At 40.0% G+C, this 144,179-nt stretch overlaps 1 protein-coding gene and 1 pseudogene across 1 annotated transcript; both read left to right on the forward strand.

The window, feature by feature from the left end:
* The first annotated feature begins 32,207 nt into the window (after positions 1-32,207).
* On the forward strand, positions 32,208-82,170 carry LOC148815843 (interferon-induced protein 44-like). The gene is made up of 9 exons (XM_088904845.1): positions 32,208-32,261; positions 33,541-33,567; positions 35,105-35,143; positions 39,531-39,570; positions 41,321-41,516; positions 43,926-44,078; positions 65,936-66,107; positions 80,826-80,926; positions 81,549-82,170. Exons 2-9 carry the CDS (start codon positions 33,543-33,545, stop codon positions 81,729-81,731), a joined length of 909 nt encoding a protein of 302 aa, XP_088760971.1. The 5' UTR covers positions 32,208-32,261; positions 33,541-33,542; the 3' UTR covers positions 81,732-82,170.
* A 15,512-nt stretch (positions 82,171-97,682) lies between these two features.
* On the forward strand, positions 97,683-108,935 carry LOC148815844 (NACHT, LRR and PYD domains-containing protein 3-like; annotated as a pseudogene).
* The last annotated feature ends 35,244 nt before the right edge of the window (positions 108,936-144,179 follow it).

Below are 144,179 nucleotides of genomic sequence, written 5' to 3' on the forward strand. Positions count from 1 at the left end.
TGAACTTACTATCACCCACCAGGCCCATGTCAGTGCAGGCGGGGATTCTGACACCCCTCTTTGCGATGTCCTGCACTGGCAGGCGGGTGACTTGACCATCCAGCTCCAGTCTGGGTGAACCACTGTTGGTCAGACTCAGACTGACAGACTGAGCTGGTGGCTGTAAGAAAACCGGCTCGGCTTTCATTCCCTGTCCCTTCTGGGGGACTGGGTGTGTTGGCAACCCTGCCGTTGAGGCAGGAACAATCAGGTCAGTCTCACTCACTACCTGGTAGCTGTGAGAAATAATGTTACCTGACTGCAGGTTCCCTGGGTCACAGCAGAGGGAATCGGCATCTGGGATCAGGTGTGTCCACAGCGCAGTAGTCTCAGCGTCCAGCTGGACCTCCTGTCTAACCTGTGAATGTTGCACCAGGGGCACCTGGCGGTGGCCCCGTGACAGCTGCTCAAGCAGATCCTCACTAATAGAGGACCTCTCAGGGCTAAGGGTGAGGGCTACATCACCAACCTGCTCTCCTGCCATCTGGATCCCTTCCACCACTGCAGGGTGGTGGTCCTGACCCCTCTTGGGTGCCAGGGTGCACAGGGAAAGCTCCTTTTCATCGCCAGGTGGGGAGATCTGCTCCTCTTTAGGGATGTAAAAGGGGTGTGCTTTACCTGGTGGATCAGGCGGCTGCTCGGAGCACCGCTCCTGTGGCATGGAGGCTGTTGGGACCTTGGCCAGGGCACGACTTCCCTGTATATCCGGGGAACAAGAAAATATTTTTATTTCTTGTCCAGAGGGAACAGAAGGAATCTCCGCATAGGCTTCTGTGTTCGGTGGGCACTGTGTAAGCACAGTCTGCCTCTTGGCCCCCCTTTCCTTCTGTACAGAAGGCTTAGGAGCCTTGACCTGTTTCCACACTTTGCCTTTCTGGTGATCCACCAAAGGTTCCACTCTGAGTCGCATGCCCTTTTCTTTTTCAACCCGTTTGAGCTTGCCGTGTGACATCAAACACCTTTCAACCTCAGTGTCAATCAGTGTCTCACTGGGTAAGACATCTCCCATGGCAGCCTTGAGGTAAAAGCTTCGTGCTTTTCCTCTGTGTTTTACTGCCTGCTCTGTGACTTCAGGGGTGGAGTCAGCACTCGCTTGGGAGTGGCTGACCTCATCCAGGCAGGAACCCTTCCGCTCAATCAGATAGACTGAGGGAGTGGGAGGGGGCGGGTCTCCGCCTCCTCCAGTGGAGAGTATCAGCTCATTCACGCTTCCGGCAGCCTTGGGGAGCGGTTGTCCCTGTCCTAATAAAGCTTGTTCAAGCCTGGCCAGGCGGGCGGCTACTGAATCCTTTTGTTCAGCCTTTTCTAGCCCTTTCCCTTCCCCGGTGTTCTCATGGCACTTAGGACGCTGGGTGCGGTCCTGTGTGAGTGCTTTGGAACGGGGCTTAGCCAGCTCAGGAGCCTGTGCTCCTTCGAGCAGGGGGGAATTAACCCTGCTGGCTCTGACGGCGAACACAGTCGCTTTAGCAGCTTTTTGCTCAGAGCGACTTTGGACATCATACTCCCAGGCTTTCTGCGCGAATCTCTTAATATCAGTCATTTTCATGGTCTGTGCATCTGTATGCATTAAGATCATCTTTCTGACTGACGGGTGGAGATTCGCAATGAATAAACCCTTGAAATGTGTGTTCTCTTCGCAACCCTCATAATTTCGCCCTGCAAAATAAGTTCGTCTAAGTCTCTCGTAATATTCGCGAGGGGACTCTGCTCTCTCGTGCTTAATGTTAAGGGCGGCGGCTATCGCGGCAGTCGGGTCAATAAACGCACTGTATTCTTCGATAAGTGCTTGACATAGCTGCTCAAAGTCATTACAGACTTCTTTCATCTGCCTAGCCATCCACTCATGTACAGCTCTGCTGGTAGTTTTCCTGACCAGAAACACTTTCTCCTGTTCTGTGGCGTTTGGCAGGTACTGCAGGGTATACCTGAGGTCCTGAATATAACTCTCGATATTATTCTCTGACACTGCGGGGTCAAATCTCTCTATGTCCTTCGCTAGCTCTCTCAGAGAATGGAGATTTATTCTTCTAGCTTCTCCGCTGACGGAGATATGGAAGAGATCGTGGTCAGACTTGTCGCTGCTAGAGAGAGTGCTTAATAGCGACTCGAATTCAGACCTTTTAGCAACCATCGTTAAACTTAAAGAGTATTACTTTTAAGTACGAAATCACAGTTTTACCACAGAAAACCACAAGATCAAGTATGCAATCAACCCGGTAGATTGCAAAAGATCACAAAACAATCAAGCACTGCTTAAAGAGCAAGGGGAACTTTTTTCCTTTCGGCTTTCAGCACACTGTATTGTCGTGTATGAAACCCGCGGCGTTTTATATGAATTATTCCGCTTGGTTGATTCATTTCAGTCTTGCCACGCCCACCCAGGGACGCCATAAATGTAGTGTTTCATAGCCGTTCAGGGACGCCAAATATGTAATCATAGTGGCTCTCTGAAGGCACCAGTTCTGTAGGGTTTGGGCATTTACTGAGACAATTTTCAATTGTAGCAGTAAATCACAAAGTTGATTCTTTTGATGGCTTTAGAATCCAACCATGCGATATAACTCAAACAACGCACACACACAGGTACTAATACACGAGGATACATTTATTAATACATAGAGTATGCCTTAAACCTAACAGATCTTATCGAGAGGGTTATCAGAATACAAAAGATATATATTCAATCAGTTACGAAGTGTTACACATCAAGAGGACATACGTTCAGTATATCATTCATTAAGACCGTTTCGTAAAGTGAACTTGGTTACAACTTCTACATTAGATACTCAAAACAAGTACATAACTCTTAGGAATTAAATTGATATCAACTGGTTGGGATAACAATTGAATCCTCGAGCTGTAATGCATTGAAGTTGAATACTCATCCAATTTCTGGGGATTCAGATCTCCTGCGGGCACAAAGAAACAGTTGCAGGCTGTTGCTGTCCAATCCGCGCTGTCTGGCTCGGTGCCAGGCTGTGCTGTGCGGCTTGCGACGGTGCGCTGCAGATGCTCACTGACCGGCTAGTTAGTGTTGGCTTTAACTAGCAAAGTTTGTGCACAGGAGAAAAGATGACTGTGGGTCCCAGCAAGTCAGGAAGAGGACTGGTTCGTTCCTGATGAAGAGCTAGTTCTGAATGGTGATTCAGCTGTCCACAGTTCTGACCTGTTCACGAGGCCTGCTGCTGGTTACTCTCTGGCAACCTCCACTCTAGACTCTTAGAACAAAGGAAAGTTCTGGCACTCGGACACACTGGCCGTTCCGTGGTTGTCCGGGCTGAGTCTCGGGATGGTCAGGAGGCGCGCTGCGAGAATGTCCTGCCCTTGGGAGCCTTCTGCTCCTGGGCCGTCCTGCCCTGGAATTCTCCTTTGAATTCCCTTTAGAACAGTCCACAGAATCCTCTCCAGAATCTTACTGAATCTCCCGAATCTGAATCTTGTTGAATCTCAATCTCCAGGCCTGTGTTGCCTGTTTTTACCTGGAGGAACTTCAGCTCATTCATTGGCTGAAAGTTCCATGGGCATCAGAGTCCCACGTGGGTTACTCAGCCCTACCAGTCCCTGATTGGTTGATCAAGGTGAGATATGAGTCACTTAGTCCTGACACTTAGTAATGCAGTCCAGATGTCCATCCGGCACTCCCTAGACTGATAGGCGCCAGTGGATGACCATTGATCATGATAGCCAGACTTAGCTAAGTGCATCCCCCTTTGGGAGCTGTCCTAGGAAACCTTAAATCATCTTGCATGAATAGTTTCTCTGTGGCTGCACCACAGAGACGAACAGAGAAATGGGGCCTCATTTGGGAAGCTCAGAAACACTTAATTCTGCCTTATTATTAAGCCTCGCCGCTACAAGAGCCTGTCTGATATCATCACAAGCCAATCAACGAAACTTCCTGGAGGGATGAATTTGGCTAATGGATTGTTGAATTTGCTAATTCTCTATTGTAGTATTGTAGGTTGTTAATTGAAGTGGTGCATGGGGCTGGTGAATAGGTGCTGGATGCTTGGAGACCTCCAGTAGAGGGAAGACACGACCTGATACCTGGCGAGTGGGTGTGGGTGAGGAAGATATACCCTGCCAGATGTTGCAACCCTGCTGGGAAGGACCATATCAAGTGCAACTGACTACCGACTCTGCCATCTGAGTGACAGGATGAGATCGCTGGATCTACGCATTGCACTGGCACCGAACCACTGCACCAGAGACTGAGTGAACATTATTATATTGTCACTGTTTCTGTTTGTTGAGCTTCCTGAGGGGGGGCGACAGTGTACCTGTTAAGTGTAAGGAGTTTTACTTTGATAAATGGGGATATGGAATCAATACTTTATCAGTCAGCCACAAATAATAATCAGAGCTCATGTTGGGATTGTATTGCTATAAAAGATGCTCATGGGAGTAATCCCCTTTGATAGAGGTGATTATTTAGGTTTATTGGCATGGGTAAATAGCCCTGCTTTTAGTCTGAGTGTAACTCAGATGTATTAGAATGGAAATAACTGTATGCTCCTCGCTATAATCACAGTTTTAGGCCATTCTCTATTAGGGTGATAGACAGCTGTTTAGGTGAGCAAAGACTAAACAGTACTTGTATTCTAGACAATTATTAGCAAATTAATGACTTAGCAAAGCACATCTATGATGAAGAAAAATATATATCATAATTAGAATCCAGATGATTGGGGCATTGGTGCATGGCTACAGTCTGTGCTAGGAACATGGAAAGGGTCTCTGGTTCAATACATATTTGTGGGTCTGGTATTATTCGTTATGATCATATTGTTAATATCCTGCTTGAAAAACATGTGGACTAAAGCTGCTGCTTCTGTGCTAATTGTACGCCCTGAAGGGATCATGAAGGTCAAAAAATGATTTCATGGGAAAGGTTCTCTTATCTAGTGGCAGAACCTGATGGGTAGAACAATATAGTTTTAAGAGGGGTTACCCTTGGGAGTGATTCCCCTAGATGCACATTATTATTATGGTTTGTTTGTTCATAATAAAATGTTTTGCAGGAACGGACCAAAGAGAAATTTTACAACTTCAGCTAGAATTGTTCTGCAAAACGGCACAACTGAGGCAGTGGAACAATGTGTAGATTTTTCTAAGAGTTATTACCCAGCTGTTGACCAATCTTGCAAAAAAAAACCCTAAGAAAAATGCTGGGCTCCAGCCCACAGGGATTTACCTATGCTGTAAGAACTAATGAGTGAATAAGGAGACTGGATTCTGGTGAAAGACTTCAGGAAAAAGAAATGGTGTTCACTCAGGTGGAGGGGGCCGTACCAAGGCTGCTGACCACTGCGACTGCTGTGAAAGTCACGGAAAGGGTGCCCTGAATTCATGCTTAAAAAGGTCACAAACGAACTGAGCAAAGCGCAGGAGTAATGTCTCCACAGGGATAGATGGGGACCACATGCTTGGGACTGATGTGCCCAGCCTTTTTCCTTTTTATGTGGAAGCCTGTCACCACCCAGAAAGAGGAAGAATCTAAACGCGAAGCCTCTTTGTATACAAACTGGCTGAATGAAACTGATAATGAGGGGGATATGAGTAATTTGTGGTATAAACTTATAAATCATACTGTAAAGTTAAAGAAATGTAATGCATCTTGTTATGTATGTGCTTTAATGCCTCATTCTACAGCCTCACCCATTTCTCTCCTGGTTAGAATCACTGTTTGGGCCAGGGGGAATGTTTTTCTTTAAGTTACTAACACCGATTATAGTAGCTGTGATACTTGTCTTCCTGTTTTTGTGCTGCTGTACGACATATATTATTCCAATGCTTTGAATATGGTAATGAATATGTTTGCGCATCAGTATGTTCTGATAAGAACGCAAGAATCCGAAGTATGGGAGCCTCCTGGGAGTCCATATGAAGAATCTAACTTTTAATCATTTTCAAGAATAAAAAGGAGGGAATTGAAGTGGAAATCTAATAAGTAAATTGATTCTTAAAAATGTAGAGAGCTTTGAAAAAAATATATTGGTGCTTTTAGATAATAAATTTCAAGGATGTAACTGCTGTGCTACAGTACGTGCAGAATTTTAGAAAACAGTTTGTCAACAAAGTACACTGTTTAGGTTAGTTTAGAAGACAATGTACCAAAACAATATATGCTGTCTGGGTCATTAGAATTAGCTGAAAGTAACTGATAAGCTTTGAATAACAAATCTAGTTTTTCTTCTCTCGCTCTATGATGTAATCTGTTTTCTCTTAGAGAAAGGGGAAGTTTTAGAAGGGACCAAGTGCTGAACTTTTTACAGCGCAACGTCTTATAAAAACCCTGTACTGCTTGTAACAAATTGAGTCTCTGGTTGCACTTTGCGAAGTGGCAGCAGGGCTCCCAATATTGCAATATTGAAATAAAGACCTTACTCAGGTGAGAACTCTCTCTTGTGGCTTCCTTGATAGTTATATTTCCATGACACTACCAAAGCTATCCATTGGCTGTTTCTAACTGATTCACCAATGAAGGGTGTAAAGCTACTAACGAGCAGAGGGAGGTTAATGAACCCCATGAAGAGCAGGTGGGAAGTAAATGGCTGGTCAGCACACCACATTTAACTGTCACTATGACTTGTGAATGGCATGATACAGCTACCACAATGCAGCTACCTAATCAAACAGTTTTCCTGCAAGTTCCCGAGGAGGCCATAGTACAGCTTGGTGACTTAACACTGTACTGTCTAGAACCAGACACATAAGACCAAACTTGAGGTAGTGGATGCCTTCAGGTACCACACTATTGAATTGGATAGAAATCCAAGAAACAGTAAGCCCTGAAGAGGTACAGGTAGTTAGTTTGCTTCAATGGAACAAACCTCCAAACCACCCTAGCAGATTCCCAACACAGGTGTCGTGGTTTATCGGGGGGCTGGGAACAGGAACTGTTGTTATTGTAACACTACTGCCTGGTAGCTGGATCATGACTGACAGTGTACTCTGAATGCTGTACTCTCACATCAAAATGTACTCCAGGTAGCATGAATGAGTCAAAGGTAGCATGTCAAAAGAAAGGAAGTGACTTCTCCCCAAATATCTGCCTACTACAGAGGTATCAGATATTGACAGTGAACTTCCTGATGTGTAATGCCTAGACTGAGATGATGTCTCCTACCTTGTTTATAGATACTCCAGATGTTATTCATCATGTTTGTATCCAATGCTGGTTCCGGTATGAATTCTCGAGGAGTAATGTGGACATTTAAGATTAATGTTCTAATGACAAGGGACATCACTTAACTCTGTTTTGTTTTGAAGGCAACAACGCCTCAGGACCTCGTGACCTTCAAAAAGGGAGGATATGTATTAATGTATTAATAAGCCTCACCGCTACAGTGGTATGGCAACTGCAGTATTGCTGACCGCAAAGCCCTATAGCCTGTGGTGAAAACTGCCCAGTCCATCACTGGGGTTGCTCTCCCATCCATCCAGTATATTTATGACAAACGGTACTTGAGGAAAGCTCTAAGCATCATCAAAAACCCCATACACCCCAGCTACAGACTGTTTGACCATCTGGAAAATGGTACCGGAGCATTTGGGCCCGGACTACCAGACAGAGACAGTTTTTACCCCCGCACTATCAAACTATTAACCTCCCAGCCTCTCTCATCTAAGTTCTGAACCCTCAGATCAAACCCTCTCAAACGCACATTGAAATCTACCTCTACCTCACATGTCAGGACATTTACTCTCCATAATTTTGTATGCTCTATTTAATTATGTTGACATACAATTTTGCACAACTTTTGTTGCTTTGCACATTACCTCTTACCTGTTGATGTTTTGCACATTATCAGTTGTTGTTTTGCACGTTGTCTGTTGTCATTCTTCTCTTTCTTTTCTTACAATTGTATGGTGTTTTGTACTACTTACCGTCTGAGAGCTAGCTAAAAAGCACCTCGTTATACCATATACCTGTGTATGAGTGTAATTACAATAAACTTAAACTTATAAGAAACCAAGGTTAGAAAAAAGAAAATGAATGCATCAATTCCAAAGATCACTGTAAAAATGTCCCTCTCCTCATCCATAGTGAAGATGAAAACAAAATCTCTCATATCTCTCTTAATGTGTTAGGAACAAAATGTTATCAACTCTATTTTGTTCATGCAATATTGAGCTATCTAGGTTACTTATTTAAATTCCTGCTGTGAAGACTGTAACAGCAAGATAAAGTTCAAAGATCTGTGTGCTGAGTCACACTGAAAGTGAAATTTCTCCTACGTTCTGAACGTTCTCAACAATGTGAATCTTTTGCTCTTAAAATTAAGAAAATGAAATACAGTTTAGTTCTTTTCATGAAGCTACATTTAAAAGCTTTGTAATACTTCACGTTAACTCTTGTTTAATCTTCACCTGTTTAAAATCTGAAATTATATCAAAATATTTTGTAAAAATCAGTTTAAAAAATGTCAGCACAACACACAGCCTCTTTTGTCTTTGCAGGCTGATGCACACATAGGAAGGAAATGCCCAGATCAGTAACAGCTGAACATCATCAGCAGGAGCAGTAGCAGGCTCTTCACACAGAACAGAATACGGTAACTGCTAACAACAATCCCAGCAGAAATCAGGATAAATTCTCAGATAGTCTGCCAAAGCCTATCTGCCAGAGTACCAGTACCAGCTGTGTAAGGACCTCTGTTTGGTCTGAAGTTGTCTCAGGAACTCCCTGAAATGCAGTAGCAGCAATGCGTAAGGGAGACACAGCATTCAGGTCCCTGTGCCAGAGGTGGATAACATGGTCAGGATCTCCACAGGAGGCGGAGGTCTAAATATACAGTCTGTTGTGGGCCTCCTGACTTGAGTGTTCCTAGTCATCAACCTTTGTACCATAGGGGTCAGCAAGTGAGGAGCATGTTGCCGGATAGACTATACTGTTTCCACCACCTCCTCTCTCTGAGGGAGAGAATGTCTTTGGGCAATGACCCCACATCTCTACAGCCTCTCACAGAGGGGAATGGTGATGACACTGCTCTCCGCACTCTTTCACACACACTGAGTGAACATTAATTGATTAGAACATTGATCAAGAGTTTAGAAGTTAACATTCTCCCATAGGTGTGATGAATGGTATATTTGGTATATAAAGGATCTCACAGTGTTATTTCAAGATTAATTGAAGAGGAACTGCAGCACTATTTTTTATATTAAGGTGTCAGAAAGAATCCCCATTGATGAGGTATCCATGTGTAATGCCTGTCTAATGGTACTATCTTCAAGATTCACAACCCAAAGCAAGGTTGTAAAAGGTGAGAGGGCCTGCCTAGTATGTAAAAAACTTTGTTGCAGCATTGTGAATGTTGTGGATAAAAAGCTATTGACTTGTGAACGGCTCCCCCCATCCCCATGTACTGCTTTTCTAATGATGCCGTACTGAAAAAATCATAAAAACACTTGGTTACAGCATTATGAGTGTTGTGTTTAAAAGCTATTGAGTCATGAAGAAGACCTCCCTATTCCAGTGTATTGCATGTCTAATGGTGGTGGATTGAAAAAAAATTAAATAAGGTTTCAGAAACCAAAGCAAAATTGTGAAAAGTCAGAGGACCTGCTTAGTGTGTAAAACACTTAGTTGCAGCATTATGGGTGTTGTGGTTTAAATGCTATTGGCTCATGAACAGCATCCCCCTATCCCAGTGCATTGCCTGTGTAGCGGCGAGGCTTATTAAGGTACAGGAATGAAGTTTTCTGCTCCCTTGCCAGTCCCTCTCTCCTTCATCTCAGTGGTGCCTGATACAGAGAGGCCATTCCATTTGGTTCACAGTTAAGGTGTTTTTCTAGCTAATAGAGTGTCCTGATAAGAAGCAACTCCCAAAGCTGAACCACATCAACCACTCTAACAAATGCTCATTTCTGGCGCCTTAAAGTCTGAGATTCCAAGGGAAAGTTGGAATTGGAGAAACAACCCTAAGGTCAGAGTGCATGGTTACTCATCATCAGCCAATCAGGAACTGGTAAGGCAGGTTAACCCCACGTGGGTCTCTGATGCCCATGAAACTTTCAACTAATGAATGACCTGCATTTCCTCCAGGTAAAACAGGCAACACAGGACGCCTGTAGCACAGTTCCCAAGAGTGCAGGACATTCTCGCAGCATGCCTGCTGGACATTCAGTCTCAGGACTGCTCCTGAGCATCCTCCGACTCAGACCGAACCACCACGTAACGGCCAGTGTGTCCGAGTGCAGGACTTTCTTTTGTTCTAAGAGTCGAGAGTGGAGGTTGCCAGCGCATAACCAAAGGATCCACCCGAGGTTAGCATCACCAGCAAGCCTCGTGAATCAGTATTCAAAACTAGCACTTCATCAGGAACGAGCCTGTCTTCTTCCTGACCTGCTGGGACCCACAGTCACTTTTCTCCTGTGCACAAACTTTGCTAGTTGCAGCCAACACTAACTAGCCGGTCTTCAGAGAGCATCAGCAGAGTAGCAGGGATCTCCCCCACTTCACTCCAGCCGCACCGAGCACTGCTTGGCACCGAGCCAGAGAGCGCGGATTGGACAGCAACAAGCCTGCCACTGCTTCTTTGTCCGCGGAAGATCTGAATCCACACAGATTGGATGAGTATTCAACTTTCTACCGCTTGAGAATTCAATTGTTATCCCAACCAATTGATATCAATTTAATTCCTAAGAGTTATGTACTTGTTTTGAGTATCTAATGTAGAAGTTGTAACCAAGTTCAATTACGAAACGGTCTAAATGAATGATATACCGAACTTATGTCCTTTTGGTATGTGTAACTCTTCGTAACTGATTGAATATATACCTCTTGTATTCTGATTACCCTCACAATAAGATCTGTTAGGTTTACATGCATATTTTATGTATTAATAAATGTATCCTCGTGTATTAGTACCTGTGTGTGTGCGTTGTTTGAGTTATATCACATGGTTGGATTCTTAGGCCATTAAAAGAATCATTTTGTGACTTACTGCTACAATTAATACTTGTCCCAGTTAAGCACAAAACCCCTACATTTACTGCTGCTACACATGTCTCATAGTGCCACATTAAGTAAAACCATGAGAAAAAGAGTTTCACAATGCAAAACTGTCAGTCTTCTGTGTAAACAAATCAGTTTGAACATCATGGGTGCTGTTTTTAAAAAGCTGTTGAGTAAAGAATATGATTTTCCTGCTGTCAGCAGTATTGTGTATATAGTTGACTCTTAGCTAAATGAAAACAGGACATTTAGAAAGAGTTTGAGAAATAAAACAAAGCTTTATCCCCATGCTTACAGGGTGGATAATTAGAGACTTTGAGTTTGTCTCTGTGCTGTTCTGCTTCCTATGGTCATATATGGGTTGTTTGCATGAACCCCTACTGAGCAGTATTTCTCGCGTTATGAACATATGTACACAGCAGTCCTGAAGTATTCCAGATGGTGCATAATTGCACATCAATCAAAACCCCGAGTGTCAAAAAAACACAATTAGCTCACTGATACATTCATCTAAAAGTTGTGGAATTTTTCACAAGTCGCGGTCTTTAAAATACATGTATTTTGAAGGCTTTCTGTATTTCCCTTGCAAAGATATTGGCGGCAGAATATTCCTGTGTGGTCTAAAAAACTGCATAAAAGAACAAAGTGAAAGCGGTGAAAACATTCACAATGTACCTTATTCACACTACAAGTGTTTTAGTCATTTTAGGAGGTTTCGTGAAAACGCTATTGACATGCCAAAATCATTTTCAAACTTCAAGCTAACTTTACTGCGGTACTTTACCATGGTTTCAAAGAAGGAAGTCAGTGAAGTATCCGTTTTGTAGAGATTACAAGAAAACTATGGATATCGTACATACTGTTTAACCATAAGCAAGGACCGATGTGCTGTTTCCTTTTGTGATAGGGTTATTCTCTGGAAATTAGACACAACAAGGGCAATGTTGGGCAATATTGTGTGGCTCTGGGGGGATTTGTAAAATGAAGAGGAGACACATTGTTTATTGCCTCTCTTTTTACACTTGTAAAAGTGTTCCAATTTTAATGTGTTACAGAAGTATGCCTATTCCATAGACATTTTGTCAATAACTATGTGGGGAGAGAAATTAATTTAGGAACATAAACATATTATGTAAACTGTATGTTGCTGTTATTGGTATTTTAAAGAAAAAATACACACCTGTAATCATAGCCGGCCCAGGGACGCCAAATATGTAATGTTGCCATAGCCAAATTAAATGTAATGTAGCTCTCTGAAGGCACCAGTTCTGTAGGGTTTGGGCATTTACTGGAACAATTATTAATTGTAGCAGTAAATCACAAAATTGATTCTTTTGATGGCTTTAGAATCCAACCATACGATATAACTCAAACAACGCACACACACAGGTACTAATACACAAGGATACATTTATTAATACATAGAATATGCATATAAACCTAACAGATCTTATCGAGAGGGTTATCAGAATACAAAAGATATGTTCAATCAGTTACAAAGTGTTACACATATCAAGAAGACATACGTTCAGTATATCATTCATTAAGACCGTTTCATAAATGAACTTGGTTATAACTTCTACATTAGATACTCAAAACAAGTACATAACTCTTAGGAATTAAATTGATATCAACTGGTTCGGATAACAATTGAATTCTCGAGCTGTAATGCATTGAAGTTGAATACTCATCCAATCTCTGGGGATTCAGATCTCCTGCGGGCTCAAAGAAACAGTTGCAGGCTGTTGCTGTCCAATCCGCGCTCTCTGGCTGTGTGCCAGGCTGTGCTGTGCGGCTTGCGACCGTGCGCTGCAGATGCTCACTGACCGGCTAGTTAGTGTTGGCTTTAACTAGCAAAGTTTGTGCACAGGAGAAAAGATGACTGTGGGTCCCAGCAAGTCAGGAAGAGGACCGGTTCGTTCCTGATGAAGAGCTAGTTCTGAATAGTGATTCAGCTGTCCACAGTTCCGACCTGTTCACGAGGCCTGCTGCTGGTGCTAACCTCGGGTGGATCCTCTGGTTACTCTCTGGCAACCTCCGCTCTAGACTCTTAGAACAAAGGAAAGTTCTGGCACTCGGACACACTGGCCGTTCCGTGGTTGTCCGGGCTGAGTCTCAGGATGGTCAGGAGGCGCTCTGCGAGAATGTCCTGCCCTTGGGAGCCTTCTGCTCCTGGGCCGTCCTGCCCTGGAATTCTCCTTTGAATTCCCTTTAGAACAGTCCACAGAATTCTCTCCTGAATCTTACTGAATCTTCTGAATCTATCAGGCTCTCTGTGTTGCCTGTTTTTACCTGGAGGAACTTCAGCTCGTTGATTGGCTGAAAGTTCCATGGGCATCAGAATCCCACGTGGGTTACTCGGCCCTACCAGTCCCTGATTGGTTGATCAAGGTGAGATATGAGTCACTTACTCCTGACACTTAGGAATGCAGTCCAGATGTCCATCTGGCACTCCCTAGACAGATAGGCACCAATGGATGACCATTGATCATGATAGCCAGGCTTAGCTAAGTGCATCCCCCTTTGGGAGCTGTCCTAGGAAACCTTAAATCAGCCTGCATGAATAGTTTCTTTGTGGCTGCACCACAGAGATGAACAGAGAAATGGGGCCTCATTTGGGAAGGCTCAGAACACTTAATTCTTTCTTATTAATAAGCCTCGCCGCTACACACCAATACTCAATTTCTCCCTAAACATTTTAAGCACCAAAGTCTTACATGTGGTTGACCTTCCAACCATATTACTGTAATATCTGTATTGCTGTTTCAGTACATGTCACATGACTTGCCTCGGTGGCGTCAAGGCTTAAGCAACCGATCTACAGTACTGTACGAACGTGAGGTCGAGTGTTCAAATGCAGCAATCACTATGAGCTTTCTTTTAACAGAAACACTTGTTTGAAAAACTAAAATAGCAAATATTATGGACACTACAGTATATTGACATTTTTTATTTTTCAAAATAACACATGTTCGTACTGTATGTACGAACATGTGTTACTGCGGTACTGTTTCATCACTCTCTGCGGGAGTGCTGGCTGTGACGAATTAAACTGGTTTCACAGGTATTTTCAAAGTAGAAGGGGGCGAGTCTTCCAGCGAAAGACACCCCCACCCCCCTCCAAAACCCCTTTTTTTTGCTTACAGTAGTAGTACTTAAGGACAGTACAGTACAGTAAGTACTTACTGTACAGTACTTACTTACGGTAGTACTTCTCGCGTTAAGAAAGCTTGGTGTTAGCATAAACTATTAGTAATCAATAATATTAAATTTAGCACTGTAATAAATTGTGCTAATAATAAATTCTATTCTACTCTGAGAATGTAGGGGGGAGGAAGAATGCCCGTGGTCTTTTCACTTGTGATAAACTTGTGTCAAGCAGTCAACAAAAACCAGCTGTCAAAAAAAGTTTTTTTTTTTTAAAAGTCAATTGCATGTCCATAATATTGCTATTTTGATATTGCTAATTGCTATTCCTACTGAGTCTCTGTGTGTACAGTACATTGTGAACAAACCGGTTTCACAGGTATTTTCAACCCCCAGCCACTGTTATTTCGTTGGTTGTTATCCTGTAAAGCGCTTTGAGGAGCCACCTTTATAGGCGCTATATAAAATAAAGTTTATTATTATTATTAATATTGATCATATTTTTCCTCCCAGAACTTGTAAATTGTTGTTGTTTTTGTTGCTGTTATCCTGTAAAGCGCTTTGAGAAGCATGCTGTCTAGCTTGTCAGGTGCATTCTCTTGTAAAATAATAAGTAGAGCTTTGGGGTTATTAGTGCTCCACTTAAAGCAACGCAATGTAAATACATTTTGTCTCCAAATCCACCACCACTTGTATGAATCATAGCCCTGCCAAACGATGCAAATTCCGCTGCAATGGTTGTGTGCAGGAATTATTCAGTATGACATCTCCATGTTCAAGTAAACACTGCTCTGTGTGCAAATGCAAATGCATTTAAAAAAAGTTATTTTTTTTTAAAAAGCCACCTTTAAAGGCGCTATATAACTTTACTGCGGTACTTTACCGTGGTTTCAAAGAAGGAAGTCAGTGAAGTATCCGTTTTGTAGAGATTACAAGAAAACTATGGATATCGTACATACTGTTTAACCATAAGCAAGGACCGATGTGCTGTTTCCTTTTGTGATAGGGTTATTAATATTATTAATTATTATTATTAATATTGATGATATTCTTCCTCCCAGGACTTGTAAAATTGTTGTTGTTATTGTTGTTATCCTGTAAAAGTGCTTTGAGAAGCATACTGTCCAGCATATTGTATTTCATTGCACTTTGACAGATCGTCTTATAATCACTTGTTGTTAGAATATCCCCCAAGAGGATATTCCCCCCAAGAGGATATAGAGGATATCCCCCAAGAGTTATCCAGGTAACAGTGAAATGGGCGTACAGTCTGGGGAGATCACCCATTTTCCATGTAAATAGTTCCCTTGTTCCGCACCCCTTGGTGTCTCTCTCTCTGTCTCTCTCTATCTCTTGGGCCCGCACTCTTGGCGGGCTTGTCTTGTGTCTCCCTCTTGTCTGAGTGCGGGAATGCTGCTGGCGGGTGGTGATGGAGAAGAAATAAAGCACAGTTTTTAACTCCACAAGTTTGAGTCTCTGTGTTCGTCCTCAATGAACCCAAATTCATTACATTGGTGTCAGAAGCAGGAGGATGTACAGCGAACAGCCGATGATGTCGGACTCAGAGAACCGCCGGTTCCCCCAGTCCCCGGGACTCTGGAGGCCCTCGGGAAACAGGAGCGGGGCGGCATAAAGGGGGGAAGGCCACCCTTGAGCGACGTTACCCCCTCTCCAGAAAGCCAGAAGGAGCACTTCACCCCGCCTACTGTGGGAAGAGTTGGCCACAGCCAGGGCTTATTCCTTCTCTGCCTCACGGAGGGCAGACCCTGACAGGCGGTTGGACCATCACCCTGCTGCGGCCTGGTGTCCTGCCGGGAACCAAGTCAGCCAGACCCCTAGGGCACTCACTGTGCACATTGGGGCTGCGAGGGTGAAACACCCCTTCTACCTTGCCCCAGTCTGCGAGGATTGTATCCTGGGGTTGGACTGGTTGCAGGAGGTGGGTGGTTTGGCAGTTGCTAGCATTGAACTGTATGTTGGATGCACATTAATTGAAGGAATGGGGCCATTTCATAGTGAGTTTCTAACACTGTGTATAGTTCCATCCACACAGTGCCTTTACTTCCATCCATTTTCTAATCTCTTTATCCAGTACAGAGGATTTGGAGCCTATCCCAGTAAGCAACGGACAAAAGGCAGAATACACCCTGGACATAGCGCCAGTCCATCACAGGACAGACAGACACAAACATACACACACCAGGGCCAGTTTTCCCATAAAACCAATTAACCTACCGGTATGTTTTGGAGTGCAAGAAGGAGTCATATCACAAGTATGGAGAAAAACCATGTAACCCAGAGAGAACATGAAAAACCCACAAACACAGGACAACAGGAATTGAACCTAGGACTCCAGTGCTGCAAGATAGCAATGCTAACCACCTCACCACCATTTGAAATGGACAGATATTTTAGTTATCTTTCTAGTTCGAAGGTTTGCATGCATAATTTAATTTTGAAAGCCACTGAGACATCAGGTACTACTATTGTATTTATGAAAAAGAAACAAAACAAAAAGCATACTAACAACTGTGCCATCCTACTCCTTGGTTAATACATTTTATTATTTATAAACAGTTAACATTTGTAGCGGCAATGCTTGTTAATAAGACAGAATTAAGTGTTGCTGTGCTTTCCCAAATGAGGCCCTTTCTCTTCTCTTCAAGCTATTCATGCAGGCTGATTTAAAGATGTTTTCTTTTGATAAGGTACAGCTCCCAAATGGGGATGCACTTAGCTAACCCTGGCTATCATGATCAATGGTCATCCATTGGCGCCTATCTGTCTAGGGAGTGCCAGATGGACATCTGGACTGCATTCCAAAGTGTCAGGAGTAAGTGACTCATATCTCACCTTGATCATCAGCCAATCAGGAACTGGTAGGGATGAGTAACCCACGTGGGTCTCTGATGCCCGTGAAACTTTCAGCCAATGAACGAGCTGAAGTTCCTCCAGGTAAAAACAGGCAACACAGAGAAATTCTAAGGAGAATTCCAGGGATGCGAGACTATTCTAATGAATTCCAGGGCAGGACGGCCCAGGAGCAGAAAGGCTTCCAAGGGCAGGACATTCTCACAGCGCGCCTCCTGAACATCCTGAGACTCAGCCTGGAAAACCACGTAACTGCCAGTGTGTCCGAGTGCCAGAACTTTGCTTTGTTCTAAGAGTCGAGAGCGGAGGTTGCCATGAGTAACCAAAAGATCCACCTGAGGTTAGCACCAGCAGCAAGCCTCATGAACAGGTCAGAACTGTGGACAGCTGAATCACTATTCAGAACTAACGAACCGGTCCTCTTCCTGACCTGCTGGGACCCATAGTCATCTTTTCTCCTGTGCACAAACTTCGCTAGTTAAAGCCAACACTAACTAGTCTTCAGAGAGCATCAGCAGCGCACCGTCACAAGCCACACAGCACAACCTGGCACCGAGCCAGAGAGCACGAATTGGACAGCAACAAGCCTGCCACTGTTTCTTTGTGCCCACAGGAGATCTGAATCCCCAGAAATTGGATGAGTATTCAACTTCACTGCATTACAGCTCGAGAATTCAATTGTTATCCCAACAGTTGATATCAATTTAATTCCTAAGACAGAGTTATGTACTTGTTTTGAGTATCTAATGTAGAAGTTATAACCAAGTTCATTTACGAAACGGTCTAAATGAATGATATACTGAACGTATGTCCTCTTGATATATGTAACTCTTCGTAACTGAATGAATATATATTTTTTGTATTCTGATAACCCTCACGATAAGATCTGTTAGGTTTACATGCATATCCTATGTATTAATAAATGTATCCTCTTGCATTAGTACCTGTGTGTGCGTTGAGTTATATCGCATGGTTGGATTCTAAGGCCATTAAAAGAATCAATTTTGTGATTTACTGCTACAATTAATAATTGTCCCAGTAAATGCCCAAACCCCTACAGAACTGGTGCCTTGTGAGAGCACACTACACATTGTTAGCAAAATATTTTGAATTATATTTTACCCTATTTTTTCTTTAGTTTTGTATTTAACTTATTATATGATAGTCAGATTTAATGTATATTTGAACAATGAAAATATATTTTTACAAGATGCGGGGGAAAGTGCAACAACTTATTACAGTGCTAAATTCAATATTATTGATTACTAATAGTTTATGCTAACACCTAACTTTCTTAATTAGATGTATTTAAAACAGTGAACTAAGTGTAACATTACATTCAGAAATACAATCGAGAATAGTTTTGTGGTGTTTGTATAGATGAAACGTTTCTAAAATGTATAACGTAACAATATTAAAGACGATTAAAATCTGTAATCTTTCCACTTGTATGTCATTAGAAAGTATAAGAAGTTTCTGCTTTGTCTAAGGATGGTATCAAAAAGTAGTCTAAGTGGTGAGAAAGCTGTGCTTAATGATAATTAAGGGACTCAAAAGTAAAAAAAGATGCTTCATATTGCTTGACTAATTTTAAAAACTAAGTTATAAATGCAGACGCGATTGATGTATTAAGCGCCCCAGGCAGCAGAACTGAGCTCCACTCCTCCTCCCTCTCTCGGTGCCGCGCCGGGTCTAAATATCTAAACATATGTATCTACAGTATATAGCAAGTAGTGTCACTGTATTCCACTTTCTTTGAAAAAACGGAAAAACAGATTCACAACGCGACGCTGTGTCACTGTTTAAAAAAAATGGTTTGAACACCCTATATTGTAATGAGCTGCTGAGCTACTACAGTAGTAGTTTCTGCTGTCAGAGGGGCTGGAAAGTGCCCAGGGTAATTTAATTTGTATTACAATTTGCACTGAATTGAACCCATTCAGAGCCTACATTACATTTTAGCATTTCATTCAGAGCAGAAACCCTCAAACCTGAAGAAGGCTTGAGTTTTCTCTCTTCTCTTTTAAAACGTGTGTACAATGCTATAATACAATTTAAAATAAAAGTTTAAACAGTATCAACTAAACTCCATTAATATAAGTATCAAGTGGTATTAAATAAATACAGCCTTTTAGTATAGATTACACTTTTCTAAAATGTATTTAAAAAATAAAAACGATTACTAATCTAATCTTTCCACATTTGATCCCAAAATCCCAAGAAAAATAAATTTAAACGGGAAGAAAGCTATGCTGAAAGTTTATTAATATACTTAGAAGACAAAGATAACAATTAATGTTGCATTTGTCTGATTGTGAATAAAAAAATACATATAATTATACACCCGTTTGCGATTTAAATCAAAACGCGATTTAAATCAATATAAATGTTTATATTGTAACGCATACTGTACAGCCTCCATTTCTCTATAAAAATTTAAAAGAGCCTAAGATGGGGGGTCTACTCTCAGTGACAGCTGACAATCCTCCATACACTCAAGTGAAAAACTAATAATGCCAATGTAAAGATGCAACACCGAAGATATGATTAATAACCTTTTAAATCTGAAGGGAGATCTAAAGGGACCCCCCCCCCCTTTATGCTCAGCTACTAAGATTTCCCTTCAGTGGTAGAATTCCATATAAATATTCAATACTAAAACGGGCACAGTAAAGACATTTAAATCTTTCTACGACAAACCAACGCACCACAAATGCCCCTGTCGGTCAACCAATCACGTACCGCGGTATTTTGCGTCATCGCGCGTCAGGATGCGCAAGGATGTAGCCAATTACCCGCGGTACGTGTCTGTGCCGCGCACTTTGAATGGCTGCATCTGTATATCTATTATATAACAACTAACACTGTTTTATGTAAAGTTTTACTTCACATTTTCGATTAAATACGCCATTGTCGATTAACTACACCGACTGCAGAGAGTAAGCCTGGTATTCAGCGACTGGCTTAGGCATTCAGCGTCTCCCCGTAAAACAAATTCCAAAACCTAACCACCTGGCTTGGGTAGGATAAGGACAAAGGGTGAGTTGTGATTATGTCTTCCACTGAGAGCACTCCTGTGTTTTGGGAGTCCTGCAGTATGTACAGTGTAGACTGTTCCACCAACAAAATAGATCATTTTAAATGCCAGAAATGTTTAGCTAGAGTAGAGTTGGAGGACAGAATTTGTGTTTTGGAGGGGCGCATTAGCACACTATTAGATATAAACAGATTGAGGGATGGGATTCAACTCAGTCGGAGCACTCAGTCAATTTAGAATTGGCTGCAGTCCCTCCCGGCCCAGCTGTCTCCAGCTCGGCGCCGGCACCAGCAGCAACCACATGCGAGCCCTAGGTCACGGTCAGATGGGGGTCTAAGAGCTCGAAGACTAGACCTCTGCACACCAGTTACCCATCCGACTCAGCAACAGGTTTTCTGCTTTAGGCAGCACGTCTGTCGATGCGGATAAGGTGCTCATAATTGGCGACTCGATAACCAGGAATGTTAGAATTCCTAACCATCAAAAAGCAGTGGTCTCTGTAAAATGCCTCCCTGGGGCCAGAGTTTCTGACATTGAGGCAAAACTAGACATTTTCCAGCAATTAAGTCTCCACCTTGGTTGTTCACGCTGGAACTAATGATATAAAGTACCAAAAATCCGAGGTGTTAAAGAGCAACTTCATTTCTATGTGCAAAAGAGCACAAAGAAAATGTTGGAATTTAATTATGTCTTGTCCCTTACCGATCCTATACAGAGGGGATGTACCCTATAGTAGGCTATACTCCCTAAATTGCTGGTTAGAGATTTGGTCTGCATCCAATAGAATAACCTTTATTAATAATTCTGACATTTTTGGGGAACAGCCTGGCTTTCATAAACGGGATGGTCTCCACTTTAACCACAGGGTATTATTAATTCTATCCCAAAATATAGCAGAGAAGTTGCTTGCTTGACTACTAAGAGCACCACCCAGGTCTCAACCATGTGATCTTAAATCACGTGCTGTCTGTACCCTCACCTCTAGTTCACCTCCTGTACCAACCCAGGTTCTCTACCACACGGCATCCCATCAATCATATTACTATTCAGAACCAGGTATGAGTGTGAATAGACAGAGTATTGCAGCTATCACTAGACCTAGATTAAAATGTTCCCTTAGGGGCTCCTGTGTTGACAATTTAATCTTCATTCCACTGGTAAACCTAAATCAGTTAAAAATTAATACAACCATAAAATGCTCACTGTTAAATGTTTGCTCACAAGGTTCTGGTTAATGATATGGTGCTTGACACCAACTCTGACCTGTGCCTACTAACAGAAACCTGGCTTAGACCCACTGATACTATTCCTTTAGTTGAAGCCTCACCTAATGGCTATACTTTTTTACAGAAAGCTCATTGCTCAGGACGTGGAGGTGGCCTAGCAGCCATCTTCAGTGAGTCTCTGAGAATTGGATTAAAAGCTACTAATATTGTTCACACATTTGAAGTGATGATTCTTAAAATAGCACCCGAATCATCTACATACAGTACATTATTTTAGTGTACAGACCCCCAGGACCACATGCATTGTTTCTTACCAAATTTGGTTAACATTCATTCATATGCTGATGACACTCAAATATACAGTACATTTTGTTAACACCAAACGACAACTATTCTATTATCACTTCAGTTAATTTTACACACTTCAATGAAGTAACTTGGATGTGTGAAAACTTTTTTTTACTCAACTCTGATAAAACTGAAGTTCTGTTGTTTGGAGTAAAAAATACTGATAGGACTACAAAGGAACAAGTAATAGGTTTATTCCATGCTGAAAAAAAAGAAGAAAGAAAACACAACGTTTCAGCCGTGGAGCCTTCTTCAGGCTGAAACATTGTTTTCTTTCTTCTTTTTTTACTTGTTACCTATTACTTGTTCCTTTGCAGCCTACCCATGCTGACGCAGCTACCCACCTGAACTGATAAGACAACTATAACTTCAGCACTTAACTGGGAGGATTTAAAAATTTGCCTCAAAGACTCAGCACGTAACCTAGGCGTCAAATTAGACACAAGGTGCTCATTTAATTCTCATGTTAAAATAGTATCTAAAACATGCTTCCTACAGTTATTCCAAAACTATGGCAGTTTCTCTCCACTTAAGACACAGAGAAATTAATACATACTCTTGTACACAGTAGGTTAGACTACTGCAATGCCCTACTATCAGGGAGCACCCACCACTCTTTCAATACCTTACAGCGAATTCAGAATGCAGCAGCTAAAATTGTTACTAGGAGCAGAAAATACTACCATATAACCCCCATACTTAGCTTTCTTCATTGGCTTCCTGTCAGGTACAGGGCGGACTTCAAAATCCTTCTACTTACTTACAAGTCTCTCAGAGGTCAGGCACCTGTCTATCTAATGGAGCTTATTAATGTTTACCATTCAAGTCGCCTGCTTAGATCACAGAATGCAGGTCTTCTTCAAATTCCATGAATTAATAAAATAACGGTTGGTGGTAAAGCTTTTAGTTACAGGGCCCCTAGCTTATGGAACAGTCTCCCACCCCATATTTGGGATGATCAATCTCAGTATTCAAATCCAGACTGAAGACCTACATGTATCACTTCAGCCTAGCCTACTCACACCTTACATTATAGCCTGCTGCAACCATGGCTGCTGGTGCTGCTGTACATGTCATTGTGTGTCTCTATGTTGGTCCACCAAGAAGATACATCTGTTCTGACAAAATTTTCCTATTCTCCTCCCCACATGTCCAGATGGTGCCCAGGTTGGGTACCATCTGAGTTGGATGCTGCATCACTGCCATGGATTCAAGAGGGACATAGTAGACATAGCTATCTTTTAGGAGGAATTTACTGGTCTAGAGATCTGCATGGAGTACTAACACTTCGGCCAGCAGCCATATCACCCTGCAACACAACTAGCAGCCCACTGAAGCTAAGCAGGTGTGAGTCTGGTGTGAGCCTGGTCAGTACCTGGATGGGAGACCTCCTGGGAAAAACTAAGGTTGCTGCTGGAAGTGGTGTTAGTGGGGTCAGCAGGGGGCGCTCACCCTGTGGTCTGTGTGGATCCTAATGCCTCAGAATAGTGACGGAGACACTATATCGTAAATAGGCGCCGTCCTTCGGATGAGACATAAAACTGAGGTTCTGACTCTCTGTGGTCATTAAAAATCCCAGGGCGTTTCTCGAAAAAGAGTAGGGGTGTAACCCCGGCGTCCTGGCCAAATTTCCCATTGGCCCTTACCAATCACGGCCTAATAATCCCCATTACTTCATTACTCTACTCTCCTCCCCACTAATGGCTGATGTGTGGTGAGTGTTCTGGTGCACTATGGCTTCTATCGCATCATCCAGGTGGGGCTGCACATTGGTGGTGGTGGAGGGGAGTCCCCATTACCTGTAAAGCGCTTTGAGTGGAGTGTCCAGAAAAGCATTATATAAGTGTAAGCAATTAATTAATTAACACACAGAAGACATGATGGATGGATGGATTAATACCCTTATTCATTTATTTCCTTTTTTAAAATATATAATGTTAGCATCCCCAAGGGGGTTGGGCAACCAGTTGACCTTGGACCCCTAGAGGTTTTTTGTTCTCCTTACTAAGGAGTTTTTGGTTCCTCTCCTCCATTGTCTTCTGGTCTTCTCTTCTGTATGGACAAAATGTATGGTTTCTTGCATTGTTAAGCGTCTTGGGGCAACCCTGTTGTGAAAGGCGCTATATAAAAATAAATTGAATTTAATTGAATACAGAAATGACACAGAGTACCAGTGCAATTCAAAGTATGAGTTGAGGTTATATAGACACACAGTTACAGAAGATGAAAGGGTTTCCTGGTAAGTAGCTCCAGCACCCTCCCCAATTGACACATTTGTACATCAAAGGAGAACACCTGAGAAAACAGACTGTTTGTTTATGACTCCCCTACCAGTCCTGGAGCATCTTGTTATGTTTGTGTTTCTGTCCTGCTGGGCCACTGCCAGAGGGTATGCCTAATTTTACATGTTATTTCTCAAACAGCCCAGCAACAGTTAAGGGCTCCTGGGAGGGCTTAACCCTTTACTTCATTAGTTATCAGTTAAACTACTTTGGCAGACATTTCAAGGACTTTCTAGTCATGTGCTGTTGATGCAAAAAGGGTAAAAAGTTTTGCCCATTCACATTTTAGTAATCCTCTTACAATGTTACTTTTCACAATGTGACATCCAGGGCTACTAAAAACTGGACACAATTTGCATTCCCAGCAACTGTTAGACAGGAGGTGTATTACAGGTAACATAATTTATGACACTGCAATTGGATACAAACATCCTACATATGTTGCAAAGAGATGTTTTTCTCTGCTAACAGGCCACATTGAGACAATGCGCTAAATTTTAGCCTACAATGCTTTAAGTTGCACTATCCAATTGCAACTTAGCTTTACTTTTGCCAACATCACTACCAAATTAAATGTCATAACTAAGCTAGAATTCACAATGACATACCCGACAAAACTGCATAGAGGAAACTTGAGCACAATGAAGTCACTGAAGCACTTTCCAACCCATCATGCTACACTCCTTTCCACTGTAAATTGGGACTAGGAGGAGTTAATAGATATGTAGCCAAATTCGTAGATCATATCTCTAACAAACACTTTCATAAATTAGGACTTTAACAGGGTTCATAATGTCCATACCCAACTCCCCCAAGGGCAGTATTGAGGAAAACCATTCTAAATGTCTGGATGAGATGTTTGGACTCAGAACATAGGGAGCATGTATGGATAGTGAAAAGCTTTTAAGATAAATGTGTTATGAATAACTAATAAAATTATTTTTGATTTACTAGAATGATTATGTAAATTGTTAAAAAGAGCATTAGTTTTTCCTTATTTTATTTACATATAAATAAGAAAGTCAGGTGTTAGCATAAACTATTAGTAATCAATAATAATACATTTGCAATGTAATAATTTGTTGCACTTCTTCCACATCTTGTAAGAACATTAATTTACAAGATTTTGTTCAAATATACATTGAATCTGACTGTCAGAAAATAACCAAAATACAAATTTATAAAGTAAAAAAATGAAGACATTAAGGTAAAATATAATTTGAAATTAAGACAGGATACACTTTTTTCTGTGTCTCTTCCTACTCTCTCTCACCCGCTTTGATTCTGACACAAAATGATTAAAAAATGTAAGGGAATGTTTTATGCCAGCCAGCGCATTATCATCATATGGAAGCCCGGTTCTGCCAGGGAGTAAAAAAAACGCGCTATGGTATCTCAGAATTGCGACTTAGTAACTCAGAATTGCGACTTTATATCTCGCAATTGCGACTTTTTATCTCACATTTGCGACTTCGAAATCCCACATTTCATTGTCTGTCCTTTTGTTATTGTAACGGATTCGGGTTCTAGGGCTTGTGCCCTCGCTGCTCCCACACTACTTCATGCCTCACTGCAAGTGACGACACAAGACCTAGAACCCGAATCGGTTACAATAACAAAAGGACGGAAAATGAAATGTGGGCTATTTCGAAGTTGCAAATGTGAGATATAAAGTTGCAATTACGAGATATAAAGTCGTAACTCTGAATTTTTAAATTGCAATTCTGAGATATTATGTCGGAATTCTGAGTTACTTAGTCACAATTCCAAGATACTAAGTCACAATTCTGAGATAATAAGTCACAATTCTGAGTTACTAAGTTGCAATTCTGAGATACTAAGTCACAATTCTGAGATACCAAGTTGCAATTCTGAGATACAAAGTCGCAATTCTGAGTTACCATAGCATGTTTTTTTTTTTTTACTCCCTGGCAGAAACGGGCTTCCATAGTAACAACTTGTCACATTTCACTTCCTTGCATAAAAATCAGGTTCTCATCCAATCAAAGGTTTGATGTTTTTTCATTTTGAAACCGTGATCTTCACTTGAATGTGTGAAGCAGAGTTAACAGCTAAAACGTTATTAATAATATCTTCGTGTCGCATTAACATTGGAATGTTCTTACAAGTGTAAAAATAGGCGATACACAACGTGTCTCCTCTATACTCTATACTATAACTCTTCGGTTTACAGAGAAATTCCACCAGAGCCACAAAACATTGTCCAGTAATACTCTTCTTGTGTCAAATTTCCAGGGAGTAACCCTGTTACAAAAGGGAACAGCGCATTGGTCCTTGACTATGGTTAAACAGTACAGTACATACGATGTCTGGTGGTGATTCGGCGTTCGCTTTTCTGTAATCTGTACAGAACCGTGACATCTCATCACTGTTTGCTACCAATAAACGGGGGGGCTTCACAGACTTCCTTCTTTGAACTCAACTGCACTCCAGTAAATAATGTACAGTTTATCACCTTCTGCAATGCTGCAAGTTTAGCAGGATTTGTGCAATAAGTACATTGTTTAATGGGGATGACATTACCTACGTCTATATCACTTATAAGACACAGATTTCAGTCGGAGTATCTGTTAATAAAACAGAGCGCCTTCTAATAAATTTTATAGTAACTACTGTACTGCATTAATTCTTTATCCTTTTAGCTAAATGAGGAGAATCAAATCAGTCAGAATATCAGAATGACAATTGTAAAAATACCCTTCTTCCCTCCTTTGTTTAACTTAAAAAAATTTGTGAAGAAATCCTTAATCACAAAACCATCATTTAATTTATCCAGATACACAAATTCATGCCAGAGCCAACAACAAGCTATAATAGTGGACTATTTTTATGTATTCACTATATAAGAAACAAACCTAAAGTAATATTCTGATAGCGCTTTGAACCACTGGGTGCAGTGCTTTGTCCATTACCACTACAAGGACAATAAAAGTTTTTTTAAAAGAAACGGATTTCAAAATGTTTCCGAAATGTCCACCTGTGATATTTTAGCTGCTTAGTTACACAGTTTAATTAGAGGCATGTGCCTTGAATCGTTAGCTCCTTGGAACTCTGACAGGACCACTTTGTGGGGGTTTCATGACTCACGAGCACGGCGACCCTCCTCTCAGTAAAGCCCCTGGGGGCAAGCACAGCCATGTCCTGAGTAGATTTATTTTCCTGCCCCACACATCAGCTTGTGGGCTTTCTGCCCTGCACCCCTGGCCACCTGGAGTGGTACCTCCCAGTGCCATCACCCCCCCTTCTTCTGGGGCTCAGTAGTTGGTTTCGTCCCAGAACCGAGGGTTCAATTTTCTCTGAATGCATCAGAGATTTCTTAATACTCTTCAATTTCTATTGTCAGAAATTGTGACCCCCAAATGCAGGGACTACTTTTGCTTTGTAGACGACTACACAATCTAGCAATTCTAAAGGACGCTAAAAGGGCCCTTTTCCTCTTACCACAGGTTACTTTTATTGCTCAGATCCCCAGTGCACCTACAGTCCAGACAAGATAGTTGTCATATATAATATTCCAATTATTTACAGTACAGCACATAAAGATATTCCCTTAACACAGTATTTCTACGAACACTCAGCCAGTACACAGAACACATGACATGACTTACTCCTAGAGCAGACCACAGTTTCCAGTACAAAAATGTCTCACATGAACAGTCAGACAGTGCCATGCTCTCAGATTAGGTCCAGTCAGTAACCTGGTGTGCCTCCTTACTTCACAGTGAAGAAACAGTTATGTTTTAGGCATCTTCCTCCATAACAGTGTAGCAGCAATGCTTAGTAATAAGACAGAATTAAGTGTTGCTCTGCTTTCCCAGTGGGGCCCTCTCTCTCATCTCTTGTCCAGCCACAGATAAACTATTCACATGCTCACTGACTTAGGAATGTAGTCCTCCTGATAAGGACAGCTCCCAAGATTGGGAGGTAACCAGTCATCATAATGGATTGCAAAGGAACAAGTTTTATTCCATGTTGAACAGAGAAGAGAAAACACAACATTTTGGCTGTGAAGCCATCTTCACAGATAACTATCTTGTCTGGTCTGTAACTCACATCTGAAGAAGGCTTCATAGCCAAAACATTGTGTTTTCTCTCTTCTCCTTTCAGCATGGAATAAAACCTATTACCTGTTCCTTTGCAGACTACGCATGCTGATGCAGCTACCCAACTGAACTATCATAATAGATTGCCTACTTCTGGCACCTACAGTAAATGTCTACTCGAACCCTAAAAACATCTTATTATGGTTCTAGAGTCAGAGGTTATGGTCAGTCTTTTATCAAGTTGACCAACAAATCAGGAACCTGCAGGGCATGGTAACAGCATATGCCTGGCAACCTGTTGACCAATTACCAGCCGTATTTCCCCCAGTTAAAAGGCACTGCACACAACTCAGATTTGCTCTTCTCCATCCACTTTTGTGTTCAACTCAGACTCAATCACGTGACTGCCAGTGCTGCGGACTGGGTGCAGGACTTGAAACTTTGTTCCAAGTGCTGAGACAGAGAGTAAGCCCATACATAGACAGAATTCTGCCCTAAGTCAGCCTGCAGCACCACTTTGTGAACTGCTAGCAAACAAGCGTATCATGGATGCCTGATCAATGGATCAAAATACAATTGGACTTTGTTAGCATTTGAATACTTTATTCAGAAGTAGCTGCTATGATATTTCTTCCTCCTTGCTTACATTCCCCCTGGAGGCTCTGTTCAGTTGAGGCTGGTCCTCTACTCACTGTACCCGGGGCTAAAGTACTGACTTGTGGTGACCGTGCCTTTTCAGTCGCTGCTCCAGTGTTGGGAAATTACCTTCCTCAGACTCTACGAGACACGACATCTTTAATTCTTTTCAAGTGTAGCCTTAAAATATACCATCTGACCAAGGTGTATGTCTATTTGCATAGATCTATAAAAATCTGTATGTAAAATATGAAATCACAAAAATCCTTGTTGTGCAAATAAGATAATACTGCTTCTCAGTGATATACAATAAACAGATCATTAAATATATACATATAATTTAAAAGATGACAAATTTATAAGTATAATTGTGGACATGAGAATAATAGAGTTGACATAAGCGTAATGTACAGTAATTCACAACAGTCATACAGTAATTTATTTCAAATTAATTAAATATCATTAATAACTAAAAGATGTTTTAAAAATCTTTTAAGAAAAAACACATTTTCAAATATGAGGAGATATATAATTAAAAAGTTAATTCAACAAAGAATAGAACAAATACTATAATTCCATAATAACATCATTAGTTGACAGTTTTCCAAAGAGAGAGAAACGATTGCAGCATTTGAACCATGTCACTGGATTTCTCAATTAGTTGACACAGCTCTTTAAGGATGTAATGTTATTTTCTAGACCACAAAAAGCCCTCCAGAAGACACTCATTTCTCTAAATCCAATGACAAATTGTGAGGACCACATTGTCTTTTTTGGGTATTAAAATATTTCTTTCTCTGAAAAATATATAACAAAAACATATACAGTATTTGTATCTACATTTTGCAAGTCTCTGCTTGGTGCATTGGCTGTAAGATTCAGGCATTCCTTATAAGAGGTCAGGGACTGTCAGCACCAAATTTCTTCTCCTATCCCACTACCACTAACCTCTAAGGCCAGGTTTGTCTTGGCAAGATATTTCTGACTGGTGAGTAACTGCAGAAAACTGCACTAAACAACATCACAGCCTCACTGGGGGCTCTTCAGCTTGCATACCTCTCTAGACATAGTGAAGACCCTGGGTGCCCAACCTTTTTTAATGTAAGATCTACTTTTTAATTCCAGTCCAGTACGATCTACCTGTGTGAATTTGGAGCTCTGATATGGGAAAAACAGACTGTGGGCACATCAGTACAATAATGATACCCATCACTAAAATGACAGCAAATAAAAGCAAGTGACTAATGCTACAGTGAACATGTTCCCCATTTTAGGACAAAGAATGTCCTACTTTAATGTGATCATTGGCACTAAGAAGCAACTGCCAGTTTTTCATAGTCAGGGCAGTAGCAGCTGGATGCAAATCTCAGGCAGACCAGAAGGTGTTCATCTGTCATAGTAGATCTGTACTTTGATTTAATAATTTTAATGTGAGAGAATGCAGACTCACACAAATAAGGTGATTCCAAAAAGGCAGACAAGTAAAAGGCACATCTTCTTATGTTGAGATATTTCTCCTCCAACAGCAGCTCCCAGAACTCCCTCTTCATCTCAGTAGTTGCCCTGGCTTTCATCTAACTGGCATTTTGCAGAGTGAGAATCTACTTCTCCACTGCTGTTGTGTCGAGGTGAAAGAGTGATCCCACTTTGAGAGGCTATATCATCCACATCTAAATCTGGGCATAATGGGAAGCACATGTGTGAGGCAACAGGCTCCAGAAATGTCAGTGAAATGTGTGTGGAACTTGGATGAGAGCTCCTGAACTTGTTCAATGTAACGTGCTGTCAAGCTGTGCTGTATCTTTGCCCTGATGCTCAAGCTCTGAATGCATATGATTAGTGTAACACAGGTCTTGGCACTGTTGCTTACTGGAGAGCACTTGTAATTTTCTATTGAACGTGTTGACACTGTTGATTATGTCGATGGCATTTTTATTTTGTCCCTGCAGCTCAACATTCAGCTCATTCAGGCCAGCATGTTTAGACGCCTTGAGAAACAGTTCTCTGAACCTCATCAAAAATTTACGTCTGCTGAGACATTGCATGTCAGTGTGCAGCAACAAGTCTATGTGGTCTGCGTCTGCCTCCTCCAGGTGGACATCACAATGTCCATTATGTCTCTCATAAAATCTTCCCACACAATGCTTGCTGATGAATTATGCAGTGATAATGAATAAAATCCTGAAAAGTTTCACTGTTTGCACAGTGCAATGAATCCACTGGTGCGGCCAGCCATCGCCGGTGCTCTTTCACCATTGCTTCACATCGCCTTGTTACAGTATTTCTTCACAATTGAATGTCCTTGATGGCAGCTGAGATTTCATTTTTCTTTTAATCTCCAAACAGCAAGTCAGCTGCCTCAGCACATGCTTCTTTTATGACCTCTCCATCACTGAATTACTTTTTGTGTTTATCACAGAGTGATGCAATGATTTCCGCTTTTCACTCTTGTATTGGACCTTGTGGAAACTGACTCCTGTGCTGCTAGTTGAGATTTTAACTCTTCCACTTTTCTTTTCCGTAACTCACTTTTAGCAGGAAAGTCCACATCATACATTTTGTGTGGAGTTTTGAAATGTTGTTCTATGTTTCCCTTTCTTTCGTGTAGACGCTAGCATTGCAGATTAGACACACAAACTTTGAATGCAAAAGTACAAAAAAATAATCATGCTCCCATTCCCTGTGGTAATGGTAGGTTTCCGTTCTTTATGCTTCACTCATTTTTGCTCAAACACAACAACTATCAAATAGGCAACAAACTTATCAAACTGTTGGTGAATTTATCATGGCCAGACTGTTTCGCTCCTTATGCACTGTAGCAGATGTAGGGTGCATTTGAAAGTAACACACTTTTTTTATTTACACAGCTCCATCAGCCAGCAACCAGGTAACAGAGACTTTTACAACCTACTCTACAAGGGTTAAACACACACAAGGGCAGTAAAATGTATGAGATTATATGCATAGAATGCATTGAATGGATGATTGGGCTATTGAAAAAAGTAAATAGATTTTTCACAAAACATTCTTGAGACCAACCGCCAAGCACTCCAGTCTTTCGTGATCTACAGGCTGGGCACCTATAGTGAAGACACTTACTAGGTAGTCTCAATTAAGTGTGTGCCCTCATTGTTTACTGATATCACATATGCATTAGAGAATGTTAAATAGTTAGGTCTTAATCCACATTGGTAGAACTAGCATATAACAATATGTGCATGAAACCATTTGTGGGTGAGCCCTGTCCTGTCAAGTAATTATATAGACACCAAAGTGTAGAAATGTTAGGAACATTGAAAGAGTTTAAGAAAGTGAAAATTGCTGTTATTGTTGTTTCACATACTGTAAGCTGTATGAAATATGTCATTAAGCAAAACTTTAATCCCGAACATATCCAAGTGATGAAAGCTTCTCCAAAGCCAGTGATTGTGATGAAAGTGTGACACGAGGAACAGTGCCCTTAATGATTAATGATTAAACATCTTGAAATGATAATCAATACTGAAAGTGAAAATAAAAGTTTCATGTTTAGCAGTCACCTCCTGATTGGTTCTCTGTGTTTTCTATAAATACATGTGACCTGAAGCCAAGGTTTAAATCACTATCTTTTTTTTTGGCTGACCAGACCAGAGCCTTTCTTTGAAACTGGTAAGAAAAATAATTTTGTATCCATACATTTATAAACAAATGTAAACATTAACATATACATTAATGTATTTTATGTAAACATCTGCATCAATGCTGTACTTAAACTGTTTTGCATTGTAACAACAGAATAACAGATATACCTTTTTAAAGCAGGTCTAGATTACTAGATAATAATTTAATATTAGATGCATTAAATTCTTTACTTTTTTATTTTTAATTACTTTTCTTAGTTAAATACATCATGGTTCCATGCTGTAACACAATAATGTGTGAAAAGTTCCATGGGAGTGAATACATTTTAGGCACTGTACTGTATATCTGACTCTCATATATCAGCCTCTCTCACCTATGGTCTGAACCTCACAGTGCCTTCTTTCTTACCAAAAACTCAAACACACATTGAAATCTACCTCTACCTCCATGTCAAAACACTCCCCATCATTTTTCTATCCTTTAATTATTCTGTTGGTGTATGTTTTTGCACATCTGATGTTGTTTTGCACATTACCTGTTACCTTTTGTTGTTTTGCACATTGCCTGGTGTTGTTTTGCACACTGCCTGTTGTCTTGGTCTTTCTTTTATTATACAAATGTATTGTTGTTATTTTGTACTACTTATCATCTGAGAGCTAGCTATATAGCATTTCGTTATACCATATACCTGTATATGTATATGCGTATAATGAGAATAAACTTTTGCCACTCATCAACACCAGTATAACCATTAGTATAACGCAGATTTGAGCATCATCAGCATAGAAATGATAATTTAGACCTTTTTATGTAATCTTAATAGTTAGCCGAGTGGGAACAGGTAAATGAGGAATAGCAGGGGGTCCCAAATCAATTCCTGAGGTACATGCCATGTAATTACTGAATTACATTATTACAATGATTAAATGGTACAGTATAAGTATTGACATGTATGCAGTAAACAGTAAACTTATGTTACTCTCCCTTATTATCTACATATATAATAAAACATTTAAGTTCTTGTATATATTATTATGTTAGAAAATATAAGTTTTTGATGAATATACTGTAGAAATATGAGGATATTCTTTGAGTATTATAGCTTTATTTAATTAGACACCAGTGTTTATCCAAATTTCCTAACATGTTATTCCAACTTATGCTCTTCTAACTCCCTCAAAACAACCAGACAACACTCAAGTTACAGTGATGTGAAATCTCAACACACTTGGACACATAGATTATAATAAATGTCACAAAATTGATGCTGATTGAATGTAACATGCATAATTCTATTTCCATACAGAAATGGGCAGTTCTGAATCAAAACGAGGTAAGATTAATCTTTCATACATAATCTACAAACAAAAGGTAGCTGAAAAATATTGTTTCTACTTTTTATTTTTCATTGTTGAGTTAACCATTACTTGTTCCCTGAGTTTAGACAGTGTGACTAAAGTGAGGAAAAGGGAATGGCATTAACTATTACCATGGACTTCACAGTGCCCTAAGAAACTTCAGATTCCCTGAAACACAAGCAGAGTTCCTGGACTTCAGGAATTTAGGAATACTTCAAGGACATGAAAGAGGCTTTTATTCTCTTTGGCCTGCAATTAGCAATGGCATTTGCCCTGAGGCTGTAGGACCTAAGGAGGTCAAAAGTTGATCTTTTTCCTCTCTGAAATTCAAGCTGACCTTGTGTAAAACTAGCTGTGTTTCTTAGGTTGATTTCCAAACTGAACTGACTTAATTGAAATATATCCCACAGCTACATTGCATTCCTTGGCCTACCATTCACAGCTGTAATATTTTCCATTTCTCTGGGACACAAGGATAACAGTGCTGGACCAATTTCTCTAATAAATTGAAACCAAGGTCCTGGACCATAGCTTGGATTTGGGCATTAATGCATTAATGCATGTAGGGCACAGAAAGGTCAGTTTGTTTGCAAAAAAGGAGGAACAAAAGTTCCATTTTCATCTTCTTAACCCCTGTGCCTTGCAGCCCAACTCTCAACAGGCTCTTCCAGGAGGATAAGCTAGATTGAACGGGCCAGTTTCTCTGAGCCCTCTGTGAAACTAAACTCTTTACACCATTGTAGTGAACAGGGGTTTTAATTTACTGTAATAAAAATTCTGATGGTAAATTGTGAGAGTACTTTTTAGGAAGCAATCGAACATAATATAATATAAAAGAAAGGAACACAGGTCTTGTAGCATAAAATCCTATGCTCAATTTAGAAACCAGAAACCACAACCTTTTACAACACATTTATGCACTCATCATTTTACACAATAGCAGCTTGAATAGTTTTAGGTTGAGATGTCCTTCGTATTTTGCCAAGAACAGTTTTGGAATCTTCTGTAAGAAAAACAGAATACACGACTGTCAATTTGCCAGGTTAGATGGAGGGAGCTTTAGAGAACCCTGTCATTGGATAGGTTCCATCTTTTAAGATACCACATCACAAGTTGTTGACTGGCTGAGATGCAATCAGGTATAGTTCTGGACTTTTAACCATTGCTCCATGGAAGGCGTTTTACAATATCACCAGGATGTTAACTACAATACACACTGTAGACAATTCCTTGACAGATGCTATGGCTCTCAACTTGGAACATGTGGGTAATTCTGTTTGTCTGGCCTTGTGCTGCTGATCATAAAACCTCTGTGCTTTTTACATGAACATCAACCTGTTTGGTACAAAATGTTTCATACCACTGCTCTTCAGAAACTGTTTGGCAGTAAAACAAGAGTCTGGGGAGTTACTGTACCTGGAAGCATTCAGACCCAGTTAATTTTAAAAGTAGTATTGTTTCATGAAACCAATCCTAACTGAATTTAACACACATAATTGTTTTTTAATACAGAAAAGGATCATTCCCCCCCAACACCACCACCAAATCCAGGTAAGGTTCGTATTTCATACATAATCTACAAACAAATATGAGACAAAAGGTGGCTCAGCAGGCCAAAATTTTATTTCTTTTTGTTTACTTTTAACAATTACTTGTTTCACCATGGAGTTAACCATTACTTTAAAAAGTAATGCACTTATCCTACAGTATGAAGTGAAAGACAGGCTTGTCACTTAAGTGGAAATTTATTAAATAAAACAAAAAACAGTTTATACTGTCCCTGTGATATGTTGCTCTTTTATCAGAGATCATATAAAAGGTTGCTTGGATTGTTTCCGTGAGTGGGATTGTCTTGGAATGAGTTTGATCAAACAATTGTGTGCACATCATACCCACCCCCTTACACAGCCCATATAACTAAAGTGAGGAAAAGGAAATAGCATTAGGTTTCATGGTGTTCTGAAAACCTAATAGAGAGGCACCAGACTGCTTGGTCAAGGCACACAGATTATTAGAAATCCTTAATAACACTTCATTCTCAGTGGAATAGTACACCTTGTCCCTACACCCTCCAGCTACCCTCCCTACCTATAAAACCTCCACCCATACTGCTTAAACAGTTACTCCAATGGAACCAATCCCAAAGCCCAGAGCCAACCCCCTGCTGCCATGTTCATCAGTACATTTTTATCTATAGTCTATATACTGTAATAATGTGCTATACTGCACATTGCCCACCCGTTAAATAAGCTCATCTATTCGCGGCATGGGATAAGCATCGAACACTGAGATTTCATTTCATTTTTGAAAGTTATAGTAAAACCTAATTGTTCTGTCTGGCTTTGGAACCAAATACAATTGGTTAGGCCCACTCACTATGAAACTACCATTGCTAACATTTGCTCCACCTTCTCTTAATAATCTTTCTTATTGCTTTGGGAATGCGGTAAGGGGAGACTATACATTTTTCCCTGGTTCCGTGATGATGTGTGTTACGTTTCCAGCTTCTCATACTGCCACTTTAAGAAGGCGCAGACCTTTCCAAAGTACCTGACCACTCACCTGTTTCGTTTGATCCTCACATTCTCTGCATTTCTCAATTTTAGGAAACCTTAGTCATTCACCCTTTGCTCAGTATTTCTGGAAGTTCTCTCCTAGTACTCAACGCTTCTCTTCGTCTCGTTTGGTCTCGTTTCCCCTGGCTTACGGATTGCTTTTCTCCTCAGGCCTTGATTCTTGGATTACGCTTGTCGGCTTGCTGTTTTGGTTTTGCTTTATTGGTATTCGTACTCTTCAACTTTCTGGCTCCCTGGTTTATGACTTTGTTTTGTGTTTCCCTTCGGTTTTGAACTTTTGGACTGGTTTCAGGCTTACGGCATTAGAACACGGTTACACTACTCCGCGCAGGATTCTTCATGATCTACCTGGCTACTTTAACAATGTGATGTTGAATAAAGTGGTTTCTTCCTGGTATTCTGGAAAATACATCTTTATTCTGGGACAGGAACTCCTGCAAGTCTTGTCTCTGGTTTTGAGCTGTTAGTCTCCCTTGGCTACTGGATCAGTGCCTTCTTCTAGAGGATCAAGGACAAACTGGACAGTGAGGATTCTGTCCCATGCCATTCCTTCAACAAATTAATGTGATAGATTTGAAATTGGCTTCTATTTTAATTTTATACTTAACAGGACCCAACTTTTACTGTCAGATTCCCACCACAAAGCCACAAGAAAGTTTTCCCCTGGATGAAATTCCCTTAGTGTGACCCCTTGGTTATAAATTTGGGTTTGTTATGCCTGTGCTTTCTCTAAATCTGCATTCATCCTCTCCCTCATTTGTTCCACATGTACAAGATTGTTTTTCCCATGTTTCTTTCACTAGATCCAATTATTCTCCGGGTCTTCCAGAATATAATAATTCAAAAGAGGAAAATCCCATAGAAGCTTAGGGAGCTTCCCATATCGCAAACATTAAATAGGGTAAAAGCTGATCCCAATTTTATCCATCCCTGTGCATAGTCTTCCTTAACATGCTTCTTAGTGTCTTATTAAATCGCTCTTCCAAGCCATCTGTTTGTGGATGATAAACTGAGTTTCCAATTTGATGAATACCAAATATTTTACTTAACTCTTTCATAATGTTGGACATAAAGGGAGTACCCTGGTCTGTTAGGATTTCCTGGGAGTATTCCTACTTTAGAGGAGAACTGAATGAGTTCTCTAGCAATGTTCTCTGCACTGGCTAGCCTTAAAGGAATTCCCTCAGGATATAGTGTAGCATTATCCACTGTCACTAATATATATTGGTATCCCTTAGCAGATTTTATAAGAGATCCATCTCTATACGCTCAAAAGATGTTTCTATTATTGCATGGGACCAAGGGGGCTTTTATAATAAGGCTGAGGTGCTGTCCTTTGGCACTCAGGACACTACTGGAAGTACTGTTTTATCGCCTTACTTATTCTGGGCCAAAAGAAACCTTTGAGGAGACTTTCAGCTGTTTTCTTTACCTCAAGAAGACCTCCCAGGAGATGGCTGTGTGCAAGATTGAGGAGTGTTCTTTGATAAGGCTGTGGCACAAGCAGCTGTTCTATCTCTTTGCATTCTCCCTTTTGGACCTAATAAAGCAGATAATCTCTCACCACAAAATAAGAAGAGGAAAGGGTTTGGTTAGGATCACACAGAAATCCCTCAATCTTTTTCACGTGACCCATGCATGTTTCAGATGACCTTCTTCCAGTTGCCCTGTTTTAAACTGACCTCGGCGATCACTCACTTTTAGATCTGTTAATTCTATATCCAATAAATCTACATCTATTTTAGATTCTGTTGCTTCTTTTTCTCTTGGTTCCCTCTGGGTCTCCATGGCTTCTTCTTATCCCTATGGCATTTCGTGGTGTCATTCACCATATCCTCGAAGCAAATCAATCTGGGGCAGAGCAGTGACTCTGTGGCTAAGGATCTACACCTGTGGCTGGAAGGTTGCCAGTTTGAATCCCGTGGCCGGCAGATTAATCCTACTCTGTATGGCTCCTGAGCAAAGCCCTTAACCCCAGCTGCTCCAGGGGTGCCATATAAATAGCCGACCCTGCGCTCTGTCCTCAAGCTTCTCTCTCCCCGTCTGTGTGTCTCATGTAGAGCAAGATAGGATATGCATAAAGACACATTTCTAATACAAGAAATTGTATATGGCCAATAAAGATCTTATCTTAATCAATGGGTGTTCTTATTGGTGTCTGGACGATGGAATTCTGGACTCTCTTCCTAATAATATGGGATAGAGAAGTTGTTTGGCCCCACCCACGGTAGCACGATATTTACCTTGAGAGGTGTTCAAGTTAATACCAGTGGTGGGATATATTTTGGTATCTACATGGATATGGATGAATTCCAATTTCTTTTTTAAGAACTGTCCCTCTGGGTACCCAAGTTACCGGAGTCCAGTAGGGCATCAATGGTTTTCCCTTTTACTTTAATTTTTGTGAGTAGAGGCTACAGGGCAGTTGGATTTTCATCCGTCTTCTGAATCTACCTGCCTGGGTTCTGGCTGATTCGGACAGTCAAAGGCCAGATGTCCTAAATCATGACAAATGAAGCATCTGAGAGTATTCTGTCATGGTGTAGTCCATCAAAAAAGTCTTCTTTGTGGGGACATTCGGAGAGGGATAAAGCTTTGAACTGGTCCGCGTTTAGCCTTGAGGAAAAAAAAAATAGAATCATTCTCTGAGGTTTTTAGAGAAGAAAAAAGGTCACCTCAGCTGTGTAGCTGACAGCATGGTCCTGGGATGAATGAAGGGGAGATGCGTGAGAATTTAATATAGAGCTCTTGATCAGAAGCCCAGGTGCTAAAGAGACACATTCTCAGGTGACAATCTTGGAGGAAAAAACAATTTAGAGGGCTGCTTTGGTAGTGTTAATGGCCCTCTAGTGGTGAACAAGAGAAGATTCCTTCTGTCCCACACTCCATATAAAAGAGTAGAGGAAGAATTATACATCTGAATGTTTTCATTTATATCATTATCATATGTAGCTAAATAATTGTTACATTTTTCTGAGATTGTATATGGTGTTGTCAAAGGCTACAAGATAAACCTGACTTTCAATAATCTGGACTGCTAAAAGACATGGAGATTAAAGTGGGGAGAGGAACTGCAGTGGGACCAGTGCTTAAGAGGTTCATGTTCAACTGCATTTATATAGCACATAAATACAGACTGATAGATGTACAGAAGCATTTACAAGCCTCTTCATATCACTCTATCATGGTGTCAAAATATACAGTGCAAACTCTAAATTCATGTTATTGCAACAGTCTCAGACAATCTGATACTTTACTGTCAATTTATAGTTAACCAGAACCAGGTAAGGAAAAAGGATTGAAGAAACTTTGATGATTTCAAGTTACATGAAGGTTGTCATGATGTCATTTCTGTTTTTTAGAACTTGTTAACCCATGGAGGGAAATAGTCTGGGGCAAAGAGTAAGTATTTAAAAACACAGTATGAAACCCACATCACACTGTACCTCCCAATGTGGAGCTGTAAGAATGAGATGAAAGCTGTTCAATACAGTCCTGGAGAGCTGCTGTGTTTGTATGTCCCTGAAGAACTGATAGAAGGTGTTCAGTTAAGAACAATAATGAGTATAAAATTGTTAAGAGCCAAGCTGGAAAGAAAAACTACATTATTCCTTAACCCGTCTCATACCTCCTGACACCCATAGTGTAAAACCCAGAATCCATAATGCCTGGTAATTAGTCATGGTTGTCAGTAATTGGAGTAAGAAGCCACGCATATAAATATATTTTTCATAATAAAAATCTCAAATAAAATTACTTCCTAATTATTTGTTCCTGAATTAAGCATTATAAAGAAATATACATATTTCAATGTGTATTAAAAAAGGTTCAATGTGTTTACATTATGCTATAATAATAAATTGTTCCTTATATATATCTGGCAGAGTAATGTAGCTCTCTAAAGCTATGTGGATGTAAAACAAAAATGTAAAAATAATATAAAAGTAATGTAAAACATTTGGATCTAAACATAAAAGAAGCATGTTGCACTCACAACAAGATATAAAAATAAACTATTTCTTTACTGTACCCAACATGGTAATTTTGTTTTGTAAAATAGAACTTGTTTCTTTTTTAAAAATTAATGTTTAACATTCTGTAATATACAATAGAAAATTAATAAAAGTCTAAATTCTATACAACTTAAATTCTATCATTGGAAAATGTTTGTCTCAAGGGGCTCAGTATTGAGTGGAATTCAAAACCAGGCTTCCAGACACCATGTTAAGCATTCACTGCACCACCTGGCAGTTTTACAAAACAGTGCTATCCTTCAACACAATATTAAAAAGTGTGGTGTTGTCAGGGAACCTATACGTGGAATAGGAGGATCCTTATGCGTGACCAAAATCCCACAGGATGCAGAGTAGCAAAGGGACAATCCAAAAGACAAAATCCAAAGGCTGGGTCGATAAGGGAGGCAGAGGGTCCGGTAATGAGAGATATTCAAAAACAATTCAAAAGACAAAATCCAGAAGGCGAGGTCAAGAGGCGGAAGCAGAAGATTCGTAACAAGAGATCAGTTGAAAGGCTTGGAAATGCACACTGGAGAATACTAAGAAAGGCTTCTCAATAGTAAGCATGGGAAGGTGTGCGAAGGGGGGTTTAAATACTGAAAGGAAAGGGGTGTGATTGGATGATTGGTTAGGGAGTGAGAATTTGAGGAATCTGATGCATGTGAGAATGTGCTGGGTTCAATCAGGGATGAGATTGGGAAGCAGAGGTTCTGGGAATGTAACGTCGTTTGCGAGGGAGAGTGTGGGGCGTGACAGGTGTGCTATGTTGCACTGAGGTGTGGTCCTGCGTGCATTCTGAATGGCTGGATCTGTATATATTAACAGAGATGTTCTTAGTTGAGTAGCAAAAGCAAAAAAAAATGTGAACAGGAAGAGTGGTAGAATTGTTTAAAAAAACATAATTCTTGGTCTGAAAATGATTGTTTAAGTAGAGTGACCTCTACTTACAATCGTAATATCACAGGAAATTGTAAATACAAAATTTCAATATTTACTATTATTTTGTTAGCCACTTCGTCAAGCTGTTTTTGACAATAAGTATCTGCCCACAGAACTGTGTAGAAACCCAGTTATACACCCTTCTAGGATGTATTATTTTTTTCTTTATTGTGTGATCTCTTCTTTCTTATTTGCAGGGAGAAAGCAAGACTCCTTAAAGAAATAAGGACTTTAACACCAAAACACAAAGAAGCAAAAGAATTAAGAATCATGATGGCTGGACAGATCAAGGCTGGAAAGTCCAGTTACATCAATACAATTGATTCTGTGTTTCAAGGTCATTTGACAAGCCGAGCTTTGGCTGGTGAAGATGTACACAGTTTTACCAAGAAGGTTAGTAGCCATCTAGAGGGTCTGTTGAATGGAATAATATATTCAAATTCTTTATAAATTATTTGCAATGCTGATAAACATACGGGTAATTTAGTTATGATAGTATATAGCAAACTCTACAGTGACTTGGCACTATTAATGTATGGATTATTCTGTTAATGTCATGGATTGTGACGCCTAAATGCAGGAACTGCTTTTGTTGTGTCAATATAGCAATTATGAGGATGCTAGGACCCTTTTTTTCTTGCAACAGAATCTTTTTTTGCTTTTTTTCAGTGCACTCACAGTTAACGCACAGTTATCCTAATGTGTAGAATATCCCAGTTATTTACAGTATTTCAGTCTTCCCTTCACATAAAAGTATTTCTATAATAATAACAAATTATTGCTTACACTTATATAGCGCTTTCTGGACACTTCACTCAAAGCGCTTTACAGGTAATGGGGACTCCCCTCCACCACCACCAATGTGCAGAATCCACCTGGATGATGCAACAGCAGCCATAGTGCGCCAGAATGCTCACCACACATCAGCTATCAGTGGGGAGGAGAGCAGAGTGATGAAGCCAATTCATAGATGGGGATTATTAGGAGGCCATGATCAGTAAGGGCCAATGGGAAATTTGGCCAGGACACCGGGGTTACATCCCTACTCTTTTTCGAGAAACACCCTGGGATTTTTAATGACCACAGAGAGTCAGGACCTCGGTTTTACGTCTCATCCGAAGGATGGCACCTGTTTACAGTATAGTGTCCCCATCACTATACTAGGGCATTAGGACCCACATGGACCACAGGGTGAGCACCCCCTGCTGGCCCCACTAACACCTCTTCCAGCAGCAACCTTAGTTTTTCCCAGGAGATCTCCCCTCCAGGTACTGACCAGGCTCACACCTGCTGAGCTTCAGTGGGTTGCCAGTTGTGAGTTGCAGGGTGATATGGCTGCTAGCTAAAGCTAAAAAAAAATCTGTGATTGCCCACTCAACACACAGAACAGATGATACAACTAATATCAAGTACAAGAACCCCATTGACCCCAGTTACCAGAACCAAATGTTCCAAAAGAACAGTCCAGTATTTTTATTTTCCATAACCAGCTCTGGCTGGTGGCGTGGTGTGCCTCCTTACACCACAGCAAAGAAAAGGTGTAGTTTCAGGCACTCTCCTCTGTCCCAGGCATCCTAAACAACATGTCTCTATGCTCCTTTCACTTCCCAGTTTGTCTCCAACTCCAAACATGTTTTACAGTAAGATGGAGAAGCTTTTCTCCGCTGCTTTCAGTACCTGATATCCAAGTCCTCTCTTGGGTCCAATAGCTACAATCTCTGTGTTTTCTAACTTCTGTCTGACTTTTCAAAATTCTACCCTGTTCTCTTGACTTTGGGTTTTTAGTGCCCCCTTAACAAGGGCTCAAGTTTTGTTCTCAGGGGATGTGGAAGTCTTCCTTTGATGTTCTGGGTGTGGGCAGAGCTCACAACTCACTGCTCAGGGCTCATTGAGGAACCAGCTGTATACATGCCCTGTTCTTGAGCCCCCCTCCCATTCACAGGCACAATCAAACCTGTCTTGCAGCCACACCATTAATGAAGGATAATAATTAATGAGGAAGCTCAGAGAACAAGGAATGAAATGCATCAATACTTAGGCTGACAGTGTGCATTCAACGCAACTTAAAGTCAATACAGTCCCAGACATCTGGTCCATACATCTCCCAACTTGTGATAAGCAGAAATTTTACCACCTTTTAGCCTGATCATCAGATTTCCAAAGTGAAACATTGTTGGACTTGATCAGTAGTAGGATGCAAACCTCTTTGAAGCATTATGCATTTTGACAACACTACAACTAAATAGACTTTCAAGATTTCAAGATTTTTTATTTGCCATATACAGTAAGTGTATTGAAATGCTTACTCATTCAGCTGTAGCCAGTAACAGTGGAAAAAAAAGTAAAAATATGCACAAATGACAAACAGACAATGGACATTACAATAAATTTAGACATTAGATGTTTTAATACAGCCAAGACAGGACATACAGTAGTGCAGACAGTCCAGTACCTTAAAGTGCAGGTGCTAATTTGTGCAGTAGTCAAAGCTTAGCTGTTTATGATAAGTAATTTTTTTAATCAGTTCCTGAAGAGAGAATATGAAAAGAGGAAATGTAGAAATCTGTTTAATGTTTCCAATAAGTCTCCATAATGACTAAATTTGTGCCAAAACAAAGGCAACTATCCATGAAGACCTGAAGTGAGATGATCTAGTCTTTTAGTACAATTGTATTAAAATATCTATACGGACCTTTAAAGTGCAACACACTGATGCCTAAAAGTGGTAATTAAATTTCATCTGCACAATGGGGATAATTCTCTCAGAATTTATAATTTTGCTTTTCTGACTTTTCTGTTTAGTTTAAACCATACAGAGTAGAGGACTGTGCAAATGGAGAAGGAGATGGAGTTCTCCCTTTTGTTATCTATGATGTCATGGGAATAGATAGAATTGTGAAAAGTCCTGATGTCTTCATCAGTTTGGTGAAAGGCCATATAAAAGACGGATACACGGTAAGTTGTACTCACAATGCATTACAATTCCACCAACACATAACTGCTTTAGGAAAATCAACTGTTTAAACACTAGCCTCTTTAGACAGAGGGCTTGGAGAGGAATCTGAGGTGAGGCACATTAGCAAGTATTGAGTCAAGAATGGTAAAAAACAGGTAATTCAGGTGGAGTTCTGGATGACACACAACCTCTGTCTCTGTAATATTGATGAACAGTCTGATTCTACTGTATGTTTGTACAACTGCTGTAAGTGTAGCTTGCAGTGCTTTTGGGGTGTGTGCTACAACAGCACAATCATTAACATACTGAAGCTCAAGTACATATTCTGATTTTAGCTTAGTGGCATTTTGGAATCTCCTCATATTAAAGAGGTTCCCGTCCAACCAAAAGTTAAAAAAATACCTCACTTTCTACAAAAATATGTGTGCGCAGGAGTGTGTAACTCACAGGTGGAAGATGTTAAATAGGACTGGTACAAGCACACTGTCTTCAGGAAGCTCTTCAGTGTTTGTGGCAATACGTCTGTGAAGCATGACCATCGCAAGACCTTTGCCAGCAGCTGAGAGGAGAGATATTGTCCTGCTCTTGTCACAGGTGGATCTGTCATCTTATAAATGATGATAATGTTTTCATCTCTCCATTGATGTGGAATGCGTCCTTATCTCCACAATGAAGCGATGAATGGTTCACATGCAAATGTAACCTCCCTGTTTCAAAATTTCAGCTGAGATGAAGTCAGGCCCAGGAGTTTTGTAATTTCTGTGAGACATGATAGCAGAGTAGACCTCAGAGAAGGTGGGTGGGAGGTCAAGACCTTTGATTGTGGGCAGGACTGGAAGATTTCCCAAAACTGAGAACTTAACAAGGTTTGGATTGTTTAAGAGTGCTTGGAAATGTTTGCTCTACTGATGTACTGATGGCATTGGATGGTCTTCAATGTTTCATAGACGTTAGCATGCCATATTTGTCCTTGTGGTTCTGTATTTCATGTGCCTTGGATATCCAATACTCATTTCAAAACTGTTGCAGAACATTCTGTAAATATTTTTTTCTCTATTCTTCTTACTGTTTTCTAAAAACCTTAGAAGTGGGGTTGTAGTTCTTGTGCATGGCACCTAGCTGATTTGAGATGTCTTTTGAGTTATCATCAAACAAGTTTTGATGTTTCTTTCAACTATAGCTGATGGATTAGGGTGCTTTCTCATGGAGCGATATAAAGAAGTCCATTCCTCAATTGCACCTTCTTCTGTTAAGCCTCAAGGTTTTCTAGAATGCTGCATTTATTATTTTACATAATCACTGCAGTTCTTTTTTTTTTCTTGGAAGAGCTCTTTATTTGACCCAACCTTCATTCATTAACTATGATCATCCTATGGTCCATCCAGCACTCTGCTTCTCTCATGACTCATGTGACAATATCATATTTAATATCAGAGCGCTTAACAATGATGTAATCTATAAAATACAAGTGCTTTGACGTTGGGTGCCTCCATTTGTATTTATATTTCATTTGAAAGATAGTGTTTGTGATAGTGAGACTATGCTCAGCACAGAGACTTCAATCCATTTTTCTCTTCCATATCCAATGCTGGGTTTCCAAAGCAACCCATTCCAATTGTCACTATTGTTCTCTACTCTTGCATTGAAGTAGAAGGATTTTGTTGTTTTGGGGACTTGGAGCTTCATCCAACATTCTTCATTATTTGTTTTCAGAGTTTGTGCATAAGCACTAAGGAGAGTGGTGTCACGATTGTAGTCCCTCCCCCTTAAGGGCGCTCCAGCTCTTTCACTTCAGACTTGATTTTGTGCACCTGCCCCCTGTTCCAGCCTCCTTCCTGCCCACCTTAAAAGCCAGACGCTGACGTTAATCTGGGCTCTGCATTGCTTTCCGCATCATGCAAGGCCCAGGACCTGGATGCGCCTGGCTCCGTTATGCTTTTAGTTTCTGTTCCTGTTCCCATTCCCATTTCCCCTGCCAGTCCCAACCCGGCTCTGGTTTTTTAATTGTCAGTCCCGGATGGATCACCTGGCTTTAGACTTTTGCCCTGTCTTTGGATTCCTCTTTTGACTCATCCCCGGATTGTTTGCCTCAGTCTCACCTCCCCCGATCACCAGCACTCCATGGACACGCCCCCCTGTTTTCATCCCCGTATCCTGCATGACCATTTCCCCATGTTTTCTTCACTTTTCCCTGGATCATGTCGTCTGCATAGGGTCCAGAAAAAACGCTTCCGTTACAAGCGGCATGCTACTTACAAATGACAGGGATGCAAAGTGACATACAATAAGCCTTTTGCTTAAGCCAGTAGGTGTTTCCGTGGGGGGAAGCATTTTTTTAATTGCGGTCAACACCATACATAGCCTTCTCCATTCTACCTTATAGACCCAGAAGTCTGGTCTCACTTTGACCAGCAATATCATTATTACAATGTTTCAACTCTGCTGCAATGAGTACAGTCCTGTGTATGGGTCTATCCATGCCATAGTTGCTATCCAGAAGAGTCCTTATGACTATTGCTAGTCCTTATGACTATTCCATATTGCTAGTCATAGTAACACATTACTGCGGTGACATTTTCAATCACCAGGCTCAATGCCCCAATAGGTGAAGCAGCCTACCTTAGAAAGTGTGAGTGGACAATGTGTTTTCTAGGGTGGTGTGGTCCCTAAAAAAGGGGTGTTCAGAAACACCTGGGTCTGCTGGGAGCAGCTATCATTTAGATCCCAGCTACGGATGACAAATAGCCCTGTGACACTACCATGCAGGGCCCAGACTAGGGGCTTCCAGGTCATCCAGCCCTGCCCCTGTAACCAGGACCCCCATTGCCAATAGACTTTAGTAATGATAGGAATGACACAGCTACTTCAGTGTGAGGTTAAGTATGGACTTAGATTTGAGTATCATCTAAATGGAAATGATAATTCCAATCCTGTGATGTTAATAACTGAACAATTGGGAACATGCAGAATCGTAGGGGGAGCAGTACAGAGCCATTCAGGAACAAGGGTTTACAGGGGTAGTTCCTGTGCTGTTATTGTCTGAAACCAAACTGGAAGGTTTTGAAAAGCTTATTTGCAATGAGATAGTTGCATAAATTAATTCTAACAGCACATTCTAAAGTTTTAGCCAGGAAAAGAATTTAGATATAGTGTGAAAACTAGAAAGGGGAGAACAGCAACAACAATCATCCAGGAAGGAGGTGGAACAGTATAACTCTGGTGGACAACCAAAAAACTCTAAGACAGTGTTACAAAGCTGGGATGAAGCAGGTAATGTATTAGGTAGGTTTAGCTTGAACAGTCTGTTGAGGGTGGTGAACAGGTGTCTAGGACTGTTAGGTTGTTCTCAATGATATAGGAGAAGTAGCTGGATCCAGATGCAATCCAATGCAGCTGTAGTGTGCTCTCTGAAGGCACCAGTTCCGTAGGGTTTGGGCATTTACTGGGACAATTATTAATTGTAGCAGTAAATCATAAAATTGGTTCTTTTGATGGCTTTAGAATCCAACCATGCGATATAACTCAAACAACGCACACACACAGGTACTAACACATGAGGATACATTTATTAATACATAGAATATGCATGTAAACCTAACAGATCTTATCGAGAGGGTTATCAGAATACAAAAGATATATATTCAATCAGTTACAAAGTGTTACACATATCAAGAGGACATACGTTCAGTATATAATTCATTTAGTCAGTTTCGTAAATGAACTTGGTTACAACTTCTACATTGGATACTCAAAACAAGTACATAACTCTTAGGAAATAAATTGATATCAACTGGTTGGGATAACAATTGAATTCTCGAGCTGTAATGCATTGAAGTTGAATACCCATCCAATCTCTGGGGATTCAGATCTCCTGCGGGCTCTTTGGCTCCGTGCCAGGCTGTGCTGTGCGGCATGCGATGGTGCGCTGCTGATGCTCACTGACCGGCTAGTTAGTGTTGGCTTTAACTAGCAAAGTTTGTGCACAGGAGAAAAGATGACTGTGGGTCCCAGCAGGTCAGGAAGAGGACCGGTTCGTTCCTGATGAAGCGCTAGTTCTGAATAGTGATTCAGCTGTCCACAGTTCCGACCTGTTCATGAAGCTTGCTGCTGGTGTTAACCTCGGGTGGATCCTCTGGTTACTCTCTGGCAACCTCCGCTCTCGACTCTTAGAACAAAGTAAAGTTCTGGCACTCGGACACACTGGCCGTTCCGTGGTTGTCCGGGCTGAGTCTCAGGATGGTCAGGAGGCGCGCTGCGAGAATGTCCTGCCCTTAGGAGCCTTCTGCTCCTGGGCCGTCCTGCCCTGGAATTCTCCTTTGAGATTCTCCCTTTCAGAAAAGTCCACTACAGGCTCTCTGTGTTGCCTGTTTTGACCTGGTGGAACTTCAGCTCATTCATTGGCTGAAAGTTTCCTGGGCATCAGAGCCCCACGTGGGTTACTCGGCCCTACCAGTCCCTGATTGGTTGATCAAGGTGAGATATGAGTCACTTACTCCTGACACTTAGGAATGCAGTCCAGATGTCCATCTGGCACTCCCTAGACAGATAGGCGCCAATGGATGACCATTGATCATGATAGCCAGGCTTAGCTACAGATGCAGCCATTCAAAATGAGCGGTAAAAACCCGCAGTACAGTAACCAACCCGCAGGGCACCGCGGTAAGTGATTGGCTGGCCAAAATGACCGACAGGGGCACTCGTGGTGCATTGGTTGGTAGTGAAAAGATTTAATCATTTAATGTCTTTACTGTGCACATTTCAATCCGCTTAGTTTTGAATATTTATATGGAATTTTACCACTAAAGGGAAATTTTAGTAGCTGAGCATAAAAAGAAGAGGAGCATAACGCATCTGAAGGTCATAAACGATATTAATTTTGGAACATAAACATACAGTATATAGCTGGTCTTGGTACTTTAAAGAAAAAAATACACACAAGTATTCCATTTCTCCCTAAACATTTTAAGCTTCGAAGTCTTTAACTAACGTGATACCGGGGTCAACAAGCATACTTTTAGAATTTGATTAAAAGGGAATATAATATGGAATCGCGTATCTAAAGAATTTAATAACGGTATGATTATATCCGTGTACTGCGACAGGGCTGTGTAGGGCTGTTTCGGCTGCCTGTTCATGTGAGTTGTCTTGTAGCCTACTGGTCTAGGTGCGTGGCTAACACCCCACAGTTTGTGTGTTCAAATCCAGCTGGTGCTGGACTTTTCTTTTAACAAACATTTCTTCGAAAAAATAATATAGCGATATTATAGACAATCAATTGACTTTTATATTTCAAAATATCGCAACATGATCGATATTTGCGATATTTTGAACATATCTTCCCTTCTGACAGCGGTTCCTGCTTCTATTGTGTGTGTGTGTGCAACAGAGTAAATTTTTATAGAGAAATGGAGGCTGGACAGTATGCGTAACAATATAAACATTTATATTGATTTAAATCGTGTTCTGATTTAAATCGCAAACGCGTGTTTAATTATGTATTTTTTAATCATAATCAGGCTAGTGCATTTCTACATTTTCTGTATGAACCAGCTTAGAGATTCATACAGAAAGACAGCTTGTGTTTAAATTGAGTGTAAGGTAATTTATGCTTCTAAAGTCATGGTCAGCATTTATTATTGTACTGTGCTGTAAACTTTTTCTGTGCCTAGTCACATTATTTTATAGCGTTTTTATTGCGTTATTAAATCCGGTGGCGCTGTGCGTTAGTTTCTTGACTCCCATGTCACATGGTCTGTGATTGAATCCCATGCAACTATGACTTTATTTTTTAACAAACATTTCTTTGAAAAAATGAAACGTTTCCCTTGGTCAGAGATTAAATAAAACCTCACTCGCACCAAACAAATTTATATTTCTAAATATCACAAAGTACGTTCATTGTCTTCCAATCGAGTCGAGTTGACATTGGAAGCCTGCCACACCCAGACTGTTAAACCAACGCATTAGCACGTTAAAGCCCATCGAGGGTAATGAGCCAGTATTGGCTTTAGTATTCCCCCCCTCTCCCCTCAATTCAATTCAATTCAAGGTGTTTTATTTGCATGACAGATGGGTACAAGCAGTGTTGGGTATGTATATTGTAACGCTTACGGCAGACAGGCACTGTGTAAGAGCCGGCGCACCAGAGCAGCGCACCGAGGGAGCGTCTGCATTTCTAACTTAGTTTTTAAAATTAGTCAAGTAATATGAAGCATCTCCTTTTACTTAGTGCCTGAGCATAAAAAGAATAGGAGCATACTGCAACGCGTGTGAAGTCCATAAACGATATTAATTTTGGAACTTAAACATACAGTATATGGCTGGTCTCGGTACTTTAAAGAAAACATACACACCAGTATTCCATTTCTCCCTAAACATTTTAAACATCGAAGTCTTTAACTAACGCGATACCGGAGTCAATAAGCATACTTTTAGAATTTGATTAAAAGGGAATATAATATGGAATCGCGTATCTCAAGAAATTAATAATGATATAATTATATTCATGTTGCAAAAGAACTGCAACGGACATAAAAACTCCCTTGCTTTTCACAGAGCGTTCCATAATTTCTAACTACGAAAATGCCAGGTGAAAGGATTTGTAAACATATTTTGTTAAAGCAAGTCAGTTTTTCCGCAACACATAAAAGACATTTTTCCAAGAAAGTTTAGCCTTTGTCACTAATGAAACCACTAAATAAAGACATAAATATAGAAATCTTAAGATTTGTTTTATTTAATGTTGGTAGCAGGATGAACTGTCAGAGTGTATATTTTGTCGCAGAGTTGCTGCAAGATATTAACAGTGAAAAAGGTATTTAGAAATGAGTTATTTCAAGATGAAAATTTTCAGAATAATTGCAAATCTAGCAGGATAGAGAAAGCACAGAAAACTGGCAGTTAGATTGATCAGATTAGTATGAAAAGTCATTTAGCAAAGGGAATGAGAAGAGTGACAAACTAGTATACTTTAGATCTTTTTTTCTGAACCAGGGACAATCTGATCATTTTTCCCTATAACAATAATAAAAAACTTTATTTGATATATCACCATTAAAGGTGGCATCTCAAAGCAATACAGTAGATGTAAAAACAGATAAAAGGACCACAGATTACAAAGTAAATGCATATAAGAAAGACAAGCAGTTAGAGGTGCTACCAAAATTAGAAAATGAAGCAGATACAGACACTAAGTCTTCTGAAAAGAAAGGTTCTGAGGTTAGATTTAAACTGGCCCTGGTGTGTGTGTGTTTGTGTCTGTCTGTCCTGTGATGGACTGGCGCTATGTCCAGGGTGTATTCTGCCTTGTGTCCGTTGCTTACTGGGATAGGCTCCAAATCCTCTGTACTGGATAAAGAGATTAGAAATGGATGGAAGTAAAGGCACTGTGTGGATGGAACTATACACAGTGTTAGAAACCCACTATGAAATGGCAGCATCTCACAGAATAAAATATTTTATACTGCTGGCTTAAGGAAACAGCCTTTCCACCTCTCTTGCACATCAGTATCCATACCTAGTTATTTAAACAAATTGCCTCTAATTATAAACATCTTAATATGCTGGCTCTGTGGATCGGCATCAGCTATGTTTGCCCATTCCTTCAATTCATGTGCATCCAACACACAGTTCAACGCTAGCAACTACACAAAATCTAAAATATGAGCTCTACTTGCCACTTACAATACCAACAGTACCAGCTAACTTTAGTAGTGACATTTTCATGGATCTTTTTAACAATAAAATTTACAACATCAGACTTCAGACACAATTAAACAGGCCTCAAAAAAGTCTGGTACAAACATTTTCAGCATGGAATAAACAGTTACTTTAATGGTATAAACCTTAAATGGATTCATATTCTCAATAAGATTTGGTGCTCAGTAACATGACTTAGAAAATGACAGAAGACATACGTATCATGCTTATCCTTCTATTTTTCATAATCATAAACTCCTTAAGGCAGTTACATTTTCTCTGTTCTGACCTGGAGTTACAGAGAAATTTAAATTCTAATAAGAGATTTGTAATGAGGAAAGTCATACCAATCACTCATACAGTACCAGGATTTGCAATTACAATACAAATACTTTCTTTCTGTATGTGTTTATTTTGCAGTTTGAGTCTATGGCATTCCTTTGGGGGTCTATACTCCAAGGCATGCCTTTTTTATGTATAAACATCAGTATTTACTGCTATTAATTACTGTACGATTTATAGTTGAAATCTGAGCCTAGATATAAAGTTAGATATAAAGTTAAAATCTCGACAAAGCAATGTAGGAAATACAGAGAAAATAAATCCTTTCTGACATCTAAAATCAGTTTCGATCAAGGTCTCTAAAACGAACAAGAAAAAGAGGATTTTCGGAGGGCAATTACGCTGTGTTTATATAGAATAAGTGATTTATGAGCAATCTAATTTCTTGTTCGTTTAAAACAGTACCAGATCGCACCAGAAACAGCACTCTCTCTGCCTGTCATAGACGTTCAGGAAAGGCTGAATGAAGTCATGTCAAGTACAATAATTCGGTGATCAATAATAACAGTTGTAGGACAGTATATAAGGATAAGGATTTTGAAGTTGACTCGAAATCTGATAGGTAACCAGTGCAAGGACTTGAAAACAGGTGTAATGCATCCCTGATAGGATTCTTGCTGTCATATTCTGAACATATTGAAGATTGCTCATTGTGTATTTAATTTCCCCAATGAACAGGATGTGCATTTATTAATTCTAGAAAAAAAAGCCTTTCTTGATTTCTCTAGTTCTTAGTTTCTCTAGTTCCCTTTAAAATAACACAAGCAGCTTTTGGAGATTTAAGTGTTGGCTGAGTTATTGCAGGATAAAAGACTAGAGATGTTGGCAAGAAGAAGATCATTTGGGGAAAGCTGAGGAATACACTTATAATAAGAACACTTCCTAATGGGGTTAGGCATACTTTTGATGAAGATGATGAAGTTAACAGACTATATGTTTACATAGATACTGAAATAAAGATTGTATTTTAGATTATGTGTAGTTGCTGGCATTGAACTGTGTGTTGGATGCACATTAATTGAAGGAATGGGCAAACATAGCTGATGCGGATCCACAGAGCCAGCATATTAAGATGTTTATAATTAGAGGCAATTTGTTTAAATAACTAGGTATGGATACTGATGTGCAAGAGAGGTGGAAAGGCTGTTTCCTTAAGCCCACACTATAAAATATTTTATTCTCAGTGAGATGCTGCCATTTCATAGTGGGTTTCTAACACTGTGTATACTTCCATCCACACAGTGCCTTTACTTCCATTTCTAATCTCTTTATCCAGTACAGAGGATTTGGAGCCTATCCCAGTAAGCAACGGACACAAGGCAGAATACACCCTGGACATAGCGCCAGTCCATCACAGGACAGACAGACACAAACACACACACACCAGGGCCAGTTTTCCCATAAACCAATTAACTTACCAGTATGTTTTGGAGTGCGAGAGGGAGTCATATCACACATATGGAGAAAAACCATGTAACCCAGAGAGAACATGTAAACCCCACACACACTGGATGGCAGGAATTGAACCTAGGACCCCAGTGCTGCAAGATAGCAATGCTAACCACTTTGCCACCATTATAAATGGATGGATATCTTAGTTATCTTTCTAGTTCACAGGTTTGTATGCATAATTTAATTTTGAAAGCCACTGAGACATCAGGTACTACTGTTGTATTTATGAAAAAGAAACAAAACAAAAAACATACTAACAACTGTGCCATCCTACTCCTTAGTTAATACATTTTATTATTCATAAACAGTTAACATTGTTAGCAAAATATTTTGAATTATATTTTACCCTATTTTTTCTTTAGTTTTGTATTTAACTTATTATATGATAGTCAGACTTAATGTATATTTGAACAATGAAAATATATTTTTACAAGATTTTACATTAAGCACTTAAAATTAATATGGTTAATAATAGTAAACTGTAACATGCTGTAACAAGATCGGTTAAACTGCGAAGAAAAAGCTTTCAGAGAAAATGTTTCAGGTGTGAAGAACATAGATCTCCAATGCAATTTCAACCAAACCTGTTCCCACACACCCTGCCCCCACTACCATTAGAATATACACAAAGCACTGAAATCTTTCGAGCTAATGATCAGGTGACCCGAGAGAGAGCGAGAGAAACACCAAGGGGTGCGGAACCAGGGAACTATTTACATGGAAAACGGGCGATCTCCCCAGACTGTCCGCCCGTTTCACTGTTACCTGGATACCTCTTTATTTAGAACTCACTAACACTGATTTTTAGTTTAGAAGGATTCAAGTAGGGTTTTAGATGAAAGGCAGCGACCTTAATCAAGCCCAAATCATAACTGAACCCATTCAGAGCCTACATTACATTTTAGCGTTTCATTCTGAGCAGAAGACCCTCACACCTGAAGAAGGGGGAGGTGTCTTTCGCTGGAAATCTCGCCTGCTTCTACTTTACAACCGGAGTGCTGGCTGTGACGAATTAAACCGGTTTCACAGGTTTCAATCACAGACCATGTGACATGGGAGTCAGGAAACTAACACACAGCGCCACCGGATTTGATAACGCTATAAAAACGCTATAAAATAATGTGACTTGGCACAGAACAAGTTTACAGCACAGTACAATAATAAATGCTGACCATGACTTTAGAAGCATAAATTGCCTTACACTCAATTTAAACACAAGCTGTCTTTAGCCCTCTAAGCTGGTTTATACAGAAATGTAGAGATCCAGGCTCAGAACACACAGCTTCATTAGCGAATACATATGCAGGACAACTCGAGAAGACGTTTTACAGAGGATGGATTTTTAGAAACATCCCATCAGTGACATCACTGAAGTCAACTCCTAGGTACTGTAACTGTCATGTAGATAGTTTCACAAGAATCAGACAAAGGTTTAAGCATCGCTTGTTCTAGATAAAACTGCAAAAAAAAAACAACAACCCATAATGTACTTCTTTGTGGCTCTGTTTGCCCAAATCATATATTCACAACGTGAAATCTAGAAAATAATATTACGTAATCAAAATCCGCAATATGGAAACAGAACCTGTGAAATCATTGATAGATGATGTACAGATGCAGCCATTCAAAATGGGTGAGTTATTTTGCGGCATACCCCAGTGGGCGTGTCGCGGTATCACGCGGTGTCACACAGTGTCACGTGGTTAATCGCACGTCATTTGACGCTCTGCCGGAAACTATCCGGCGTCACCTTGTAAAACTGCCAGGGGGAGCTTAACCTCTCATGTACAGCATTTGAGCCTTTAATTTTGAACAGTGTATTACAGCATCGTAATCTTCAGTCATTAAAATGTTGGTATATTTTATGAAAGCAAGATTGCTCAGTTGGACAAAAGTACACAACCTACCTTTATCAGAAATATTTATGCATCAAAGCCTTTACCGAAGATATTACTAATAGTATTAATAATGGATGACTTTGGACAAGCTGTATACTCAAAGTATAATTTCTTTAGCACATTTGTACAAGCACTTGGAATCTGTCCAAGCCATACTTTGTCAGGCATTTTGTTTTACTTCAACGGGCATAAAAACTTCCTTGCTTTTAACAGGGCGTTTCATAATTTCTAACTACAAAAATGATTTAAAATGCGAGACCTATCATTCAACTAGAGCTTAAAATATCACAAGGAAAAATACACACCGGTATTCCATTTCTCCATAAGCATTGTAAGCTTCGAAGTCTTTAACTAACGTGATACCGGAGTCAACAAGCATACTTTTAGAATTTGATTAAAAGGGAATATAATATGGAATCGCGTATCTCAAGAATTTAATAACGGTATGATTATATCCGTGTACTGCGGCATGGCTGTGTAGGGCTGTTTCGGCTGCCTGCTCATGCGAGCTGTCTTTAGCCTACTGGTCTAGGTGCGTGACTACCAACTCGCAGGTTGTGTGTTCAAATCCAGTTGGTGCTGGACCTTCCAGTTTTATTTATTTATTTTTTAATCGCGTAACATAAACATATTACCGTATGCAAACTGTACTGTATACAATATGTATATGTATATTTAATGTCTTCACTGTGCCCGTTTAAGTATTGAATATTCATATCTAATTTTACCACTGAAGGGAAATCTTAACATAAACATACAGTATATGGCTGGTCTCGGTACTTTAAAGAAAACATACACACCAGTATTCCATTTCTCCCTAAACATTGTAAGCTTCGAAGTCTTTAACTAACGTGATACCGGAGTCAACAAGCATACTTTTAGAATTTAATTAAAAGGGAATATAATATGGAATCGCGTATCTCAAGAAATTAATAACGATATAATTATATTCATGTTGCAAAAGAACAGCAACGGACATACTCCCTTGCTTTTAACAGAGCGTTCCATAATTTCTAACTACGAAAATGCCAGGTGAAAGGATTTGTAAACATATTTTGTTAAAGCAAGTCAGTTTTTTCTGCAACACATAAAATACATTTTTCCAAGAAAGTTTAGCCTTTGTCACTAATGAAACCACTAAATAAAGACATAAATATAGAAATCTTAAGATTTGTTTTATTTAATGTTGGTAGCAGGATGAACTGTCAGAGTGTATTGATTAGAGATATCAAGTACATACAAGTCATTTTTTAAATGTTGTAGTTCGTCTTGAAAAAATGTTACGAGTACATCATCTATCAACAATCACACAGGTTCTGTTTCCATATTGCCGATTTTGGTTAGGTATTATCAAATCCAGTGCCGCTGTTAGTTTACTGAGTCCCATGTCACATGGTCTGTGATTGAAACCTGTAAAACCGGTTTAATTCGTCACAGCCAGCACTCTTCAGGTGTGAGGGTCTTCTGCTCAGAATGAAACGCTTAAAATGTTTGTGTATATTCTAATGGTAGTGGGGGCAGGGTGTGTGGGAACAGGTTTGGTTGAAATTGCATTAGAGATCTATGTTCTTCACACCTGAAACATTTTCTCTGAAAGCATTTTCTTCGCAGTTTAACCGATCTTGTTACAGCATGTTACAGTTTACTTTTATTAACCATATTAATTTTAAGTGCTTAATGTAAAATCTTGTAAAAATATATTTTCATTGTTCAAATATACATTAAGTCTGACTATCATATAATAAGTTAAATACAAAACTAAAGAAAAAATAGGGTTAAATATAATTCAAAATATTTTGCTAACAATGTTAACTGTTTATGAATAATAAAATGTATTAACTAAGGAGTAGGATGGCACAGTTGTTAGTATGTTTTTTGTTTTGTTTCTTTTTCATAAATACAACAGTAGTACCTGATGTCTCAGTGGCTTTCAAAATTAAATTATGCAATAAATAACCACATGTAAGACTCTGATGCTTAAAATGTTTAGGGAGAAAGTGGAATACTGGTGTGTATTTTTTCTTTAAACTACCAATACCAGCCATATACAGTCTGTAACGTAGGGATTTCTATATGTCTTTATTTAGTGGTTACATTAGTGACAAAGGCTAAACTTTTAGCTTCAGTAACGTGTACATATCTCCCCTTTTTATAAAACGACATGGTTGAAAACTGTTCCAGAGCCACTGTTGTTTCATCAGTGAAAAGTACATCATGAAATGCCTCTCCCTGTTCAATCCACTGGAAAAAAGAAAAGGAGCATAAAGCTTCTGATGGTCATAAACGATATTCATTTAGGAGCAGCATCAGAGGTATGTTTTTAACTGCACTGCATTGGAGAGAATACCATAGTGTGTTTTTTTTTTACTCCCTGGCGGAAACTGGCTTCCATAAGAATCAGTATGGCTCAGAGATTAAATAAAACTTCACTCGCACCAACCAAATGTATATTTCTAAATATCACAACATGATCGAATTTAAGTCATTTTAATAACAATGAATAGTCACCTATGTGTTACAATATAAACATTTATATTGATTTAAATCGCGTTTAAATCACCTTTATTTAAAACCCATAAATAAAGCTGATACTGTTTAGACTTTCAATTATTTAAAACTGTATTAAAGCAGCACGATACACAATGCAACGTAAATCGCTATCTTTGTCTTCTGTGTAATAATGTTCACCTCTCTGTCCAGCAAATTTACAGGTTAAAAACAATACTGTTAGGCTGGGAAAACGATTTTTTTTTTAAGAAATACAAAATGAGATATAATGATATGTTCCGGCTTAGACATTAACGAAGAGCATAACGCGTGTACTGCATACACTGCAAGTACAACCCCCCTCTCTGCAGGAGTGCTGGCTGTGACGAATTGAACCGGTTTCACGGGTATTTTCAAAGTAGGAGGCGAGATTTCCAGCGAAAGACACTCCCCCCCCCCTCAAAAACCCAGTAAGTACAGTACTTACTAGTTAAAGGCTAGGCTCCCGACTACGGCGAAAGGAACCCTTCTTTCATTAGAATACAATGAACATATTTTAGCCCTGAATGAATTAATAGCAAACATGGTTTACATAAAAGACATTTTTCCAAGAAAGTTTAGCCTTTGTCACTAATGAAACCACTAAATAAAGACATAAATATAGAAATCTTAAGATTTTTAAAATACATGACTTTGCTAAAATTTATTTGAAAATAAAAACAATTACAACCGCCAGGGGAGAGAGAGAACAGGGGAGGGATGTTGGTTTTGCATAAGGGGCGGGATTATGATAATTGGAGGACTTTGCGAGAGTAAAATGGTTTGATATATTTGATTTTGTATTGTGGTTGTTATCTATGTTTTTGGTTGGTATTATGTTTATATGGTTGTTTTTGTTGGTTGGTTGTTATTATGGTTATTAATAATACGATCTATAGTTGAAATCTGAGCCTGAATAAAAAGAAAAAGCAAGTGATTAGGTTTATGAGCAATCTAATTACTTATTCGTTTAAAACGCTATATAAAATAAAGTTTATTATTAATTTGCTGGACAGAGCGGTGAATAGTATTATGCATAAGACAAAGATAACGATCCTGATCAGTTTAGAAATCTGTGTACGCTGTAAGGTTTTTACTTCTTAAACTTTTAAAATACACGTTTTGAATAGAAAGAAATCCTCTTCCTGGTACAGTATGTATAGCAAACCAGCACGTCTTTTTTCTCCAATTAGAGGGGTGTCAGATGGTGTCAGCCAATCACCATTCTGCGTTGGGTAGCAATGGGTGACTGTTCTCAGGCGGAAGATGTAAACAGCTTAATGTTCGTGTTTAATAATTTTTTAAAATTCAATTAAACGGGCACAGTTAAGACATTAAATATACATATACATACTGTATACAGTACAGTTTGCATACGGTAATATGTTTATTTTTCGCGATTAAAAAATAAATAAATAAAACTGGAAGGTCCAGCACCAGCTGGATTCGAACACATAACCTGCCAGTTGGTAGTCACGCACCTAGACCAGTAGGCTACAAGACAGCTCGCATGAGCAGGCAGCCGAAACAGCCCTACACAGCCCTGCCGCAGTACACGGATATAATCATACCGTTATTAAATTCTTGAGATACGCGATTCCATATTATATTCCCTTTTAATCAAATTCTAAAAGTATGCTTGTTGACTCCGGTATCACGTTAAAGACTTCGAAGCTTACAATGTTTAGGGAGAAATGGAATACTGATGTGTATTTTTTTCTTTAAAGTACCAAGACCAGCTATATACTGTATGTTTATGTTCCAAAATTAATATCGTTTATGGCTTTCACACGCGTTACAGTATGCTCCTATTCTTTTTATGCTCAGCTACTAAGATTTCCCTTCAGTGGTAAAATTCAATATCTACAACGGGCACAGCAAAGACGTTTTTACTGTAAGTCTTTCTACGACAGACCAACGGACCACGAGTGCCCCTGTCGGTCAACCAATCACGTACTGCGGTGCCGCGCGTCATCTTGCGTCATACTGAGCGACGTCACCTGCGGTACGTGTCTGTAACGCACACTTTGAATGGCTGCATCTGTACTCGTAACATTTTTTTAAAGACGAACTACAACATTTAAAAAATTACTTGTATGTACTTGATATCTCTAATCAATCCACGGGTCCCAGCACAAAACGAAACTAAAACGCATACCGTTTCGCGCTTCTTATTAGTTGCTCAAAAGTAATTTGACCGTATGAAATGCATAATATAAACCTAGAAACATATACAGCAGTATATATGAGCTGTATATATGAGCAGTACTTAAGCACTGTAGTATCGGTGTTAAGACATACCTCTCAAATACTGTAAATCAAGTTAAAAATATCTCAAGACTGATTCTGGTCATAATGAAACCATGTTTCGTGTATGTTTTCTTTAAAGTACCGAGACCAGCCATATACTGTATGTTTATGTTCCAAAATTAATATCGTTTATGGCCTTCACACGCGTTGCAGTATGCTCCTATTCTTTTTATGCCCAGCTACTAAGATTTCCCTTCAGTGGTAAAATTAGATATGAATATTCAATACTTAAACGGGCACAGTTAAGACATTAAATATACATATACATACTGTATACAGTACAGTTTGCATACGGTAATATGTTTATGTTCCTAAATCAATCTCTTTTATGAGCATGTGAAAGGCATGGTGAATCACTGTACTTTGCATGATTGGAAACAAATGCGTGATTGCGAAATGCTGTGGTGTTACTTTTACAAAGACGGTCAATGAAAAAAAGAATGTTGACCAGGGCAATACTTTGAGTTTACACTTACAGCTTGTCCAAGGTCATTCATTATTAATACTATTAGTAATATCTTCGTTAAAGACTTTGATGGCCACAGCTCAAACATGAGAGGTTGAGCTTTATTAGCTCCACCTTGCGGAAATTCCGGATACTATTATTTTGCTTGTCGTATTATAGGAGAATTTACGGTAACTCGCGGTATTTACCGGTAGCTTGCGGTAGACTGCGTACAGCGTACCGCAAAATAATGCGGTATCGCCCGCGCATTTTGAATGGCTGCATCTGTAAGTGCATCCCCATTTGGGAGCTGTCCCTTATCAAAAGAAAACATCTTTAAATCAGCCTGCATGAATAGTTTGTCTGTGGCTGCACCACAGAGATGAACAGAGAGATGGGGCCTCATTTGGGAAAGCACCGCAACACTTAATTCTTTCTTATTAATAAGCCTCGCCGCTACACAGCAGACTCCATTACAACCTTGTGATTTAATTAGGTGCTTCTTCCAAGGCTGAAGATGTACAGATTCAGCCGTTCAAAATGCAGTGCCCGTTCCGCAACATACTGCAAGGTACCGGATGTTTTTTTTTTTTAATTAGGTTAATAGTGAAGGATCAAACATTTATTTCTCTTATTTCACTAGTTTGCTTTTACTGTGTAAATAATTTACTCACATCATTTCACCTTCCTGCTACAAAAATGAAAAATTAGTTCGAGACGGCTGCGCACCTGGAACGTGAAGGGCAGCCTGACCAGAACTGAGAGTGCCTGATATCTGCTTAAGCCATGATTAACAAAATCTAGAAGTACATAATGTCTGCTTAAACAATAATTAAAAGGATCCTTACAGTTTTTACAGTTTATCATGTACCAAGACTAGCAGCCCTGGCTTTACACCATATATGGCATGGAATTGTACTGAAACTGTTCTGGGTGGGTTTTCTGTTTGTGATTTTGTATAAAAAGGGTCCTTTTGTATCAATAAGTTGAGTCAGTGCTTCATCAGCTTTAGCTCCCGTGTGCACACGTAATAAAGGTCATTCCTGCTTCATACACACCCGGATCGTGTCTCCTTTGTTAGACACAACAATGGTAACTGGAAATGCCTTGTGAGACTGCCAGGTGGTGCTAGGAAAGCTCAATGTCTCAGGTGCAGCATTTGGGCTGTTGCCAGAAAATGCCCAGTTTCGACTCCAGGCTAATACTGAACGACAATTGTTTTCCAATTAAAGAATTTAAGATTTATATTGTTTAGACTTTTATTAATTTTAAATTGTGTATTACAGCATGTTAAACATTAAACTGGTTAAAAAGTAGGTATACTTTATACAAGCAAGATTGCTCAGTTGGACAAAAGATAGATAAGACTTTACTGATCCCGAAGGGGAATTGAGTGCACACAAAAGTACACAACCTTACAGTGGATTGTAGTTTTAACGTGCTTGTTCTAACATTATAAAGTTTATATACTGTACTTCATAAAACATTATAATGTTTTCTCCATCTCTAAGTATATTTAGTAAGAACACCACTTGCTGTTATTGTAAAAATTATAAAAAAATGTCCTGCTTCAAATACCATTTGATAGTAATATTAATATGGAATCGTGTAACTAAGCAGCTAAAATATCAGAAGTGGACGTTTTGGAAACATTTTGACATTTTTCTTTACTTTTATTGTCCTTATAATGGTAATAGGCAATGGACTGTCATGTAGTGCGCTGTACCCAGGAGGTTCAAAGTCCGATTAGAGAATTACTTTCTAAATACATAAAAATTGTCCACTATTATAGCTTGTTTCATGATTAAAGATTACTTCACTGAATTCTTTAAGTTATACAAAGGTTTATTATTACAATTGCCAGTAACTGGAGAGCAGCTTATCAATATGTTGAAACCACACCACAACAGTGAAGACGTGTTACATTTAATTCATTGTTGTTTACTATGTGCTCTGTGGGAATTATTATGTAAACTAAAGAGATATAGAGGAGAACATCTTGTATCACCTCTTTTTATATTTGTTTTATAAAATGTTCCAATTTAAGTCCAATATGGAATGGATTATTAATAATGTTAATTATGAATGACCATGGATGAGCTGTTAACTGAAAAGTTACAGAGAAGACATGGTGAGTCTTGTCTTTTTAGCTTGGAATTTAACCTTTAGAGCAATCCTTTTGGTTATATTTTTACATAGCCGGATGTGTATCAAGAGATTGGATTAATAAATGGAATAAAAAAAATATTTCACATATACTTGGAACCCATACAGCTTTGAAACCATATGGAATCATACTGTACATACAAGTAAATTTATACATTACAGATCACACTTCCGTGTGTGCTACTGTTTTAGTATATCCGTGGATCTAAAGCACTGGTTCTCAACCTTTTTATCAACTGGGCCACAACCATGGCTAAAAGCAAGTCTCAGAGGCCGCCTATATTAATCACTACTAAGCCTACCTTATCTGCGTGCATAACAGCTATTATAATATAATAGTGTAACAGATACGGCCCTGCGCATAACAGGGAGCTTGGCCACCTAGACCAAAGGAGGTCTCCTTCAGCTCAGCCGGCAAGTTCCCTGTTTTGTGATTAATGAGCTGTGATTAATTAACCATGTATATCCTGTAGCATTCAGAAATACAATCGAAAATAGTCTGTGGTATTTGTACAGATGAAACTTTTCTAAAATTTGTTAAAAAATTAAAAACAATTAAAATGTATAGTCTTTCCATGTGTAATGTCATTAGGAAATACAATAAGCTTTGATTTCAAATATAAAGCTAACTGGTGAGAAAGGTATGTTAAGTATAATTAAAAGACTTCATGTTAAAAGAAATGACTTTCATTCCATTATTACATTTTAAAGACAGACATGCTCAGAACAAAGCTGCAGAACAGTCTTTATGTATTGCTGAGCTCAGCGGGTGGTGTGCTGTTTCTTCAGCAACCTGCTGATTGCTTCACACTACAAGAAGGAATTGATTGCGATTTTATCTGTACTATATACGTGTTTTGTTTACACAATCAAAGTGCTTAAAATAATTAATTAAAAAGTAAAAAAAAACTTACAGCTTACACAAAGATTCTAAGATGACCAGGAGAAAGAAAAATCACCCTTTTTTGTGCATAAGTAGTGATAATATCTAAACCCATAAAGAACTAAATGTGTTTTTTTCATGGATTTTAAAGTCATGCAATGTCTAATTTAGGTATGAACACTGTATTTTATGTTGCATTTTTATGTTTTTGAGAGACTTCAGAACACTTTGACTGATACATAAAAAATATAGCATAATACTAAATAACTTACACCTGGGATTCACTTTACTCAAATTAAAGTTTCTAAAAATGCAATCAGATACTAGATATCGTTTCAAGAAAAGCTTTGAACATTTTCACAAATCATGATCTTTAAAATGGTTTGAAGGCTCTGTGTCATTTGTTGGTGGAGTTACTGACATCTGAAGCATCCTGTCTCAAAAATACGAGATTTAATAAGAAAGCAAAGGTTGTGAAAACAGCGACAAATGACCCTGAACAAAATACAAACACTTTAAATTGTTATTAATCATTTAATATTGTTAATAGTGATCAAATATATTATAGTTCAGTTTCAGTGGTATTTTAATATCGCTTTATTATTCTCAATTATAATTGTAATATATACTCCTTTGTTTTAAGACTTGTTGTAAAGGCTTGTCTTGAACTGAATTAAACTGGTTGAAATTCACATTTGGTCATTCATATTTCAATTTATTTATTGAACATGTTGTTATACATATATAATGTCAATATAATGTACATAATATTCACTACTTTATTTTTGTAGTCTTTTTTGTTGTAACAAAAAGACGTGCTTTGACTGGAATTCAAACACTGAGCACCCAGATGATAGGCAAGTGCCAAATCTACTATATCAAACTGTCAGTTATAGGCAAAGCTGAAACAGACAGGTTAAAATGTTTCCAACATAATCACGAGCAAATTAGACAAAGAAATTTGATGGAGATGTTTACAAAGAAAGAGGATTACAATAATACTTTGAGCTATTGAAATATATTTCACTAGGAATGACAACGTGTCAGGAATAGTTCTTTCCAGACCCTATGCAGATGACACGATCCAGAGTAGAGTGAGAATACATGAGGAAAAAAGGCATGCAGGATACAGGGATGAGAACAGGGGGGGCGTGTCCATGGAGTGCTGGTGGTCGGGGGAGGTGTGGCCGAGGCAAACGATCCAGGGATGAGTCAAACGGGAAATCCAAAACTGCTCAAAAGTTCAAGGCCAGGCGATCTATCAGAGGCAGATGATTAAAACCAGAACCAATTCTGGACCAACAGGGGAACGGGAACAGGAACAGAGACTAAAACCATAAAGGAGCCAAGCGCATCCAGGTCCTGGGCTCGCATGATGTGGGAACCAATGCAGAGCCTGGATTAGCGTCAGCGTCTGGCTCTTAAGGGGGAACTAGAAAGGGGCTGGAACAGGGAACACGTGCGGGAGATGAAACTAACAAGGAAGGGCTGGAGCGCCCTTAAGAGGAGGGGTTGCGATCATGACACCCCATGATCAAAGCGTGATAAGCGGATATTTGGCTTAACCTGCATGGCTGAGGGCCGGCCTCCTGGCCATAGGACAAGGAGGCCAGAACCCCCCACACAGTGTAACCTGTGGTTGCGTTGGTATTTATAGCATTTGGTGGAGGAAGGATGATGGGAGTGATTGCGAATTACTGACAGCTGGGTACAATTGAGCGTGGTTGTTGTCATCCATCCCTATATTATAAACTCCATTTAGATACTTGGATATCGTTATTAATTTCTTTAGATACTTGATTCCATATTATATTCCCTATTGAGCAGATTCTAAAAAGTATATGGTTTTCACTGCGATAACGAAAGCAAATATTCATAGAAAAGGTTAAAACATTTTAAAACATACATGTACCATTTAAACTTTATATAGTCAGAATGAGCACATCAAAAGTTTTCCCAAATAACCACAGTAAGTGACTTGGTGAAAGACTTTGATGCTTAAAATGTTTATGAAGAAAGTGGAGCTCAGGTCTCAAGAGAATTAAAAGAAAAATAAGGTATTAAGAGTAATTAAAAGAGTGCTATTAAACACTTGAACATTACTCACTGGATTTCCATTCTCTTTCTCTCTACCAGTTCAATCCAATCAAATCTATCAGTGATGACTCTTCATATGTCAACAAGAATCCCACTGTGAATGATGTGGCCCACTGTCTTGTCTACTTTGTGGCAGCAGATCAGCTGAGCATTATGGATGATCATGTTCTGCGGCTCATTGCAGAAATCAGATCAGTGGTCTCTAACATTGGTAAGAAAATTATCATGTAAGATGCTATGAAATGTAATATTTAAAAATAATATGTATCATGTTTAAAATGATACCACTGGTTGAGCTCTTTGTGGACGCATCTGTATATGTTTTCTCTACTCACTACTATTCCCTGTTTCTTTTTTCTTTCATTGACTCTGCACCCTAACAGTCCTCTCAGTGTACTCCCCCTTGCTGGGGTCCTTCTCTCTCCCTGCAGTGCAGACACACCCAACATCATTCTTCTGAAACACAGCCAGGGTTCTTCAGGCCACACTCCTTGCTCTCTGGATTTCACTCTGGTTCACGTGCAGCATTCACACCTCCCCTGTCTTCACTCCAGGCAGTGGGACTAACTTACTGTACCCACATATCGGTGGTGACTGAAGCTGAAGCTGAAGCTGAACCCCACCAGTGCCTTACTGTCTTCTGTGTCTTCTGTGCGCCATTTAAAAACACAGCCTGCTCACCACACCTCTTGATCATCTGAATGTCTGACCAGCATCCCTCAGCCATTAATCCACCCTCTGTTTTCTCCTCAGCACACAAACCCACTATAAGGTTTCTGCAGCCTATAGCTGCTCTGCTGTTCAGACTGGAATCATTGATGGCACGTACAGCCAGCCGTCTCTGCTGCCTATGGGTCTTCTATCACCAGGCACTCCCTCAGAGCCCCAGAGGACAGTGTTGACTTTCAGCTGTATCTCTTCAGAGACACAATAATGCTCATAGCATACTGGGTGCAGAACCTGCAAACAGAACCTGCAAACAAAACCACCTCTCTGCTCTGCTTCTCAGTAGCATCAAAATCAACAATACCAGCTGCCTCACAAACATACACACACTTTCTTCGCAGTTACCAGCCGCTCCGCCAGCCTGCATTATGTTAGTATTGTATATGCTAGTATATTCTTTATATTTCTAATTGATGAGAACACACAGAAAACACATTTGGCAGACTTTTCCACCAACATAAACGCACTTAGGGAGAAGTGGTATTCCTTTATATTCTCCTTGTTCTGAGAGACAGAACATAAGTCTCTCCAGTGAAGTCAGACAGGCCATACAGATGCAGCCATTCAAATTGCGTGGTACAAACCCGTACCGCAGGCAACTCACTACGTCATAACGCGTCATAACGCGGTACGTGATTGGCTGGCCAAAATGATCGACAGGGGCACTCATGGTGCGTTGGTCAGTTGTGGAAAGATTTAATCATTTAATGTCTTTACTGTGCACATTTTAATCAGCTTAGTATTGAATATTTACAGATGCAGCCATTCAAAATGCACGGGCGATACCGCATTATTTTGTGGTGCGCTTTACGCAGTCTACCGCGAGTTACCGTAAATTCTCCTATAATACCGCAAGCAAAATAATAGTATCCGGAATTTCCGCAAGGTGGAACTAATAAAGCTCAACCTCTCATGTTTGAGCTGTCGCCATCAAAGTCTTTAACGAAGATATTACTAATAGTATTAATAATGAATGACCTTGGACAAGCTGTAAACTCAAAGTATTGCCCTGGTCCACATTCTTTTTTTCATTGACCGTCTTTGTAAAAGTAACACCACAGCATTTCGCAATCACGCATTTGTTTCTAATAATGCAAAGTACATTAATTTTTGAGAATCAATTCACCATGCCTTTCACATGCTCATAAAAGAGATTGATTTAGGAACATAAACATATTACCGTATGCAAACTGTACTGTATACAGTATGTATACTGTATGTATATTTAATGTCTTAACTGTGCCCATTTAAGTATTGAATATTTATATGGAATTTTACCACTGAAGGGAAATCTTAGTTGCTGAGCATAAAAAGAATAGGAGCATACTGTAACGCGTGTGAAGGCCATAAACAATATTAATTTTGGAACTTAAACATACAGTATAAGGCTGGTCTCTGGACTTTAAAGAAAATATACACACCAGTATTCCATTTCTCCCTAAACATTTTAAGCATCGAAGTCTTTAACTAACGTGATACCGGAGTCAACAAGCATACTTTTAGAATTTGATTAAAAGGGAATATTATATGGAATTGCGTATCTAAAGAAATTAATAACAATATAATTATATTCATGTACCGCAACACAAGAATAGTACACGCTGTACATTGTCTGTTGATAATGTTTCTGTAGTGCTTTTTCAGCACTCTGCATGTGACCTTGCTGGTGGCACAGTGGGTTAGGTTCCTGACTCCCATATCACATGGTCTGTGATCAAATCCTGTTGAAGCCATGAATTGTTTTTAACAAAAATTTCTTTGAAAAAATGAAACGTTTCCCTGAGTCAGAGATTAAATAAAACCTCACTCGCACCAAACAAATTTATATTTCTAAATATCACAACATGATCGAATTTAAGTCATTTTAATAACAATGAATAGTCTAGATTTAAAATATTGATTTAAATCGCCTTTTGATTTAAATCGCAAATGCGGGTTTAAATATATGTGTTTTTTGATTCACAATCAGACAAATGCAACATAAATTGATATCTTTGTCTTCTAAGTATCTTAATAAACAATAGCTTTTAATAAGCATAGCTTTCTCCCCGTTTAGATTTATTTTTCTTGGGATCTTGGGATCAAACGTGGAAAGATTAGATTGTAATCGTTTTTATTTTTTAAATACATTTTAGAAAAGTGTAATCTATACTAAAAAGCTGTACACCACCTGCTATAAAGATACATATTGTAATACTTTCGAGTTAGGATAGGACAGACACGAGAACTCAGACTTGCGGAGTTAAAGCAAGTTAAAGCCTTGATTTTATATATCACCTTTAAAAGTGGCATCTCAAAGCAAAGTAAGTACCCAACACTGATTGTACCCATCTGTCATGCTAATAAAGTACCTTGAATTGAATTGAGGGAGAGAGGGGAGGAGGGCAAGCGAGAGAGCCAGGACAGACAGGCAAATAAGATACACTCCACAGACATTCACAACAGTGACTTATCATAAAACGTTTGCACATATAGTTAAATTATTAGTTGTTTTTCAGGAAGCTAAAAAAAACACTTGAATTACTTATCCAGTCTCTTGAAATAAAGTTATTTTTCAAGCAATGCAACAAACGTCGGGCAATGTTTTTTTTTTTAATCCAACATTGACAGCCACATCTTAAATCTTGTCAGTCAGCTCTTTTTCTCTATCACCTTAAGGACAGCACATACAAGGGTTAATTGCACAATGGACCGTGCAAAGAAATTTAAAATAGTCTTCTTTAGTTGTGAGGGCAGGAGTGGATCACAGAAGGCATAATCAGCAAATTAGGAAAACAAAGAACAGGACAGGTGAGACGTTTATCCAGAGAGCGAGTGATCAGAAAAAGGAACAGCTGTTACGCCCAGGTTTTACGCTCTCTCTCTGCTGAATGAATAAAAGCATTTTATTAAAAACGCGTTTGTGTTTGTCTGGGTATTTACTTTGTAATCTGTGGTTTACATCTACTGTATTGTTTTGAGATGCCACTTTTAAAGGTGATATGTAAAATAAAGTTTTTTATTATTGTTATAGAGAAACATGATTTTCCCTGGTTCAGAAAAAAGACGATTAAAATCTGTAATCTTTCCACTTGTATGTCATCGGAAAATACAAGAAGTTTCTGCTTTGTGTAAGGATGGTATCAAAAAATAATCTAAGTGGTGAGAAAGCTGTGCTCCTCAAAGCGCTTTACAGGATAAAAACAATAACAACAATAGTGTTAGCCTGGGCAAACGATTTTTTCATAAAAATACAAAATGAGATATAATGATATGTTCCGGCTTAGACATTAACGAGTAAAACCCCCCTCTCTGCGGGAGTGATGGCTGTGACGAATTAAACCGGTTTCACAGGTATTTTCAAAGTAGAAGGGGGCGAGATTTCCAGCGAAAGACACCTCCCCCCTCCAAAACCAAGGAAGTACAGTACTTACTAGTTAAGAAAGCTAGGCTCCTCAATGAAATCGCTTTAACATGCTAATGCGTTGGTGTAACAGTCCGGGCGTGGCAAGCTTCTAATGTCAACTCGACTCGATTGGAAGACAATGAACATATTCTAGCCCTAAATGAATTAATAGCAAACATGGTTTACATAAAAGACATTTTTCCAAGAAAGTTTACAATAATACGATCTATAGTTGAAATCTGAGCCTTAATAAAAAGAAAAAGCATTTTCAGAGAGCAATTACGCTGTGTTTATGTAGAAAAAGTGATTAGGTTTATGAGCAATCTAATTACTTATTCGTTTAAAACACTATATAAAATAAAGCTTATTATTAATTTGCTGGACAGAGCGGTGAACATTATTATGGATAAGAAAAAGATAACGATCCTGATCAGTTTAGAAATCTGTGTACGCTGTAAGGTTTTTACTTCTTAAACTTTTAAAATACACATTTTGAATAGGAAGAAATCATCTTCCTGGTACAGTATGTATAGCAAACCAGCACGTCTTTTTTCTCCAATCAGAGGGGTTAGACGCTCGGTTAAAAGCAAAGGAGAATGTCTGTTATAATGGACATAAAAGAGTTCACTGGCATTATATCCTAGAAGACACAGACTGGCACCAGACCAGGAGAATGCCCGCAGCATAAAAGAAAATGCCTGATGAACTAGGGATTGGACAGTTGCCAAGTGCTTGTACAATCGATGGAAATGTTCAAATAAATGTGCAAAAGAAAAAACAAAATAATCATTTATTTCTTTATCATATTGGCTAGCTAATGTCCTCTCTTTGCTAGTTAGTGGCCGTGTTTCTGCGTTGGGTAGCAACGGGTGACTGTTCTCAGGCGGAAGATGTAAACAGCTTAATTTTCGTGTTAAATATTTTTTTTTTAAATTAAAATTCATTCTATACAGCAATCGCATATCTGGGTACCGTTTTATAAAACTTTCATGCTTAAAATGTTTAGGGAGAATTAGAAGACTGGTGTGTATTTTTTCTTTAAACTACCAAGACCAGCCATACACAGTACAGTTTACGTACATACAGTAATGTTTATGTTCCTAAATTAATATCGTTTATGACCTTCAGATGCGTTATGCTCCTCTTCTTTTTATGCTCAGCTACTAAAATTTCCCTTTAGTGGTAAAATTCCATATAAATATTGAAAACTAAGCGGATTAAAATGTCCACAGTAAAGACATTAAATGATTAAATCTTTTCCCTACCAACCAATGCACCACGAGTGCCCCTGTCGGTCATTTTGGCCAGCCAATCACTTACCGCGGGGCACCGTAGGGTGGCTTGTGGGTAGATTATCTTACCGCGGGTTTGTACCGCACATTTTGAATGGCTGCATCTGTATATTGAATTTAACAACTAAAGGGAAATTTTAGTAGCATAAAAAGAAGAGGAGCATTATGCATCTGAAGGTCATAAACAATATTCATTTATGAACATAAACATATTACTGTACGTAAACTCTACTTTATATGGCTGGTCTTGATACAGATGCAGCCATTTAAAATGAGCGGGGTACGCCATGGTAAAATGCGGTGAGCGTGTCGCATCACAATGCGTCATAGCCCGTCATATCGCGTCATACCACATAATACCGCAGTAAAATAATAGCATCTGGAATCATCACCAGGTGGCGCTAATAAAGCTTAACTCTCATGTACAGCATTTGAGCTGTTGCCAGAAAACACCAGGTTTCAAATCCCAATCACTGCTGAGGGACAATCTTTATTCAATTAAGAATTTAATTTAATTAAAAATTAAACATTAAAAAGTTGGCATATTTTATGAAAGCAAGATTGCTCAGTTGGACAAAAGTACATAGCCTACCACCTTTATCATAAATATTTTAATGATGCAGAAATATCTTATGCATCACAGTCTTTACCGAAGATATTACTAATAGTATTAATAATGAATGACCTTGGAAAAGCTGTAAACTCAAAGTATTACCCTGGTCCACATTCTTTGTAACCGTCTTTGAAAACGAAAATACTTTCTTTTTTCATTGACAAAAAGTAACACCACAGCATTTCGTTGGTCTGATCATGCATTCGTTTCCAATGATACAAAGTAAGTCTTGAGAATCTCTGATTCACCATGTCTTTCACATGCTCATAAAAGAAATTAATTTAGGAACATAAACATATTACTGTACGTAAACTGTACTGTATATGGCTGGTCTTGGTAGTTTAAAGAAAAAATACACACCAGTATTCCATTTCTCCCTAAACATTTTAAGCATTAAAGTCTTACATGTTATTATTTCAGAAACATTTTTACATGCTCCTTCTGACCATATTATTGTACGTTTATGTGAAAAGTGATCGTTTTAACCTTTTCTGCAAATATGCTCGTTATCAGAGTAAACAAAAGCATACTTTTAGAATTTGATTTAGGAAATATAATATGGATTCGTGCATCTAAATAAATTAATAATGGTATAACTATATCCATGTACTGTAGCACAAACAGAAGTATTAGACTTTCCATTGCTATGTGTGTAGCTGTCACTTGACTGGCCTTGGTGGTGTGACAGCTCAAGTGACTGATTTATAACCCTGAGGTTGGGTGTTCCACCTAGCTGTCACCATGAGTTTTCTTTTAACAAATAAACATTTCTTTGAAAAACTAAAATAGCAAATATTATTGGCATTATATTGACATTTTTATATTTCTAAATATCACAACATGTTCTGTATGTACACAGCGGTACCGCAGGGTGTAGGGTGCAAATCGAAAGCCCTACATTAATATTGTGTATTTGCCTGGGGCTGTGTGGTTTTTGCATCTCTCTTTCTCTGTGCTGAATTTCACTCCACTCTCTGAGTCTGTGTCTACATTGTTTGTAAACAAACCGGTTTTACAGGTATTTTCAACTTAGAATGGGGCGAGCTTTCCATGAAAGACACTCCACCTTCCCCCATGTTTTCTTAGAAAAACAGATTCACAACACGAAGCGTGCATCAGTCTTCTGTATTAAAACATTGGTTTGAACACCATGGGAGCTGTTTTTAATAAGCTGCTGAGTAAAGAATAGGAATATTCCTGCTGTCAGCAGTATTGTGTATATAGTTGACCCTTACCTGAATGAAAACAGGACATAAAGAAAGGGTTTCAGAAATCAAACAAAGCTTTATTCCTGTTCTTACAGTTTGGGTTATGCTGTTATGCTTCCTATGCTGATATATGGGTTTTTCGCACAAAGACGTATTGAACAGTATTTCTCGCGTTGTGAACGTGTGTACACAGCGGTCCCCCCGAGTTCCAGTTAGTGTGTAATTACACATCAATGAAAAGAGAATTAGCTCACTGATTTTTTTAGTTTTACGTGGAGGCTGTGAACATTTTCACAAGTCGTGGTCTTTAAAATGCATTTGGTTTGAAGGCTTTCTGTTTCCCTTGTGAAGATATGAACAAAAGAATATTCGAGCGTGGTAAAAAAATGGCTTCAAAATGAAGCTGTGTCACTCTTCTGTGCTTAGTGCTTAGTGCTTACTCTGCTTAGTGTGTAAAACACTTGCAGCATTGTGGGTGCTGTGGTTTAAATGCTATTGGCTTGTGAACAGCAGTGAAGGCTGTGAAAACAGTAACCTGTCCCCACACACCCTGCCCCCACTGCAATTAGAATATACACAAAGCACTGAAATCTTTAAAGTAGATGATCAGGTGTTAACTGGAGTAAAGTTAGCTTGAAGTTCAAGAATGATTTTGGCATGTGTGTAGCTTTTTCACAAAACCTCCTAGAGTTACGAAAACGCTTGCTGTGTGTACAAAGTACATTGTTACTGTTTTCATAGCCTGTTAAATAAACACAACCAAATTGAAACGCTTGGAGTTTGTAATGTAAGGGCGCTGTGAACGAGTTAAACTTCAATGCAGGAAAAATACTGATTCTTATGGAAGCCCGTTTCCACCAGGGAGTAAAGAAAAACATGCTAGGGAGTGAAAAAAAAGGCTATGGTATTCTCTCTGATGCAGTGCAGTTAAAAAAAATATCTCTGATGCTGTTCCTAAATTAATATCATTTATGACCATCAGACGCTTTATGCTCCTTTTCTTTTTTCCAATGGATTGAACAGGGAGAGGCATTTCATGATGTACTTTTCACTGATAAAACAACAGTGGCTCTGGAACAGTTTTCAACCATGTCGTTTTATAAAGGGGAGATATGTGAACAAGCAAAACCCAAAATACCCACCGAAGTATAGCCTATTCTGCTCTGAGAAGAGTAGAGGGGGTGGAAAGTGCCCACGACAAGTCGTGGTCTTTAAAATGCATTTGGTTTGAAGGCTTTCTGTTTCCCTTGCTAAGATATGGACATGCGTGTTAAAAAAAAATGGCATAAAAATGACAAAGTGAAGGCTGTGAAAACATTCACAATGTACTTTATACACAAAGCAAGTGTTCTCACAACTCTAGGAGGTTTCGTGAAAATGCTACAGGCGTGCCAAAATCGTTTTTGAACTTCTAGCTGACTTGACTGACCCCGGTTTTCATTTTCAGATTGTGAATCAAAAAAGGCATTTAATAAACACGCATTTGTGATTTTAATCAAAATGGGGTTAGACCATTAGACATGCAATACACTTCCTCGTGATCATCTTAGAATCTTTGTGTAAGCTTTAAGTTTTTTTTTTACTTTTTAATTATACACTTGAAACACTTGAATTTTGTAAATGCAACACACATTCCGTACAGATACAGTACAACCACATTCTCCTGTCTTCCCATGGTGTAAAACGAATTAGCAGGTGATTGAGATAAAAATGCATCGCCCATTGAGTGGAATGTTCTCATTTGTTCTCAGATATAAAAAGAGGTGATAATTCTTAACAATTCCGTGTCGCATTAACTAACTCTTCAGTTTATTCTGCCAGACAGTACATGAATATAATTATATCGTTATTAATTTGTTTAGGTACGTGATTCCATATTATATTCCCTGTTAATCAAATTCTAAAGGTATGCGTTTGTTTAATCCAATAACGAGCGAATTCACAGAAAAGGTTCACAAAGTATATAATCTTATTATGGTCAGAAGGAGCACGTAAAAACGTTTCCGAAATAACCACATGTAAGACTTTGATCCTTAAAATGTTTAGGGAGAAATGGAATACGGATGTGTATTTTTTCTTTAAACTACCAAGACCAGCAATATACAGTACAGTTTACATAATATTTTCATGTTCCTAAATTAATATATTTTATGAGCATGCGAAAGGTATGGTGAATCGGAGATTCTCAAGACTTACTTTGTGTGATTGGAAATGAATACGTGATCGGATCAACTAAATACTAGTTACTTTTTGTCAATGAAAAAATAAAGTTTTTTCATTTGCAAAGACGATTACAAAGAATGTGGACCAGGGTAATACTTTGAGTTTACAGCTTGTCCAACGTCATTCATTATTAATACAATTAGTGATATCTTCAGTAAAGACTGAGAGCAGGAACATTCCTATTCTTTACTCAGCAACTTATTAAAAACAGCAGCCACGGTTTTTTACACAGAAGAGTGACACAGCTTCGCCTTGTGAATCTGTTTTTCCATGTTTACAAAGAAAGTGGAATACAGTAATACTACCTGCTATATAGATACATATTTTCTAGATATTTAGATCCTTAAATTAATATAATTATTTATTTCTTTTGATACATGATTCCATACTATATTCCCTATTATAAAACGAATAATTCCGGTCCTGAAATCTGATTGGCTGATACACATTCGAAGCCGTGCTATATTCTCTAATATACGCACACCCCGGAATTTTGACTTCACTGAGTGATAAAGAAATTTTAAAGACTACTTCTTAGCGTAAATAAAAAAGCTTGGATTCTCATGTATCTGATATCTTTTTCTCCTGTCTTTGTTGCGCTCTTGAGGATCCTTGTGATATTTTGAGCTCTCGTTGAATGATAAGTGTCGCATAGTTTAAGTCATTTTCATTCTTAGAAATTATGAAACACCCAGTTTAAAGCAAGGGAGTTTTTATGTCTGTTATAGTAAAAGAAAATTCCTGACGAACTAGGGATTGGACAGTTTTTCAGTGCTTGTACAATCGATGAAAATGTTCAAATAAATGTGCTAAAGAAATAAACAAAAAACAAATAATTTATTCCTTTATCATATTGGCTAGCTAATGTCCTCTCTTTGCTAATTACTTGTGGCTGTGTTTATGCGTTACGTAGCAACGAGGGACTATATTCTCAGGTGGAGGAACGTAAACAGCTTAATTTTCATGTTAAATAAATTTAAAAAATTAAAATTCATTCTATACAGAAATCGTATATTTAGGGACCGTTTTATAAAACTTTTATGCTTAAAATGTTTAGGGAGAAATGGAATACTGGTCTGTATTTTGTCTTTAAATTACCAAGACCAGCCATATACAGTACAGTTTACATACAGTAATATGTTTATGTTCCAAAAAAATAATATCTTTTATGAGCATGTGAAGGGCATGGTGAATAGGAGAATCTCAAGACTTACTTTGTATGATTGGAAACGAATGCGTGATCAGATCAATGAAAAGCTGTGGTGTTACTTTTTGTCAATGAAAAAATAAAGTATTTTTGTTTACAAAGACAGTTACAAAGAATGTGGACCAGGGTAATACTTTGAGTTTATAGCTTGTCCAAGGTCATTCATTATTAACATTATTAATGATGTAATACAACGGGGGCTCAGACGGGCGCCCTTGCCACATTAGGTTGGCCCCCCACCGTCAGGGGCTCAAACCCAGGACTCCCGCGTCACTCAACAGGGACCCAGCCCGGTGAGCCAAAGAGAGATCTCTTCACAGCCCAGGGGCTGTGGTCCTGCTATTACTGGGAAGGGCGGTGACGTCACCTGCTCTGGTAAGCCGGCTCTTACACACTACCTGTCGGCTGTAAGCGTTACACTCTACCCCACTTAACCTCGCCGTCCCCAGTGAAGGGCTATCCCACCACACTTCTGACACCAGTGTAACGCAACAGGGGTTTAGGCGGGAACCCTTGCCACATTAGGTTGGCCCCCCACTGTCGGGGGCTCAAACCCAGGACTCCTGCCTCACTCAGCAGGGACCCAGCCCGGTGAGCCAAAGAGAGATCTCTCCACAGCCCAGTAGCTGTGGTCCTGCTATCACAGGGAAGGGCGATGACGTCACCTGCTCTAGTAAGCCAGCACTTACACAGTACCTGTCGGCCGTAAGCGTTACAGTAATATCTTCGGTAAAGACTTTGATGCATAAAATATTTCTGCATCATTAAAATATTTATGATAAAGGTGGTAAGTTGTGTACTTTTGTCCATCTAAGCAATCTTGCTTTCATAAAATATACCAATTTTTTTAATATATGATGATTAACATACTGTAATACAGTTTAAATTTAAAAGTCTAAAGAGCATACAACTTAAATTCTTAATTGAATAAATATAGTCCCTCAGCAGTGATCAGGATTCAAAACCTAATGTTTTCTGGTGACAGCTCTAATGCTGTACAGGAGAGGTTAAGCTTTATTACCTCCACCTGCCGGTTTTACAAGGTGATTCCGGATACTATTAACATAATCTAATTTGCATATGGTAGGATGCGGTATACTGTGACACTGTTATACCGCAGCATACCGCACTTGTTTTGAATGACTGCATCTGTATACTCGATATAGAGACCATCACAGCTGTAGCTCATCAAACCCTCAATTCACTACACCTATGTTTTCCCAAACTGGCTGACAGCCTAGAGCTCATTGTAAAAACACTCAAGGACTCAATGAACACACACAATTATGTGTAACATTCAAATGCTGAAAATGCATTCTACGTATTTCTAATTGATGAGACTTAAGCTAACATGATTTTATCTCTTAGATAGTTAACATTTACAAGTAAAAAAAAACTTGTATTTGGCTGCCTGTGATAAATATACTTTTTATTACAATTTGTCAAACAGTTATCTCTCCCATGGAACCGCTTACAGGAATGCCTTGTCTTATTGCTCAACAGTGACTTCTGCTAGAAACTCACAGTGACATTAAGGAGGGATAAGCTCACCCTCAGATTGGTATAGATTCTCTTGTAGGGCTCATTATAGGACACACAATGTATAGATCTGACAGGCAGGTGTCAGAGTTAGAGAGTAAATGCAAACTGAAATGAGTAACAACAGAGAATTCAATTTAATCTGACTGGGCATAAAACAGCAACTAGCTATTCAATTTAAAAAATAAATTAAGATTCTTTAAAAGATTTATGCCAAAGTACAAGTACAAGTACCTTTTTAGAGCTTGAATAATAATAAATGTTGTTCAAGACATTTATTTGCAGAAACTACAGTGGATTTAATGAAAGCCTCTAGTATCATAGAAGATACAATATAAACAAAGAATTTGAGAGCATTTTTAAATATTATTAAATCAGACTCATATATGCAATCTGCACAAATTAGCAAAAGACGACTGCTCTTTGGCTGTATAGTAATTACGAAAGACATTAATAAAGTTTTGGGTCACACTGACTGCAATCACTGCACAGCAATAATTCAGAATTCACTACTACAGGAGCCCTCAGTGCTCACTCACTCCTGGAGGTAGGTACCTTGTTCATAGCCATCACAGCTGTGAAAGCTAAAGAGTCCTGTCTAAAAGGATAGTATTAAAATTACTTTGCTGTGGTCATCAACCTAAACTGAATTTAAATCCTGAAAGAGTTGTAATGACACATGGACAGTTTTGTGGCCAAGACAAGAAATAAAACAGAGATGAGGATTGTAGTGTGCTCTCACGAGGCACCAGTTCTGTAGGGTTTGGGCATTTACTGGGACAATTATTAATTGTAGCAGTAAATCACAAAATGATTCTTTTAATGGCTTTAGAATCCAACCATGCGATATAACTCAAACAACGCACACACACACAGGTACTAATACACGAGGATACATTTATGAATACATAGAATATGCATGTAAACCTAACAGATCTTATCGAGAGGGTTATCAGAATACAAAAGGTATATATTCAATCAGTTACGAAGAGTTACATATATCAAGAAAACATACGTTCAGTATATCATTCATTTAGACCGTTTCGTAATTGAACTTGGTTACAACTTCTACATTAGATACTCAAAACAAGTACATAACTCTGAGGAATTAAATTGATATCAACTGGTTGGGATAACAATTGAATTCTCGAGCTGTAATGCATTGAAGTTGAATACTCATCCAATCTCTGGGGATTCAGATCTCCTGCAGGCTCTCTGGCTCCGTGCCAGGCTGTGCTGTGGGGCTTGTGACGGTGCGCTGCTGATGCTCACTGACCGACTAGTTAGTGTTGGCTTTAACTAGCAAAGTTTGTGCACAGGAGAAAAGATACTGTGGGTCAGCAAGTCAGGAAGAAGACCGGTTCGTTCCTGATGAAGCGCTAGTTCTGAATAGTGATTCAGCTGTCCACAGTTCCGACCTGTTCACGAGGCTTGCTGCTGATGCTAACCTTGGGTGGATCCTTTGGTTACGCGCTGGCCACCTCTGCTCTCGACTCTTAGAACAAAGAAAAGTTCTGGCACTCGGACACACTGGCCGTTCCGTGGTTGTCCGGGCTGAGTCTCAGGATGGTCAGGAGGTGCGCTGCGAGAATGTCCTGCCCTTGGGAGCCTTCTGCTCCTGGGCCGTCCTGCCCTGGAATTCTCATTTAGAATTCTCCTACTGGAATAGTCCCTAGAATAGTCTCCTACAGGTTCTCTGTGTTGCCTGTTTTTACCTGGAGGAACTTCAGCTCATTCATTGGCTGAAAGTTCCATGGGCATCAGAGTCCCACGTGGGTTACTCGGCCCTACCAGTCCCTGATTGGTTGATCAAGGTGAGATATGAGTCACTTACTCCTGACACCTAGGAATGCAGTCCAGATGTCCATCTGGCACTCCCTAGACAGATAGGCGCCAATGGATGACCATTGATCATGATAGCCAGGCTTAGCTAAGTGCATCCCCATTTGGGAGCTGTCCCTTATCAAAAGAAAACATCTTTAAATCAGCCTGCATGAATAGCTTCTCTGTTGCTGCACCACAGAGATGAACAGAGGGATGGGGCCTCATTTGGGAAGCAACACTTAATTCTGTCTTATTAACAAGCATTGCCGCTACAGGATATTAGGTCTTACAATATTAAAAAATAGCACCTACCATTTACACATATGCACCAAATAATTCTACACCTGATCAATGCTGTAATAAATTGGGAACTTCCATTCAGCACTATTAAACTGCTTGGTAAAATACAGATTCACAACAACATCTAAAACATTGTCAAATAAAATTGTGAGAAAAACTCTAAAATATATAATAATATAAATGACGGATTATTTTCTCCATCAGTGTGAAATGATGAAAGTAAAACACAACACAACGCAATCTAAATGGTACAGACAAAACTTTCACTACATCTGAAAAACAAAATTAAAACGTATAAACGTTTTAAAGATCCCAAATAAAAGAGAGGTTTGTTCCAATAATTCTGAATGAATTGTATTTCATGACAAGTATAGCCTTACATTACCCCAAGAATATGATCCACTACACCTGATAGACTGATCTGAGGAATATTCTAAAGCTGAATTAGTGAAGTACAAAAATACAGTGCATAAAATCAAATTGCCTGGAAGAAGCTCAGAAATAATAGTCAATAATAGCTCCACCTTTGCCATTTCCCTGCCTCTGAAATCTTAACTTCTGCATAACGAAGGTTTGATAAAAAAACAAATTTATTTTGTTTTGTTTCTGCAGATATTCCCCAGGCTGTGCTGTTAACTAAGGTGGATAAAGCCTGTCCATTGGTAGGAAAAGATGTCAGGAAGGTGTACAGGAGTAAATACATCAAAGAAAAGGTGAGTTTAAACTTTGCTATTTAATATTAATCTATTACTGTCTCAAGTTACAGTACACTTTAATAAAGAGAATGCAAACCTGATCTTAATATTCAAGAAATACTCTTACAAGGTTTGTACCTTATTAAAATATTGTAATCAGCTTAAATTACTTTTGCTGATTTGCTTCATAATTAGTCGGCATCTAGGCTCCAGCTGGAAGGAGATGGTAAGAGCCCTCAGGTTAAGGGATCTTGTTAGAGTCAGCCTGCGTTGGCTAATGGCCTCTGAGACTCTCAGTGAGGTACAGTAGGCTTGAAGATTACTGAGGTGGGTCTTGGGTCTGAGACAAGCAGGTTGCAGCCTCTTTGCTTGGCCCAGTAATTTAGAAATGTGTTGTTGAGGAACTGAAGCATCTTCTCACAAAAGAAAGGAGAACAGAGTCTGGAGAGCACAGGCTGTGTCACTAGTCTCCCTGCATACCAAGATCTGCAGACACACAGGCATTCACTGGGACATTTGACATTAATAGACATTAGATTCTTTGATGTTTACAGTATGTCTGCAATGTTTAAAGTACAATTAAATTCCTTGGACTTGTATGTTATATTTAATCAATCATCTGTCTTTCTTTATATTTCAGATAGAGAGGTTTCATCAGATATCGGGCATTCCTGTAAACTGCATTCTTCCTGTGAAGAACTACAGTGAGGAAATCAGCCTGAATGATGACATTGATGTCCTGGCCCTGACAGCACTGCTGCAGATACTCAGATTTGCAAATGGACACTTACTAAACTTGACACAAATGGGATATAAGAAATAAAGTTGTAAAGTATTAATAACTATGCACTATATTTTAGAAATTTCGCTGATGCATATCTAAATTAACAGCTAAATTAACTCAATTTTGTTTCTTGTTTTTCTGATATTCTCATATATTTTTTAGAAATTTGACAAGGGAATAATGCCTTTGTATAAGAATATGAACAGAAAAAATAATAAAAACCACCTAATGCTAATATGAATTAAATCATTCATGAGGTTCTGCTTTACTCCAAGATATAAAGTAGCTGATACTGTATATCATTTTATCAAGCAGCCCACTGAAGCTGGCCTGGCCAGTACCTGGACCTCAGAAAGCTAGGTTGCTGCTGAAAGAAGTGTTAATGGGACCAGGAGAGAGCATTCCTTGAGCCCTTGAAACCATGTACCCCTTGAAAACATGAATTAGGATCCCATGCAATTCGAAAAAGAAAGTACCCATTTCTCCACCTTCAAGATCTTTTTATAACATTACTCTTATAATACTTACATCAATGGTGCTCAGGTCCTTACAATTACTTTTTAATTCCAGTGTAACTTGTCTCCTGAGGCTATTTCAAAACTTAAAGTACAGCCCCAGTGGCATCAAGCCAGCAGAGCATGGATGGGATCATCAGCTGTTCCTTTGTCTTTCTATGTGGGAGTTATGATTCCACTGTCATACAGTTAAATATTCAATGCCTGGAGAATTCAGTTGCTATCCTGATACATGCTGATATCAATTTAATTAAAGTATCAGTTACTTAGGCGTATCTGAATTTGAGCATGTTAGTGAGACAGTCTAACAAGTTGGTGTAACCAATATTATATTAAATGCACAATACAACAGATGCAGCCATTCAAAGTGCGCAGCACAAACACGTACTGCAGGCATTCGGCTACATCATCGTGCGTCATCAAGATTAAAATGTCTTTACTGTGCCCATTTTAGTATTGAATATTTATATGGAATTTTACCACTGAAGAGAAATGTTAGTAGCTGAGCATTAAAAGAATAGGAGCATAAAGTGTGTGAAGGCCATAAACGATATTAATTTTAGAACCTAAACATACAGTATTACAGTATGTAAACTGTATATGGCTGGTCTCGGTACTTTAAAGAAAAAACACACACAAGTATTCAATTTCTCCCTAAACATTTTAAGCATCGAAGTCTTTAACATGTGAAATAACGTGTATAAAAAGTTGTAGTTTTAAGCTTTTCTGCAAATACATTCGATACCGGAGTAAATAAGAATACTTCTTGAATTTGATTAATAGGGAATATAATATGGAGTCGCGTATCTAAAGAAATTAATAACGGTATAATTATATTCATGTACTGCAACACAATAGTATACGCTGTACAATGTCTATTGATTCAGGTGGGTAGCTGCGTCAGCATGCGTAGGCTGCAAAGGAACAAGTAATAGGTTTATTTCATGCTGAAAAAAAGAAGAAAGAGAACACAACGTTTCGTCAGTGGAGCCTTCTTCAGGTGTGAGAGAGACAGGGTAGTAGGCAAAGGTAAAGTAGCGGGAGAACAAAGGTTGGGAGGGAGAAGGAGTGAGAGGCGGGAGCAGGGGACAGAAAGAGAGGTCAATCAAGAGGTGTGAAGTCAGAATGGGTGCAGAGAGGTTTGAAATGAAACTTCCAATGAACGGAGAAAATTTAAAAGAACAGTAGTCTGTTGTTAAGAGAAGGGAGAATGTGTGATCTTAGCTGCAGAATAATTTTGGTTTCGGTGGTCTTCCTGATGTATGAGTTCGGAACACCATCTTTGAGAACACAGACGGAGAGATTAGAGTGGTCGTGGCCGTCAGAGGTGAAATGAGAAACAATGGGCTTGGAGAGATCTTTAATCTTCACAGCCCTGACGTGTTCTCTGAAGCGGTCTCCGAATCTCCTTCCTGTTTCTCCAATGTAGATGGCTGGGCATTTACTGCAAGAGATACAGTAAATAAGGTTGCTGGAGGTACAAGATGGTGTCTGGGTGATCCGGAATTGTCCTGAGGGGCCTTGAATGAGTGTGGTGGTGGCTGTGTACTTGCAGGTGATACAGCGAGCTCTGTTGCAAGGGAAAGTGCCTGGTGTGGATGGTTGTTGAGGGTGGTCAAGGGAGCTGTGAACAAAGAGGTTACGCAGATTAGGTGGTCGACGATATGAGATGATAGGGCGATCAGAAAAGAGGGCCCCAATGGAGGGATCATCCTGTAGGATGGAAAAGTTCTGGTTAATGGTCCTGGGGATAGGAAGTGTGTTAGGGTGCTAAGGAAGCACCAAAGGAATGCGGTTGTTACGGCGGGAGTTCCTGATTGGGTTGATGGTCCGGGGGGTGTTTTTGGCTCGGGCTATTTTTTCAATGACAAAAATTAATACCACAGCTTTTCGTTGATCCGATCACGTATTTGTTTCCAATCATACAAAGTAAGTTTTGAGAATCTCCAATTTACCATGCCTTTCAGATGCTCATAAACTATATTAATTTAGGAACATAAACATATTATGTAAACTGTATATTGCTGGTACTGGTAGTTTAAAGAAAAAAATACACACCAGTATTCCATTTTAAGCATCAAAGTCTTACATGTGGTTGTTTTGAAAATGTTTTTACGTGCTTCTTTAGACCATATTACTGTGCGTTTATATACTTTGTGAAAAGTGATCGTTTTAATCTTTTCTGCGAATACGCTCGTTATCGGAGTAAACAAAGCATACTTTTAGAATTTGATTAATAGGTAATATAAAATGGAATCACGTATCTAAAGAAATTAATAATGATATTATTATATTCATGTACTGTAACACAAACAGTAGTATATGTGTATGGCTGTTCCAGTAGCTGTCGTGTGATGGTTTAATTGACTGACTTATAAGCAAGAAATTGACTGACTTATAAGCAAGAAGTCGGGTGTTCAAATCCAGCTATTGCCATGAGTATTCTTTTAACAAACATTTCTTCGAAAAACTAAAATAGCAAACTAAAATAGCAATAGCAAAATTATGGACACTCTTTTGACTTTTTTATATTTCTAAATATCACAACATGTTCATACTGTATGTACACAGTGGTACCGCAGGGTGTAGGGAGCAAATCCATGTGAGCCTGAAAGCCCTACATTAATATTGTGCATTCGCCTGGCGCTGAGCAGTTTTCACATCTCTCTCTCTCCCTCCCCCCCGGGAGTGCACCTGTGCCGAATTTCACTCCACTGTCTGAGTCTCTGTGTCTACATTGTTTGTAAACAAACCGGTTTCACAGGTATTTTCAAAGTAGAACAGGGCAAGTCTTCCGATGACAGACACTCCACCTCCCCGCCACGGACACGTTTACTTAGAAAAACTGATTCACAACGCGAAGTTGTTTCAGTCTTCTGTGTAAAGAAAATCGGTTTGAATACCATGGGTGCTGTTTTTAAGACGCTGCTGAGTATAGGAATTTTCCTGCTGTCAGCAGTATCGTGTATATAGCTGACAGTTACTTGAATGAAAACAGGACATAAAGAAAGGGTTTCAGAAATCAAACAAAGCTTTATTCCTGTGCTTACAGTCTGGGTAATTGGAGGCTACACTAGTATGATTCCTATCGTGATATACAGGTTTTTCACACGAAACCATATAGAGCAGTATTTCTCGCGTTGTGAACATGTCTACACAGCGATCCCCTAGGGTTCCAGTTAGTGCGTAATTATGCATAGATGAAAAAACAGAGGTTTATAAACATAGTTTTATATGCAAGCTGTGAACATTTTCACAAGTCGTGGTCTTTAAAATGCATTTGGTTTGAAGGCATTCTGTTTCCCTTCCGAAGATATGAACAAAAGAATATTGGAGCATGGAAAAAAATGGCTTAAAAACGACATAGTGAAGGCTGTGAAAACAGTCACAATGTACTTTGTACACACAGCAAGTGTTTTTGTAACTCTTGGAGGCTACAGGCGTGCCAACATCATTTTCAAACTTTACCCCAGTGTGGGCACTGCATTGTTATCTCAATCACCTACTTATTCGTTTTACACCACTGGAAGACAGGAGAATGTGATTGTACTGTATCTTTATGGAATGTATGTTCTGTTTTCAAAATTAAAGTGTTTAAAATGTATAATTAAAAATAAAAAAAACTTGCAGCTTACTCAAAGATTCTAGATGATCACGAGGAAGTGTATTGCATGTCTAATGGTCTAACAAAAACTACAGTATGCTTAAGAGTTGTTAAACCAGATTTTATTTTTCGGCACAGCCAGCCGGCTGAACCACACAGACACCAGCTAGCCTGCTAGAGTGCCACAATTTGCACTCAACCACATCCCAGATCACAGATCAGTCCCAGTGTATGAGATATTACTGTTTAATCTTTGATCTGAGCTTTAATAGAGAGCTTATCTATGAAAAATAAATCTAAATAGTGAGAAAGCTATGATTAAAGTGAATTAAGGGACTTAGAATGCGAAGATAATGATTTACATTGCATTATCAGATTGTGAATCAATCAGGCATTTTATTATACACGCGTTTGCGATTTTAATCAAAATGGGGAAAATGGGGTTAGAATTGCATTAGACACGCAATACATTTCCTCGTGATCATCTTAGAATCGTTGACTAAGCTGCAAGTTTTTTTATAGCATTCAGAAATACAATCGAGAATAGTTTTGTGGTATATGCATAGATGAAACTTTTCTAAAATATATAACAAAATTAAAGACGATTAAAATCTGTAATCTGTAATCTTTCCACATGTAATGTCATTAGAAAGTTCAAGTACGTTCCTGCTTTGTCTAACGATGGTATCAAAAAAGAAACCTGTGCTTAATGATAATTAAGGGATTTAGAAGTCAAAGAAAATTCAACATGAGTCTGAGTCACTGTGTCCTTCCTATATAATAATGACACAATATGTCTTTTATGTGTCGCAAAAAACTGACTTCCTTTAACAAAATATAGTTACTAATCCTTTAGCCTGACAATCTATCTGAATGCCCAACTATCTGAGAAGCCCTCCGTGAAACCAAAAGAACCAAAACTGAATGAGTGTTGATAATAAGAGAGAAAGTAAAATAATAAGAGTCCCTGTTACCCCCATTTTGATTTAAATCGCCAACGCGTTTAATTAAATGTCTTTATTGATTCACAATCTGACAAATGAAAGGTAAATCATTATCTTTGTCTTCTAAGTATCTTAATAAACTTTCAGCATAGCTTTCTCCCTGTTTAGATTTATTTTTCTTGGGATTTTGGGATCAAACATGGAAAGATTAGATTGTTATCATTTTTTTAAAATAAATTTTAGAAAAGTGTCATCTATACTAAAAACTGTATTTATTTAATGCCACTTGATAGTTATATTATTAGAGATAAGAATTCAAGTTGATACTGTTTAGACTTTTAATTATTTTAAACTGTATTACAGCATCGTAATACACATGCTTAAAAGAGAAGAGAGAAAACGCAATGTTTCAGCTATGAAGCCTTCGTCAGGTGTGAGGGTCTTCAGCTCAAAATGCAACACTAAATGTAATTTAGGCTTTTAACGAGTTAAACTATGATTTGGGCTCGCTTGATGTCGCTGCCTTTCATCTGAAATCCTGCTTGAATCCTGCTAAACTAAAAATTAGACACAAGAAGAGAAGAGGCTCTGGTGAAATTTCTCTGTGAACTGAAGAGTTAAAGTGTAAAATATAGTGTCTCCTCCTTTTAAACTTGTTAATGCGACACAGAAGATATTACTATATGAATGATGTAGCGTTTTTGGCTCATGTGGGTTTGGACCCTACACCATGCGATACCAATGTGTACATATAGTATGAGCATGTTGTGATATTTAGAAATATAAAAAATGTCAATATACTGTAGTGTCCATAATTTTTGCTATTTTAGTTTTTCAAGAAATGTTTATTTGTTAAATGAAAACTCATAGCAATTGCTGGATTTAAAAACCCAACCTCACACTTATAAGTCAGCCACTTAAGCGATCACACCACCGATAAGGTCATCTGCAAAGCACTGAAACAGCAGAACAGCCCCAAAACCAGCATATCCACTTCTAGACATTACATTGACATTAACAGGAACACTCTGAGCAAGCGTCTGAATGAACACACTTGGTCTGTGTACTTCAGCCCTGTGTCTAAATGTGGAGAGAGGAGTGTAGGGGTTTTGTGCATTTGCTGAGACAATCATTAATTGTAGCAGTAAATCACAAAATTATTCTTCGAATGCTATTAGAAAATCAAACTTGCGGAACAACCCTGCAACGCACACACGCGGATACTAATACACGAGAATACATTTATTAATACATAAAATGTGCATTTAAACATAACAGATCTTATCGTGAGGGTTAGGAGAATAGAAAACGTAGATATTTGATCACGAAGTGTTACAAATACCAAGAGACACATACATTCAGTATACCACTCATTTATACCATTTACCACGTTAAAGAGCTTTGATCACAACTTCTACACTAGATACTTAAAAGCAAGTACATCACTCATAGAAATTAAATTGACATCAACTGGGGTTGAGGTAACAATTGAATTCTCGAGCTGTAATTCAGAATGTTGAATACTCATCCAAATTATGTGGATTCAGATTTCCCACGGACACAAAGGAACAGCAACAGGCTGTTGCTGTGTCCAATCAGCATCCTCTGGCCCGGTGCCATACAGTCCTGGTGCGGCTGGAGGTGTGGGAGAAGGAGGGAGATGTTCCAGCGGAGACATGCTGGCAATGACTCTCTGAAGACCGGCTAGTTAATCCCTGCTGAACGAACAGAGTTCGTGCACATGAAAAGTGACTGTGGGTCCGAGCAAGTCACACTCTTTAGACGGGAAGAAGACCGCTTTGTTCCCAAAGTACTGTAGCGCTAGTCCTGAATACTGAGATTCAGCTGTCGACAGATCCGACAGTAGTTCACTCGTAGATCAAGCGAGCATTCACAGTGGGTTACCGGCAGTTCACGAGGCTTGCTGCTGGGCTAACCTCGAGTGGATCCTTTGGTTACGTGTGGGCGACCTCCGGTCTCGAATCTTAGAACGGAGTAAAGTCCTGGCACTCGGACACACTGGCCGTCACGTGATTGTCTGAGATGAGTCTGAGAGTGTCCTGGAGGGGCACCTTCTGGGCCCTGTGCTGCCTCTTTTATCTGGAGGAACTAGGGTCATTTATTGGTTGAAAGTTCCGCGGGCATTTGAGGCAACTGTGGGGTTACCCTGCCCTACCAGTTGCTGATTGGCTGATCAAGGTGGAGGATGAGTAACTATACTCTCTGACCTTAGGGTTGTAAACCTTGGGATGAGACTCTCCCTTAGAATCTCCCAGACAGAAAGGCGCCAGAGATGACCATTCATTGGGGCGGCTGGAGAATCTCAGCCTTGGGAGTTGTTCCTTATCAGGAAACTCTATCACACAGAAAAACACCTTAAATCTGAGCCACATGGAATGGCCTCTCTGTGTCCAGCACCGCTAAGATGAGGGAGAGAGGAACTGGCAAGGGAGCAGCAAATCTAATTCCTGTATTATTAATAAGCCTTGCTGCTACAGGAGGTTAATGGAAAGTCTGTGTCTGTGCTGTTCACAGGGTGAAGCTGGACAGACCGGGGTCAACAATGTCCAGTGGTGTGTCCATGAAGAGTGACCAGTCAATGGATCCACCAATACAGTTCACTGATGGAACCTTCATTCCTCACCCCAGGTGGGATCACTGTTGTCCATTGAGTGCATCATGAGATGATCAATAAAAATACTGCTGAATATTTTTATTTATATACTATTTTTCCAAAGCCAAAGATGCTTGACATATGTGGGTGATGCTGATTACCTGGTGTCTTTCAGGAAAAACACAGACTGAGATCCTTGGATTAATTAGCTACTAACTACCAAGCTGACCAGGTGGACCCAATCATTCCTTTAATGATTGTAGTTTAGCTTGTAACTGTGGACACTACAGGTACTTGCATCTTTTGAATTTTCTGATTTTCACATTCTGGATGTGATGAATTTCTGCCTGCTTTTACAAGGTTAATAATTTAAGTGGACCAGAGAAGGATTAATAGGTAATTGAATTTACAGGATAATGTGACTGTGTGAAGGACCAAAAGGGAGATGAGAAGATTTATCAGTTAGACCGACATCACCAGCTACAGTACACGATTAATATGTGACTTCATCTGAGCAGCTCTGACTCTCCAGTAGAAAAGTGACTCCAGGCTCTCTGAGCTGCTCCAGTCTGGAAACCAGCAGAAACACCCTGGAGTTCAGGCTCAGGTTCACACACTGGGACTGTGTGCTGCCCCCTGCAGGCTCTTTCCTTCAAGCCATGAAGAGGGAAAGGGGCTGTGAGCCTGGATGTGAAGTAGAACAGCCTCAAAACCAGCATATCCACTTCTAGACATTACATTGACATTAACAGGGACACTCTGAGCAAGCATCTGAAAGAACACACTTGGTCTGTGCTGGACAGACAGGGGTCACCAATGCCCAGTGGTGTGTCCATGAAGAATGACCAGTCAATGCATCCACCAATACAGTTCGCCTTTATTCCTCACCCCAGGTGGGATCACAGTTGTCCATTGAGTGTATCTCTCAACTGGTCATGAGACACAATTGTTTGACCTGGATCACTTCTCCATTTCTTATTTCCTTTGCTCTGTGAAACATTTAAAAATAATGAAGAATTGACAGATAAAAAGTACTGAAAAAATAAAATTATATTTTCTTACAACTAAGGGATGAAACAGTGAGTATGCAGTGTTGTTATGACCACACACAGCAGTGTTGTTATGGACACACACAGCTCTGGAGGAAGAGTGAGCTGTAATTGACCACAATAGTGAGGAGCAGTAGAATATAGAACCTTGATTCTCATAACATTTCTCTGCCTTTGAAGTTATCTGCACACCATGTGTGACAGAGGAAGAGGGCTGCAGAACCATCTCCCAGCTATATGTCCATGACTTTTTTCCTCTTCCTGTCTTGAAGTCTGCAAGGATCCTTTTTTTCTCTTGTCCTGAATTCTTGTGCTTGTATTTTGTTTGTGTAAGGAGCTGTACAGAGAGATTCTGCGTGAATTTTGTGACTCTCGGTCTTTGAGTTCAAGGCACAATATGAATATTTTGGTCGTTCACAGGTCTGTTGGGCATGGAGATGTTTTCTGTGACTTCTGCCTTAAGAAGATGGTCAGGGCTGTGAAATACTGTTATGTCTGCCCAGCCTCCTACTGTGAAATACACGTCCGACAGCACTACACAGTCCCAGCTCTGCAGAAACACAGACTGGGGGACATCAGTGGAGACCAGGACCTCAAACTGTGCCAGAAGCACAGAAAAGCTCTGGAAATGTTCTGTAATACTGACCAAACTCTCATCTGCAGCCTGTGTTCAGTGCAGGAACACAGGGGACATGACACCGTCTTTATGTCAGACCAGGGACTGACACAGGTAAGAGGCTTCGGTCACTCATCTGCTATATAAAATCAGACCTGTGCTGAATATTGACACTATTTTCACCAGCTCATTTTACTGTTAAACTCTAAAGACTGAGTGACTCTGTGTGTCCCTGTGCTCTCTTCCAAAAGACAGAGATAAAGAACTGTAGTGACTAGTGAGACAGAATTAATACACATTCATCACTGAGGGCAGTTGGGTGTCTGTGTGTTGTTTTATTTCACATGTACAGTGTAAAATATTAGTGACCACAACCCACAATCTCAGTGCGGATACACCAAGGAATGGTCTCTCATTCCTACTGTAGAGTTGTTGTCACTATGGATGCCATCATTGTGTTAGTATGAAAGCTTCATACCTCTTGATTCCTTTAAAATCTGCCAATTCTACCTATTTCTGAGTCTCACCCTTCTCTGTACTTTATGCTCAGGATGTGAGGAGAGATGTGATACGAGGATTCCAGGATACTGACCAAACAGGTTAGTGTGAAAGAGAGTGTATTAGTGTGTGTCTATTTGTGGTATGCGGGTATGTGAGCGAGTGTGCATCTGTGTGTAGAAGAACAGACAGGTCAGTGTGTGCAAACGAGCGTTTTCTGACAACTGCCAGGTATCAGATATAGTAATTTAAAGTTCCATACACCGATTTTAAATATACTGTATAGTATATGCAGTTTATTTATTGATATACCACCTGTCACAATTGACCCACTGAGCAAATGGGAGGATGGACCCTGTGTGGTACCTCAGGTGGTCAGGAGACTAGAAGATAGCTTCCAGAGTAAATGAGGACTAGGCAAGAGACATGGGTCATATTGTGAAGAGTAATAAGAAGGCTTCCAATCCAGGAGAGGGCTAGGCATGGGACATGGTCAAAGGTGAGTCCATGGTTTGTAACAAGAAAAGCAAGGTGAGGGTTCAGAAACTAAGGCAAGGTAGGAGCTCATGAGAACAACCAATACCAGGCAAAGAGTAAAGGGTTTTGGAGGGTTTAAGTATTGTGAGAGGAAGAAGGTGCACTGATAGATGGAGTGTCTCAGTTGGCTGATTGGCAGGAGCGGTGTCATTTGGCAGAAGTGCTCAGGGCTGGAGTGTAATTAGCGCGAGTGGGCTTCCATATGAGAATGTGGTGGGATGAGGGCATGACACTACCAAAACATTTACAAGAAACCAAAATTAGTAATTGAATATATTTGTGAAGAGATCTGCTGTTATATGAATCATTAATTGTTCTCCTCCCAACAATTATTATTAAAGAGTAAATAATTATTAAGGAGTAAATAATTTAAAGTAAGTTAAAATACACTAATAATATACTAATGTTTTATTATCTTACCTGTAGGTTACATCCTTCTCATATGTCAGTATCATGGTTAAATCAAGTTCATTTCTCAAAGACAAGTAAATATGCACTTACCATCATGTACTACTCTACCTTTGTATTTGATATAGTTAAACTCATTAGAATTATAATGTGATTATAGAAGTATTATACGCAAAGATCAAGGAACTGATCTGATGATGTGCTGATGACAGAGCTGAGCAGAGTTATCACTGTGGCTTCTTCAGCTGCTTGTTCTGTGCAAAGAACCTACAAGTAAGACAATACATCAAAAATTAATTAGTTGGATACTACCTTAGGAAGCAGAAAATCACTTGGCTAGGATGTCATCAGGTATTATAATGATATTAACCTGCAGAGTCCTCATTGTTTCATCATCCAAATTGGCTGGTTAGCAATGTCAGATCTATTGTCTTGGGTCTCGTTCTCTTTGTAAAGGCAAGAGAAAGATTATTAGAAATCTTTAATAACACTTACAATGTTACAATGAGGTAGAGAAAAAATAGTGAATAAAAAAAGTTTTAAAATCCTATAAGTAGAATAATAAAATTCAAAATCTAGCATACACTTAAAAACAAACTACAATATATATATTAAAACATTATCTTTAATTGAATTTATAAATAATAATTACATATAGGCAGTTACTAAAATAGACAATTACAGTAAAAAACAGAACAGAATAATCAATGGCTAAAACAATCATAACCCCCAAATTGTAAAGATATGCGAGAAACAAACCCAAGTTGGTTTGTTTATAATAAGAGGCATCTCAATTCTTTGTTCTCTGGCACAACTTTGGTGAAAAGAATAATAAATCAGGCACACTAGAATGAACAAATATTTTTGAAAAATGAAAATAACTACAACATAAAACAGATTTCCTCAGATGGTAGTTGAATATTGGAGATCCTGCAGACATTATCCCCTAACTTGATCTTGACTGGATCTTTGGTTACACATCTGAACCTGTATCATTGAATTTAACCATTTTAACCTTCATTCCGTCCATAACTGTATGCCTTCTTTAACCTTTTTGTACTTTTCGGGTAGTTAGGAAGAGAATATGATCTCATCTTGGTCATTTCCGGCCACTCCATCTTCTTGTTTACTGGCAGGCGACAATGAAACGACAGAGGCTGCTTCATCTGTGACAGCCTTCTCCTGTTCCACATATCTCTAGGAGTCCCTTTCTCCCAGATAGCTGACTTCCAAATGTGGAGCTTTTAATCTTCCACTACTAGCTGTCTTAACCAGAGACTGAGTTTACCCTGAAATTCAACTTACTCAAATCTGAGCAGGTATTTCTCTCAGACAGCCCAGTTCTCTCTCATCCTCATTAGATCAGGGTGTCTGTAGCCTTTCTCAATCTTCTGTGGGGCTGCAGCTAGAACCGGCCCCCTTCCGGGGTTTGATCCTTCACTAGGTCTTATTGCGAGAGCCTGAGTCTCACTGTTAAACCTGACACTGAGGATGTTAACAACTGTTATACAGTACCTGACAGAGAGATCTGACTCCCCTGAGCCGACAATCAAGAGTCAGAGTCTCTCTATGAGACTCTGTTTCTCTCTGCCACAGCAGACAGCAAGATTCTGACTTCCTTGAACAGTCAAGGATTATTCAGTCTCTGAAAACTTACATCAAGAAGTCTTGCTTCACACAGGTGATTCTAATTCCCTAATAGCCTCATGAGGATTTAAGGTCAGAGGGAGCAAGGAGCTTGTAAAAACGTTTCCGAAGTAACCACATGTAAGACTTTGATGCTTAAAATGTTTAGGGAGAAATGGAATACTAGTGTGTATTTTTTCTTTAAAGTACCGGGGGCAGCCATATACAGTTTACATAATATGTTTATGTTCCTAAATTAATGTTGTTTATGACAGATGCATTATGCTCCTATTCTTTTTATACTCAGCTACTAAAATTTCCCTTTAGCTGTAAAATTCCATATAAATATTCAATACTAATAAGTGGATTAAAATGTGAACAGTAAAGAGATTAAATGATTAAATCTTTTCACTACCGACCAATGCACCACGAGTGCCCCTGTCGGTCATTTTGACCAGCCAATCACGTACCGCAGTACGGTGCGGTGGCTTGTGAGTAGTTGCGTGCGGTACGGGTTTGTACCGTGAACTTTGAATGGCTGCATCTGTATTTGCGGGGGTATGGAAGTTTGCCACCCCTGTGTCCATGATTTGTGGACTTGGAGACAGCTTATGACTCTCTACCCTGGGGTATCTTGTTGGAGGTGCTGTGAGAGTATGTGATGCTGGAGCTGCATCTGTGTGTCATCTGGTCCCTGTATTTACAGAGTGAGAGTTGTGTCTGCATTGTAGGTGTTAACACAGGCATGTTAAGGTGTGTGTTGGACACACCAGGGTTGCATCTTGTCTGCTCTCCTGTTTGTCATCTTTATGGACAGAATATCAGGGAGCAACTGAGGTTTGGAAAGTCTCTGTTTTGGGAACCTGAGGGTAGTGTCTCTATTGTTTGTGGATGATGTTGTCCTCTTTGCCTCATCTGATTGTGATCTGGAGAGGCTCACAGCTGAGTGAACCTCCAAATCTGAGGTCATGGTTCTCTCTCAGAAAAGAGTGGCTTGCTCTGTCCTTGCGGCCCAACTGGAAGAGTTAAAGTACCTCGGGATCTTGTTCACTAGTGATTGACCCACAGATTGGTGCAGCAGCTAAATGCAGATAAAATACTGAACCATGGTGATGAAGCAGGAGCCGAGATTTCAGATCAAGCTTTCAGGTCTCTGGTCAATCTTCCCTGTCCTCACCTATGGTCACAAGGTCGGTAGTGACTTTGGGAAGTGACTGAAAGAATGTAGGTACAAGCGGCAGAAATGAAGTTTGTCCTTATGGATGGTGGGCTTACTCTCCATGAGGAGCTCAGTGGGCTGGGAAGATCTGGTGTGGAGTTGCTGCTTCCTGGATTGAGAGGAGGCACTTCAGGTGTCGCAGGCATCTGGTGAGGATGCCTTCCTGGCATCTTCTGCTGGAGGTCTATCAAACACAGCCCACTGGGAAGGGAACCTGGGGCAGACCCAGGACACACAGGAGGGATTATACCTCCCACCTGGCCTAGAGGTGCCTATTGCATTCTCTAAAAACAGAGAGAGATATTGGATCCTGTGCAGAGAAAGGAGGATGAAAAAGTAAGGCCAGGAGCATAATCCAGAGAACATAGTAATGTAGAGAACTGAATTCCAACAAGTACTTCAGGTAGGTGGTTGCGTCAGCATGCGTAGGCTGCAAAGGAACAAGTAATAGGTTTATTCCATGCTGAAAAGAGAAGAAAGAAAACACAACGTTTCGGCCATGGAGCCTTCTTCAGGTGTGAATGGCTCCATGGAAGGCTCCAAGGCTCCACACCTGAAAAAGGCTCCACGGCCGAAACATTGTGTATTCTTTCTTCTCTTTTCAGCATGCAATAAACCTATTACTTGTTCCCGAATTCCAACAAGCCAGGTATCCAAAAGAGCCAAGTGTAAAAGCCAAAGATTAAATCCTTAAACCGTAGTCAAAAGGCCAGGCAGATTTCAAGAAGCCAGGTATGGGAAATCTAAAAAGCCAAGAGTAACAAAACCAGAGATGAAATCCGTAAACAGTAGTCAAAAGGAAAAAGCAGCTCAAACAGGGCAGTTTATGTTCGGCCAGGGTGTCCTAAAATAGGGAAGTGCCATGGGGTGTGGTGATAGGACAGGTAAGCTGGTTGGTTAGGTGCTTCGGCGGAGTCTATGCCTTGTTAAAGGGACAGAGTGTGATACATGGGATGTAAGAGCGCCTGGGGATCCCTCCAGGGGACCGGAGGCTGTTATTGGCGAAAGAGAAGTCTGGTCCACCCTGCTCAGCCACTTACCACCGTGATCCTCACCAGGAGTAAGCAGCTGGAAAATGATGATGTTGATGAATTTTATTACTTCAAAACATGTAGTTCAAATTGATAATGAACCTTTGATTTTGTAGGTAAGACCACAATTGTTTTCCATATGTCTGTTCATCTGATTAGTGATATAATCATACCACTCAATCCAGTAAGTGTATAGAATTGAATTTCTGAAGTAGGTACTGTAACACATCCTGTTGCCTTATCCTCTACCGAAGATCATGCTGGGGATTTCTTTAGTGAATCAGTAGCCTGGACTGTGCCTTATGATTCCTGAACATGGACTGCATTGTGTTCTACTGAGAATAACATTTAGAAGTTCTGCAGTTAATGATCCTCAATGCCGCATTGATACTGTACCTACAGTATCTGAGTGAGATTGTACCCTGTTGTACTCTAAATGCAGTCATGAAGAGGGCATTTGGTCCATCTTGCATATTTTGTGGTTTTAGATGCTGAGTGAAATTAAAATTTAATTCAATTATTTTTTTTAAACATCTTGGGTATCAAGTGACTTGGAAACTTGATCCATATACACACCACTCCTTGTATGGAGCAATGTTTCTCATACTCAATACTAACATTGAATTTCTTTTCAATTTCATGAGCCCAGTGCTGGAGTACTACAGTGCTGCTAGTGCTGATTTCCCTCCAAAGCCATTTACAAAAACCTAGTAAACTGTCTGCCATGAGAGATTTATTAAATTATTGGGAAGCAAATTGCCTGACAGATATACTGTAAGTGTGAAAACACCATCAGTCCTGCTGCTCCAATATACATTTTATTCTGTACTCTATCTTGGTCTGGATTTGATGGTTCTTTATCCCTGTCACTGTTTTATAGATGAAGCCCTGACAAGAGTCCAAGACAAATTGAAGTCCAATCTGAAGAGGAGGTTTGAATGCATATTTGAAGGAGTTGCTGAACCAGGGAAGAAAACAGTCTTCAATGACATTTACACAGAACTTTATATAACCGAGGGAACTAGTGGAAGTGTCAGTGTTCAACATGAAGTGTGGCAGATTGCAGCATTATCCAAGAAAAATGCCTCTCAAGAAACATCAATCAAGTGCAACGACATTTTTAAACCCTTAAGTAGCCAAAAAAAAGCCATCCGAACTGTACTGACAAAGGGGATTGCTGGCATTGGAAAAACGGTCAGTGTGCAGAAGTTTATTCTGGACTGGGCAGAAGGAAAGGAAAACCAAGATGTTCACTTCGTTTTTTTTCTTCCCTTTCGAGAGCTAAATTTGATAAATGATGATGAATATAGTCTCATTGGACTCTTCCAGCACTTCTATCCTGAAATGAAAGAAATTGGTAATATTGACTTAGGTGATAAAAATGTTTTACTCATCTTTGATGGTCTAGAAGAAAGTCAGCTTCCCTTAGATTTTCAGAACAATAAGATCTGGCGTGACATAACACAGACAATGTCACTGGATGTGCTGCTGACAAACCTCATTAAAGGAGATCTATGTTCTTCTGTTCATGTCTGGATAACATCCCGGCCAGCAGCAGCTGGACTGATCCCTGCCGAGTTTGTTGATCGAGTGACCGAGGTACGAGGTTTTAACGATCAGCAGAAAGAGGATTATATTAGGAAGAGATTAACTGATGAGAGCCTGGCAGGCTCTATTATCACACATATCAAGTCATCAAGGAGTCTCTACATCATGTGTCACATCCCACTCTTCTGCTGGGTTTCAGCAACTGTCCTGGAGCAAATAATTGGAAAACAAGGCTGTGAGGTCCCGAAAACTGAGACGGAAATGTACACACAATTCCTGATAATCCAGACTATCAAGGGACAGAAATACCTCAAGAGAAGTGAGGGATGCATACCAACACTATTAGAGTCAGATAAAGATGTCATTATTAAGCTGGGGCACCTGGCTTTTCAACACCTGGAAAAAAACAGTTTTGTATTTTGTAAAGAAGACTTGAGAGATTGTGGCCTTGATGTCACCCAAGCTTCTTTGTACTCTGGTTTGTGTACTGAAATATTTAAAGAGGATTCAGGACTGTTTAAAGAGAAATTTTATTCCTTTATACATTTGAGTATGCAGGAGTACTTTGCTGCTCTATATGTGCATCTGCAGTACTCAAATAATAAAATCAATCTTCTATCTCAAAGCAGAAAAGAAATCCAAAAAAGGAAAGGTGAAGAAATGCATGTGTTTGACCTGCACAGAATTGCATTGGACAAAGCTGTAAATAGCAAGAATGGGCACCTCGACCTTTTCGTGCGCTTCCTTGTTGGCCTTTCACAAGATTGCAATCAGAAGCTCTTAAGCTTCCTCTTCACACAATTAAAAAGCATCCAACAGAGCCAAAAGAAAACAATCAACTATATTAAAGAATTGATTAGGAAGGGCCCCTCTCCAGAGAGAAGCATTAATCTCTTTCACTGTTTAAATGAACTGAAAGACACTTCCCTAATGGAGGAAGTCAAACAGTTTCTTAGATCAGGAAGTCTTTCAGGAAGATGCCTCTCACCTGAACAGCTGTCAGCACTGGCGTTTGTGTTGATGATGGCAGAAGAGCCGTTGGATGTGTTTGACATGAAGACATACACAACATCCATGGATGGCTGTTTGAGGCTACTGCCACTCATCAAGTATTGTAGACAAGCTCTGTAAGTGATGCAACAAGAATGTCATTTTCGGCAATAAATTCATTTTCTTAAAGTATGATTATAATCATCCACCTTTTGAAATGTCTTCTTTTAAACTGTGACAAAACTGAAGTCATGCCTCTGAGCACCTCCAATCAGCTATCTAAAGCCAATGTAGTAACCCTATATGTCAGTTGAAGATACTTGATTCAGGCTTCCTATCATCTCAGTATTTTTCTGATTTATTATCTTCCTACTCCCCCACTTTGTAATCTTTGTTAATCTGATTATGGTATCCTGACTGCCCCTCCAGTTCGCTCACACTGTATAGATGACAGGGCCTTCTCCTGCTGCACCACAGAGCCCTGGAATTCTATCCCCATGAGTATAAGAGAGTCACCTTCACTGAGAGCATTCAAATTCAGACTCATAAACTTCATCTTAGAAGAAGTATTTTCAGGGAATGCAAGTAATTATGAAAATACCCTGATGGCACTTCTTCAAACATTAAATGCTACAGTACATACAGTACCTCTCACTGACTTTGAAAAAAGAGAGAATTATTGCATAAAGATAAATATATTATGTAGTTGACATGTTTAAGTGTAAAATAGAGGAGCTTTTCAACTTTCCATGTCATATTGTAAAAGCCATAAACTACAATATAATCTTGAACTATACAGATTTCTTTAGGGATGTGTTATAGAGCAGCCAGAGTTGAAGTGTCAGAAGTAGGTTAATATGCAACGGGGTGGCCTCAGGACACTCCAGATACTTGGAGAAAATGCATAATATTAATATGCAGGGGGCTATTAGGGAATAAGCAACACCTATTGGTAGCAGATTTACCAGTTTAAGAGTACAATGAGTACAGTCTTAGTTTTGGGTTAGACCCACACTGTCAGGGTAAGTGAGAAACTTACACTAATGTCACGGGGAGACTCCTGAGACACTGAAAGACCAGAACCCAAAAGGGGTTCAGCAACAGCCCCAGAGGGGAATGGGGCACTAAGAGTCTCGCAGTGAGGCTCCTGTCTGTCTTGGTCTAGACCTGTGTAATATAATAAATGCAATCTTGCAGTGAGATTGCAAATAAACAGTGTTGTGGTAAGACTCTAAGTTCACACAGTCTGATTTATTGAGCTTTGTAGTAAGTTCAGGAAATCATGCAGCGAGGCTGCTGGTTATTTTACGAGTCTCAAGGGGGAGAACTCATGTAACAAAGTTTACAGTTCAGGTTAGAAGTCTCATGTTGAAACTGTTAGGTTGTAAGGTAACAGAGAGAAGGGGAAAGTTTTCAATAACACAATTTCTTGTGTCAGCTCACTGTATAGAAACAAGGCAGTTTTGAGAGCATACTGACCAAAATGGAAACAAACAAATTGATGATCGTTTCCACTGATTGTATTTGTAGGTAAAGAACATTAAAAATGAAGGTATCAGATGGGACAAATTTATGATGTCCTCTTTTGTATCTGAATCCTAAATCAGGGGCCCATCTTAACTTAATTTCTAAGAACAAGACTCACAAGAGTTAAGTTGTACCAAGGTTATGGAATTGCTGTATGTGCTTTTGACATTAAATTGTCCTTACCCTCCATTTCACCTTTCTTCCATTCCAAAAAAGCAACAGGTTTTCCTTTGAAAGCAGGATTTTAGGCCTTGAAGTGAGGAACATGTGAGGTTTTTATTGCTTCATGTGATACCATTTCTCTTTTAACACATATTGTATGTATAAGGAGCCATACTTGAGACTGAAAACACTTTTTGCAGTTTCTTGGCAATTTGCCTCATCTATACTGTTCTCCTCCCTGAACCTTAGAACCTCAAAAACACATTTAAGCTGTCAGTTTCCTAGACATCATATCTGATTCATAGCTCTTTGACATAGCAGTTATCTTGTAACTGTCTGTTTGTTACCTTTTCTTCACAGAGTCTGAGACCATTAGAATACTGTATTGAGAATTGCCCTAAATTTAATAACAAATACATTTAAAGTGCAAATAAATTCATATTATTACTTTATATTAATATATTAACACTTAATACTAAAATATTGATCATTATTTTATAATTTTTTTATTTCTCTGTACAGGCTGGACCACTGTAATCTCACTGGTGAATGCTGTAAAGCTCTGATCTCAGCTGTTCAGTCAAACCCCTCACATCTGAGAGTGCTGGACCTGAGATCCAATTACTCAGCAGGCAAAGAAGTGAAGTTACTTTGTGCTGTGCTTAGGAATCCAGCCTGTAAAATGGAGACACTGAGGTGAGAACTGCAGGAGTTTAGGAGAGAGGTGACCTTGAAAGGCATGCTACCATAGAGCTATGTGAACTTCAATTAATCTCATTGCTAAATCATTTAATGGATTTCAGCATCAGTTTCCTCAAAGTGATTGTGTACTAATTCTATTTGTTTATCTGATACTTTTTTCATATGATCAGAACATCAGGCAGTTGGCATAACTTCTCAGAATGATCTCCGCTTATCCAGTGCTGTTGTGTTCCAATTATGTTAATGCAACCTGTTAACATCATGTAAACTTTAGTCACAAAGTAGCAATTAAGATATAAAAGCAGGTCTTTATAGTGAAAATAGACATGCTTTTTCAAACAAATGACTAACAGTAGGTCTTCTCCCATTTGTAGTCTTTTTATTCTGTGAATAAAGTTAACAGCTTCAAACTAAAATAAAATATTAGATTTATAGTAGCAGACTTGGAATGAAGATGGACTGTTAAAACATCTTATACTTTCATAATATAATCCAAGATAAGAAAGTTAGATTGATTTCTATATTTGTAATACTGTTTTACACCCTGGGTGAATTACAAAAATACAACACCAGAGTCCGATCAGAATGTTGTCTTTCTATGTGTTCAAAGGTGGGATAGTGATGAACCCCCTTCTTCTTATTTCTGTAGACTGTCTGGCTGTCAGATAACAGAGTGTGGCTGTGAAGCTCTTGCCTCAGCTCTCCAGTCGAGACCCTCAAGCCTGACAGAACTGGACCTGAGTCACAATTGCCCAGGGGACACAGGAGTGAAAAAGCTGTTTGCATTGCTGGAGACTCCAAGCTGTAAACTAAAGAAACTGAAGTAAGTAGAGAGTTCGGGAGAGTAAGACATCAGTCATAAAGAATGTAGCTGTTCTTATAACTTCTGTCTCATACATCTGTGCCCTTGTTTTCTATAATGTAATCGAAACATACATATACAGATGCCGCCACTCAGAAAACGTAGTATATCTTCCAAATGCCTCAAAAATAACACTATGCGGTAGTTATGTAATTCACTGGCCAAAGACAATGTTAATGTTAATGTTAATAATTAAACTTAAAATTAATATTCCCTATTAAGTGGTATTAAATTAGTATGACAACTTTTTTATAACAATAATGGAAAGTGTTCTTATTATGTATTCTTAGAAACTAATAAAACTTTATAGCTTTTTATGAAGCATATAAACTTTATATACAGTTGTTAGAACAAGAATGTCAAAACTTACACCAAAATAACCACCATAAGTTACAGAGTTAAAGACTATGATGCATAAAATGTTTGTGAAGAAGGTGGATTACTGTTTTGTACTTTGTTTTTTATATTTAGCTACCTCTACCATCTTCTGTAGGTACATTAGGTATATATTCCATATAAGAACATACTGTATGGCTTTAAAGCACTACAGTGCAGGATGTGTGAAGCATATTTTCATAATTGAAATGTAAAGTTAAATTGTTTCCTGATTACTTGTTGCTGAAATCTGCATTCAAACAAAATATAGATTAAGTAGGTAGCTGTATCAGCATGCGTAGGCTCCAAAGGAACAAGTAAAGGTTTATACCATGAAATGAGAAGAAAAGAAACATGTTTTTGGTCTTCGGGTTCTTTTTCTTCACATCCGAAGAAGGATCCACAGCTGAAACATAGTGTTTCTTTTCTTTTCTTTTCAGCATTGTATAAATCTTTACTTGTTCCTTTGCAAAATATGGATTATTTCGAAGCAAATGCAAACCTGAAAGAAGGCCACCGCGTTCACAACAAGCTATTTTTTATATATCCAACTGAGTAACTTGTTTTTTGTAAAATAGCCCTACTTTCTTTTTTAATTAATTTAATATTTAACACTGTGCTGTAATACACAGTTTAAAATAAAGAAGTCTTAACACTATACAACTTAAATTGTATAACTGGAAAAAGATTATCCCCAGCATTGGCTGGGATTCATTCAATTCATTCATTCTGCCTGCCTTTCTGGTGACTGCCCAAATGCTTCTACACACCAGGTTAAGCTTTCATTGCTCCACCTGGTGGTACAAAGTAGTGCAGTGTGACGACTGAATATTTTTAAAAATGTGCAACACCCCACAGCACTCGTGCTGCAATGTTCTGCATTATCCTCTGTGCATTCTGAATGGCTGGATCTGTATAAATATATACATCTGTACAATACTAGGCATTATCCAGAAAGATTCCTCCACAGAATCCAAATCTCTCTACTTCAGTATTAACTGAAATCACTTACAAAACTAGTATTTTATCCTATCCTATCAGCTACTGACAGTAAATATGAAGGATAAAATTCAGTGACCATCACTAAAAGAGGGGATTAGCCTCCAAATGATGGAATGTTACCCACAGGCAGCGAGAACTGAACGTTTAGACTAAACTGACTTTGAGTCTTTGTCTGCTGCACTGTGCAGAGACTATGCCCACACCCATACACTTCTGCTTTTTTGATTAACCTGCGATATCTGCTGTACTGACCTGATAGAAGCAGCAGCCAGGAGATGGTAGAATGAATTCGAGAGCAGGGTCTGCTGAAAAAATGCAGGGCAGGCAAGTGAAAGGAAAACTGACACAATCCTGAGACACAGTCAGACAAGCATGGGTCAAGCCAAGAGAAAGTGAGAAAAGCACAAAGGTGAATCCATAGGAGAGTCAAATAACAGTCAAATTCGAGAGTTAATTTTCCCCCTTTTCTCTTTTTTTTGTGGGCGGAACACACATTCCACAACATCAACCAATCAATTAAATCACAGGTGCCCAACCTTTTTTAATGTAAGATCTACTTTTTCGTTCGCCAGTCCAGCACTATCTAACACTATGAATTTGAAGCTCTGATATGGGAAAAACATACTGTAGGCACATCAGTACAATAGTGATACCCATCACTAAAATGACAGCAAATTAAAGCAAGTGGCTCATGCTTCAGTGAACAAGTAATGTTCCCCATTTTAGAAAAAAGAATATCTAAGCTTCGTCGAGAACACTTGTAATTTCTATTTACGTGTTGACACTGCTGATCATGTCAATTACATTTTTATTTTGTCCCTGCAGCTTGATATTCAGCTCATTCAGCAGTTTAGTCAAGTCTGTGAGGAATGCTAAATCCAGAAGCCATTGGTTATCCTCTAATTGGTCATATTCACCATGTTTAAACGACTTGAGAAACTCTTTGATTTCAGGCAACAGCTCTCTGAACCTCGCCAAAAATTTTAGTTTTTGAAATCTCCAAACAGTAAATCGGCAGCAAAGCTTCTTTTAATACCTTTCCTTTGCTGAGAGACCTTTTGTGCCATTCTGAGTGAGCCAAGACATGGTTCACTCAGAATGATGCGATAATTGCTGCTTTCCCTCTTGTATCCCTTGTGAAAACCAACTGCTGTGCTGGTAGTTGAGATTTTAACTTTTCCACTTTCCATAAATCACTTTTAATGGGAAAGACTACATCATCCGTTTTGTGTGTAGTTTTGAATTGTTGTTCTATATTTCCCTTTTTGGCATAGATGCTAGCATTGCAGATTAAACACCCACACTTTGAATGAGAAAGTACAAAAAAATCATCATGCTCCCATTCCTTGTGGTAATGGCAAACTTTTGGTCTCTTTGCTTCATCATTTTCGCTCAAACACTACAACTATCAAATAGGCAATCAAACATATAAAACTGTTAGCAAATTTGTCACAGCTAGTCTGTTTCACTCCGCTATGCACTGTAGCAAATGTGGGGTTCGAACGGCAATAACCAGGAGAACATTCTTGGTTAGCACACACAACACTATTTACAGAGCTCCTGTAGCCTTTTTTTCAGTGGCAGCCAGCACCCAAGCAACAGAAACTTTTACAATGCAGTCAACAAGGGTTAAACACACACAAGGACAGTAAAATGTATGACTTACAGCATAGATCTGAATGGATGATTAGGCTATTGAAAAAAGTAAATAGTCAAATAGCCATTTATTTTTTGCCAAACATTCTTGCGATGGACTGGTTAGCACTCCTGCGATCTACTGGTTGGGCAACCCGAATTAAATAATTTTCTTTTTTATTACCTTATCCCCTCCTTCCCTATTATAGCTTTAAGTAAAATATACTGTATTTAATCTGACTACACCACCCTCAATAAAGTTGAGAGGACCTCTTTATTATGGTATTCAGCTTCTTTAATTATATTATATTTAATTAAAATAATACAAATATCAATGTAATAATTTGTATGCTATATTTTATTATTTGAGAAAGTCTCTTTGTAAAAAGTAAAACCTATGTATTGGTCAGGAATCAAATTCAGACATTCCACATGACAGGCAAGAATTCTGCTAATGAACACAGCAACACATCATACAGCTTGGATGAGCTAAATTAAAAACCACAAGCACTGCCTTTTTTCATTTTCTACTAATTTTCAATGATACTACAAGTGTTTCTGTTTCCATTGCAACAAAAACAACAGAACAAAGTTATTAAAACAATCACGTAAAAACTGTTCCAACATATCCAGAGCAAGTTGAAGAATATAATGCATAAAATGTTTGTGAAGAAGATGGAATACACTTCTATCGTGGAATACTGTTATTTTTTGCTACCTCTAACAGATATATAAATATGTTTATATTAATAAATTAATATAGTAAATGATGTTCAAAGATAGTTTAATACTTCAGTTATTTTTTTTATTTTCACCTACCAAAACTTCCCTTTTGTTACATGATTATATATTAATATTCCATATTAAGTGGATTTAAAGAAAATTAGTAATACAGATTAAATGAAGCTGTGGTTTCACTATCATCTAACACACTACTAGTGCCACCTTTCAATTCTCTTTGGCCAATGAAAAATTAGCTAAGATTTTGTCAGTATTTTAATAGTTCAGTATGCCAGATGATATTGCAATATGCCACAGTGAGCATGCTTTAGACCAGGCATTTACAGCACAATTTGAATGGCTATATTTGTAGATTACCATATGTCATGAAAGACTGGGCCCAGTTCATATAAAAAGCATTGGAAATGGTGGTTGTCTTTTTTACTAGGTTTCTTTTTCTATAACTTAAAATACAATGTATCATTGCCTATGCTCGGATGCTGTTTGTGGACTTAAGCTCTGCATTTAATACGCTGCAGCCCCATCTATTCATAAGCAAGTTGAAGCAAATGTCCGTTAACCATAACGTTATATGATGGTATCATTTTTAACAAATCGTACACAGTATGTCAGGGTCAGCAAAACTCTTTCTGAGTCACGATCTATTAGCACAGATGCCCCTCAGGGCTGTGTGAGCTCTCCAGTTCTGTTTAAACTTTATACAAATTATTGTACAAGCAGTAGTCAAAGCAACTTAATTTTCAGATTCTCAGATGATACAGCTGTTCTTGGCTTAATGCATTCCGTAACCGTGCTGGTCTACTCATGTTGAGTGTGCTCCAAAGTTCAGCAGCGCTTATATTTACTGTGAAGACTAAGAGTGTTTGGGGTTCAACAGGAAGTAATGCTATTTTTTTACCATGCTGTAATCGACAGCATATCAGATATGGTATTACAGTGTGGTTTGGTAAGCTATCAGTTCATTTAAAATCGCAAATTACCTGCCTCATCCAGACAGCTTTGAATGTCATTTAAGTGAACATAACATGTTGTTATGTGTTATATTGTAGGTCAGGTACAGGAATGACATGTACACATATGAATACATTAAGATGAATCAGAATTTAAATAATCTAGATTTCAGATTATTTTTATTATAATGGTTACTGAGAAAACTTAAACAGGTGTATCAAAACAACACAATTCCTTCTCCATTTTAATAGTTCAAAGTTAAACAACACCAATGAAGAATGTCATGCCAATCATTGGAAACATGAGCTGTCTCACCTGACTGTTTTAAATGAACATTTTTTTCTATCCCGACTTTGAAGATAATCTTGATTAATAAACCTATATTATATAAGTTATATAACAAACACTTGACAAACTAAATGTAATGTGTAAACGTGTATGGTTTTACATAGAAAAGACGTTGTCTGTAAGAAAACAGCATAGGTGTTTGAAGTGTAAAATATTTATCTTGGTATTTTTTGTTAGAATCATAAAATGCACCTGTAACACCTTTTTTAGAATGTTGTATACTCAAAAATCAATGTGTTGAGCTTTACAAAAAATTAGCTTAGATTTTGTCAGTATTTTAACAGTGTAAATAAGGACAAATCGTAACATTAACTTTTATTTCAATGTGGCGTAATTTTAACTCTACACGTATTCTCCACATTAACAAAGCATAGTTTAAATGAGTTATATGTGTAATTCCTAGTTTTACTATATATTAATCCTACAACTATTCATACACGCTCCTTTCAGATTTACAAATAAACCCCTGAGCTCTTCCCTGTAGCCTAGGTTATTGCCTTATCACTGAGGGGACCTGCAGTGCACTGGCCTCAGCTCTCCGTACAACCCAGTGTCAGCTGAAAGACCTGGACCTGAGGGACAATGATCTGAGGGATTCAGGAGTAAAGGAGCTGCTGCACTGGAGGATCCGCATTGTAAACTAGAAAGACTGGGGTGAGTTTGTGAATGCTGTGAACTACAGTAATTGGGTTGAGTACTGCAAAAGGGTAACCAGACATCTTTATTTTCTATTAAAGGCCCCATTTTCCTGACTTTTTTCAAAATATTAAAATCTAAAGAGGTTTTGACAAAATTATATGGGCATCATGCAAACACCAATGTGGACTGGTTTTTAGGGTTCAATCCACCTGGTTGTGTGTGCAAAGCAGACAGGTGACTATACTCTCCATATTATTTTTTAAATGATGTGATCTTAATTGACACATCTGCTTAAATAAATAATTAGCTAAGATGCTAATTATGAGTTCCCATTAAGTTTATCTTTCAGTTGTGTGCAGTATTGGTATTTCAGAGGTTTGGTCAATCCAAAGTTTGTAGGATTTAAGATGCTAGGCAGAGCAGTGAGACGTTGTAAGCATCTGAATTAACAATGTAAGTAGAGCCAGACTACAAAAAAGGAACTATATATGCATGAGTTGGGATATTGATGAGCTATTCTCTCTTCAGGCTTTCTGGATGTTGGGTCACAGAGGTTGGCTGTGCAGCTCTGGCTGCAGCTCTACAATCAAACACCTCAAGACTGAGAGAGCTGGACTTGAGCTACAATCATCCAGGGGACTCTGGAGTGAAACTACTCTCTGCTGTCCTGGAGGATAAAAAATGTAGACTGCAGAAACTGAAGTAAGTATAGAGACTAAGAGTAGAAGGTCTGTCAGTGACAAAAGAGGAAGTGTCATAGAATAATAATTTCTTATACTTACATAGCACCTTCTGGACACTGCACTCACACTTTACAGGTAATGGGGATTTGCTTCCACAACCAATGTGCAGTACCCACCTTGATGATGTGACAGCAACCACAGTGTGCCAGTATGCTTACCACACATCTGCTATCACAGCTGAGTGATGAAGCCAGTTCAGAGATGGGGATTATTAGGGGGCCATGGTAAACGCCAGGATGTCGGGGTACGCTACTCTTTTTGAGAAATGCCCTGGGATTTTTAATGACCAGAGAGAGTCAGCACCTTGGTCTTACATTTCATTTAAAGGACAGCTCCTTTTTATTGTAAAGTGTCCCTGTCACTATACTGAAGCATTAGGACCCACACAGACCTGTAGTGGTTTGATGGGTTTACTGAGACAATTATCAATTGTAGCAGTAATCACAAGGTTGTTCGTTGGGGCTTTTAGAAAATCAATCGTCAGAACAACTAACAACGCACACACACGGGTTCAATACACGAGATACATTTATTAATATAAACTGTGCACCAAACATATACTAGTCTGCCTGGATACGAGCGGCAGACCTTACTGTGAGGGTTATCAATATACAAGGTATATCATCTCGAAGAGATGCAAACACAAAGAGATACACAACAGAGAATATACGTCAATATATATCGTTCGGTTACCAAATCGCTAATCAGTGTTATTACCCACTGTTACTCTAAACTCGGAAGTAAATACATTACTCATGAATTAAATTGATAACAACTTGTGTTGAGGTACAATTAAATTCTCGAGACGCAATGTAGAACATGGGGTTTACTTATCCACTGTGTTTGGATTTGGAATTTCCCGGCACGAACACCAAACCAGCTGACAGGCTCTGTTGCAGCCTCTGTTGCAGCGGTTGTCCAACGGGCGTTGTGTCGGCGTCCTCTGGCTACCGGCCAACCAGTCGAGGTGCAGCTCGGAGTAGGACGGGCGGAGGAATCTAACTGCGGCGCGCAGGGCAGTCGTTGCTCCGAGGGGATCTACCAGCGGTCCGGCTGGCTAGTAGAAAGTCTCTATGCACAGAGTGTGACCGCGAGTCCTCACAAGTCACTCTTTTGCCTGGGAAGAAACTGGTTTGTTCCCGGTCCAGCGCTGCTTCTGAATAAGCTATTCAGGTTGTCGACGAGGGTCCAACTGTAGGCTGCCGTTGATCAAGCGGAGCATTCACGTTGGTAGAATTCTGAGTACGTACGGGATCCTCGGCCTCGCGCTCAGAACAAAGTCCAAGTCCTTTTGCAGACAACAGCAGTTGTCACGTGATTGTCTCTGAGGATGCGCGAAAATGGCCAAGGAGAGCCCAGAACTGAGCTTGCGCTCCCTTTTTGATCAAGACCCAGATGTGTGCTGATTGGTTGAGAGTTTGGCGGGCATTGGAGACCCACGTGGTATTACCAGTCCCTGATTGGTTGGTCAAGGTGAGATATAAGTCACTTACTCTTGACACTTAGGAATGCAGTCCAGATGTCCATTCGGCACTCCCTAGACAGATAGGCGCCAGTGGATGACCATTGATCATGATAGCCAGCCTTAGCTAATGATCGTTTGAAAAGCTCAGATATAAAAAATGGAATTAACAGGGGACTAATTAAACAGGTTTTACGATATACGGTAAATAAAAAAATAAAAATAATCAGAAACCTTGTATGAGGAAATTGCAATTAGGATGTACTTTTTATTAAAAATAATTACTATGATTTCAGATGAGAGTCACTGGTATTTATAGAATATCTGGCGAGTGGAAGGGGATTCAGAAACTTACATTTTGTAGCAAAAATAAAATACAGAAATAAAAAGTTAATAAAAGTGTGAGTAAATTACGGCACTCTGCACAGTGTACGAAGTAAATTATTTTCGCAGTAATTAATTTACACGTGTATAATAAATATAGTAAATATAATAAATTAATTACTTAATTATTAATAATTAATTTATTATATTTACTATATTTATTATACACGTGTAAATTAATTACTGCGAAAATAATTTACTTCGTACACTGTGCAGAGTGCCGTATACTCCTAGTTGCGGCACACACGATACATACAGTAAAAAGCCTCAGGCACTGTGTTAGTTGTGTTTTCGACGTTATATATGCGTTTATTAATGTCGTTGATTTTATGGTTGCAATTCGACGTTGATTATACGTCGCAGCGACGTATATATACGTATAGCCGTATTTTCGCCGTGAATATACGTATATTCGACGAATCACTGCCCACAGCTTGGCATACAAGGGTTTTGCGGAGGGGATCCTGAAAAAAAACAGCAAAATGTTTGAGTGCCAATAGAGTTTCTATTTTTATTTTCTTGAGAAAAGTTGATACCATTTCCTGGACACCCCGTCCTCCATCAGTGCGCGGTGCCCTTGGAAAAATCTATAGGGGGGTGTCTGAAATTCTGAGGGGGGGTGATATTTCGGTTGAAACGGAGCTGTACGGTGCAGCTACCCAAATGAAATCTTGCAGCTATGCCATTGATTAGTGCTTCATGATAGAAGATAACGACTAGCAATCTGGTATTTGCGATGAAATTCAGTTTCACATTTTTCGTCACTCTCACGGTTTGTATTGCCTGGAGCAAAAAGTACCATAAGCGTTCATTTTTGCAGCTACATGGAGGTTCTGAATCGTTAAGAAAAAAATGTTGTAAAACCAACAGAAAGCACAGACTGCTATAACTAGTCCTAGTTATATAACAATTTTAAGTATAATGATAAACTACTGCAAAGAATCGGTCCACCTGAGCAAACAGGATCGTAATGTTGACACTCAACGACACTGATATGTGCAGTTCCTGGACGGATAGCCCTCCTGCCCATCAAACAGTCTGAGTGACTGTTAGTGTCATTTAGTGTTGTCTGACCATTGACAAAGTACAACTATTTTTTTAGGGCGCAAATTAAGTTAGGTAAATCTTTTTGTCCAAAACTGAAGGGGCGACACTCCTCCCTCCCCCCGTGATGCCAGGCCTGTCCCCATCCTATTCCATAATGTCATTATATATAATACCATACAACAGTGACCGATCCTTACTATCTGCATGCGTTAAAATTGCACATCAGCACATAGCAGGGGGCACATAGCCGCGATGTATTATCAATGTTAAATTTCAACCATAATATCGACAACATTAATAAACGCATACGTTGAGAAAATATCTTACCCAGCATATTTTCCGGTTATATACCACAATGCATTGCTAGTATTCGTTGGTCATCTTTTTGGACATGTTTTTCAAACGTAGAAGTATTTATCCGCAAATATCTCAGCAATCCTCTTTTGATGAGTAAGTATGAACAATAATAATACTGTCTGAATACGTACAGATCTTTCTTAATATTATTTTGATTAAAATAGTACGTGAATAAGCAAAAAATGGCACATAAAAATAGTGTGAATGGGGAAGATGACACAAAATCGTTTTGCCGTTTCTCTATTCTTATTCTATGTTGTACTTTCAAACTTTGGGTACTCTTTAATTAGGACAGACTTTATTGCTCAACTGCTATGATGCAAGCCACATTTTATACATTTCTTTCAGCTTTGAGCTTAGTAAACCGTTCATTTTTTAGATTATACTAAAGAAGATATTAATCATCATTTATTTGGGAAGTAATATTATATAATTTTCTCCTAGCTGCGGTGTTGAAGTCCCACCCTACATCAACAGAATAAGAAATAAAGGAGCACGCAATGTGTTACTTGAAGAATGCATATGCAAGGCAGGGGGCCAGGAGATCTGGACACTGAAAATAATAGGTTTTTGGTTCTAACTGTTAGGACAATTAGACAGGGTTTGCAAATAGTGGACAAAAATCATCTTAACTTCCATTGTCATATTTTATTCTTGGAAATATAGAAGTTGTACATTTTAAAATGTATATTTGAATCAAAATGTGGTTTTGAGTTAGTGTGTTAATGTAATTAGTTTGTGTTTGTCATTACTATACTGTATATTGCCATGTTACCAGAATTTGTAGCTGAAGTTTAAGACTAGTTGTGTTTTTTTATGATTATTGCCCATATGTTGATTGTTGATTGAGTGTATACAATGTATAATTTGAAATACATATTTTTCAGGTGTGAATGTGTATTTTCAGAATAAATTTCTAAACCAAATCATTGGGTTGATTTACTAGATTCTACACCTGTAAAACCTGCTGTTTTTTTATACATCTTTGATGTATAATAGACCTCTAACCATATACGTATAATAGACCTCTTAAGTTATCCGTATAAAAGACCTCTAACCATATACGTATAATAGTCTTCTAAAGTTATCCGGAACTCCTACCATATATGTATAATAGTCCTCTAAATTTATCCGTATGATAGAACTCCAACCATTTACGTATAATGAACATCTAATCATAGACGTATAATTGACGTATAACAATAGACGTATATTAGAATTTCATTCTAGACGAATTGCAGACCACATTTAGACGTCTAAGGTATGCGTTTAATAGACGTATATTATACGTCTTTTGCCCACTGGGCCCTTGCTTTTAACGGAGCGTTTCATAATTTCTAACATGAAAATTATTTAAACTGCGACACTTATCATTCAACCAGAGCTCAAAATATCACAAGGATTCTCAAGAGCACATCAAAGACTGTATTAAAAGATACTTGTATCAGATACATGAGAATCCAGGCTTTTTTATCAACGCTTTCTTTTCTGTATACCAGATATTATGGAACCACTTCAGAAGGGTGTCAGCCAGTCAGATTCCAGGAATTGGTACTTTAAAGAAAAAATACACACCGGTATTCCATTTCTCCCTAGACATTTTAAGCATCAAAGTCTTTAACTAACATGTGAAATAGCGTGTAAAAAGTGGTAGTTTTAAGCTTTTCTGCTAATATAATATGGAATCGCATATCTAAAGAAATTAATAACGATATAATTATAGTCGTGTACTGTGACAGGGCTGTGTAGTGCTGTTTCGCCTTTCTCTTCATGTGACTTTCCTAGTAGCCTACTGGTCTACGTGCCTGATTACTAAACTTACAGGTTGTGTGTTCAAATCCAGCTGGTGCCGTGACTTTTCTTTTAACAAACATTTCTTTGAAAAAATAGAATAGCAATATTATGGACAATTAATTGACTTTCATATTTCTAAATATCACAACATGATTGAATTTAAGTCATTCTTGATAACAATGAATAGTCACCTTCTTCCCTTCTGACAACAGTCCCTGCTTCTGCTTCCTGCTTCTATTGTGTGTGTGTGGGGGGAAATCCCTTTAGGTCTCCCTTCAGATTTAAAAGGTTATTAATCATATCTTCGGTGTTACATCTTACCAGTGCAGCTGATCTTTTTTTTTTTGCTGTCAACTATCACAAAGCTTTAGAGAACTTAACATTTCTATTATCAACAAATTGTAAATACGACATTTACATTGGCATTATTAATTTTTCACATGGGTGTATGGAGGCTGGACAGCTTGTTCCCCCCTCCTGCCCCTCTCTGTGTACAGTAGAGCCTCCTGTGCTGGCTGGACAGGAGGCTCTGCTGTACACAGAGAGGGGTGGGAGGGGGAACAAGCTGCACAACCGTGTGGTTGAAGCTGATACCCTGGATTCTCTCCAGACACAGCTGTAGGGGCTCAACCATCCAGGACAGGAGGATCTACTGTACACAGAGAGGGGCAGGAGCGGGGGGCAAGCCGATACATACTCTTAGAGTTTGATTAATAGGGAATATAATATAAAAATATAGTACTAAAAATAAGATACACTCTACAGACATTCACAACAGAGACTGTCAGAAGATAGGACACAGCGGCTCAGACACCCGCTGAATGGAAAGGGGCACTTTAATGTTCTGTACGGCTAATATTAAAGCAAATACTTTAATATTCTTTTCTGTATGTTTAACAATATTGGGTACTGGCCTAATTCGGCCCTGCACCTGTTGTTAGGTGTTAATGTGTTGTTGTTAAGTGTGAATTTGTACCTGTTTCCCTGAGGTCTGGCTTTTTTTTTGGAAAACCATAACTCTGGTCTTGTCCACAAACTGGTGTGTGTGTCTCTCTCTGCTGGATGTCTCTCTCACTCTCTGCTGAATGAATAAAAGCATTTTATTAAAAAAGCGTTTGTGTTTGTCTGGGTATTTACTTTGGTCCTTTTAACTGTTTTTACATCTACTGTATTGCTTTGAGATGCCACTTTTAATGGTGATATGTAAAATAATGTTTTTTATTATTGTTATAGAGAAACATGATCAGATTTTCCCCGGTTCAGAAAAAAAGATCTAAAGTGTACTAGTTTGTCACTCTTCTCATCCCCTCTTTGCTAAATGGCTTTTGAATAGAGTCACATGAAGAGAGAGGTGAAACAGCCCTACACAGCCCTGTTGCAGTCCACAAATATAATTATATCTTATTAATTTCTTTAGATATGCATTCTTTTAATACAGTCTTTGCTGTGCTCTTGAGGATCCTTGTGATATTTTGAGCTCTGGTTGAATGATAAGTGTCGCAGTTTAAATAATTTTCATAGTAAGAAATTATGAAACGCTCTGTTAAAAGCAAGGGAGTTTTTATGTCCGTTACAGTAAAAGAAAATGCCTGACAAAGTAGGGCTTGGACAGATTCCAAGTGCATTTTTGCAATTTACGTTGCATTGTGCAATGTGCTGCTGTAATACAGTTTAAAATAATTAAAAGTCTAAACACTATCAGCTTTATTTATGGTTTGCAATTTTAAAAAAGTCAAAAACCACACTCAAAATGCAATTTAGAGCTTTCTGGCAAGAGGAGACACCCAAATTAATAATGTAACATGCCACTGTTTGTGCATGAACAAGGTTATACTGCTATTTCCTGAGATACGCGATTAAAAAAATAAAAAAATATTTTTGAATCCCCGGCGGAACCGGGCATCCATAAGAATCAAGTAATAGGTTTATTCCATGCTGAAAAAAAGAAGAAAGAAAACACATTCCATAACAATCAGCACTTTTATATAGTGCCTTTAAAGGTGGCTTCTCAAAACGCTTTACAGGATGAAAACAACAATAACAACAACAACAACAACAATATTGTATTTCATTGCACCTTGACAGATCGTCCTTAAATCAATTGTTGACTCTTCTCTCTTTACTACTTGTTTGGAGTGACTGAGCTCCGCTCTGTACCACACAATGATCCCCCCAGAGTCTCTGCCCCGAGTGATTTGTTTTTTTTTGACAGAGGGCAAAAAACTCTCTCTCTAGCCCCCCCCCCTCTCTCAATTCAATTCAATTCAATTCAATTCAATTCAATTCAAGGTGCTTTATTAGCATGACCGATGGGTACAATCAGTGTTGCCAAAGCAAATGAAAGTAATGATATTTACATTAAACAAAACAAAAAATAGAAGTAAAATAAAATCTACAGACATATAACAGACATTTACAACAAAGACATATTATAAAATATTGACATATACTGTAGGAGGCTGTAGCATTATTGGGAGACAGGCTCACTGTTCCTCAGGCTGTGACAGGAGATCACATACTGGGCTGCCAGATCAACTGAGTACCGAGACCAGCCATATACTGTATGTTTATGTTCCAAAATTAATATCGTTTATGGCCTTCACACGCGTTACAGTATGCTCCTATTCTTTTTATGCTCAGCTACTAAGATTTCCCTTCAGTGGTAAAATTCCATATAAATATTCAATACTAAAACGGGCACAGTAAAGACATTTAAACCTTTCTACAACCAACCAACTGTCGGTCAACCAATCACGTACCGCGGTATTTTGCGTCAACGTGCGTCACGATGCGCGAGGCCGTAGCCAATTACCTCCGGTACGTGTCTGTGCCGCGCACTTTGAATGGCTGCATCTGTAGATGTGAATGATGGGACATGGCATACGCTAAAGAGCTTTAATACATCAACTTGTAATGTATAAAATAAAAACACAGTTTACACATACATGTTTACACGAACATAAAATATTAGTCAGTTATGTTTACTGTAAAGGGAATTTGAGAGATAGTAAGAGAAAATGTGAGAGAGAAAAAAAGTCTCAACAATAGCATCACTGTGTACCAGCATTCCCAATGAGAATTGTACCAGCGGCAATGAGACACTAGCATTGGGCAGCCAATGGTGTAACTATACTGTGCACGTCATTTCATTTTGACTCGCACTACATAATTCAAACAAAAATAAAATTAAGGGTATATGGCATTATTTTTAAAATGCATATTTCATTTTGCGTACTGGATACAATGGTTAGAAAATGGACGAATGCACTTTTTGGTTAATATGGTGGCATATGTGAATAATGCTGCATCTTCAGCCTGGACTCCTGTGATGGTCAGATTGAAGCCAGATCCACTGCCACTGAAACACTCTGGGATCCTAGTCTGATGGACAGTTGCTGTATAGATCAGGAGTTTAGGAGCTTCTCCAGCCTTCTGTTGGTAACAGTTCAGGTAGTTGTTATTATACACTGCAGGGCTGGTCTTACAGCTCAGAGTCACTGTCTGTCCAAGGAGAACAGATTTCACTGCTGGAGTCTGAGTCACAGTAATCTGTCCAATGGATTCTGAAAACAAGACAAAGCACAGTAACTGTAAGTGCAGGAATTTAAAAACTAGAATGCTTTAATTTCTTTTATCTATTTTACACTTATTTGTAAAGCTTTTTTACCTAATATGCTAACAGCTAGATACTCCATCACCATTTGTTTAAAAAAATTGTTTACATCAACACCTAGCCAAGTCTTAAATAATACCCTTAGCAGAAATGAGTAGCATCCAGAGGAAGATGGTGATGAAGGTCATTGTTGCTGTGGGTTCTGTTGCTATGAAGGGCAGCTCTCAATCATGAAGTGTTAAACTAACAGGGCTATAAACACTCCCAGAGCACTGAAGCATGTGCTGCCAATGCAAAGTGTCTCTTCTATGCAAATTGTCTTCCTGGGTTGAGCAGCACTTGTAGCCAGTCAGTGCTGGAAACACAGGCTTGGTGCTGTGTGTTGTGACAAAGCAAGATGAGTTTAGCATGAACACTCCCAGGACAGCAGGACTAGTCAGAGAGCAGCTTTATAAAGAGCAGAGGATGAGAAGTTAACATCTTCTTAATGTTCAGTGACACAGGTGGTTAAGTTCCTCCTCAGATCCAGTATTTCCTGTGTGGGACTGGAGTGTGAGAAATTGAATTGACTTCTTGGAGAGACTCTAAGGGAGTGCACCCTCTGTTGGCACAAAAAGTGACTTTACTTTCAGAGAAATTATATTTACTGATATCTGCTCCCCACAAATTGGCTTGGCACCTGAAAAACCATTCCTATACATTGTGTTTCAAAATGGAGCTTATTCTTGTCTTGACTGCTTATATAAAATGATCAAAGAAGGTACAAGCTGCTCAGAGACACAAGAAAGTTTCAGTTAGCTAATTGGATGATTGTGGGTTGAAATCAAAATTGGACCACTGTTGTTGCGCCCTTTTAGAATAGTAAAATGCTGGGCTGGATCAATGAGCTTTCTTAAAAGTGAATTACTCTGTGTTTTTTGATAAACCAAGATGCTCATCAAACCTCTTCTTGAATAGAATTGCCTTCAACACCACAGCTGTGACAGCTTGTTCCACACACCTACACTTCTCTGTGTAAGGAGTTACCTCCTGTTCTTGATGCTATAAACACTTTTTCCACTCTGTCGTGGCTCAAGCCAAGGCTTTGTCCAGGGCCTCTACTGGGAGTGAGAACTGGACACACCTGGCCTGACTGCCTGGTCAGTGTCATGTGTGACTGGAATGTTACTGGAGCTCATGTGATTGGTCCAGTAAGCAGGGCCGGCCCTGGGCACAGGAGAACTAGGACACTGCCCAGGGCCCTGAGGCCACCAGGGGGCCCCCTCAATGTGCACCACAACATCTTTTTAATCTGCAAGTTCTAATGTGAGTGAAAATTCCCTGTAGTGGCTAACTGTATGTTGCTGCTGTGGTTTATCCTAATAGAAGCCCAGTCAAAAAATGACAAATCATAATAATTTTAATAATGTAATCTCCATAGATGGGGGCTAACTGAAAGCCCTGCTGCACACTGTGTGAAAGAACTGTGTGGAAGAACATGTTTTATCAGCCTGCAGTGTGGCACTAGGGCAAGGCAGGTATTGGTGGCGCCATGATAAGGTACTCAGGGCACTAGCCTTGAATTTAGATAAATTTAGAAAAGGTGTGAAACCTAAATCAGCATGATCCAACATTAGCTTTATCAAGGCTGGAGAAAAGAGCACAGCACTGCTATTAGACCTGCCTGTTTTCTTCAAAGACACTTCAGCAGAGACTGGTCAATGGAGGTCGACTTCGACAAGCGACTTGTATTTCCAGACATGGTCCAGACAAACTTGCGACCCGATGTAGTCATGTCGTCCTCCCAGATAAAGGTTATAATTCTCATTGAACTGACAGTTCCTTGGGAAGAGAGGTGCCAAGAAGCTTTTGAGAGGAAAAAAGCCAGGTACGCTGAGTTTGTGGATAACATCAGAAGCAAAGGGTGGAAAGCCTGGTCATTTCCAGTTGAGGTAGGATGCGATGGGTTTCCAGCCCAGTCACGTTGGAGGATGTTAGGAGAGCCTGGGATCAGTGGCAAAGATAGAAAGTCAGCGGTGCAACAGATGATAGAGGCAGCAGAAAAAGCCTCATGCTGGCTCTGGTACAGACGGGATGAACCATTATGGTCGCCACAGGCAAGCAGTGGCTGATCATCACTGTCCCGCTATCCTGAAGAAGTACTGGGTTAAGGGAAGAAACTTCTTGTGACGGATAGACCTAGCTGATGATGCCAAGGCAGACTGTTTCATCTTGTCTGTATTTGATACATATACAGGACATATGTAATGTTTCTGAAGCACAGAAAAGAAGAGTGAGATACGAGATCTCAAAATAGAGGTACGCTCAAATTATTATAATAATGCATGATACAGTATGCATGATAATGTCGTAATTTGTATTTCATTCAGTTTTGAGTCTGTCAGCTCCATGTAACTAGAGAATGGTAGACAAGCCACATTTTCAAGTGAGACACGTACACTGCTTGAGATGTTTTACTAGAAGTTAGTAGATTCACATTATCCACAATTGTACACATGTTATGTGTCACCTGCTGAAAATCAGAGCTGTCTGTACAAACAAAAATGTGAAAATGAGCGTATAATACAAAAATACTCTTCAGCAATTATTCGTAATCAACATAAAAGCACATTGTTTTCCTTGCGGTTTCTCCTGTAGTTCATTAGATGGGTGTTTTGTAAACCCACAATCCTGTAGTCTACAGATTGTAGTCGCTCTCCCAATGACAGAGGTAGGAGCAGAGAGGAGCTTTTACAAAGCTCTACGTGATTAAAACATACCTGAGGTCAGCCATGACACAAGGCTGTCTCAGTGGACTGGCCATCATCAGTCATGCAGTGGGTCGGCTGCTACCGTATGAAGATATTATTGATGATTTTTCCTTCAGTAAATCTAAGAAAATCAATTTTACAGAATGTTGTTTTTTATTCAACTTTCCCATCTGCTCAACCTGACTGATCTCACCTCCCTTGTTACCATTATTGAGAGCACTAATTTCTTATGCAATTACATATTAATTTCTACAAGTCCTTTCTACAAAGGTTTAAATGCAGCATTTTGTAAGTTATGATTGTGAAGTATCAAAGATCCTGTTTATCATTATTTATTGTTATTAATGTTCTTATTTATTATATTCTATATTAAAATGTGACCTTTGTAGTTTGTGCTTTTTGTTCTTGTTCATAACTTGTTTATTATGTGTTCTTCAAAGCTGGTTAATAAGTTTTCTAGTTCTGTAAATCATGTATTTAATTGTTCTATAAGCCTGTGTTGGTGCTGATAATAGTAGTGTACTCGCAAGATCCAATATTTTGTCCAAACAGCTAGTGCCGGCCCTGCCTTTCGGAAGCTGACTAGTTTGCATTTGGTAATTGAATATGGTGTAAAACTGTATGTAAATCCATTAATTTTTCAATTCAGTTTGGTTGATTGTATTAAGAAATTTTCATAAGAAGACTGTAGTGTATAAGTAATCAACTCATTTACTGGATTAACACTGAAATAAAACCATCTGGCCTTTTGTTTTGGCTTCAGTGATAAAGTGAACACATCTCCCTAAAATGAAAAGGATAACTGTGTTGGTCACACTGACATATCCTCTTCTGATTGTAACAGATCGTGGACTGTTACAGGTTTAACCAGGTGTAGAAATGTGTCCTATCGAATGAGCAGCAGTGGTTGATTCTCTTTTGGCTGATCCGCCCTTTTTACCATCTTCTTTTTCACCAGCTGTCTGGCACCACAAAGACCAAGGCTGCTCCTCTGTCAGAGACTCTCCAGCTCTCACTGACCATATCCGTCTGTGAGCTCCTATGCTCCTAGACTCTTGACTCCACAGCCCTGGAACCTTCAGCTTTCACTACCTCCTCAGTCCCCATCCGGAGCTGCTGCTAGAACCGTCCCCCTTCTGGGGTGATCTGTCACAGACTCTGGAGTCTCCCCATGAGACTCTGTTTCTCATTGCCCAACCTGACAGTGAGGCTCTAACCCAAACCGTGAGACTCTGCTACTCACTGTTCCCTTGACAGAGAGAGACTCACCCTCACCAAGGCAGACCACTTCTGTCTGTTTTCTGATCCTTTATATGAGAAATTGGGCTTCCCACAGGTATCCCTGATTCCTCCAATTGTGTGTCAATTGTTAATGCTCTTTTCTGTAAATCTGTGAACATCTGGAGTGTCTCCACATTGCTCTCTGGTGGCCAAGCCAGAAAGAAGCCATGGCATTGTCTTTAACAACATGCCTGTGTAGCTAGTACCATTGAATACAGACATACTGTATCTCTTTTCCAAACTTACTGGATTCTGATTAATCCAGTTCAGAAATGGGGATTATTAGGAGGCCATGATTGGTAAAGGCCAATGGGTAATTTGGGCGGTACACCAGGATAACACCCCTACTCTTTTCGAGAAACACTCTGGGATTTTTAATGATCATAGAGAGTCAGGACCATAGCTATACTAAGGCATTAGGACTTTACCTATTATTCAGAAAGGTACTGTAACCTGTGCTAAATAAAGTTCTTTTTTCAATTTCCACAGTCCAAATTTGTGGTTGCAGCTAGCGAGATGACTTATAAGTTTAGATAATTTTTTATATATTTGTTGTGAGGGAACATATATTCTTGACTGAACTGCACAGCTGGGGTATACCTGTGAGGCTTATCATTAACTAGAGATGTAGGCAGGGATAATTATCTGATAATTAGTGCAGGTAGAAGAGAGCAGGACTGTCTCTTTGGGAAAAGGACCAGTGGAAATAGAGACAGAGAAAAAACACAAGGTATATTTAAACAGGTGTTACTGTTTGGATGTTCTGAGGTTTGTAACCAGTCCACCTTCATTTCTCATTAGGTAAACAATTGTTCAAAATGTTGTAGCTGTAGGTCTCCAGTAAGGAGTATGACTTTGGGCTTATATTAGAAATACTCAGACAGGATCACAGCACTCACACTGCTCTCTGGGTTTCTATGAGAAACACTCAGACAGGATCACAGCACTCACACCGCTCTCTGGGTTTATATTAGAAACACTCAGACAGGACCACAGCACTCACACTGCTCTCTGGGTTTATATTAGAAACACTCAGGATCACAGCACTCACACTGCTCTCTGGGTTTATATTAGAAACACTCAGACAGGACCACAGCACTCACACTGCTCTCTGGGTTTATATTAGAAACACTCAGACAGGACCACAGCACTCACACTGCTCTCTGGGTTTATATTAGAAACACTCAGGATCACAGCACTCACACTGCTCTCTGGGTTTATATTAGAAACACTCAGACAGGACCACAGCACTCACACTGCTCTCTGGGTTTATATTAGAAACACTCAGACAGGACCACAGCACTCACACTGCTCTCTGGGTTTATATTAGAAACACTCAGACAGATGAAATGCTGTATCTGTCTTCATTCCCAACACCTGCAGTAGGTCCCAGTTGCAGCAGTGCATTTACTGTGCAGCCCTCCTGAGGGATGTTTTTGTATGGCTGTGTAACACTGTGTGAACAGATATCTACTACTGATCTCATGATAACTCTGACAGTAATAATCTGCTGCATCTTCAGCCTTGACTCCTGTGATGGTCAGAGTGAAGTCAGTCCCAGATCCACTGCCACTGAAACACTCTGGGATCCCAGACTGACGGGTAGTTGCTCTATAGATCAGGAGTTTAGGAGCTTCTCCAGCTTTCTGTTGGTACCAGTCTAGGTAGTTGTTATTATACACTGCAGGACTGATCTTACAGCTCACAGTGACTGTCTGTCCAGAGAGAACAGATTTCACTCCTGGAGTCTGAGTCACAGTAACCTGTCCACTGGATTCTGAAAACAAGACAAAACACAGTAAACAGATGTGACCATCGCAGTTCCACACAGGCTCATGCCCTCGCCACTCCACCCCACCAGTTCATCCCACAACACCTGGGGCACAAACCCAGGTCTCCAGCGTAATGCAACAGGGAAACAGCCGCATGAGCTAAAGGAGACCTCCTTCAGCCCAGCTGGCCGAGGTCCCTACTACATGCAGGGAGGGCGATGACGTCACCATGTCCGAACTAGCTCCGCTACACAGAGAATTTCAAGACTAGAATGCTAAAATTTCTTTGAGCTATTTTATACTTTTTTATGAATCTTGTTTACATAATATGGTTAAAGCTACTGTATATACTTCATCACAAATAAATAAAAAATATGTTTGAGTAAATACATAGACAAATATTAAATTATACCCTGCCCAGAGATGAGGAGTGTCCAGATGAAGATGATGATGAAAGTCATTGCTGCTGTGGGTTCTGTTGCCATGAAGGACATCTCTCAATCATGAAGTGTTCAACTCACAGGGCTATAAACACTCCCAGAGCACTAAAGCATGTGCTGCCAATGCAAAGTGTCTCTTCGATGCAAATTGTCTTCCTGGGTTGAGCAGCACTTGTAGCCAGTCAGTGCTGGAAACACAGGCTCGGTGCTTTGTGTTGTGACAGAGCAAGATGAGTAGTTCATCATGAACACTCCAGTGAACACAACAGATAGTGACTTTATTTTCTTTGAAATTACATTGACCAAAATCTCCTCTACACTTTTCACCTGAAAAACCAATCCTGTTCCAAAATGGATCTTGCGTTTGTCTTGACTGCTTAGATTAAATGATCAAAGAAGGTACAAGCTACTCATAGACACAAGAAAGATTGCAAACGAGGAGGCTAGTGGGCCCATCTTGCTTTCTTGGATTCAACTGGCTGATTAGACGGCTGTAGGTTTAAATCTCAGCTACACCACTGCTGCCCCTGTTGTGCCCTTTTGGAACGCTCTTCACCTAGATTGCTCCAGTTAAACTAATGGCTGGATCAATGAGCTTTCTTAAAAGATGATGTACTAGATGATGAAAGGGAAACAGCAGATGTACTAAATGACTGCTTCACTTGGGTTTTCACTAAAGAAGAAGTAGACAACTTGCCTCAAAGCATTTCAACTGCTCTTCAGGTACAGGAGAGACTAAAAAATAAATAAACCTCCGGGGCCTGATTGCATCAGAGAAAGGAGAGGTGTTCTTCAGAAGACACTGACAGAGCTCTTCCAGCAGCAGCAGCAGCTCAACACTGGGCTGTACCCAGGAGCTGGAGGATTGCTAATGCAGCGCCCATCCACAAGGGTGACAATACTGACCCAATTACAGACCAGATCACATCACTTCTATAACATGTGAGCTTATAGAAACAATTCTTAGAACTAATAACCTATATGGAAATAACATTCTAGTCACAATGGAATTAGAAAAGGTAGGTTTTCTTAACTACTTCATTAGAACAAGCAAGAAAATGAGCATGAACTGAGCATACAATATGGTCTTCATCTAGATTTTCTTAAGTTCCTCATAAAAGATTAATTTTCACTTAACAGGCAGAAGGTATTCAGTGAAATGTATGGATCTTGACTGAGAACTGTCAGTTTTACACATGACAAGAATGAGGATTTTCTGATAATTCAGAAGCAGTAAATTTAAGTTTAATAGTAAAAAAATGAATTATAAATGTAAAATGGGAAACATTGAACTGGAAGAGGTTGCTTACTGTATGAAAAAGATTTGGGTGTTGTGAGGAAGCAATAAAAAAGCAAATACAACTTTAGGCTACACAGTATTCTCACACGTGTAGTATGCAAATCAAGGGATGTTATGTTAACATTGTACAATACACTAGTTAGGTCTCATTTAGAAAATATTGCATACAATTCAGGTCATAGTGTGCCAATAAAGATAATGCTGCTCTGGAATCAGTCCAGAGAAGAGCATCCAGATACAGAAATATGAGGGAACTTTATATAAGTTCTCAAAACCTTCAAAGACATTGAGAAGTCAACATAGCAGACAAACCAGAGGACACAAGGGGAAATATGCAGAAGTGCATTTCAATCCAGGAATAGAAGACATTTCTTTGTCCAAAGGATTGCAGGAGAACAAGCTTTCTGGCCATGGGGACTCACCTCCAACAGCAGTGTGCAGCCCCACCTGGATGATGCACCAGTCCTCTCCACACACACCAGCTCTCAGTGGGGAGGAGAGCAGAGTGATGAAGCCAGTTCAGAGATGGGGGTTATTAGGAGATCATGGTTGGCAAATTTGGCCAAGACCCCAGGGTAAGACCCCTACTCTTTTTGAAGAACACTCTTCTTTTTTAATGACTGGGACCTTGGTTTCACGGCTGATCCGAAGGACGGTGCCTTTCTTACAGTGCTACATTTGATCTTCATCATTTTTTACAATATAATGTCCTGACCACTGTACTGGAGAATTAGGACCCACACAGATTGCATGGCGAGTGCTCTCTACTATTCAGAAAGGTACTTTAACCTGTGATTTGTAAAGTTCTGTTTAATTTTATGGGTGCATCTTATATTCTGATAAATACGGTAGTGAGATGACTAATACGCTAATAATTTAATATATATTTGTTGAGATGGAATGATTTTGACTGGACCATATAGCTGGGGTGTACGTGTGGGGCTTATAATTAACTAGAGGTGTAGGCGGGGATAATTAGCTGGTAATTAGCGCAGGTAGCAGAGAGCAGGAGTGTCTTTGGGAAAAGGACCAGTGGAAATTGAGACAGAGAAAGGATACAAATTATATTTAAACAGTTGTTATTGTTTGGATGTTTTGAGGTTTGTAACTAGTCCTGCCCTATTTCACTTCAGGGAACTGATAGTTTAAAATGTAGTTCTTGCAGGAATCCAGTAAGGAGTATGTTGTTTTAATTGTTTTTTTTTTACATCAAAGAGGATGTCACCATTGAAAGTAGGAAGACTAACTATTGGTGTAACTTTAAATAAGACACTTCATTAATGGGACATTGGTATATTGAGGTGAATGAGTGCTCAGTTGAGTGTGACGTGCTTATTCAATTTAAATATCCTGTAGTTACATCTAGAGGTGATACTGAGAACTGACAGTGATCTGGTCTCTGGAGTTCATCGAAAACATCTTTGTACAGGTAGATAATTGTGTTTCTAAAAACTGAAGTCTTACTCTCACTTGAAACTTATAATTATATATGCATCTGGTATGGGTTTTTGCACACGCCATGTGTTTTGCACAATATTACGTGTAATCACCTGTCAGGTGCAGAGTATTTTTAATATGCATCTGCACGGCCTGGTAATGTGTGCTCTGAGGGAGGAATGTGTTACCACAGAAATGATGCAAAAAGAAAACAGTGTGTTAATTGGACGTGTTTACTTTTGGAATATTTACAAAAGATCACAAGGTGATTACCATAAGCCTACTAAGATAATTGTATTGGTAAATTACTACAGTACATATGAGCCAACCACCTTCTGACTGAGACTACAACTCCTAACCCTGATTCCGCTATCAATTTCATTTTTAATAATGTGACATATACCATAATACATTGTCTGGGACACCTCTGCACCTCATACAGAATAAGCGTTGTTTAGACAGATTCAGAATGTGTAATAATAATAATTGCTTACACTTATATAGCGCTTTTCTGGACACTCCACTCAAAGCGCTTTACAGGTAATGGGGTCTCCCCTCCACCACCACCAATGTGCAGCATCCACCTGGATGATGCGACGGCAGCCATAGTGCGCCAGAACGCTATTAGTGGGGAGGAGAGCAGAGTAATGAAGCCAGTTCATAGATGGGGATTATTAAGAGGCCATGATTGGTTAGGGCCAATGGGAAATTTGGCCAGGACACCAGGGTTACACCCTACTCTTTTCAAGAAACACCCTGGGATTTTTAATGACCACAAAGAGTCAGGACCTCACTTTTACATCTCGTCCAAAGGACAGCACCTGTTTACAGTATAGTGTCCCCCTCACTATACTGGGGCATTAGGATCCACACAGACCACAGGGTGAGCACTCCCTGCTGGCCCCACTAACACCTCTTCCAGCAGCAACCTTAGTTTTTCCCTCCAGGTACTGACCAGGCTCACACCTGCTTAGCTTCAGTGGGTTGCCAGTTGTGAGTCGCAGGGTGATATGGCTGCTGGCATATGATGACTTCTTATCATACAACATAGTCAATTTGTGTAAGTTTATACAGAGTTCACACAAACGTTCACCACAAGAATGCAGTAGCTCATATTAGAATGCAGCAGTTGTAATCTATCACAGAGGGAATCATATTAGTGTAATAATATGTTAGTCTGGTAGTTTTCCACAGGACGTTCTGTGTTATTACTATTTTGCTGTTCTCTGGTGGCATTAAATGATTAAAATCCCAGTAATTTTTACCATGAAGGTAATTGCTTTGGTCTGTTTCATGCAATAAAAATGAAATAATATCTGGAAAAACAAGACAAGTTGTGCTGTTACAGCGGAGACAACAATGTCCTGTCCTGTCTCCCTCTTGTGGTCAATATTAATAACTGCAGTCTTTTGTGGTTCTGTCTAACACGTTAAAGAAAAACATCCAGATCCCCCGTGTCTCACAGTAGCGTCTGTGAAGTGTCTGAAAATATGGAGTATTTTGCTGTTTTACATAAACAATACATATCACAAGATAAATATATATATCTAGTTATGCTAAAATATTAAAATATTATGTTTGTTGGCATTTATTAGCTATAATGATAATTAATTTATTTTGTCAATTTCAGTTTCGTAGGCCATAAGGCTTAATACTTAAATACCTGTACATCTATACATGTACATCATTTTTGTGTGTTTATCACACAGCATTTACAGTATCAATGATGTACAAGTGTTCAGAGTGATTGTAGCAGCTCTGTAGCTGCTCTCAGTCTCATTCCTCTGTGCTTCCTGTTGATAAGTCAGAGCAGCTCCTGTAGAGCTGAGGGAGGTTTTTGTACAGATGTGTATCACTGTGTTACCCGCTATAGCTCTGCTGACAGTAATAATCTCCTGCATCTTCAGCCTGGACTCCAGTGATTGTCAGTGTAAAGGCTGTTCCAGACCCACTGCCAGTGAATCGATCAGGAACCCCAGACTGACGGTTTGTTGTACGATAAACCAGAAGATGTAGAGCCTGACCAGGTTTCTGCAGGTACCAGTGCAGGGCGCTGTAACCACTGGTAACATAGTTGCTGGTTGTACAGGTGATAGAGAGCTTCCTGGGAGAACAGACTGAGCTGGAGACTGAGTCAGAACAATCTGCCCACTGGACTCTGGAAGTGAAATTGCAAAAAGAATGAATTATTAATACATACTTTTTAAGAAACATTTGTATATACTGTATATATTTACTGTACCTCAGAAAACACATTTGTTACATTTCTATAGACATTCTTTAAATTTTAGGTTTATTTTAAATTTATTCTAAGTTCTATTTTGAAATTAATTTAAATAAAATAATAATAATAATTGAATTAGAGAGTATTTTCTTTAATCCTCACCTTGAGCAAAGAGCCCCAGTGTCCCCAGCAGTAGAATCAGTGGCATCTGTCACGCCCTCTGCAGCCAGAGGGCGCTCCTTCTCTGTCCTGTCTTTCATTTCCGGTTCTTTGGTGTCCTTCCGGTGTTGCTCTCTCCCTCTGGGACTATATATTTCCGGGTCTTGCACTCCGCCCTCGCTCAGCATTGACGTTCGGATGTCCTGAGACCCGCCTAGCACCAGGTCTCCCCACGTCCGCTACCTGAGGGCATAGGTTTCTATACGGCATGCCTGAACTCTTTGCACTTTCGAGCCCGGGCCTTTTTCCCGTTTCGCCGCTAGGGCATAGGGTCATTTTCTGCTCTCCTGCCTCTCCACTGTTCGTCCCGTTTTCAGACATCCGTGACAGAATGCTGAGCCAGGGCAGAGTGCAAGACCCGGAAATATATAGCCCCAGAGAGAAAAACACCGGAAGGACAGCAAATAACCGGAAAAGAGAGACAGGACAGAGAAGGAGCGCCCTCTGGCTGCAGAGGGTGTGACAGCATCATTGTCCTGTGTGTGTCAGTGACTCTGAAAGGGCTTAACAGTGACTGATCCACACTGTGAGTCTTAAAGTGTTTGGAGCAGTGAGGCAGCACAGGTATGCAAAGCACCTTCCTGTATACAAATCCTGTCACAGACAGTTAGAAAAGACCTGAGCTGGGAGAACAGGTGCAATCTGCAAAGGTTGGGTCTGTTATGTTTATATAATATGTAGAGCATTTACAGTACCACTAGATCAGTACTCTGATGTTAGAGCTCTACCACATTAGGCTCTGCATATTAAAATCAATGGCTTTTTCTCTAAACATTCTGAAAGCACTGATCCAGCAGAGACTCACCTTCCCCTGGAGGTCCTCTTGCCAGCACTTGGGGATCCCAGTCCTCCGTTGGTCTTGCTACAGAACATGCTATTCCTCTGTCTGTTTATTCCTGGTGAACTCTCCCCAGTGACCCTGCTGTCTACTTTCCACAGAGCTCCTCTCACACTGGTCTCCCCACCTTCTCCACAGACAGGTCCCAGTCTGCAGACTGCAGCCTTCACTCGCTCCCAGCCCAGTCAGCCCACACATCTCTCGCTCTATGCTTCCTGCTCGCTGCCTCACCTCCATCTCATCTCTCTGATCTCCCAAAGATCCCTACAGTCCTGCGCTTGGGGCTCAACCTGTCATTTCACTGCAGGGCTTAATAGCAGCTGCAGCGTAACATACATGGTGTAGAACTTATTGATAAAACACCAGAACATGCATAATAAACCATCAATCTAAATAGAATATGTATGTGAAATGATCTGCTGTGATAAGAAAGAATGATCATTCACTCAGGGCTTACCAGGATAGACTTAATAACATCAGAGTTAAAACATTTCACATATGTTAACTCAAATGATCTCATATCTCATAACATATATTGAATATAAAGGCTGTTGTCAACCTTGTAGGTTATATCATTATCAAACAGTTAAATCACATTTATTCTCACATACAAGTAAATATTATTTCACTATCGTGAACTATCAAATGTGTGTCAATAAAATTTTTGGTATACTTACATTTTTTTGTGTATCTGAACTTCCCAAAGATCTTATCATAGAAAGGCTATCTATTTTCTAGGACTTTGGAAAGATGTTATATTGTGGTTGGGAATCTTCCAGGATGTTCCACTTGTTATTTAAGATGCAGACCAGAAGCTTAGGGACCACATTTCAGGTGGGTTTTAATAGGGCTTTAGGGATATGACTGCCAATTGTGTGGTGATTCATAGGAGTTGTAGCAGTAATGCTTGTTAATAAGAGAATTAAGCGTTGGTATGCTGTCCTAAAGGAGGCCCCATCTCATCCTCCATCTCTGTGGTGCAGCCACAGAGAAAGTATTCATGCAGGCTGATTTAAGATGTTTTCTTTTGATAAGGAACAAGCTCCCAGACGGGGATGCACTTAGCTAAGCCTGGCTATCATGATCAATGGTCATCCATTGGCGCCTATCAGTCTAGGGAGTGCCGAATGGACATCTGAACTGCATTCCTAAGTGTCAAGAGTAAGTGACTTATATCTCATCTTGACCAACCAATCAGGGACTGGCAGGGCGTGGTAATACCACGTGGGTCTCCAATGCCCGCCAAACTCTCAACCAATCAGCACACAACTGGGTCTTGGTCAAAAAGGGAGCGCAAGCTCAGATCGGGGCTCTCCTTGGCCATTTTCGCGCATCCTCAGAGACAATCACGTGACAACTGCTGTTGTCTGCAAAAGGACTTGGACTTTGTTCTAAGCGCGAGGCCGAGGATCCCGTACGTACTCAGAATTCTACCAACGTAGAATTTTGGTGTACCGCCTTTCCATGCTCGCTCCACCTTCAGCGTTCCCAAATGACTACTGGCTTTTTTGTCTACCCCAATCGATATTACCGCTCTTGCTTCCGAACTGCTCCGTCACCCCGACCCCTCTTCCACCCACATCTTACTCGACGGCCTTTCCTTCGGATTCTCATCAGGCCTGTGCACACTTCCTTCTTCCCCCGTCTTTTGCAAAAATTTGCAATCTGCCACCGCAGATCCCCAGTCCGTTGATTCCTTGTTAGCATCTGAAGTCGAGAACGGTTTCATGATCAGCCCACTTGACTCTCCCCCATTCCCCGCATACCATATCAATCCCATAGGTATAAGTCCGTAAGTATTCCAGTAAAAAAACGTCTTATAATCGACTTGTCAGCCCCCCATAACTCCCGCGTGCCAAGTCTCAATAGCCTTATTCCTAGTTCAGACTTCTCCCTCCACTATGCCACAATCGACCATGCCATTTCTCTCATCAAAATCGCAGGTCCAGGCGCCTGGCTCGCTAAGGCCGACATCTCCAGTGCCTTTAAAGTTATGCCTCTCAATCCAGACTTCTGACACCTCTTTGGAGTTCATTGGCGGAACAAGTTCTTCTTTGCAGTCCGCCTTACTTTCGGATGCAGGTGTAGCCCAAAAATTTTCGATACGTTAGCCGAAGCTCTGTGCTGGATCCTCTTGAATAACTATAGGCTTCCTTTTCTCGTCCACCTTCTCGACAATTTCCTTACCATAGATTTTCCTCACGCCCCACCCGCAAGAGCCTCTTCCACACTTCCTTCCGTTTTCGGAAAACTAGGGGTACCTCTCGCCACAGACAAAACAACCGGTCCCTCTCATATAATCCAATTCCTCGGGATCACCCTCAATTCCATCAATTTCTCCGCCTCCCTGCCTCGTGACAAGATCGACAGGATCCAGACGTATATCTCTACCTATTCTTCTGCCAAATCTTGCACAAAGAGGGAACTTCTCTCTCTGCTCGGCCACCTCAATAACGTCATGCGTATCATTCCCCAAGGACAGTCATTCATTTCCTACCTTCTCGACCTCACCTCTTCTGTGTCCTCTTCTTACCACCACGTAAGCCTTTCAGCCAACTGCAAATCCGAGCTCAGGCTCTAGCAGCTTTTCTTGGCCAACTGGAATGGCATATCTCTTTTCTACGATGACCTCCTTTCCGACGCCGAGAATATCCAGCTTTTCACAGACGCAGCCCCCTCAGTCGGTTTTGGAGGCTATCACAAAGGCCAGTGGTTTGCGGCCTCTTTGCCTTCTGAACTCTCTTCGATCCCTCTCGCCGACCAGTCATCGGCCCTGTTCGAAATATTTCCAATTGTCGTTGCAGCTTCTCTTTGGGGCCACAATTGGAAACAAAAATCCATCCTTATCCATTCAGACAACTATGCAGTAGTCCATATAATCAAAAAAGTGAGGTCTTCATCCCGATCTATCATGAAATTTCTCCGCCGCCTTAAATGGATTTCTCTCACACATCAATTCGTCCTCGTAGCTGCTCACATTCCAGGTCACCTTAATGAGATAGCTGACTCTCTCTCGCTTTCAATTTCAGAAATTCAGGAACTTGGCACCAGATGCAAGACCGAACCCATGCACAGTACCTCCCTATTCGGAACTCACATTCCTCTGAATCATCCTTTCCATCACTACGTCCAGCTGGCCCAGCAAACTATCCTCTTAGGGATTGCCCCTCGAACTCTCAACTCTTACTGGACTGCCTGGAAGGGCTTCCAATCCTTCCACCTCTCCACGAACATAAAATTCCCTTCTTTCGATATTCTCACCGTATCATCGTTCATTTGCTATTGTAGAAACTCACTCAAGGTACGAGCATCCACCACCAAAGTATACCTGTGCGGCATCCACTTCTTCCATAAACTCCTTTTCGGCACGACCTGTCCCTCCCTTATCCACCCTTAAATTAGTCTCCTGCTTAAAGGCTTTCAGCGGCTTGAAAAAACACTTCCGAACCAATGCGCACCACTTACTTCGGACATCCTCGAATCCTGCATCTACATTCTCAGGTCGGGTTACCACTCACCCTGGGTCTACCGCACTCTCGAATCTTTATTCTTGTTAGCCTTCTTCGGCTTCCTAAGATGCTCTGAAATTACCGCTGCTTCCACATCCTTCGATCCTTCTCCTCAACCCTGCTTATCTGACATCTCCATCTTATCTTCCGATACACTGACCTTCTATCTCAAGAAAAGCAAAACCGACCAACTCGGGTCTGGCACTCTCATCTATTATTTCAAACTCTGTTCATACTTAAGCCCATACGAGCCTCTATCCCATTAAGCACATCTTTGCACCTCTGCAGGAGCTTTGCCCACTGACCCTGTTCGTAAACGAGAAGGGCCGTATCGCGACCCGCGACTGGTTCCTCTCTCACCTCTACGACATCCTTCTAACCGCCAGATACCCCCCTGAACAATTCTCCGGTCACTCCTTCAGATCAGGGGCCCCGTCCTCTGCCGCTCGCCAAGGCATACCCGAGTATCTCATTAAGCAACTCGGCCGTTGGTCCTCCGAGGCTTATCATGCATACATCAAAACTAACCCCGGTACCCTCAAGCAGGCACTTTCTCTCCTTGGCTGAATTAGTTTAATAATCATTTGGTTTTTGTTTTTGTTTTTCTGCACTGGTGACTGGGGGTCCCACTTGGTTCTTTTTGGAGGATCCTATCCTCCCCGTCCAACGGCCAGGAGGTCAGCCCTCGGCCAAGCAAGTTACGCCAAATCTCCACATCTCAATAAATAATTCTAATTTCTCCCAAGCTTTCGGCTGCCGTCATTCCTCGTGAAATGGAGTTTTTAATGAAAGTTCGGGAGGAATGAAAGCAGCCGAGCTCATTCGACACAGCTGCCGCAATTCTCACTAGTACTGACGTAAGCAACCGGTCTCCATATATATCAAACTTCACCCTCTCCTCTTCCTCATTCGTTTTCTGCATCCCTCCTCCACCCCCTCTCCACCTTTGCAGCTACCCCATTGGTCGCACGGGGGTCCTATCCTCCCTGTCCAACGGCCGGGAGGTTGGCCCTCAGCCAAGCGGGTTACGCCAAATCTCCACATCACAATAAACAATTCTAATTTCTCCCAAGCTTTCGGCTGCCGTCATTCCTCGTGAAAATAGAAAATATGAAAACCGTCCCGATTTTTCAGCGCACACAACAAAGTTCTATGGATCATATGGCGTACCAGCTGGCGGCGCTCCGCGTACCACTGCTGGTACGCGTACCACAGTTTGAGAACCACTGGTTTAACTGAACCAAATACTGATCAAGTCAGTCATTAAGGAAATTATTTTCATTGACACCGCCTCATCCAAAGGCACCTTCATCATTTGGGTCATGTATTGGCCAATCTGCCTCTTTTTTTTAAGGATGTTGTAAACCTTTAGGACTGATATGATCTAGCAACAAGGTTATGTCACTGTAATTAGGCTTATAACAATCAATAACGAGGCTTAACTTTCCTTTAAATTCTTTACGATCATCAGGCAATTTAGGAAAAGACTTGAGTAATGCAAATAATTCACTAGGAGACCAAGGTCAATGTACATATGCTGGAGTTCCTTCTGGACCTGGAAAAGCACACATTGGCATTTCACGAACAAAGCCACTTGCCCCTGAAAACCCTGAACCCAGTGGGTGTTCTCCCACTGCACCAGGTACCGGTCCTCTGTCTGATTGTGCTGGTGGAAGTTGCTGCAATTGTTGAATTTGACAGTGCCCCATTTGTGAGCGCATATTTGCAGATGGAGGATCAATTACAACTCCCCATTTGCCAACAGAATAGGCTGGTGGAGGTGCACTGGGAGAAGCCTGTGGAGGTGGACGATATGGTTTATAATAGTGAGGGTTCCAGTCATCATGATCATGCTCAAAGGAAAAAAGGCTCCGGCTCCGGACCGCTTTCTAATTTCGGTGGAGACTTTCTTTCTAGTACGCATAGCCATGACTTTAGCTGCAGCTTGCTGTTCTTTATTTTCAAGACTAGCCTTTTTTGAAGCTTCCCATCATTTCTGTGATTCCTCTTTCCATGACATATAAGCTTTCCAATTCACTTTCTTTCCTTTCTTCTCCTTCTCTTCTAAGTTTCCCCTTAGAATTTCTATTTTATCCCTGTCATCTCATCTTCAGGAAACTTCTTTTTCCTAATTCCACTTTCCCCTGTCAATTCTGACCACTTACGAAGATCCTTCATAATTATCGGCCCCTAATTATCATATATAAATCATGTGCAAGTTCCCTTTTGAGGAACTGGCACATTTTTAGAGCTCTGATTATTTCACATATTTACTAAGAAACTGCCTATATTATTTAAACAGCAGAGGTTTAGTGATCCAAATACATTTGTCTCCTACACAAATGTTAATAAGTTCCTTATAAGTTATACACATGGTTCAAAATATAATTCTGCAGTTTCCTTCTCTATTTTTTTTATACACTTACACTTATATTCTACTATATGCAAAAATCTATTATTATCCCTGGTGCCTCTTTCGGTTGATAAATATTTTCCCTTACACCTATTACCCTTTTATTAATGCATGAAATGTGCATATAAACATAATAGATCTTATAGTGAAGGTAAGCTGAATACAAAGGTATATTCAATCACAAAGAGTTACAAACCAAGAGGGACATACATTCAGTATATTATTCATTTATACCGTTTCGTAAATGAACTTGGATTATAATTTATACACTTGATACTCAAAGGCAAGTACATCACTCATAGGAATTAAATTGATATCAACTGGGGTTAAGGTAACAATTGAATTCTTGAGCTGTAATGCAGGATGTTGAATACTCATCCAATCTGCATGGATTCAGATCTCCCGCGGACACAAAGGAACAGTGGCAGGCTTGTTGCTGTGTCCAATCGGTGTTCTCTAGCCTGGTACCAAGCAGTGCTGGATCGGCGTGCGATGTGGGAGAAGGATTTCTGCTGCGACACTGGTAGTGGCTCTCTGAAGACCAGCTAGTTAATGTTGGCTGAAACTAGCAGAGTTTGTGCACATGAGAAAAGTGACTGCGGGTCCAAGCAGGTCACACTTTTTAGACAGGAAGAAGACCGGTTCATTCCTGATGTAGCGCTAGTCCTGAATACTGAGATTCAGCTGTCCACAGTTCCGTTTGTAGTTCACTTGTTGATCAAGTGAGCGATCGCAGTGGGTTCACGAGGCTTGCTGCTGGGCTAACCTCAGGTGGATCCTTGGTTACGCACTAGTATACGACAATAATTAGCATAATACTTACAATTGCGTACACTTAACAAACGTGCTAAAAATAAGTCTCTGTAAAGAATGAAGGAACAGAAAATACCCCAATGCCCCAAAGCATATCAAAGAGTCACCTCTTTCAAATTCAGACTCAAAATCTTCTTCTTCAGAGAGGCTTTAACGGATTTGGAATGTGTGTCTCCTCCTAGCATCCTCTCCTGCATTTCTAATCCCTTGTGGTTTTCCATGCTAATCTTGTTGTCTTCTATCTCTTTTACTTTGTTTGTTTTAACTGTTTTCTTATCTTTTCCTGTAAAGCACTTTGAGAAGGAAGTTTAAAGGCACTGTATAAAATATCAATATTATTGTTAATTATATGACCAACATATTAAAGAATTAACAGTCAATGGTGACTGATGATTTCTAGGCAGGTGGTTGATCCAGGAATATAAATACAGGGAAGAGCAAAGGAACAGTCAATTTAAAAAGAAAGAGACAAGAGGAAGAGAAGAAGAAAATCATCCTAATCTGTTTCCCTGCTCTTCCTCTTAAGCTGAACTGTGGGAGACATCCTGTTTCTAATTCTGTCTTGGAGTCAGATTCTGTAATATGAAATATTACTTATAATTATATCTAATATTATATAGTGCAGCTGGGTAGCTGTGTCAGCATGCATAGGCTGCAAAGGAAGTAGTAATAAGTTTATTCCCTGCTGAAAAGAGAAGAGAGAAACATTTTGGCTGTCACACTCTGTCTTCTCTTTTCAGCATGGAATAAATATATTACTTGTTCCTTATAATATTATATATATACAATACATATCATTTAGTTCCCATTCTCATGTTTGCATTCATGTTTTAGGAAAGAAGATCTAGTCATTAAGATTCCATCAACATACAAGCAGCCAGACCTTCTTCAAAAGGGGCCGGTAGGAGGCTAAGATCTCTTTTCACCCCTGGCAACCGTGGGAGGTGAGCAGTTTCATCCTTCCATGATATTGTCATGTTCTTTTTGTTCTTCAACTAAGGGGACTGCTTCAGTACTGTTTGTACTACTTCTCTTCATGTCCCATCTGAGGTAAAAGAATAAATGTTACCCTCAACAGTGAGACAGATTTTCTGAATTTTCTGATTTTCTCATTCTTTTAACAACCTCTCTCCTTGACAGGCTGCTTACATTCATCTCCATAGGAAGCAAGAGTTCTGCATTACACAGGAAGTGAATGGTTAAACATTTTACTTATCTGAAAATCGATGATTGAATGGTTATTTATACAGATTAATTAAATCAAATTTTACAATTGTTTTAATTCTATACACATACCAAACACTAAGCACCTGGCATTCGTCTTGATTTGACAGAAGAAAACAGCAACAGACTCCTATCTGTAACAGGAGCCAGTCCAGGCTCCAGTGAAGCATAGTTCAGGCCCCTATGCAGACGGTATGATCTGGAAGTAAGTGGAGAAGGACATCGGGGGAGGAGACGAAGAGGATCAGGGCGGTTTGACAGATGGGGGACATAACTATAATGATCTGGTGCTCGGGGGGCATGGCGATGGCAAACAGGTTCGGGGAAGTCCAAAAGGGGGAATCCTGGGCGCAGTCTAAAGTCCAAAATCGGTGGATCCATCCAGGACAAAACAATACGTTTAAAATCTGGAATAGGTTATTACTGCTAGTAATCTGAACTAGCAGAGTTTGTGTACATGAAAAGTGTCTGCGGGTCCGAGCAAGTCACACTCTTTAGACGGGACAAAGACCGCTTCGTTCCCAATGTAGCACTTGTCCTGAATCCTGAGACTCAGCTGTCGACAGTTCCGATCGTAGTTCACTTGTTGATCAGGTGAGCATTCACGGTGGGGTACCAGCGGTTCATGAGGCTTGGTGCTGGGCTAACCTCAGGTGGATCCTTTGGTTACGTGCAGGCGACCTCCGATCTCAACTCTAAGAACAAAGTAAAGTCCTAACACTCTGACACACTGTCCGTCAAGTGATTGTCCAAGTTGAGTCTGTGACTGTCTTGGTGGGGCACTTTCTGGGCCCTGTGCTGCCTCTTTTATCTGGAGGAACTACGTTCCTTCATTGGTTGAAAGTTTCACGGGGATTTGAGACCCACGTGGGACTTCTAGTTCCTGATTGGCTGATCAAGATGGAAGATGAGTAACAATGCTCTCTGACATTAAGGTAAACAACTTGGGATCAGACTCTCCCTTGGAATCTCGCAGACAGAAAGACACCAGAGATGACCATTCATTAGGGTGGCTGGAGAATCTCAGCCCTGGCAGTTGTTCCTTATCAGGAAACTATCAGATAGAAAAACACCTTAAATCTGAACCACATGGAATGGCCCCTCTGTGTCCAGCACCACTGAGATGAGGGAGAGAGAGGGGGAGAGAGACTGGCAAGGGAGCAGCAAACTTAATTCCTGTATTATTAATAAGCCTTGCCACTACAACATGATGAAGCCTATGCCGTCGGGTCTCTCCTGGACCCACTGGTAGGCTGACTTTCGGGGGTCCATCTTCCAATGCTGAGCTTAAATAAAGACAGACTAAATAGCGGGCAGATGCATGAAATCAACTAAAATACGAAAGAGCCAAAGCGGCCTTAAGAGGAGGGATTCCGATTGTGACACTATCCCTGTCAATCCCCACAATCCTTCAGGACTCATGAGTAGGTGCTTTGCATACCTGTGCCGCCTCACTGATCCAAACACTTTAAGACTCACAGAGTGGATCAGTCACCGTTCAGCCCTGTAGCGGCAATGCTTGTTAATAAGACAGAATTAAGTGTTGCTGTGCTTTCCCAAATGAGGCCCCATCTCTCTCTTCATCTCTGTGGTGCAGCCAGAGAGAAACTATTCATGCAGGCTGATTTAAAGATGTTTTCTTTTGATAAGGGACAGCTCCCAAATGGGGATGCACTTAGCTAAGCCTGGCTATCATGATCAATGGTCATCCATTGGCGCCTATCTGTCTAGGGAGTGCCAGATGGACATCTGGACTGCATTCCTAAGTGTCAGGAGTAAATGACTCATATCTCACCTTGATCAACCAATCAGGAACTGGTAGGGCAGTGTAACCCACGTGGGTCTCTGATGCCCATGAAACTTTCAGCCAATGAACGAGCTGAAGTTCCTCCAGGTAAAAACAGGCAACAAGGAGAATCTCTAAGGAGAAATTCCAAAAGGAGAATTCCAGAAGGAAAATTCTAAGGAGAATTCCAGGAGTGTGAGACAATTCCAGGGCAGGACGGCCCAGGAGCAGAAAGGCTCCCAAGGGCAGGACATTCTCGCAGCGCGCCTCCTGACCATCCTGAGACTCAGCCCAGACAACCACGGAACGGCCAGTGTGTCCGAGTGCCAGAACTTTGCTTTGTTCTAAGAGTCGAGAGCGGAGGTTGCCACAAGTAACCAAAGGATCCACCCGAGGTTAGCACCAGCAGCAAGCCTCGTGAACAGGTCGGAACTGTGGACAGCTGAATCACTATTCAGAACTAGCGCTTCATTAGGAACGAACCGGTCCTCTTCCTGACCTGCTGGGACCCACAGTCATCTTTTCTCCTGTGCACAAACTCTTGCTAGTTTCAGCCAAAACTAACTAGCCGGTCTTCAGAGAGCACCAGCAGCGCACCGTCGCAAGCCGCACAGCACAGCCTGGCACGGAGCCAGAGAGCGCGGATTGGACAGCAACAAGCCTGCAGCTGTTTCTTTGCTTGTGTCTGCAGGAGATCTGAATCCCCAGAGATTGGATGAGTATTCAACTTCACTGCAATTCCTAAGAGTTATGTACTTGTTTCGAGTATCCAATGTAGAAGTTATAACCAAGTTCATTTACGAAACGGTCTAAATGAATGATTTACCGAACGTATGTCCTCTTGATATGTGTAACTCTTCGTAACTGAATGAATATATATCTACATACTTGATCTTGTGGTTTTCTGTTGTAAAACTGTGATTTCGTACTTAAAAGTAATACTCTTTAAGTTTAACAATGGTTGCTAAAAGGTCTGAATTCGAGTAGCTATTAAGCACTCTCTCTAGCAGCGACAAGTCTGACCAAGATCTCTGCCATATCTCCGTCAGCGGAGAAGCTAGGAGGATAAACCTCCATTCTCTGAGAGAGCTAGCGAAGGACATGGAGAGATTTGTCAGAGAATAATATCGAGAGTTATATTCAGGACCTGAGGTATACCCTGCAGTACCTGCCAAACGCCCCAGAACAGGGGAAAATCTTTCTGGTCAGGAAAACTACCAGCAGAGCTGTACATGAGTGGATGGCTAGGCAGATGAAGAAAGTCTGTAATGACTTTGAACAGCTTTGCCAAGCACTTATCCAAGAATACAGTGCGTCTGCCACAATAGCCTCCGCCCTTAACATTAAGCACGAGAGAGCAGAGTCCCCTCGTGAATATTACGAGAAACTTAGATGAACTTATTTTAAAGGGCAAAATGATGAGGGTTGCGAAGAGAACACAAATTTCAAGGGTTTATTCATTGCAAATCCCCACCCGTCAGTCAGAAAGATGATCTTAATGCATACAGATGCACAGACCATGAAAATGACTGATATTAAGAGATTCGTGCAGAAAGCCTGGGAGTATGATGTCCAAAGTCGCTCCGAGCAAAAAGCTGTTAAAGCGACTGCGTTCGCCGTCAGAGCCAGCAGGGTGAATCCCCTCCTGCTCGAAAGAGCACAGGCTCCTGAGCTGGCTAAGCCCCGTTCCAAAGCAGGTACACAGGACCGCACCCAGCGTCCTAAATGCCATGAGAACACCGGGGGAGGGAAAGAGCTAGAAAAGGCTGAACAAAAAGATTCAGTAGCCGCCCGCCTGGCCAGGCTTGAACAAGTTTTATTAGGACAGGGACAACCGCTCCCCAAGGCTAACGGAAGCGTGAATGAGCTGATACTCTCCACCGGAGGAGGCGGAGACCCGCCCCCTCTCCCTCCCTCAGTCTATCTGATTGAGCGGTAGGGTTCCTGCCTGGATGAATTCAGCCACTCCCAAGCGAGTGCTGACTCCACCCCTGAAGTCACAGAGCAGGCAGTAAAACACAGAGGAAAAGAAGGAAGCTTTTACCTTAAGGCTGCCATGGGAGATGTCTTACACAGTGAGACATTGATTGACACTGAGGTTGAAAGGTGTTTGATGTTATACGGCAAGCTCAAATGGGTAGAAAAAGAAAAGGGCATGCAACTCAGAGAGGAACCTTTGGTGGATCACCAGAAAGGCAAAGCGTGGAAACAGGTCAAGGCTCCTAAGCCTTCTGTACAGAAGGAAAGGGGGGCCAAGAGGCAGACTGTGCTCACACAGTGCCCACCGAACACAGAAGCCTATGCGGAGATTCCTTCTGTTCCCTCTGGACAAGAAATAAAAATATTATCTTGTTTCCCAAATATTCAAGGTAGTTGTGTCCCGGCCAAGGTCCCAACAGCCTCCCTTCCACAGGAGCGGTGCTCCGAGCAGCCGCCTGATCCACCAGGTAAAGCACACCCCTTTTACATCCCTAAAGAGGAGCAGATCTCCCCACCTGGCGATGAAAAGGAGCTTTCCCTGTGCACCCTGGCACCCAAGAGGGGCAGGACCACCACCCTGCAGTGGTGGAAGGGATCCAGATGGCAGGAGAGCCGGTTGGTGATGTAGCCCTCACCCTTAGCCCTGAGAGGTCCTCTATTAGTGAGGATCTGCTTGAGCAGCTGTCGCAGGGCCACCGCCAGGTGCCCCTGTTGCAACATTCACAGGTTAGACAGGAGGTCCAGCTGGACACTGGGGCTACTGCGCTGTGGTCACACCTGATCCCAGATGCCGATTCCCTCTGCTGTGACCCAGGGAACACTGCAGTCAGGTAACATTATTTCTCACAACTACCAGGTAGTGAATGAGACTGACATGATTGTTCCTGCCTCAACGGCAGGGTTTCCAACACACCCAGTCCCCAGGAAGAAACAGGGAATGAAAGCCGAGCCGGTTTTCTCACAGCCACCAGTCTCTCAGTCTGAGTCTGACCAACAGTGGTTCACCCAGACTGGAGCTGGATGGTCAAGCCACCCGCCTGTTAGTGCAGAACATGGAAAAGTGGGGTGTCAGAATCCCCGCCTGCACTGACATGGGCCTGGTGGGTGATAGCTAGTTCGAAGACAATGAACTAGCTATCCCAGTGCTGGGGCAGCTCCCTGAACCCCTAGCGAGGGAAGGGGGGAGCGAGCAGGTGTCCTACACCTACCCCCAGCGAACGACTGTAAACATGCCGATAGAGGGATTCCTCAATCAGGAGGTGTGCAGGGTGGACCTGAACAGTGAGAATGGGGTAACAATCCCAGATCACTCAGGTGCTCCAGATGACCACTCAGCCGAGGGTCAGGCATGCTCCACCGCTGCACCACCCCCTGCAGGGTTCCTAGAGCACAGGCATGAAAAATTTGAAAAAGCAAATGCCCTGGAAAAGGAGGAGCAGCATCAGCAGCTGCGTCAGATCTCCCCAGATTTCCAGGATGTTGGTGCCCATGATGCCACATGGCTTCCTGAGAAAGACACCATGTACATGCTGCGCCAGTTTAGAAAGGCGACAGTCACTCAGAAGGAGATGACTGGGATCAGCCACCCTAAAAGACTTTTGGGAGGACTGGTTGCTGCCGCCACTGTTGTGCGTTTGCTATTTCTGGTAGGTTTGTGTGCTATTGGCACTCTCACCCTGACTGCCCCAAGAAGGCAGGTGTCAGAGATGCAAGACGGTAGTGACAGACTGTATCGACAGCAGCAAAAGCTGGAAAGCCTAGGGAAAACCCTACAGGCAACTTCCTATGCAACAGGGTTGAATCTTATCCCCCACCTAGTGGACATGATTGTTGGTGTTATACAGTGGGTTTATGCTTGTGTGCAACAGGCCAGAATGTTGACACAAGACCTCTTAAGGGAGCTTAGTGCCACTGTAGCCAGTCTAGCCATGGCACAATTCCCAACCCACTTGAGGCCACTCTTCTCAGTAGAGGAGGATGTGACATTAACCACCCCATCGCTCATAGCTCACCCAGAAGGCGATCCAAGATTGAATTTGGTTCCAAATCTTGAGATGGGTATGGCTACCAAAGCTATCCATTGGCTGTGTCTAAATGATTCACCAATGAAGGGTGTAAAGCTGCCAGTGAGCAGAGGGAGGTTAATGAACCCCATGAAGAGCAGGTGGGAAGTAAATGGCTGGTCAGCACACCACATTTAACTGTCACTATGACTTGTGACAGGCATGATACAGCTACCACAATCCAGCTACCTAACCAATCAGTTTTCCTGCAAGTTACCGAGGAGGCCATAGTGCAGCTTGGACTTAACACTGTACGGTCTGGAACCAGACAATATAAGACCAAACTTGAGGTCGTGGATGCCTTCAGGTGCCACACTATTGAATTGGATAGAAATCCAAGAAACAGTAAGCCCCGAAGAGGTACAGGTAGTTGAGTTTGCTTTAATGGAACAAACCTCCAAACCACCCTAGCAGGTGCCCAACACAGGTGTTGTGGTTCATCAGGGGGGCTGGGAACAGGAACCGGTGTTATTGTAACACTGCTGCTGGGAAGCTGGATCATGACTGACAGTGTACTCTGAATGCTGTACTCTTACATCAAGATGTACTCCGGGTAGCATGAATGAGTCAAAGGTAGCATGTCAAAAGAAAGGAAGTTACTTCTAGCCCAAATATCAGCCTACAGAGGTATCAGATACTGACAGTGAACTTCCTGATGTGTAATTCCTAGACTGAGATAATGTCTCCTACCTTGTTTATACATACTCCAGATGTTGTTCATAATGTTTGTATCCAATGCTGGTTCCGGTATGAATTCTCGAGAAGTAATGTGGACATTTAAGGTTAATGTTCTAATGACAAGGGACATCACTTAACTCTGTTTCATTTTGAAGGCAACAACGCCTCAGTACCTTGTGACCTTCAAAAAGGGGGGATATGTAGCGGCAATGCTTGT

This window comes from Atractosteus spatula, chromosome 24, assembly GCF_055471065.1.
Source record: "Atractosteus spatula isolate fAtrSpa1 chromosome 24, fAtrSpa1.hap1, whole genome shotgun sequence".
Classification (NCBI taxonomy): Eukaryota; Metazoa; Chordata; class Actinopteri; order Semionotiformes; family Lepisosteidae; genus Atractosteus; species Atractosteus spatula.

Excerpts from the sequence above, each read along its gene's own strand:
- LOC148815843 (XM_088904845.1), top strand. The coding sequence starts at position 33,543 with ATGGGCAGTTCTGAATCAAAACGAG. Across the intron at positions 41,517-43,925 it reads TACACAGTTTTACCAAGAAG|TTTAAACCATACAGAGTAGA; the intron begins GTTAGTAGCCAT and ends TTTTCTGTTTAG. Across the intron at positions 80,927-81,548 it reads GTAAATACATCAAAGAAAAG|ATAGAGAGGTTTCATCAGAT; the intron begins GTGAGTTTAAAC and ends TTTATATTTCAG.